The following is a 140,949-nucleotide window of genomic DNA, read 5'->3' on the forward strand; positions in this document are numbered from 1 at the left end:
GCAGCTTTGCCTACAAGCAGCGTAAGACTTCACTGACCACTTGGGGACCTCTTTGCACACACACCCCCAGGTGGTAAAGGGCACCTTGGCTTGGCAGATCTTACTTCCTGCAGGCCAGACAGACCTTGTCCTGGGAGTTTCTGGAGGCCACCCCTCCTCTGAGAGTGGAGACCCCCCAGGATCCACCTCTTCTTAGACCCCCGCCGTCTTGGATTCTGCCAGGGGCAGGACTCTGATGGGTGGCACTTCTCAGCTGAGCACTGACCCCAGCCTCCCTCCTCCCTCTGCACGGCTCCTTCCCAGCCACCACCACTGACGTCCCCCAACCCTCAGGCTCTCCCAGTTTCCCTCCCTTCCAGGGCAACCCTGTCCTCCCACCACCCCAAGAATCCTTGGAGCATCTGTGACTCCTACTCCCTTCTGCTATTCCTCAAGCCAGATGCAGGTCCTGTCCATCTCTTTGGACATCAGCCTTCACTTGGCTGCCTCCAGGAATGGGGAACTCACTTGCTTGTAAGGGGGCTCACCCCCTTATTCGAATGTTTCAGAGCTTCTTCCTCTTCACCTTGAGTCTTCGCACATGCCAGGCCCTCTGCCTCGTGTACTCTCCCCAGTCTGTTCCAGGCTCCACTGCTGAGGCTGGCTCTAACCTCCTTCAGGTCTCGCCTCCTGGAAATCACAGGCCCTTCCTCAGCCCGGAGGACGTGAGCCCTATGGTTCCATGCCCCTCCCTGTCCTGTCAGGGCTGTATAAGCACCTGCTCACATGTGCCCTCCCCCCACTAAACTCTGGGCACCAAGCCCTATATCTTGGCAGACCCATATCCCCACACCAGGCCCAGAGCTGCCTCCCTGAAACCTGATCATGAATTCATATAGTTCCAGTGAGAGCCATTTTTTATTCCCAAACAAAAGATGCCCAGCTTCCCTGGCTTCACACTCTCCCCTTCCCAGAGGAACTGGCATTCATAAGCCAGGGGCCAAACAGTGGCTGGCCACCAGCAATGCAGTCTTCTCAATAAACGGACTACATAGACATATACTGCCCCCATTTTATAGACAGGGCACTTGTGTCTCAGTTTTTTTGGTTGATAATGAAAATCAAGACATCAATCAGGATTTGGCTCAGCTACATAAGAGAGAAAACCCAGTCAGTGGCTCAACAAGGCAGAGGTTTCATCTCTCCCATATGAAAGTCCAGAGGGAAGAAAAATCAGGGCAGTAGGCAGCTCCATGGTCATCAGGGACCCAGGCACCATCCTTCTGTTTCACTGTCCTTAGAGAGTGACATATATCTTCTAGGTCTCCGCCTGGTCCAAAATGGCTGCTGGAGCTCCAGCCATCACATTCAAATTCCAGGCAGAAAGCAGAAGGAAGGGGAAAGGAAAGAGAGAGGATATATACAAGTAGCCTGTCCCCCTTTTAAGATTTCCCAGTAGCCACATACAGTGACCTCCATTACATCTCTTTAACCACCCTGGGTTACAGGGGAAGCTGAGAAATGGAGTGTTTTAACAAGTACATTACCACTGTGCTGGGCACCTGCTGCTTTACTCCCAGCCTCACTCCTGTTCTCTGTGATGGGGACATTTCTCAGGCTCCCAGGCCAGGTGGCCTCCAGTTAAGCTCCAGCAGTGGGAGATGTGGAATGGGGGTGGGGGGTGGCAGGTGGAGAAACAAACTCTTTGCTGTTCCAGTTTCACACAGTGTCTCTAGGCACCTGAGTTGACAGCAGTGGCAGCCTCGGCTGTGGTCCCCACCGGTCAAGGCAGCACTGCTTCAGCGGACCCAGAGCTGTGACGGCATCTTCACCGCTGTGCAGGGACTCGGGGCTCAGTCCAGTGGAGTAAGCAGCTTCTGATCTCAGGGCATCACCTCCTTTCCCCTGCTCCTCTAGTCCTTCCAGCACTGTGGCCAGCACCTTGTGTTAAATCCCCTCTGTTTGAATACCTGGATGGGTTTCTGTTTTGCAGACCAGGAAATTACAGATCAGCTCCTCATGAGAGCTGAAGTCACTGTAGGTACAGAGCAGCTACAGATAAGGGCTCACAATGAAGTCTGAAACCCCCCCATGTCTCCCCGGGCCTTCACCCCACACGCAATGTGGTTCAGAAGGCACATGTCCCCCGTGTAGAACTGCTTGTCAACCATGGGCCCTGGGGTCCAGCTGCCTTCAGAACAGGGAGCTCTCTGTCCTCTGAGTTCCAGGAAGAACAGCTGGGAACACTTTCCAGAAGGTGACAGACTCGGAATCAGAGAACCTCAGGCAGGAAGGACCTGCAAGGTGGTGGATTCAACCCGTTTATCCTGCCACTCAACAAATACTCACCAAACCCCATGGCCAACCAGGCCAGTTACTGGGCTCTGGGGGCAAGGTCAGGGCACAAGAAGGGCCTGAGCTCAGCCCTCCCCTGTCCAGGGCGGTGAGTCGCAGCCCTGCCACCTGCCAGCTGTGGGGCTCAGGCCTCTATCTCACTGTGCTCACGTACCAACAGAGTTACAAAGCCCTATTTCGTGTGAGATGCTATTACATGAACTGTGCTCACAGGTGCTTGCTGGATGGAGCTGTCTGAAATCCATGGGTGGCAGTACAAGTACTCTGGGGCGTGGAAGCTGGTGGCAGGTGTGATGTGAGGCCTAGCAGGAAGAGAAGGTCCTGGGAGCATAGATAGACCCCGTCTCTCTTCCCTGTGCAGGGTGCTGGCAAACCCCCTCAGGAAAGGGAAGAAGGAATAGCCCTGGTTTGTAGAGCTTGACAATTTCCATGGTGTAAATACGCCCACCTTGGCTGATTCAGAGTGACCAGCCCCTTACAGCTGCTCCCGACATTCCTGAATATTTAACAACCCGCTCTCCAGAAGATGGGGGCTCCAGTCACCGCTGCCTGCAGGAGAGAGAATGTGAATGCCCAGCCTTGTGGCACCCACCCCAGGGCGCCCAGGCCGTCGGTCCAGACCACCAACTCCATCTCAAGTTAGGGATCTTGAGATGAGCTCACCCTGGATTAGGATGCATCCTAAATCCTTATAAGAGAAGAAAAGGAGAGAAGACACACAGAGAGGAAGGCCATGTGATGATGGAGGCAGGGATTAGAGGGATGCGGCCACAAGCCAAGGGTTGCTGGCAGCCACTAGAAGCTGCAAGAGGCAGGAAGGGTCCAGAGGGAAACAGCCCTGCTGACACCTTGAATTCAGACTTCTGGCCTCCCAAACCATGAGAGAATAAATGTCTGTTCCTTGAAGATGCTCAGTTTGTCCAAGGGGTGAAAGTGGTGGTGGCGGGGGGGATGAATTGGGAGATTGGGATTGACATGCATACACTAATATAATAAAATAGATAACTAATAAGAACCTGTTGTATAAAAAATAAATAAAATTCTAAAATTAAAAAAAGGGGGGGGCTTCCCTGGTGGCGCAGTGGTTGAGAGTCCGCCTGCCGATGCAGGGGACACGGGTTCGTGCCCTGGTCCGGGAAGATCCCACATGCTGTGGAGCGGCTGGGCCTGTGAGCCATGGCTGCTGAGCCTGTGCGTCCGGAGCCTGTGTGCTGCAACGGGAGAGGCCACAACAGTGAGAGGCCCGTGTATCACAAAAAAAAAAAAAAAAGTTGCTCAGTTTGTGGTAGTTTGTTTCTGCAGCCATGGGAAATTCCTAGAGATGCTACCAAGTATGAAATTCCAGGCTTCTGCTACTTAGGGAGGGGATGACAGGACACACATGTGGAGACAACACACAGAGTGCCTACACGCCCAGACTGCAGCACTGCCATGCTGTGTGATGCTGGGCAACTTTCTAAACCTCTTTGTGCTTCATTTCCCTCCCCTGTAAAACAGGGTCATAACAACCCTCCTCCTAGGGCTGCCAAGGGGACTAGGTGAGACAAAGCACGGGAGGCTCGGAGAACTCTTCCCGCAGCAGTAACCGGTCATTACCCTCATAGTTATTTTTTTTCTTGTCTGGGGGCAGAGAAATGTGTGTGCTGACTCTAAAACCAAATAAAAAGATAGAGGCTGAGGCTCCCCTGCAGGAGGAGGAATCCATGGGGGACTAGCAAGTTCAGGGGGGGGGCTTTGCCGTGTGGCCCCAGGACACTTGTCCAGGGAAGTGGGTGGTGGGAAGGGGGAGGCTCAGGACCAGCCTGGGTGAGGCTTCTGCCCTGTGGACACAGACGCTTGGCGGAGAGGCTGGATTCTGGGTGGGGGTGGAGCGTGAAGGTTGCCAGATGACCTGATAAAGTGGGACCTCGGAAAGGGGCAGGATGCTTTGCCGAAGGTGTCCAGGTACACTCTTGGCCCTCCTCTTCTGGAATGGTCAAGAAAGGACCCCTCTTCCCACAACCCCCAAAAATAAGTTTCCAATTCAATCATTTTTTAATTGAGCACCTACTATGTGCCAGGGGTGGGGTCGTGGTGCAGAAAACCAGATCCAATGCCTGCCCTCAGAGGACTTACAGTTCTGGGGGGTGGGGGTGGGCCCTAGCAAACACTTGCCCACCCACATGGAAAATTGCAGCTGTGACAAGGGCGCCATGAAGCCACCAGGAGCGCCTTCCACAGGGAGAAGGAGGGCTGAGCCAGGACAAGTGGGAGGGACAGGCAGGAATTCTGAGCCACCAGCCCTGGTCCCACAGGACAGAGCAGAGATGGAACCCTGGTCTTCTGCTGTAACCCAGAGACCCTGTCTCCGGAATAAGTGAATGAGTGAGTGAATGAATGAATATCTCTCTTGGTTTCCCTGGTAGGTCAAGGACAGTGTGAGCCATTGATACGGCATCCAAATGATAAACAAGATAGGAAGAGAAGGAGGGAGGGAGGGACAGAGGGAGGGAGCAGTAGCCCTGTTGCTTAGACACTGCACATCAGCAGGAAGCATCTTCCTGTATTTCACCCTGACTGTTATCTAGAAGCTGCAGCCTGGCCTGAGGGGAGGAAGGTAGTGTGGAGTATAAAAGGGAAGACAGTGACTTCTCTGGAGACCTGTGGTGCAAAGAGCAAGGAAGGCAGAGTCTGGCAGATGCAGCCTGTAGGCCCAGCTGTGGCCGTGATGAACTGTGCAACCTTGGGTAACTTCCTCAGCTTCTCTGAGCCTTGGTTTTCTAAGAGTTCTTTCCTTAAGGACTGCAGACCGTAAGGGGTGATGGACACAAAGAAGCCCTGGGCTGTGCGTGTGAGGTGTGCTCAGATGAGACTGAGTGCCACGTGGACATGGAAGGCAGGGGCTAAGGGAGGAGAGAAGGAGGGGAGAGCTTGTGGGGGAGGAGCAGGGGAGGGAGAGAAGGATTAGAGGGGGTAGGGGAGCAGGGAATATTGCTCCCCCTGAAAAGAGGCAGCCAACAGATGTCCTGCAGTGGAGCTGAGGCTCAGCCTGTCTCAGAGCTTCAGCGGGCTGCCAGGTGAACAAGATGAAGCCTGCATGTAGGGAGAGCTTTCAGCAGGACAGGGAGAAGCCCCTGTGGGTGGGCACCAGACTGACGATGGCTAAGGGACAATGTGGGGGCTGTATCTGAGGACGGAGTTCCAGGTGCCAGGCCTCTACCCATGCTGGCAGGTGGGCTGTACCCAGGCTTCTCTCAGACCACAGTGGCAGCACTAACAGCTGTGGCAGTGGGAGCCCACAGGTGCCCACACCTTCCTCTGCCAGTCAGAGGAGCTGAAATCCCAAGAGGGTGGGACAAAACCAATTGCTTTTTCCCCTGTCCTCCCACTACTTGGCCCCAGACTCAGGTGTAGTCCAAGGAAATGTATAGCAAAACAAGGTAAACAGAGCCCTAGCCTTTCTGCTAAAAGGCAGAGGAGGGGACCTCAGGGAACATCATGAAGAGGAAGGAACTTGGACTCTGACTTCATAACACTGTTCCTGACCCCCTGGGCTACACACGTGTAGATCTGATCATAAACAGCCAAACAAGACATTGAGAACCCATTTAAGGTAGACCGCCTCTCAGGTCCTGGACTGGCCACTGGGTGGTGCACACACAGGATAAATCACTGCAAAGACTGAAAACAGAACTGATGTTAAAACCACGACCCACAGAAAGCTGGTGGATCCTTGTGAGCTGGACCCAGCCGGATCCATTGCCTGCTACAACAAAAATATCAATATTCTCCATAGGATTTAAACAAGACTCGGAATCTCATAACATAATATTCTGAATGTCCAGGATACAATCCAGAATTACTTGGCATAGGAAGAACCAGGAAAACTTCCACTTACCTGGAAAGAGACCACCAACAGACACCAATGTCAAGATGTCATAACTGTCCGATTAAAACTTAAGGCAAATATTGCAAAAATAACCCAAGAAGAAAAGGTGAACACTACTGAAAATAAAGATTAAAAATCTAGGCAAAGGAATAGAAGATATAAAGAAGAACTAGATGAAAATGTTAGAACTGAAAATAAATACAATTATCAAAATAAAAAACACATTGTATGGACTCAGTAGCAGAACGAACATGATGGGAGAATAAGTGAGTGCACTTGAAGATAGAGCAATAAAAATTATCCAGTATGGACAAAAGAGATAAAAGAGATTAAAAAATGATCATAAAATCCAACACCCTTTCATGATGAAAACACTCAACAAACTGGAACAGAAGGGAACTTCCTCAACCTGATTAAGGGTGTCTATGAGACAAGCACAGCTACCATCATACTCAGTGGTGAAGACTGGAGGATTTTCCCTAATATCAGGAACAAGGCAAGAGCATCACTTCTAATGAACGTCGTCCTAGAAGTTATAGCCAGGACAATTAGTCAAGAAAAAGATAAAAGGGAACCAGATTGTAAAAGAAGAAGTAAAACTATCTTGATTCACATATGGCATGATCTTATATATAGAAAACCTTAAGAATCCACTGAAACATCTGAGTCACTGAAAAGGGGAGCAAGGTGGTAGGATATGAGATCAACACACAAAAATATGTTGTATTCTTACACACTAGCCATGGACAATCCAAGAAAATAATTCCATTGATAGCATCAAAAAGAATGAAATTCTTGGGCTTCCCTGGTGGCGCAGTGGTTGAGAGTCCGCCTGCCGATGCAGGGGATGCAGGTTCGTGCCCCGGTGCGGGAGGATCCCACATGCCGCGGAGCGGCTGGTCCCGTGGGCCATGGCCACTGGGCCTGCACGTCTGGAGCCTGTGCTCTGCAGCGGGAGAGGCTGCAGCAGTGAGAGGCCCGCGTACAGCAAAAAAAAAAAAATTAAAAAAAAAAAGAATGAAATTCTTAAGAATAAATTTAGCCAAAGAATAAATTTAACCGAACTTCAAAACAGTGTTGAGGGACTTCTCTGGCGGCACAGTGGATAAGACTCCATGCTCCCAATGCAGGAGGCCTGGGTTCAATCCTGGTCAGGGAACTAGATCCAACATGCATGCCACAACTAAGAGTTTGCATGCTGCAACTAAGGAGCCCACTTGCCGCAACTAAGACCTGGCACAACCAAATAAATAAATACATATTAAAATAAAAAACAGTGTTGAAAGAAATTAAAGGCCTAAATAAATGGGAATGCTTCTTGTGTTCATAGATTGGATGGCTTAATATTTTAGGCAATATTCCCAAAAATGATCTACAGATCCAATGCAATCACCATCAAAATTCTAACTTGCTGTTTTTCAGAAATTGATACACTGACCCTAAAACTCATTGAAAGGGAGCCCAAATAGCCAAAACCACCTTGAAAAAGAATAACAAAGTTGGAGGATGCACACTTCATGGTTTCAAAACTTACTAACAAGCTAGTGTCATTGAGACAGTGTGGTTCTGGCATGAGGATTAACAAATAGATCAAAGGAGTAGAAGTTAGAGACCAGAAATAACCCATACACTTATGGCCAATTGATTTTCTACAAGGACACCGAGACCAGGCAATGGGGAAAGAATAGTCTTTTTAACAGATAGTGGAGGAGTAGTTGGACAGCCACATGCAAAAGATAATGAATTTGGACCCCTACCTCACACCATATACAAAAATTAACTCAAAATTAACACAAAGATCTCAATGTAAGAGCTAAAACTACTAACTCGAAACATAGGTATAAGACTCTGTGATTTGGCAACAGTTTTTTTAGATATAAAACCAAAAACATAATCAATAAAAGAAAAAATATATACACTGGACTCCATCAAAATTAATAATTTATAAAGAGTGTTACAAGAGATACGGAGGGACAGTACATAATGATCAAAGGATCAATCCAAGAAGAAGATATACCAGTTATAATGTTTATGCACCCAACATAGGAGCATCTCAATACATAAGACAAATGCTAACAACAATGAAAGGAGAAATCGACAGTAACACAATAATAGTAGGGGACTTTAACACCCCACTTACACCAATGGACAGATAATCCAAACAGAAAATAAATAAGGAAACACAAACTTTAAATGACACAATAGACCAGATAGATTTAATTGATATTTATAGAATATTCCACCCAAAAGTGGCAGAATACACTTTCTTCTCAAGTGCACATGGAACATTCTCCAGGATAGATCACATTGTGGGTCACAAATCAAGCCTCAGCAAAGTTAAGAAAATTGAAATCGTATCAAGCATCTTTTCTGACCACAACTCTATGAGATTGGGAATCAATTACAGGGGAAAAAAACTGTAAAAAACACAAATACACGGAGGCTAACCAGTGCACTACTAAATAATCAAGAGATCATGGAAGAAATCAAGGAAGAAATTCAAAAATACATAGAAACAAATGACAATGAAACACGACGACCCAAAACCTATGGATGCAGCAAAAGCAGTTCTAAGAGGGAAGTGTATAGCAATTCAGTCTCACCTCAAGAAACAAGAAAAATCTCAAATTAACAATCTAACCCTACACTTAACACAACTAGAGAAAGAAGAACAAAGAAAACCTAAAGTCAGTAGAAGGAAAGAAATCATAATGAGCCGGACCAGAAATAAATGAAATAGAAATGAAGAAAACATAGCAAAGGTCAATAAAACTAAAAGCTAGTTCTTTGAGAAGATAAACAAAATTGAAAAACCCTTAGCCAGACTCATCAAGAAAAAAAGGGAGAGAATGCAAATCAATAAAATTAGAAATGAAAAAGGAGAAATCAAAACTGACATTGCAGAAATACAAAGGATTATAAGAGACTACTACAAACAACTATATGCCAATAAAATGGACAACCATGAAGAAATGGACAAAATCCTGTAAAGGTACAATTTTGCAAGACTGAAAAATTAGAAAATATAAACAGACCTATCACAGGTAATGAAATTGAAACTGTAATTTAAAATCTTCCACAAACAAAAGTCCAGGACCAGATGGCTTCACAGGCGAATTCTATCAAACATTTAGAGAAGAGCTAACACCGATCCTTCCCAAACTCTTCCAAAAAATTGCAGAGAGAGAAGTACTCCCAAATTCATTCTATGAAGCCACCATCACCCTGATACCAAAAACAGAAAAAGATATCACAAAAAAGAAAATTATAGATCAATAACACTGGTGAACATAGAACCAAAAATCCTGAACAAAATACTAGCAAACAGAATCCAACAGCACATTAAAAGTATCATACACCATGATCATGTGGGATCTATCCCAGGAATGCAAGGATTCCTCAATATACACAAATCAATCAATGTGATACACCACATTAACAAATTAAGGAATAAAAACCGTATGATCATCTCAATAGATGCAGAAAAACTTTTGACAAAATTCAACACCCATTTATGATAAAAAACTCTCCAGAAAATGGGCATGGAGGGAACCTACCTCAACGTAATAAAGGCCATATATGACAAACCCACAGCAAGCATCATACTCAATGGTGAAAAACTGAAAGCATTTCCACTAGGATCAGGAACAAGACAAGGATGTCCACTCTCACCACTCTTATTCAACATAGTTTTGGAAGTCCTAGACACAGCAGTCAGAGAACAAAAAGAAATAGAAGGAATACAAATTGGAAAAGAAGTAAAACGGTCACTATTTGCCAATGACATGATGCTATATATAGAAGATCCTAAAGATGCCACCAGAAAACTACTAGAACTAATCAATGAATTTGGTAAGGTTGCAGGATACAAAATTAATGAACAGAAATCTCTGGCATTCCTATACACCAACAGTGAAAAATCAGAAAGGGAAATTAAGGACCCACTCCCATTTACCACTGCAACAAAAAGAATAAAATACCTAGGAATAAACCTACCTAAGGAGGTGAAAGACTTGTACTCAGAAAACTATAAAACACTGATGAAAGAAATCAAAGATGACATAAACAGAGAAATATACCAAGTTCTTGGATTGGAAGAATCAATATTGTGAAAATGACTATACTACCAAAAGCAACCTACAGATTCAATGCAATCCTTATCAAACTACCAATGGCATTCTTCACAGAATTAGAACATAAAATCTTACAATTCCTATGGAAACACAAAAGACCCTGAATAGACAAAGCAATCTTGAGAAAGAAAAATGGAATTGGAAGAATAAGGCTCCCCAACTTCAAACTATACCACAAAGCTACAGTAATCAAGACAGTATGGTACTGGCACAAAAACAGAAATACAGATCAATGGTACAGGATAGAATGCCCAGAGATAAACCCATGCACATATGAGTGCCTAATTTATGACAAAGGACACAAGAACATACAAAGGAGAAAAGACAGCCTCTTCAATAAGTGGTGCTGGGAAAACTGGACAGCTACATGTAAAAGAATGAAATTAGAACACTACCTAACACCATACACAAAAATAAACTCAAAATGGACTACAGACCTAAATGTAAGACCAGACACTATAAAACTTTTAGAGGAAAACAGGAAAAACACCCTTTGACATAAACCACAGCAAGATCTTTTTTGACTCACCTCCTAGACTAACAGAAATAAAAACAAAAATAAACAAATGGGACTTAGTTAAACTTAAAAGCTTTTGTACAGCAAAGGAAACCATAAACAAGACAAAAAGACAACCCTCAGAATGGTAGAAAATATTTGCAAATGAAACAACAGACAAAGGATTAATCTCCAAAATATACAAACAGCTCATGGAGCTCAATATCCAAAAAACAAACAATCCAGTTAAAAAACAGGTGGAAGACCTAAATAGACATTTTACCAAGGAAGACATACAGATGGCCGAGAGGCACATGAAAAGATGCTCAACATCACTAATTATTAGAGAAATGCAAATCAAAACTACAATTAAGTATCACCTCACGCCAGTCAGAAGGGCCATTATCAAAAAAGCTAGAAAAAATAAATGTTGGAAAGGGTGTGGTGAAACGGGAACCCTCCTACACTGTTGGTGGGAATGTAAATTGATACAGCCACTATGGAGAACAGTATGGAGGTTCCTTAAATAACTAAAAATAGAACTACCATATGACCCAGCATTCCCACCACTGGGCATATACCCTGCGAAAACCATAATTCAAAAAGAGTCATGTACTACAATGTTCATTGCAGCTCTATTTACAATAGCCAGGACATGGAAGCAACCTAAGTGTCCATCAACAGATGAATGGATAAAGAAGATGTGGCACATATATACAATGGAAAATTACTCAGCCATAAAAAGAAATGAAATTGAGTTATTTGTAGTGAGGTGGATGGACCTAGAGTCTGTCATACAGAGTGAAGTTAGTCAGAAAGAGAAAAACAAATACCGTATGCTAACACATATATATGGGCTCTAAAAGAAAAAATGGTACTGATGAACCTAGTTGCAGGGCAGGAATAAAGAGGTAGACATAGAGAGTGGACTTGATGACATGGGGTGGGAGGGCAAAGCTGGAGCGAAGTGAGAGTAGCATCAACATATATACACTACCGAATGTAAAATAGTTAGCTAATGGGAAGCAGCAGCATAGCACAGGGAGATCGGTTCGGTGCTTAGTGATGACCTAGAGGGGTGGGATAGGGAGGATGGGAGGGAGGCTCAAGAGGGAGGAGATATGGGGACATGTGTATGCATATGGCTGATTCACTTTGTTGTGCAACAGAAACTAACACGGTATTGTGAAGCAATTATACTCCAATAAAGATTTATTTTAAAAAATTAATAACTTGCTGCCAAGGACATTCTCAAGGAAGTGAAAAGGCAACACAGAATGGGAAGAAATATTGGCAAACCACGTATCTGATAACTATCTGGTGTCTAGAATATAACAGTAAAAAACCCAAATAATCCAACTTTAAAATGAGCAAAGGATCTGAAAGACATGTCTCCAAAGAAGATGTATAAATGGCCAACAGGCACATGAAGAGATGCTCGACATCATTAGTTATCAGGGAAATGCAAATCAAAACCACAGTGAGACACCACTTCACACCCACTAGGATGGCTGTCATCAGAAACAGAAACAACTGGTGCTGGTGAGGATGTGGAGAAATTGGAACCCTTGTACATTGGTGATAGGAATGTAAAATGGTGCAGCCACTGTGGAAAAGGTGTCAGTGCCTCCAAAAGTTAAACATGGAATTTTCATGTGACACAGCAATTCTACTCCTAAGTATATAAGAAAAATGAAGAGAACAAGAGAAATGAAAACATAGGTCCACACAAAACCCCACACATACATGTTCATAGCAGCATTATTCACAATAGCCAAAAAGTGGGAACAGCCTACATGTCCATCAACTAATGGATTTTTTTAATGTGGTCCATCCAGATGATGGACAATGATTCAACCATTAAAAGGAATGTTGCACTGACATAGCTACAACATGGATGAATCTTTGAAAACATTATGCTAACTGAAAGAAGCCAGACACAAAGGCCACATATTATAGGATTTCATTTATAAATGTTCATAGTAGGCAAACTTATAGAGACAGAAAGCAGATTAGCGGTCATTAGGGGATGAGGGAGGGGGGGAATTGGGAATGACCACTAACAGGTGTGGGATTTCCTCTTGGGATGGTAGAAATATTGTGGAATTAGATAATGGTGATGACTGCGCAGCACTGTGAATATACTAAACACCACTGATTTGTGCATTTTAAAATGGTTAAAATGGTGACTTTTATGTTACATAAATTATATCTCAATAAAAAATGCAATTTAATAAAAGGACAAAAATGGACTTCCCTGGTGGTCCCATGGTTAAGACTCCGAGCTCCCTCTGCAGGAGGTGCGGGTTCTATCCCTGGTTGGGGAATTAAGATCCCACATGCCACGCAGTACAACCAAAAAAAATTTTTTTTAAAGGAAAAAACTGAATAAAGTTTCACAGGCCTATGAGGAATACTATAAGGTCGAATGTTTGTGTCATCAGAGTCCCAGACAGAGAGGAGGAAGGGGGCAGTGCAGAAAAAAATCTCAAGAAATAATTGCTGAAAACGTCCCACATTTGGCAAGACACAAGCTTGAGACAATCCAAATGTCCTCCAGTGGGTAAACAGATAAAAGAATGAGGCTACATCTGTACAACGGAAGCTGCCCAGTGCACAAAGGAAGGCCCCGCTGACACAGGAAACTCCTGGGCTGGTCCCCAGGGCATCTCGCTGAGGAAGGAAGCCATTCTCCCCGCCTCCCTGTCCCCTTGGGTTTCTTTCACAGTCGTCGCTCGAAGCCTTTTTCAGATAATCCCAATGTCTTATTTCATTTATAAGATGTTCTGGAAAAGACAGAACCATGGTGATGGAAAGCAAGGCACTGGTGGCCAGGGGTTACGGCTGGGGGAGACCACGGGCAGCTCTGGGGTGGCTGACTGGACCACTGAGCCAAGGAGGAGAGGAAACACCAGCTTCCCAGAGGCGAGAGTCCTGACACTCGACCTGTGATGTGTGGGCACCACGCCGGGTCCAGGAGGGAGCCGGGGTCGCATGGAGCGGCCAGCCCTGGTTCCCCAAGGAGCCCCAGGAAGACACAGAAACAGGAGGTGCCAAGACTCCAGCGCCCGGGCAATGAGACCATCACCTTCACTGCCTGTCCCGACTTTGCCGTGGACACCCGCATCCTCCCCTTGAACTCAGCCAGGCGGTCGCCCAGACCCCTCTCAGCACGCAGCCCAGTTATGGCCGCTAAGCGTGTCTTCAGAAAGGTGGTGTCTGGCACTGAGATGAAAGCGCCGGGTCTGGTTTCCGGGCAGCGGGTTTTATCTCTTAGCGGCAGGTAGACAAGGGAGCGTCTCGCAGTGGTCCATGGCTAAGAGTCAGGACGATGTGCTGGTTATTCATTCCTGCAGCTGACACGGGCACTGTGCCGCCGGGGGCTTCACTGAAGAAGGAAGCCGGGGCCCAGGGCTGTGGACCATGCAGCTCTGCACAAGTGGGGTTAGTGAGTGGCAGAGCAAGGTCGCCCCAAGTGTCCACGCTCTGAGCTCAGCTCTGGCCTGATATCCGCCCTCCCCAGGCACCCTCCCTGCCCGAGCCCCCTCCACTGTCAACCTCGGCCCTCCCCAGGCCAGCTCCGGAGGCCTCTCCAGCCCTCACACCCTGGGAACACAATCCTTCCTTCCTCTTAAACTGGGAATATTTGAGATTCCACACAGTGCCCCATTGAACTTTTCCAGAAATATTTCCTGAGCAGCAAATTCTTGAGCCTTTTTTGAAATGCATTTTCCTTCTGTCCTGCTTTCTCTGCTGCCCTTTGCCTCTCCCGCGGCCCAGAAATTTCTCTGGCTCACAGGAAGGGCTGCGTTCTTTTGCGCAGGGTTCCCTGGAGGGACCTTACTGAGAGGCTGAGTTTTCAGCCTCCGTGGGTCCCATGGGCCTCCATGCAGATGGATTCTGAGCCTTGTGTCACCTTGGGAAACACCTCTCCTGGGAAGCCCTCCTGACAGCCAGCCCCACCCTGGGGCAGCACGTGGGCAAGGCGTCCATGGGGAAGAATCAACTCATCCCAGACCAAAACCTACAGGTCCTACTGTGCGTGAGCGTGCAGCCTGCGCCACGTGGGATTCGCCACGTAAACTGGCATGTCCGCATCAGGATGACATCTGATGAGCACATGCTGGGTGCTGCTACCAGGCAAACTGCGATGAAGTCTCCCAACACTTGCTGAGAACCCGGGACAAGCATTTTGTGACAGCCCTGTGGTGTGAACTATGCAGAATCGCCTGTTGGGGCCTCTCAGCTGTGGTGTGTCCCGATCCCAGGCTGAGCCCCCTGAGCAGTGAATGGGCACCATGTCCCAGCAGGAGGCCTCCGGGCAGAAGCCACGTTGAAGGAAGAAATGAGTGAGTGTGAGCAAAGAATGAGCAGGAGAAGGGGCCGGTGGCCAAGAGGCGGGAGGCACCCTGCTTCCGGAAGAGCACGGTGAGCACCGGATGCTGCCCTTCGCAGTCATGTGCCGTGTGAACGACCCCGACTGTGTTGTCGGCACCCTGCAGCACACGCTGTACATCGCTATTTCCATTTACGTCTGGACTTTCCTGTCCTGGTGAAGAAAGCAGTCTCTAACCTGAGATCACAAGAACATTCTCCTGGGTGTTCTTCTCAACGTTTTGGAGTTTTGCTTTTCCCATGTAGGTCTTCAATGCATCCAGAATTTCCTTTGTGTATGATAGGGCCCTACATCTTCATTGCCCACACAGACAAGCAATTATTTCAGCCCCATCTGTGAAAGTGCCTGCCCTTTCCACATTAAATGACAGAGGGGAGCCAAGACCAGCTCTCTGACTTGGGATCTGGAATGCCCTCCCTCACCTCCTCACCCTGACCAACTCCTATTCATCCTTCAATAACCGATGTGCTCACTGCTCTCAGGCAGACTTCTCTCTTTTTTTTTTTTTTTTGTGGTACGCAGGCCTCTCACTGTTGTGGCCTGGCAGACTTCTCTGATGCCAGGCCTGGGTTTGGTGTCTCCTCTAGGCTCCTGCAGCCTCTCTGCTTCCCTCTACCACAGCAGAAAACACAGAAATGAAGTCTGATAAACTGGGGTAGGTCGTGAAAGGTTGAAATCCTTCTCGTCTTTCACTTGTGTGACCTTGGGCAAATTCCTTAACTTCTATTAGCTCAGTTCCCTTGTCTATAAAACAAGGGTAATAATGTATGCCCTAAAGTTGTGGTAAGAATTAAATAAGGAGGGGCTTCCCTGGTGGTGCAGGGGTTAGGAATCCGCCTGCCAATGCAGGGGACATGGGTTCCAGCCCTGGTCCAGGAAGACCCCACATGCCGCAGAGCAACTAAGCCCGTGCGCCCCAATTACTGAGCCTGCGCTCTAGAGCCCGTGAGCCACAACTACTGAACCCACATGCCACAACTACTGACCCTGTGCTCTAGAGCCCACGAGCCACAACTACTGAACTCACGTGCAACAGCTACTGAGCCCATGAGCCACAACTACTGAGCCTGCACTCTAGAGCCTGCGAGCCACAACTACTGAGCCCATGAGCCACAACTACTGAGCCTGCGCTTTAGAGCCTGCAAGCCACAACTACTGAGCCCACGAGCCACAACTACTGAGCCTGCGTGCCACAACTACTGAAGCCCATGCACCTAGAGCCCGTGCTCTGCAACAAGAGAAGCCATGACAATGAGAAACCCACACACTGCAACGAAGAGTAGCCCTCACTCGCCACAACTAGAGAAAGCCCGTGCACAGCAATGAAGACCCAACACGGCCATAAATAAATAAATAAATAAATAAATAAATAAATAAATAAATAAACAGACACCTTAAAAAAAAAGAATTAAATAAGGAATCTTTATAAGCTTCCTAGAATATTACAAAAACTCCATAAATGATCATTATAGCTGCAATGCTGACTATGGATGTTGTGACCATCTCTTTCCTTGTCTGTTTCCCCCAGTAGATGGAAAGCTTCCTGGGGGCCGGAACTGGGTCTGCCCCAGGGGGGTGTTTGTGTTTGCTGAACAGAAAGCAGCTTCGCATCCCAGGACAGCGAGAGGACACAGCTTCGGCCATCACGATGGAGAGGAGGCAGTTAAAAGGAAGAGCAGCCTGGGCTTGGCTTGGAGTCGGGGCTCCAGTCCACGTGGCCACCCCATCCCTTCCAGAGTGTCTCTTTTCATGGTGGAAAATCAGCCCTGGCAACCTCCCGCTGGAGGTGCAAGCACTAGCGGGCGGGTCCTGGAGAGGGCTTCTCCAGATGGCCCCGGAGCACCGCGGCTGAATTCCTGCTGAGAACGCTCTCCAGCCCGCGGCGGCAGCCCGGAGCCCAGCGCGGAGGGTGGGTTGCTCATTGCCACCTTGTTTCCCGTCGCCCCACTGGGGACACAGCTAAGGAGGGTCAGCACAGGGACCCGGGCCTTCAGCTTCCTCTCCTGCACTAAAAGTCAGAAGGGAAAAGTTGACATGTTTAAAACCCACTGGTCCTTTCAACACGACTTTCTTGCCCTTTCTATGTCCAGCCTGTGATAGGAGCAGGGGGTCAGAGAGGATGGAGCCCACCCAAGTCCCGGGCCGAGACCCCATCACTGAGAGAGGAGCTGATGGGCCCTGGGGGGTTCTGTCCGGTTAGTCACAGCAACAGGGCACAGGGCAGCTGCTGTCCAGCCCCCAGATGGTCTGTACCGAGCCAGCTACTGACCCACCCACCTCCCTCCGGCCAAACCCGGCTCGTCATGTCAAAGGCAGGATAGTTCATGGCAGAGCCCAGGCGGCAAATTGTCCTTTCATTTGTTCATCCATCCATTCATTCATTCGTTCATCTCTCTGTGCTTCCATTTCTTCATCTGAAAAATGAGGATAATAGTAGTGCCCGCAGGCTTCCCTGGTGGCACAGTGGTTAAGAATCTGCCTGCCAATGCAGGGGACACGGGTTCGAGCCCTGGTCCGGGAAGATCCCACATGCCGCGGAGCAACTAAGCCCATGCGCCACCACTACTGAGCCTGCGCTCTAGAGCCCGCGAGCCACAACTACTGAGCCCACACTCCACAACTACTGAAGCCCGCATGCCTAGAGCCCACGCACGCACTGCAACAAAGAGCAGCCCCCACTCGCCACAACTAGAGAAAGCCCGCACACAGCAAAGAAGACTCAATGCAGCCACACACACACAAAAAATAGTGCCCACCCCATAGGGATGGCATGTGGATTACTTCCCGGAGGGAGGAGGTCTTCACTGATCATGCTCGTCTGTCCTGCCCAAGACTGGAGCCAACTGGGGACAAAGAAATCAGGCAGATAGGATTGGGAATAAATATCAGCTTTATTACTTAAAACAGACAAACAAAGTTGGATTCAGAAGAACATAGCTGGGATGGGTAGCATCAGTGGCTTCCTACTGCCAGCCACCAGGGTTAGGCTATCGTCGGGACACGGGCAGCAGTGACCCCTGCAGGCCTCCTGTCAGGGCTGCCCCGAAACCCGGCCACCAGGTGGAGCTGACCACGCTGCCAACTTGGAGGGGACACATCCGACCACGCTGCATACTCAGAGGGGACAGAGAGCGGAGAAGCTCGTGCACGGCCTGCTCCCCCAGCAGGGAAGAGCTCTCTCCTCCAGGCAGGTTTAGGAAAATCCCTCCTTAAGGACACTAGGTGAGGAAAAATGCCTTCTGCTGCTCCCACTCTGTCTACACAGGGTTGATATTGATATAAAGTGCTTAGACAGTGCCAGGTGTGGAGAAGGTGCACACTAACCATTGGCTGTCATGATTCTTACTACTATTATTTGCTAAGCCCTTGTGACGTGCCAGGCACGAGGCTAGAAGCTGAGGGTGCAGAAGCGAGCAGAGCGGGCACGGTCCTGCCCACCTGAGCCTCCAGCCCAGCACCCACGAGCTGTGGGATCTGGGTAAGGCAACAACTTCCCTACACCTGCTTCCTCTTGGGCTTGTTGAAAGGATGCCATGAGATACCTTGTTGTGTGTGTCCTCCTTCAAATAGTGGATACTTCAGCTTCACTTTGTTTGGCTGCACCACGTGGCTTGCAGGACCTTAGTTCTCCGACCAGGGACTGAACCAGCGTCCTGGGCAGTGAAAGCGCCAAGTCCTAACCACTGGACCACCAGGGAATTCCCAGCTTCGTTCTTTTCAACTTGTTTTGGATACTTTTGGTCTTTTGCATTTCCATATGAATTTTAGAATCGGTTTGTCAATTTCTACTAAAAAGCTCACTGAGAGCTTGCCTGGGATTACGTCAAATCTACAGATAAATTTGGGGAGAAGAGTCATCTTAACCTCTTTTGTGTCTTTAGGTCTTTACTTTCAGCAGTATTTGGCGGTTTTCAGTGCACCAGCCTTTCATCTCTTTTGTCAGATTTATTCCTAAGTATTTCGTACTTTTTGATGTTCTCGTAAATGGTTCTTTTATATTTCAATTTCCAATCATTCATCGCTAATGTATTAAAAATGGCTTTATATATTGAGCTTGTATCCTGCAACCTTGTTAAACTCACTTATTCGTTCTAATAGCTTTTTTGTAGATTCCATCAGATTTCCTACATAGATGACCATGGTGTATGTGAAAAAGACAGTTTTACTTCTTCATTTCCAATATGCATACCCTTTATTTCTTTTTGTTGCCTCCTTGCACTGGTCGGCCCTTCAGTACAATGCTGACCAGGAGTGGGGCAGCATATAACCTTGGACTATCCCTCTTCTCAGAGGCAGTCTGTCTTCCTCCACAAAGTACGATGTGAACAGGGGTGTTTTATAGGTGTCCTTGATCAGCTGAAGGAAGTTCCCTTCTATTCCTAGCGTGCTGAGAGTTTTCATCAAAAATACATGTTGGGTTTTATCAAAGCTTTTTTTGCGTCTATTGAGATGATCATGTGGTTTTTCATTTTTAGCTTATTAATGTGGTAAATTACGTCAATTGCTTTTAAAATGTTAAACCAACCTTGCATTCTTGGGATAAATCTGGCTTGGTCATAATATATTATTCTATTTATACATTATTGGATTCAATTTGTTTAAAGTTTTTTCACTTATTTCATAAGAGAAGTTAGTCTGTACTTTCTGTAATGTCGGTGTCTGGTTTTGGTATCAGGATAATGCTGGCTTCATAGAAGGAGTTGAGAAATATTCCTTCCTCTTCTATTTTCCAGAAGAGTCTGGGGATAATTGGTGTTATTTCTTCCTTAGATTTTTCGTAGCATTTTCCAGTGAAACCACCTGGGCCTGAATTTTCTCTTTGAGGAGGTTTCAATTACTAATTCAATTTCTCTAATAGCTATAGGGCTATAATCTGAAAAGAGAATCTTTTTCTTTTTGAGCTTTGGTAGTTCATGTCTTTCAAGGAATTTGTCCATTGTAGCTAAGTTGTTGAGTTTTATGAAGTTGTATGTACTATTCCCTATTTTCCTTTTAATATCTATGAAATCTGTAGTGATGTCACCTCTCTCATTCCTGATATTGGTAATATTGTTAGGCTTTGCCCAAACAGGATTTCCTATAAAATAGTAAAGACATGCTGAATTGGCTTCTCCAGTAGCTACTTCACATTCTTTCTGGAACCCCTAACATTTCCTCCCCTCTTTCCCTTCTGCTCATACCATCTGGTCCTGTATCCAGTCGAGCCCCAAGGATGGCCAAGGAAGGTGGGACCGGGTATGGCTGCATACAACAGAAAACAGAATTAAATGGCTTAAAGAGTTCAGCAGTTTACTTTCTCAGGTAAAAGATGTCAGGAGACATGAGGTCAGCAGAGACCCCAGAGCCTGCTCCCTTTCTGCTTCCACATACTCACTGTGTGGTATGTATCTTCAACGTCACAATCTGGCTGCTACAGCTCCAACTACCACATATGCATTCCAGCCAAGAAGAAGGGAAGAGGAGAGGTTAAGGGGGTGAGCACCTGCTATCTGTCCCCCTTTAAGGAACATTCCTAATTTTCTACTCCGGTACCTCCACTCCACTTCACTGGCCATGCCTGCAGCTCCAACTTCACCTGCTTTTCCCTTCAGTCTGTCTCTTGGGGTCTCACCAAGCCCACTCATTCCCCAACACAACTCCGCACCAGACTTCTGTGCCCCATCTCCTTCCCACCAGAGTCTCAGAGGATGGTCTTCATTCCCCATCACTCTACAGATGGGGGAACTCAGGCCCCAAGAGAAGGGGCTCACCCAGGGTCTCACAAAGTTGGTGCCCCAGAAGGGCGACTACGCCAGCCACTACTCCCGCCCAGAGCTCTAGCTGGCACAATCCGTCTGGCTCTCTGAAGATGACATTCCAAGAGATTGATTGCAGGATCCAGGACCATCCAGTAAGCGGCTGAATGAGTCATCTCACAGCCAAGGTGCCAGGTGCCTCTGAGCCCTCCAGAAACGGGGCTGTGGTCCTGCTGACCACGGTGGGGGGGTTCTCTCATCCACTCCCCAAGTCTGCTCAGCCCTCAGCACAGGTCAGATGTGGTGCCGAGCATGAGGGTTCAGCAAACGGTCCTTTTGTCTTCCTAGAACAGTGCTTCAGTCCCTAATGCGACTCAGTCGCCTCCCATCTCCCAGAGGGTGGGCATTGCCGACCCCTGCCCGTGTCCTCGGCTGCGGAAACACTGGGACAGAAACAGGCAAATGACCCCAGAGCACGGGCACAATCCCACCCTATACTCAGATCACCAGGGTTGGAAAGAACTAGAGAAAGTTCTAGATGATCCTACAGCAGCCCCCCTACGCTGTCTTCTGTCCCCCGCCCACAGGTGGACCGCCTGAGGGTCCCAGAAGCACCTTGTCCAGGCTGATGCAGCCACAAGAGTCAGGGCCTGGCTGCAGGAGGGCTGTGAGCAGAGACGCATCCGCGGCAAAGGCTACTCCGTGCCCTCGGTCAGTCATCTCCCAGCCACCCTGCACCGGGAAGGGCCTTTCTCATTTTGCAGATGGGAAGTTAAGTTAAACTGCCCCGAGGTACTTCAGACCCCTTGCTCTGCTGTCCCGCCCGGAGCCCTAACTCCCCTGACCCAGCCCCTTTGCCGTCCACCCCACACCAGCCCAGTCAGGAGAACCTCTGCAGGCTTCTTGCCCCCCTTCTGCCCTAACACCCAACTGAAGCCTGGACGGGCAGAGTCAGGCCAGTGAGGGCCAGCACAGGGAAAGGGCACTGTCAAGGCAAAGAGATTCCTGAATGCAACTCAGTTCTTGGAAGTCACTTTTTCCTTCTCTCTCCCCAGGTGCCCGCCCTCTTTGTGTCCTGCCAGGAGTTTGTACCTCGTGAAAACCCTGAGAGGAGGGGGCCACCTCCCAGCCGTGGGCCTGCAGCTGACGTGGCCTCGAGCTTGGCCACCAGCAGGAGGACGAGGGAGCCAAATCGCCTGGGCCCCTCCTGGCCAGAGGGACAAGCCTCCACCACGCATGTCTTTGGGGGCTTTCTGGGTGAGGGGTCTGGAGACGAAGCGGAGTGGACCCCCTCAACAGGCGCCTGGGGCTCCCCTCTGTTATTTGGCCCCGGGGTACACAGACCCTGCAGGGCCTCCATCCCAGCCCCTGTCCTCCCCAGCAGCCCCGCCATACCCTCTCTCCTTCCTGCAGACAGGAGGTGCTGCCCTGGGCACCTGTGCAGGTAAGGGCAGAAGGGTCTGACCCAGGTTACTCAGAGTGCATGGCAAGACCAGGTGTTCCTGACCCCAGAGCCTGTGCCCTCCCCGGCCATGGCCTCTTGGGGCTGAAAACAGACTCTGTGAAGGAGAAGGAACCCAGGAGACTGTCAACGTCAGAAGACACATGAGCTGGAAGGATAAGAGAGCCACCCAGCCTGTCCTCAGGTGAGGACTTGGAGGCCCAGAGAGGGTGGGGGCCCCCGGTCTCACACAGCAGGTTCGTGAGAGGGCTGGGACATGCCTGCCACTGCCTCCCAAACCCCGGAGACTGAGCCCCTCCCCTCCAAATGGCCAGCCCTTCCCTCAGCTCCCTCCCCCTCCTCCCTCCCTGGCACTAGGGGAGAGAACTTCCCCAGGGTCTGGCCCTGATTACCACTGGATAGAAATGAATTTCAAAATAAACTTCTGGATGAATCATGGCACCAGGAAACCGAAACTGCCTGTGTCTGCTGGAGGCTTCTGTCTCATCTCACCTGTCAAGCGGCTTCCTGCTGTCTCCTGTTTTAAATCCTGGAAATAACTCATTGCTAATGGCTCATTCGGAACGAATGCTATGCGGTTACAACACTGGGCCACCCAACCAGTTAGAGCCGCACTGGAGGCTGCCTGGTAATTATGACCAGTCACCCAGGACTATGCACCTTCTGCAGTTGTTCAAGTTCGTTCTCTTTCCAGACAGCAATGAACCGGGTGACAGAGCATTGCCATCAAGAAGAGGCTCCATCTGTACACTAAGCCCTCATGCAATGTCTGAAGTCAGCTAGGAGAGACGCCAGGCTTCTCAAGAAATTGTCTGCTTGGTAGCGCAGGTTACAATGTTACAAGGTTACATTACTGCAAATGTCACTAGGGACCCTGTTCGGGATAACACAGTGCTTAGCACATGGAATGTCCCTGGTTCAATAACATCTTGCTGAACTGAAGGAAGAAAGCAGGGAGGGTAGGAGGGAGGGAAGGAGGAAGAAAGGAAGGACAGAAGGAAGGAAGGGAGGGAGAGTGAATGGATAGACAGGTGGATGGTGGGTAGATAAAGGATGGATGGATAGATGGATGAGTGGGTGTATGGATACGTGGGTGGTTGGATGAATGGATGGACAGATGGATGATGATGGATGGCTGGAAAGATGGGTAACTGTGAGGATAGATCCTACATCCCCACAGGTACATTCATTCATTCATTCCACAAACATTTATTGAGTACCTATTATGCACCAAACCCATTCCAGACACTGGGGATTCAGTGGTAATCAAGAAAGACACAGTCTCTCTCTTCCTGGAGTTCACAGCCTGGAACTGGAAGGGGAACAAAAAGTCAGGCTTCATTTCCACAGAAGGAATGCAGAAGGCAGTTTCCCCTTTTGCATAAACCAGTGCAGTTCAACCTTGGCTCAATATGTCTGCATTTGTGTCATGAGCTCAGTTGTAATAAAAGGCAGTGTGGTGCATTAGAAGGAGTCTGCACTCTGGAGTCTGATCAGGTTAAATCAATGCGTTGGTGCTTACCTGCTGTGTAACATGGGCAAGTCAGTTCACTTCTCTTGGTCTGTTTCTTCACCTATACAATGGAAGTAACTGTCCCCATTTGCAGTGCCATCATGGAAATTGAATGAGAGAATGTAATGCTCTCAATAAGTGGTAGCTTCTATGAATGTGCCTCAACTGTCAGCTTTATCCTCCCTCTTGAGTACTGCAAACATAAGGGTGTTAACCTATAGGACCCATCCTGTCCCTTGAACCACTGCTCCCTTCCTGGAGGAGGGGTCTTTCCAGTGCTCCCTATGGCCCCATGAACCTACCTAGGCAGTTCACAGACATTCTGTCCAAGGCCCAGGCCCCACCACAACCATCCAGCCCCCTCTTGATTTGCTGTTGATGTTGCCAGGCTGCCCTGGGCTATCAGAGGGGCAAGGAGCAAACCCCACTGCCGTTTATCTCCCCACCCCTCGTTTCCCTCTTTGGTCCTCCTGCCAAAGTTGTAAAGAATCATGAAATTCCCTCTGAAGGTTAAGAAATTAAAAGACACGACAGTGTAAAAAGGAAAGAATGTAAACCTGTCTAATCAGACTGACATTTCACACGGTCCAAAGGGAACCCCCCCCCAAAGTTAAGCCTTCCTTCCCCAACCATCTTCCTTGTCTTCAGAGGCTGCACATCCACCTACAAACTTCTGCCCGTGACCCCCACCATCTCTCAGGGTCACAATGCACTTGGCACCAGCCACCCCCCTCAGGTGCTGAGTGGCCCCAGGTGGACTTGGGCCTGCAGCTCCGCAGGACACCCAACCCCCAGGGCCCTCAGGCCTCTCAGCTCCAGGCAACTCACCGTCCCTGGCCAAGCACAAGCCATCTTCCTGAGGCTGACCCCGCTGGGCCAGCATGACCCTGAGCTGGCCCTGGCCCAGAGCCATCGGCAAACCATTGTGACTGGTCGGGGGAAAAAAGGCAGAGAAATCAAGAGTAGACAGAAATGTTTGTGACAGTTTGACAAACCGATTTTGTTTGTTGTTAAATCTTAAAACAATGATTTTTAAATGAGCCTGTCTTTTGAATGACTATCTTTTAATTTCATTTTCTAACAGTTTACTATATTTTGCAAAGGTATTGCTCTGACAGATTGGGAAGTTTTTGAGACCGTTCTTCCCAATAGATCATCTGAGAAGTGCCGATCTGAACGCATAAGAAAAAAGAGTGTCTATTTTCCTGAGGGTCTTGCTGTCGCAGCCCCGCACCGCCACGTGGGGACTCAGGGTCTCTCATCCTCACACAGAACCAGGGTCCTTTCTGTCGGCCCATTCTTCTCCCCCACCCCTAAACTCCCCAGCTCAGGGACCTCCAGGGAATAGAAACCAGCTTATTCGAGACTCCCTCTTAGCAGTTGATCCCCTTAACCTCAGCACCCGCAAGGAACCTTCATGATGGCTGCGTAAGAGGCCCCAGGGAAGTCACAGGAGCATGAAGGCCAGGCTGTCAGGGACAGAGGGCAGGAGGGGTCTGTCCCGTCTGCAGAGAGTCTGGGCTGGGCTCCCACCACGTAAGTCTCTCTTGCCTTCAGCAGAAGGAAAGCAGACAGTTTGTTTACAAATAGAAGACAATGTTGGTGCAGCTGGCGGCCTCTGGGTGGAGCGAGGGGTTGGGGGTGGTGGGTACCGGGGCGGGGGGGTAGTCACAGGCAGCCTGAGGCGTGTTCCCAGTCACGAGATCCGAGTCCAGACAAGCGGCACAGAAGGGTCTCGCCGGCTGTGCCGGTCAACGTGTCGGCCTCTAGGGGTGCTCATGGTCCTCCTGAAGCCGGTGGCCATGGCCCTGACTGGCCAAGACTCAGGCAGCCCCATCCTTCCAATAAATGGCCTCAGACAAAATAATAGTGTCTCCTGTAGCCGCTGAGCACCTGCTGTATGCCGGGCTCTGACCAGGCGTAGGGAGGTGTAGCTCCCCTAAAACACAAGGGAAACAAAGGCTCAGAGAAGAGACATGTTCTGACCAAAATCACAGAACATTTAAGTGTTAGTGCTGAGACTGGGACCTCAGAGCACCAGCGGCAAAATGTGGCATATTTTTAGCCGAAAGGCCCATCTCACAAGCACAGAAAAGCCGGCCCAAAGCACGGCGGTCCTGGCTGCTACGTCAGCCAGCTAATCAAGCATCAGCTGGACAAATATTTCTTGAGCTGCCAGGACATACCAGGCCCTGGGCTGGACTCCTGGGGTCCAGCCAGGCAGAACACAAAGTCCTGTTTCTAGAAGCAAAAGTGAACCCCTTCAGATCATCTGGCCTGGGGAGAGGATATTTGAGCCAAGGCTGAGAGGGAGCAGTGAGTGAGCTGCATGAGTATTTTGGTGAAAGAATACTGCAGGCAGCGGGACACCCTGCTCCCTGGACCAGAGGCAACACCAACCCCCAGTCCAGCCCCAGCCTCCTACATGTTCTTCAGGCTCATCCCAGGGTCACCTCCCCGTGGAACCCTTCCCAGATTCACCCCTCCCCAGCCTGGGTCCGACACTCCTCTGGGCTCCCACGGCCCTGGTTCTGCCCCTGGTGACACTTGTGTTAGCCTCTCTTTGAGTCCTCGCCAGCCCGGGAGCAGCGTGGGGACAGGGGCTGTGTCTGCAGCACCATTTCAGAGCCTGGCACAGAGTGAGAACCCAGGGTGCGAGTCACCGGGCACCCTTCAGTGGACGGTGAGCTCCTAGTGGTCAGCTTGGCGGGGCTCAGCTTGGATTCTTCGAGATTGCTTCCTCTGAGCCTAGAATAGGACCCAGCCCAGAGCAGGAGTTCTGAGAATATTTGTTAAATAAATGAACTCGAAGTCCCGGTGCATGTGGACGGGCATCTCACGTGGTCCTCCCAACACGCCTGTGTGCTGGGGAGTCTTGTGAATTGTCTTACTGTGCAGCCCTGAATTCGGGGGAGTATTTGGTAAATTTCTTAAGTAGCTAGAGAAAGTATCCTCACTGGGCAGCTGGACGAAGGTTCATGAAGCGGCCACAGCCGTGCGGCCACTGCCCAGATCAGAAAACATAGCCCAGCACCTGCGTTCTGAGGCCTCTGCCTGCTCCCCGCAAGCACCACAGCCCTCCTGAAAGCAGCACATCCTTCTCCCGCAGGTGCAGATGGCCTTGCCTGGGCGGGACCTTCTCAAAGGCGGCACACACGACACAGCTCCTCTGTCTGGCTGCCCCGCACAGCAGTCCCGCGCCTGGGATCCACCCATGCTGTGTGCCATGCGAGGCCGCGTCACTGCTGTGCGGTTCTCCCTCGCACTCAGGTCGGCCACTCGCTGTTGGAGACACCTAAGTGGTTTCCAGTGGGTGCCCGACGTGCGCGTTTTTGCTGGGTGTCCACCCAGGAGTGGGAGTGCTGAGTCGCCGCCCAGCACATGCTGTCAGACGGTGGGACCCAAACTTTGGCTCAAAGCGCCAGAACCTGCTTGCCCCAGCGGCGCCCCACGAGCTCCGGCTGCCGCAGCACTTGGAACGTCTGGTGTATTTCAGGACTTCTTTCTGGTGGGTGCTTAATGACCCTGCGTGTGGTTCAATCTGCATGTCCCCGAGGACTGAAAAAGCTGAGCACCTCTTCAGGTTTCCCGATCCTTTGAATATCCTCTTTCCTGAGGTGTCTCTTTAAAGTCTTTTCCCGGTTTGTATGTTTTATCTGCCTTTTTCTTAATGGTTTTCAGTTGTTCTTTATTGTAGATTCAGATATTTTTGTCCATTGTACATACTGCGAACACCTCCGTTTTCAGATCGCTGGTTCCTTTTCTTACTGGTAGCTTTTGATGGGCTGACTTCCTTAATTCTACTATAGCCCAATTTACAATGTTATCTTTATGAGTAGAACTCACGTACGTGTCCCGGTGGAGAAACCTCTGCCTTCCCCCTCCGCCCCACCCTGAGTCCTGAAGATGGTGTTCTACATTGTCCTCCAAAAGGCTTTCTGTTTTGACCTCCACGTTCGGATCTGCAGTCCATCACAGACTGAGCTGGGGTGTGCGGAGAGCTGAGGGCAAGGCTCACTTTCCCAAAGACACGGGCTGCAGCACCTAAATGGGAAAGTGCACGCCTCCCCTGCAGAGGTACCTTCCTCCCCCATCAGCGCAGGGACTTGGGGGCTGCTCTGGATGCCCCGCCCTCTCGGTCTGGCTGCCTGTCCGGGTGCCAACACCTCCCCGGCTCGATTACACCCCTTTATAACAGGGATTAACCCTGTCAGTGAGGCCCTCCAGCATAGTTCTGCTTTTTCAAGATCGCCATGACTGTTCTCAGTTCTTCGTTTCCATGCACCTTTGACATCCCCTGTCGATCTTTCCCGAAGAAGGAACCACTGGGGTTTTATTGGCAGTTATTTTCCTTCAGCCCTTCACAGAGGTCGCTCCCGTTTCTCCCGGTTTCCATCACTCCTGTCGAGGAAGGGGACAGCGCCACACAGGTTGGACAGCCGAGACCCAGGGAGCCGGCCCTCGGGCTGTACTGCTCACGTGCCGCGGAGCTGACTCGGCACAAACTGGCTTCCGGGGCGCCTAAAGCCGACTGGGGCTGCTCTTCCAGTTCGAGCAATTCTCTGCACCCAAGTCAGACTAAACTGGTGTAGGTGGACCCCTGCGGGAAACAACGCCAAGGGAAGGCTCCCCGTCGGGAGCACAAACGGTGGGTCATCGTGAGCCCCCGGTGCACCCAGAATGCGCACGTTTAACAAGCAGGTACTGGCATCCCACCAGCCTCTCATCCCGCCCTCCTGAGATCCCACGGGGGAGGCCAGTTCCCCATTTACAGACGAAGAGGCTGAGGCGCAGGCTGGTGAGGGAGTTTCCCGAACGCATACTCAGTGGCTGAGCTGAGACCCCAAGCAGGTCCGCCTGGCTCCCTCATCTGCGGCCCCAGCAGTGACGCCCCCAACCCGTCCCTGCCACCCCAGTCCAGGTCCCAACAGGTGTCCTCCGGGCAGGTGACGGGAGGCGTGCCGCTGGGGGCAGGGAGCCACTGCAGGGCTGGAGGAAGGTACTGAGCCAGACGCCCGCCCAGCTCTACTCTCCCAGACCCCAGGTCCTGCCGGCCACGGGAGGCACACAACAGTCTCCCCCAGGGGTCTGGCCCCTGAGATGCACCCAGCACAGGCCGCAGTGCCTCCTTCCCTCTGTGCCAGCCGGGAGCGGGGCCAGGACACAGACAGGGGCCTGCGCAGACAGAGGCCATCAGCAACCGTGAGCACAGCCAAGGGCCCGGAGGAGGGAGCCTGGGCTGCGCCGTGGCAGATGCAGGCCAGGAGCACCCGCTCCCTCGTCCACGATGTTTGCTGTGTCCACTCTCTGTCCCACCCGGTCCTCGTGCTGAGCACACAGCAGCGGACCCAGCCAGCAAGGTCCTTCAAGCTTCGTGCTCCGAGGCTGACACCAGCACCCAAAGTCATGTGAGGGAAGCTGGCCTCGCACGGTGGCCGGGGACTGGCCGGTAGGGCGGGGTGCAGGATGCAACTTGAGAGAGGAGTGGTGGCGACGCTGACAGGGCTAGGCTGCTGACTGGCTCTGGGGTAAGGGAGGAGACACCAGGCGGACCTCAGGCTTCTGAGCAGAACCAAAACAGGGACGGTGTCACCCGTGGGAGCTGTCACGGGCCTCACCTCCGCTCACAGGCCCGGGCCTCCCGGAGCCCTCCTGGCTGCCGAAGTGGCCCAAGCCCCCTCCCGCCCCAGGGCCTCGGCGCTGCTGCTCCCTCTCCCAGGTCTCCCCTCTCCCAGGTCACGGCCCCGCACCCCTTCCCTCATCCGTTCCTGTCTCTGCCGGACTGTCACCTGCCATCATGCCCCCTGAAGTGGTTCCTTGGAGGTTCCCATCGACTTAGCACTCGAACCTCTGAGATCACTGGGCGACTCACGTGCCCATGTACCTGGGTCTGTCCCTCTGTCAGGGGCAGGTGCAGAGCCGCCTGGCCGATGGATGCACCTGTGCTCTTTGAGGGCCACCCACACAGGGTGAGCAAGGAGGGCGGCTGGCTTCGGGTCCCCACGGTGGGGGACATCTTTGGGGGGCCGTCATCTGACCGCAAACACAGACCACCACCAGGGAGAAAGTAAGCGGCCCCCGGCATCAGTCCCCTGGAAATCATCACTCAGCATTTTCCCATCTGTCCTTCCAGATTTTCTCTGAGCGCGCGTGGTTTCAGGAAGGGACCCATGCTCTCTGTGACTCGCTATTGTGAAAGCTCAATGCGTCCGGGGCATTTCCGTGACACTCAGCACAGGGCCTTGTATGGCTGCGAGGATACCGCCCACCCCCCCACCCCCCGAACCCCGCCCATCGGACACTAAAGCAGCAGCTGCAGCCTCTTTCCCTGGTGGGACGCTCAGGCAGTTCCCACAGTTGGTTACATATGCCCGCAGGGAGCATCCTCTAGTTCCATCTCCATGCTCACCCTTCCTCATCAAGACCCTGGGCTGAGCTCACTCCCCAGGAGCCTCCGGCCGCGGTCAGTTTGTCCTCTTCGGGTAACCGACGGTCACGGTCACAGGCGGACGTGGCCAGGCAGAGCGAGGAGGCCGGGGAGCAGCACAGACTCTGAAGCAGACCTGGGACCGTGGGGGCCTGTGCCCCTCAGCCCCATGAGTCCCTTCTCAGCCTCCGTGTCCCAGAGTCCCAGGGATCCCCACTCAGCCCCCTCGCTGTCCTTGCCGGCTCCATCCTGCAGTCTCAACTCAGACCCATGTCTATACCGAATGCTTTCTCCCTCCGGGGCCCCCGTGCCCCATCCTCTGCACACACTCCTTGCTGGTTTCATCCTCTCCCACCACCCCAGGTACCATCTGGGGTCAGCAGAATAGTGTCCCCTCCACCCAAGACGTCCCCGCGGGAATCCCTGTAAGCCGTGAGGTCAGGTCACACTGCAAGGTGGAGTGAAGGGTGCAGACGGCAGGAAGTTGCTCACCAGCTGACCTTGAGATGGGCGATGGTCCTGGGCTGTCGGGCGGGCCCGATGGCATCAGAGGGTCCCTCAGTGTGGACGAGGGAGGGTCATCAGCAGAGGACGTGACTGCGGAAATGGGGCAGGGGATGTGACAGGGCTGGCTCTGCAGGTGAGGAGGGACCACAAGCCAATGAGTGCGGGCACCTCTAGAAGCTAGAAAAGGTGAGGAGCGGATTCGCCCTGGAGCCTCCAGACGGGGTGTGGCCCTGACCGCACCTGACTTTGGCCCGTGAGACCTGATGATAATTTGGGTTGTATAAGCCGCCATGTCTGTGCTAGTTTGTTAAGCAGCAAAAGGAAGCTAACGCACCATCTCCATCTCTACCTGGGTGGTCCAAAGGACAGCTCCAGCTCAGATCCCGCTTGAGTCCAGACACATGAACCCAACTGCCCCCAGTGTCTCCACGGGGATGTCACTCCAAACTCAGCACATCCAAGAATGAATTCACCACCCACCCACTGTGCCACCCCTTTTGCATCCCGAGTGATGGACACTGGGTCAAACACCGTGACTGGAAGCCACCCGAGATGGGCTTCAACGCGGGGGGGGGGGACATGTCAAACATCTCTGCTCCAGTTCACAGGTGAGACCCTCCTCGCGGGGCCCAACCGCCTGGGCTGTGGTTTCCAGGCTGAGACGGGCTCCTGCTCACGAGAGCAGTGCAGCGGGCACGGAAGGCCTGGCTCTGCCTCTTCCCACGGGAATCGCCCTCAGCAGGGCCACCCCTGGGGGATTGCTTCCCCACCCAGCCCAGAGCACAGGGAGGTACAAAAGGGCCCTTGCTGCCAGCTCGGCCTGCCGGACGGCACTGCTCACACACAGCTCCCAAGGGACCCAGCGCGACTCCAGCGAGACTACTTTCTTGCCTAACTCCTTGCCCTACTGGTCCTGACTTTCCGGGATCCCTGTCTCAGGCTCTGCATGCAGAGGTAACCGACGCCCGCCTGGTGTTTCCCGAGTGTCACTTGTGCAGGGTGGCCCAGCGGTCAGCGGCTGCAGCCCTCAGCTGTCCTGCCCGTCGGGAAATACTGGTGGGCATCCATCGAGGGGCACGGGCGCCCCCCCTCCCTCCCTGCCTCCTTGGGCTCCCCTTTCACGGGAGGCACCGGTGGTCAGGACTGTGGAGCAATCCCAACCCCAAAGGCTAGAGTTAGATTTATGATTGCTTGTGCTTCTTTGGTTACTCTAGGAGAGGTACAATCACAATCTCAGGCTTACCTGTATTCTGCTTTCCAGTTTCCATGGAAACCCCAAACTGTTATCCGGCATGTGCTCAGGAGAGGAGTGCCTGACTGGGCCCCCTCCGAGCGGCCAGCTGCCAGCCCTTCAGGGCTTCTCGGGATGGGGTGTGGGGATGGCCAGCCAGCGCCTGATCTGGGAAAGGGAAGGGCCCAGAGGAGACAGGCAGCCCAAGGTCTCAGAAGCAGCTACTGGCTTGGAGAGGGGCTCTTCCCCCACTTTACAGGTAGGTGAGCAAGCTGAGGCCCAGGGAGGGGAAGGGACTTGCCCCAAACCCCACAGACCAGTCTCAGGACCCTGGCAGACATGATTGTGTTGTGGGTACATCGTCTGAGGCTCACAGCCAGCACTTTACGTTACAGCCACTGTCTGGGTCACCAAAACCACGTGGCCACAGTGGGGTCTGGCGAACCCCAAGGCCCTGAGGGGCTGAGACAGGCTTCCCTTCCACCCAGCGCCCCTGGGGCCTCCGAGTGTCCGCCTGCACAAACAGGTGACATGCAGCGGCCTTTGGGTGCATCAGGCCTCCCTCTGGCTGAGTAGCAGCTGGGGAGGGGGTTCTGGGGCTCCTGCCACCCTCACCAGCCCAACAGTAACCTGCGGCCACAGGCAGGGCCGGCAGCCCTCACCGGCCCTTGCAGCCCCTAGCCACTGGCTACTAACAGCCTAAGTGCCTGGAATGTCACCTTCCTGCCTCTCCCAGCCCAATCCGGCTCTGTGGGGAGTTCAGTGCTGGTGGCGGAGAGTGCTTAGAGGGGTTCACTGGCCCCAGGCCTGGCAGGGGAAGCTGGCATGGTCACAGGCCTTTCAGTCCTGCCAGGCCGTGGGCTGATCCCTTGACCAGGCACCGGGGGGCGGGGCGGGGAGCTTCGAGGGCAGCTCCGTCAGCCCATCTAAGGAGAAGCCAGCCGGTACTGAGGCCCCCAGCTTCCCGGCTGCAGCCAGGCCTTCAGTAAGCCGGGACAGGGGGATGGGCTGCCCTGCTAACCAAGCCACATTTTTCATTTGGAGCCAGAGGGAGCTTGAGTTGGGGTGTTCACTTGTGTCAGGAAACGGCTCCCAGCACACCCAGCTGGGCCTCTGCTGGAGTCTCGGACGGGTGGGTGCTGAGGAGGGGTGGCGCCAAGGGGAAGAGTCATGCAGCACTTGACCTGCTTCCCCGGGCAGAGCCCTCGCTCCCCTGCTTGCAGGGACCCCCGGCCGAGGGAGGGAACTGCCCGAGCCAGGCAGCGGCTGCAGAGCCTGAGGTTAAATCAGGCTGAGGGGGCGCTGGGCGTTGTGGGTCCCTGGCCGAGGCCCGGCTGAGGGCTCTGCTTTGGTTTTAGTGGCATCAAGTTCTCATGGTTAAAAAGGCAGTTTAAGAAACGGGGAATTCCAGCAAAGTCATTTTCTGGGGCACTGAGGGTTTAGGAGAAATTCCTTCCACTTCACCCCCTGCTGTTGAAAGCCGGGGGACTGTCCATCTGGAGCTCTGGGACACCCTCCTTTGGCTCCAGGATGTCCCTCTGAGGTACCCACTAGAGCAGGGAGCCCTCTCTCCTTTCATGTCCCGCGTGCACTCCAGCCAGACAGCCCTGGGTTCCAGCTCTGGTGCTGCCACGGACTGTGTGGCCTTAAGCAAGTGTCTCAACCTCTCTGTTGTCTCTGACTTCTCATCAGTACAAAGACAGGGACGATGAGGACACCCTTCTCTGGGGGTTGAGGAGGAGCAGCCAGGGCAGGCCAGCTTCCTGCACCTCCCCTGCACCAGCTCCGTCACCCCATGACCCCAGCCCGCCCACCCTGCTGCCTCGCCAGGGCCACAGAGGCAGCCATGGGGGGTCCCTAGCCACCCCAGGTCTCACAAGCCGAGGCTGCAGCACTGTCAGCTAATCCCCCACCCGGGACATCCACCCACGACCTACATGGTACTGGGCAGGAGAGGAGTTCCCTGCCCCTCGCCAGTCGGCACATGGTCCTGCTGGCCTTTCTGTTCCGGACCCTCCACCTGAGCCCACACCCCGCACCTCTCGGGTTCACATTCCCACGTGACTGAGTCTGTTGCTTCCAGCTGGTTCCCTGGGGTCTGATCCTCTGGCTTGGTCCCATCAGCTGTGGGTGGGTAGGTGTGATATTGTGATTTATAGGAAGAAATGTATCACATGTACCTTCACCAGGCGTGGAGAGATCGAGCCTCAGGTGGAGGGAGAGACTGTGTCTGCACTGGATGGACCATGCGCGCCTCTCTCACAGCCGGGTTCACGTTCCCATTTTACAGATGGGAAATGGAGGCTCCCTGACCTGCCCGAGGTCACGCAGCTAAGAGGCGGAGCCCACATTCAAACCCAGGTCTGTCTGGGCTGGTTTTGTTATTTTCTCAGCTTGGCTGAGAAACCCGCTTGGCTGTCTCTTCCTGTCCCGCACCCATCCCCAGTGCCTCTCTACCGGAATGGTGCATCCAGCCCACGATGCCCAGTGTGGGGTAAAAAGCAGAAAAGCCCCAGTGGGCAAACGCCTGGCAGCCCTCACCTGGATAAACCACCTGAATGGGGGGGATGCAGGGGCTACTACAAAGGCCTGCCTCAGCCTCTACAGACTAAGAATCACTGGACTGCTAATCACCCAAGGCGGAAATTTACTGGTCGTGAAGGCCAAGTGGATTAATGTGCTTTTAGTTAACCTCCCAGCCGATCCTGAGCCATCGGGCCTTCCTGGAGTCCGACCCACTGCAGCAACTGACACCATACCAACCACCCAGCCGAGCTCCTGCCTGGGGCCCAGCCAGCGACCCCGAAAAACCATCCACTCCTCTCCACTTAGTTGCATCCTTGAAGCCTGATAGACAAGGAAACAGCCACTGCCACTGCGGCTCAGGGTGGGGCGGGGACAAGGAGATCAGTGGTTTCTGCCTGCAAAACAGCGAGATGTGGATGCTGCCCGATCTTAATTCTGGAAGAAGTTAGAGGGTAGCGATTTCCACACCGGGATCATTTGAGTCCGTACCACTTTTGTGAAGTTGGCCCCATCCACGAACCAACTAAATCATCTACTTAACATTTTGTATTATATTGACTTGCTTTTTACTAAAACGGATTCATTTTGAAAACACACTTCACCACCCACCACGGAAGACCAGCACCACCTGCCCTAAATGGAGGGTGAGAAATAAACACACACCCAGATTAAACCTCTGCTCGGCCCCTCGGCTCAAGGGCCCCACCAGGAAAGAGCCACCTGGGAGGCGGGGTCCCAGGTTTGAATCTTGACTCTGGCAGATGCTGTGTGATTTTGGGCAAGTCACCCAACCTCTCTGAGCCTCAATTTGCTTTCTGTGGCACCAGGTCACTGACACCCTATGGGTGGTGAGGTTTAACTATGATAACAGATATAAACCGTCAAGTGCAACAGGACTCGCGGGACGGCCGTGGCTGTCCTGTCCGCCTCCTGTTTGGACAAGAGAAATCTCTTCACAGGCAGCCCAGCCTCGCCGGGTCCAGGACTTCCCAAAAGTCCTGTCTCCCCCACTGGACCGAGGGCTCCATCCAGGATGAGTCGGGTGGCTCCAAGCAGCTACGGTAACCGTTTCCTGAGTGGAGGCCCACTGTTCACCCACTTCTAATGCACTTTCCTGTGAGCTGCCTCTTCCCCTAACCACAGAGCCCCCAAGAAAAACGACCCCAGGAAGGGGCTAGCCGGAAACGGGCGGGGAGGAGGTTAAAGGGCGCTTTCACCTCTCCATGCCAGGGCTCTCCCTGCAGCAGCCCTGGGCCTCCATGGTGACCCTTGGTGGGTAGTCATCCCAGAAGCAGAGCCCAGAAGGACGAAGCACAGCCTCGGCTCCCGATCCCCTTCAAGGTGACAGGGGTCTTTAATGGGGAGATGGGGGTGGGGGCCACCTCTGGATGGTACAGGAAGGTGGCTGCCTAGGGGAGCAGACCCCCCACTGGCCAGGGACACAGAACAGGGTGGAGGACGGAGAGAGGCTGGACGGCACCTGGAAGATGTGCCACGTGACCTGAGGTCATTCCCCTGCCCGCAGGACCCCCCAGGACCCTCCCCTCTGGGTCTCACTCCACCACCAGCACTGACTCAGCCCACGGCCTCTAAACGCACCAGCCACCAGGCTAACAGCCACCCAGCCCTCGGGACACTGGGAGGTCACCTTCTGCCCTGCTAACCCCGACCAGCCCCGGCTGGTGGCAGGCCAGTCACTACGGTAACCATTCTTTTCCCTTTGGTGCACCTTCCTTGAGGCAGACAGGGTGAGCCAGGCTCTGGGGCCGGGCAAGAGCTGCAGGGCCACGCACCTATGAGTCCACAGGGCTCCCTGGGTCCTCAGAGGAAATGGGACTTCGGGCCGGGCCACCTGGACACAGGCCGCTTGTGGGCCCTGACGCCGCCTGGCCCACGGCTAGACCACACGGGCCTGGTTTAGTCCACCTCACAGCCACCTGTGCGGCACTCACGAGAGCCCACTTCCCGCAAGACGCTCAGGCTCAGAGCCGTCACCTGGTGTGTCCTCAGGGCAGGCCGCAGCCAGGCCACCGTGCTCAGCAATCACCTGGCCTGTGCACCCGCAGATGTGTGGCACGTTGCTGCGATGCTATAGCATGTGGGACGCCCAATGTCACGGTGACCTTTGGGCAGAGGGCACGGCGGTCCTGGGGGCTGGTAAGAAATGGCTCCCTGAACCCAGAGGTTGGATCTGGGTGACACGGCCCATCGCAGCCATTTCAGCAACGCTGGGTGGCACACGGGGGAACTGCAGGCGTGGCGCCCCGCTCAGCGCAGCTCTCAGGCGGGCAGCCCCCATCGGGACAGGCAGAGACCACGCCGCCAGCTGGGGCAGGTGTCCCCAGGGCAACAAGGAGGGCTGAGCTCATCTCCCTGACCCCAAACAGGACGCGGGGCTGAGAACGTACCCTTGGGGCTTTTCAGGACAAGATGTCTGTCCCGGGACCTGGGGGTAGGGGTGCAGCTCATTTTCCTGAGGGCCACCCTGCCTGCCCCAGGACAGGCAGCTCTGGATGGGGTTTTTTTTTTTTTTTTTTGGCTGTACGCGGGCCTCTCACTGTTGTGGCCTCTCCCGTCGCGGAGCACAGGCTCTGGACGCGCAGGCTCAGCGGCCATGGCTCACGGGCCCAGCCGCTCCGCAGCATGTGGGATCTTCCCAGACTGGGGCACGAACCTGTGTCCCCTGCATCGGCAGGCGGACTCTCAACCACTGCGCCACCAGGGAAGCCCTGGATGGGGTTTTGAGTCCAGATCCTGCAGACCCAGGCTACAGTGGCCGCAGTGCATCACCCTCGTGCTGGAAAATGAGAGCGGGTGCTCGCGGGCTCGGGCAGACAGGCTGCCTGGGGGGCACGCCCTGCACGTGGGGCAGGCCTGGGGCAGCCCCAGGGCTCATGCCGTAGGGATGCTCCCCTTCCAAGAGGAGAAGGCGGGAGGATCCCAACGCAGGGAGGCCAGGGGGCTCGTCCTGAAGGGCATCAGCCCAGATGTGCCAGGCAGCAAGCAATAGCAGCCTCAGCTCAGCGGCTTCAAGGATGGAGGCACCTCGGCTCTGGGAGTAACAGCTCAGAGACTCTGGGAACCTGGGTTCCTCCCAGCTTTTGCTCTGCCCCCCCCTGACTTCCTACACCAGGAGGGGTCTCCACAGCCAGGAAACCGCCCCCGGGAGCCCCAGTGGTCCCCTCCTCCACCTCACTGGTCAGAATGTCTCCATCTGGGACTTCCCTGGTGGTGCAGTGGTTAGGACTCTGAGCTTCCACTGCAGGGGGTGCAGGTTCCATCCCTGATCTAAGAGTCCGCATGCTGCACAATGCGGCAAAAAAAAAAAAAAAAAAAAAAAAGAATGGCTCCATCTGCACAGGCCAAGCCAACCACGGCCGGAGTGGTGTCACTGCGGCCACTCAGGCCCTCCAGGAGGTCCTCGCGGGGCCTCACGCGAGGGAGAGGCTCGGTGGGTGGTAGGCAGGCACAGTCCACGTGCCCACCCAGCCAACTCTGCCCATTCCTGGGGGCTGGCCAGGTGCCTGCTGGCCTGTCCTTAACCTCGACCTCGCACCGGGGGCTCCCAGCTGACCAGGGCTTCCCGAGGGCAGGGCCCAGTGCCCCGCGGCAGCCCCAGTCCCAGCCATGCTGCATGGAGTGGAAGGGACTGGGTTCCTTCTCATCAGTCACGAATGAACGGAGAATCCCACACGAGGAACACTCCACAAAGAAAAGGCCGCCGGACGCGTTCCACGGTAAATCAAGGGGCAGAACAGTGTCACTGACACGGCCTTTTGTGTACAACTATAAACGCAATTTTAAATAGAAGCACATCAGTATCTGGGGATTTTTTTGTTTTCCCGGAAAGAGAATTAATGGTACCTGTGGGGAGAAGATCTAGGGCAGGAGGAGGCCAACCCTGGAGCGGCCAGTGATTGGTGGGGAGGGGACGGCCACCCTGCTACACACTGAGAAGGGCCAGTTCAAGCACTTCCTGCACCTCCTGAGCCACGAGACACCATGAGACTGTCACTCTCTCTTCCTGATGTAAAGATGCTGAACACATTTAAGGGCGACCACATTTAAAACAAACGCAGCACTCGGACGGGGCGGGGGGAGGTGTGAGTGTTTTTAGCTTCAGTGGGGCGTGATCACGTCCTGTGAGAACCTGGAGGAAGGAGGAAGGAGAAAGACCTTGAAGCCACCAGGACAGAAGCGCAGCGCTCGGAGGAGCTGGGAGTCTCCCTCACGCTCGGCCTCCCCGCCCCAGGCCTCCCCACAGGCAGAGCAGCTCACAGAGGCTGCTTTTTCTTCTTGGTGGTGGCTGGCCGCAGCTCCCCAGGCCCGTGGGCAAACGGGCAGCGGTCTGAAGGCAGAACACAACCATCAGGGTGATGAGCGAAAAACCAACAGATTCGGGTTTTGAAGGTTTCCGAAAACAGCCTCCGTTTTGCTTCTGGTTCCTTTTCCTTCCGAGGCCTCTCTTCCCTCCAGTCGCGGATGCGAACTTGCCCGTTCAGAACTGGGGGTGGGAACAAGGAGAAAAGACACAGCCGAGGGGTGAATTGCGAGCTGGGCAGGTGGCCGGGCTCTGTGGAGACAGCTGTCCAGGGCCGGGGTGCAGCCACAGGAGACGCAGCCCCCGCAGGCTCGGCGGCAGGAGGGGGCGAGGCGCTGGGATCCCAGGCAGTGGCCCCAACCCCCCACCCGCCCGCGGCCTGCAGTCCCACCTACACATAGGGAGCACGAGGGAGGGGCCGAGGGGAGCAAGGACAGGGTGCAGGCACCTGGGGCTGGGAGCCGGTGCCTGAGGTCCTGCTGGTGACGGGACCCGGGCGTGGCCACTCGTGGGCACCGGCTCGTGGAACAAGGCTAACGACGACCACGAGCGTGGTCCCGACGCGGGCAGGACGTCTGCGTGGCGGCACGGGCCCTCGAGGGCATGCGTCCGCATCATAAGGACAGAGCGGAGGGAGCAGGGGAGAGGCCCTGTCCAGGCAGGTGGAGATGAGGGGCAGGCTGCGGGGACCACCAGGGTTACAGGCAGAGCCCCCAGACGTAAACGGGAAGTAGGAGGTAGGGGCACGGCAGCCCTGTCGGCAGGGGCAGGGCGGGAGGCCCTCACAGAGCAGCAGGGGGCTGAGATGCGGCGGGGGGACCTGTGTGGGCGGGGTGGCCGCAGAGCTGGGCGCCTGGAGGACCCCAGGGCGGTGCAGGGGGAGGGCCCAGGGCCGCCCAAACGCCTCCTGAACCGGTCGCCCCAACTTGGCTGAAGCTGTGCTGGGAGCTTCCGCATGGCCGCTTCCTCCCGAGACGCCAACACCCCCACGTGAGACGGGGCCAGAGCAACCAAACCCGTCCTGCTTTTCCCTGGAAGCTATACAGCCACCTGGAGACGGAAAGCCTTGGCAGAAATAAAGGAAGATTACTGAACAAATCTGGCTCCCCAACTTCTAAGGAAACCTTGAAAGTGCGCGTTCAAGCTTGAATTTCGCTTTCAAATTGCCTCGTGTTGCAGCAACACGAGACTGTCTCTGCAGTCTGATGCTTATCGAAAACTGTCCCCTGAAACCAGAGGAAGGAACTGCAGAGGTGCCTCTCCGCACGAGGGACACAACGCAGGGATTCACCCTTGGGGGGGCGGCCGAGAAGCACCTAGGAAGGGCCAGGCCGGCCCTGCTTCCAACGAGGCAGACGCTGCTGAGAGCTCGGCTGTCCTGGCCCGGCAGCTGGGCAGGCAGCCACGGCCTTCCACAGGCGCTCCCACAGCAGCCCCTCCTGGCGCAGCCGGGAACGACACGCCCCAGCTGGGGCAGGGCGGCCGGAGCCCCCCAGCCGTGTGCAAAGGAGCCTGGGGAGCTCGCTGGGGCCAAAGCCAAGTGCAGACCCTCACCCTCCACAGAGGCTGGCCCGTCCACCCCCACTCAGGGCGGGCTGTCTCGCAGCAGGCCCTCCACTGGACATACCACGTTTCTGGAGCAATCCCTGCAGGGTCGGGGGAAGGGGACCCAGGCAGGATTTGTAGGGCCTGTGGAGCAGGCACTGACGATGAGGGGTGGCCCTGCAGGGGGCAGGGGCCGGCGAGTCCTGGGGAGGGGGCCAGGCCGGCTGACAGGCCCCCTCCCCTAGTCTGGGCGGGCCCGTGCCCTCTGCCTGCGCCCCTCCAGCTGGCTGGCAGGCCAGACCAGCAGACTTCCCGATTTTAAGTGAATCACAGGCACAAAACGCGCTCTACGGAGCTCACTTCTCACCCGACGTTTGTGAGGCCATTTCCTCCCCAAAGCGTGAGTCCCTCAGACTCGGTGGACCTACTGTTCGGGCTCCTCCTCTGTCTCTGACCACAGACGTCACCTGAGCCAAAGCGTCCTGAGGAAGTGTCTGAGGATTCTTCCAGAATCCCACTAGGGAGGTAAATTTACCGGGACGGTGCGGAGTGCTCAGCAGCACCAGTTCTGGGGTCTCTCTCGACCCGGGGGGCCGGCCCAGCCCCCAGAGACCCTGGGCCAGGGACCGACCTCGCTGAGCTGCGTCCGTGTCCTCAAGGCTGAGCGCGGGCTCCACGCCTGGCCCAGGGCGGTGCCTGCCCTCCCGCGCCCGCCCCGGCGCATGCCCGGCCCACAAGGTGCTCAGGGCAGGCAGAACTGAAGCATCCGAAACTGTTTTCACCTCCTCACTCGAGTAAAACTAACCATGTTAGTTAAAAAAAAAAAAAAAAAAACTACAGAGATAAGACCCAGCTTTGGTGCTTAGTTTTTGCATGACTGGGTGTAGAATGTTTACTGGAGTTCAACCCCCAAGGCTCCTACTCAGAAGTGTTTCCAAAAATAAACGTGCTCATCGATGCAAACCACACAGAAAACCAATCGCACACATGCATATTTATGACGGGGGAGAAAAGAGCACTATTTCATGAAACCAACAGAAAAACATGCTGGCAACAGCAGAAAGCAGAGCAGTTCCCTGGGCACAGCAAGTTTCAGTCCACTAAAGCTCCATGCAGTGCAGCCCAGCTGGGTGGGGACTCCCAGCCGCAAGGCCCACGCTCCCCCTGCCTCTCCGCCCACCAGTGGGCTGCCCTCCACACCCCCCAACCCTGGACCCGCCAGCTCCACTGCGGGGCTCGCTGCCATAGCAACAGCAGCATTTAGCTGACTGAGGTCAAGCTGAAACGAAAACCAACGTTAGCTCTGGGAGGACAAACCACCAGGCCCCCAAAGGTGCGGCGGGCGTGAACACGTGAGCTCTCAGGTGCACACACACGGGGCGGGTGGTACAGGTGTGTATGCCTCGGGGTGGTGCACACACGGGCGGTGCGCACGGAGCTCTCAGGTGCACGCGTGGAGGTGGGACCACAAGGCAGCAGCGCTCACCTCCCGAGGAGGTGCACAGGCCGAAGAGTGGACAGATGTGCTCCTGCATCTCCGTGCGCGGTCCCTCCACCCACGCCCCCCGTCACGGGGCAACCACCCTGGCGGTAGGAGTACAAAGGTGCGGGGCGGGGGTGGGGGCGACTGGTCCAGATCCCGGGGCTCGGGACAAGGCCTTCAGGCCCAGTGCTGGCCAGCGCCCTCGGGTCAGACTTCTATTTCATGCTGTCACAGTGGCCTCCCCACCTCTGCAAAGGCCCAAGCCCAGCAGGGCCCGTCACCCCTCCCCACACAGACCCCCAAGGCACCTGTCCCAAGGGGCTGGACCCACTGCTCGGAGTGCCCACCCACCCGCCGGGTCCTGGGGATGGGTGGGGACAGGGAGGCTGTCATCTGGGCGTGCAGCCCCCAGCACAGACAGAGGGGGTCAGGCAGGCATGTCCTCCTTGCCGGACACCCCATTCTTCATCCACGCAGGTGCTGAGCCTGATGCACTGGTCTCCGGCCACCTCTCGGGCCGCCGGCACGAGCTCACAGTGCAGCTGGGCCTGCTCCTCCCACTATCACAGCAAGTCAGCACGCCACTGCCTGTCACAGAGGCCCAGATCCTCCTCACGGCCACAGGGGGCTGCAGCCTGCTAGCCCTACCTGCCCCACCCCTTGTTCAGCAAGGCCCCATCCTGCCACTTCGCACACGCTGTTCCCTCTGCCTGAAGTGCTTTTCCCTGTTCACTTCACCAAGTCCCAGCTCAGATGTCATTTCCGAAGCGAAGCCTTCCTGATGCCTGAGGCGAGGCCAGGCCTCCCTGGGTGAGAATGTCACCTACGACATTAGGGTGATGCAAGAAGACGCCCACTATTTTTAAAGCCACGCACAGAAGTACTTAGGGGTGACTAGCATGTCAGCTGGGATGTGCTTTAAAATACTTCCACAAAGACAAAGGGGAAAAAGCTTTAAGAAACAAACACGATGACTTATGGACCCTCTGGCTGATGTGTACACAGAATCTCCTCTGTGTACGCTGGTGAAGTTTAACAGAACTTCTTGGAACCCCAGGTGCCCATGTAAAATCTGCGACGTTTCCCCTTCCTGTCAGGCTGCAAACTCCAGGAGGGCAGGGGCGGCAGTGCCCTGCTCTGCAGAGCTCTGCAGCCTGCGTGGAAGAGCACGCAGGCCCCGGGCCCTTCTCCCTCCACCCACCTGGATCCCAGGGCGCCAGTGTGTGTGGGGAGGGGGGAGTGCAGGCACACGGGCCGGGGTAGGGAGGCCTTCCTCCTCTAGGCCCAGGGCCTGGCTGGGAGCTCAGGATGCTTCCAGTTTGGCAGGCAGCCAGAGGCCAAAGCAAAGCAAGTACTGAAGCTCCACCCAAAAAAGCTCCCCAGCGACAGGAGGCCCTGCCAGCAGCTCTTCCCTCCGTGGGAGGAGGGGGCGTGTCCTGGATGGGGCGGGGCTGGGCCCTGGGGTGCCAGGCAGAGGCTGGCAGCATCAGAGAAGCAGAGGTGCGACCCACGTCCTGTCGCGACTTGAGATGCACTGAGGGGATCTATCCTCTAGCTCTGAAACTCCTCTCAAATAAGGTTTATTTCATTAAAAAAAAAGGGGGGGGAAAGGAAGGAGGGCGGTGGTAGAATCTGCACGAGAGCAACTTGTTGCCTCAGGAAGCGTGCAGCCCGTCCTCAGGCGCTGTGAACCGAGGGAGTCCCGGCCCAACCCCTCACCTTGGAACACCTGCGGGTTGTTCCTCAGAAGTGTCTGCAGGCCCCCGCACTCCCGCTTCAGCCTCTGCAGCATCTCCCTGTCCAGCTCCCCGGCCACTTCCGCCAAGGACAGGCTCCCTGTTGAAGAAAGGGTGTCCCCCATGTGAGAACTTTAGTTAAACTGAATCCACAGCTTGCTGAACTCTGCAGGCAGAGCCATAGCACCTGAGATGTCAGGCTGCGCGCCCTGTGTCTGACCCCCGAGGACAACCAAGCCTCCCAGACACAGCAAGTCAGCCCTGCCGCGTGGTCCGGCCGCTGCTCGGGGTGGGGACTGCCATTCCATGCGCCAAGCCCGCCTCGCAGCCACCTGGAGCCCCTTCTGAGAGGAGATGGGAAGTCTGAGGGGAAATTAAATCCCGGCCCAGAAGCCTGCCCTCCTCCCCCGACCCCCAGCCTAGAGCCCCACGACGTGGGCTCGCACGTGCAGCCCCACACCGCTGCCTCTCACCCTTACACATGTGCGTGTCCCGAGCCCACCATCTCCCACCCGGCGTCCCCTCCGCCATGCCTGGCAGAGGGTAGACCCCAGCCTGGGATGAGTGCGGTCCTGGGGACAGACCCACTCACTGACGTTGCGCAGGGCTCAGACACACTGGGGGTCCCGAGCCTGATGCTGGGGCAGGGGTCACTAAGTCCAGCGACCAAGGGCAGAGTGTGCAGCTGCGAGGCTGAGGGTACCCCCCACCCCTGCCGGGGCAGGCTTCTCACGCCGGGCGGGGCAGTGGGAGTACCCGGGCGGGCAGGCCTGAGACCCGATCATCATTGGAGCCACCGCTACCCACCCAAACTGAGCCCAGGAAGAGACCCCGTCTTTGCTCACTATCAGGGCATCCCACCCCAGGCACAAGCCAGCGCTTCCTGGGCAGTCATTCCCAAAGGACCCCGCAGAGGAAAGGACCATCCTGGAAATTAAAGGTCAGAGTCCATGTTTTCAGAGCCGCCCGCAGGTCCGAGGACCCTGAGCCCTTCGAGGCCCCACTCCGAGCCCCGAGGCAGCGTCCTCCCTCTCCACCTTGGCCCGCCTCTGCAGGGCGCACCGAGGAAGGGGGTGCCGACCCACAGAACTCCCCAGGCACCTGGGCCTTGTCCACGGTTATGCGGATGGTCAGCCCCCTCCACTGGGGCGGCGCTGGCTATGGCCACCACCGGGTCCCCAGAGAGGCTCTCCCAATCAGATGCTCCCAGGGTCAGGTGATCCCTGGAGGGGGTCAAGCTCGAGGGCACTGCCACATCACACGTACACAAGGGACGGGAGGGGCGTGAGGATGAAGAAAGAGACTCAGCACAGCGCCATCCACGCTGCGGGGGGAGAAGGACCCACTGCTCACCCCTCCCTGGGCCGGCCCACCCACAGGGCCAGCGGGCTGCATCCCCAACAGGCTGAAGGTGGGGCCTCCATCTCCTCCAGTGACCCCAAAACTCAGAGGGCGAGCGCCTGGCTGCTGAGGAAGCCCTATAGCACCCTCGGGCGGCAGCCCACCAACAAGCTCCTTCCCTCAGCCCATCTGCACACTCCTAATGACTTGACAAAAATGATGAAGACTCCTCTTGACATTTAATTAAAAATGACCATACAGGGACGTCCCTGGTGGTCCAGTGGTTAAGACTCCACGCTCCCAGTGCAGGGGGCCCAGGTTTGATCCCTGGTCAGGGAACTAGATCCACATGCATGCCACAACTAAGAGCCCACTTGCTGCAACTACAGATCCCGCACAGAAGATCCTGCAGGTGGGCAACTAAGACCCAGTGGGGCCAGATAAATATTTAAAAAATAAAAATAAATAAAAATTAAAATGACCACACAGGGGCTTCCCTGGTGGCGCAGTGGTTGAGAGTCCGCCTGCCGATGCAGGGGACACAGGTTCTTGCCCCGGTCCGGGAAGATCCCACATCCCGTGGAGCAGCTGGGCCCGTGATCCATGGCCACTGAGCCTGCGCGTCCAGAGCCTGTGCTCCGCAACGGGCGAGACCACAACAGTGAGAGGCCCGCGTACAGCAAAAAAAAAAAAATGACCACACAGTTTTAAGTTGGTTCTGAGAACAGCGTCACTGCCTGAAACCCAGCTAGTACCCAGGGTGGTCATTACCTCCTCGATTCCAGGCCTTCACACTCCTGCTCTGAGAACTTGTCGTGTTTAACTGCTTTCCGCCCAACAACAAATTCGCCACTTGCAAAACCACTCGGTCAATAAAATCTCGAGGGAGGGCGGCACAGTTCCTCACACGCTCGGCTTTTTCTCTGGGGTGAAATCCAGACAGCCAGAGTCCTTCAGCGGGGGACTCGGGTGTGTGCCTGGCCCCGGCATCCAGGGCTCCACGCCCCTCGGGGCCATCGGCACCACCAGCGGTGGCCCCGGGTGGAGGCGGGGCAGGGACCTGGCCAGGTGGGCTCACAGGGCCGCCCCGCCTGCTGTTAATGTAGCGGGTTCTCCGCTCATCCACAGAATCTTCTTCAGCGGGCGGGTATGTTCTGGATTTCCCAATGAGACACATCTGCACGTGAAAAGAGCACAGGAAGTACTTTAGCAGGTTCCAATAGCACCTCAACATTCTCCAGGGAACTCTCTTGTTCTGGAGAATAAATTCCATGAAAGTCTTCGACACCTATCATGAAAGGAATCCTTATTTTAAAAACTCATACCAACCAATGACTTAACATACTATCAGCAAAAGCCCACAGGAAGCTTCATTCCACAGTGCCTAACAAACACGACAGACCAAGGTCACCTTTACTGAGCCAACCAGCCGCACCCCACTGCACCCCTCTTCCGCCCCACACACAGAAGACCCTGACGGTAACCCTGCAGAGCTCTCAAGGGGCAGCGCTGCCAGAGCGAGGAGAGCACGTGTGCACCTAGCAGAGCACTTGGCATGGTGGGGATGTCCAGTTCACGCTGTCCCCTTCCCCGTTCGCACGTCCAGATGAAGGTTGCCCTCAGGAGCCCCGGGGAGAGCCAGGCCCCGTCCGGCGACGCTGCAGTGGGTACAGCATCTCTGGACGTCCTCTCCAGGCCCGAACCCGATGAAGGCGAATCTGGTTGCCTCAGAGCCACCCCTCACTGCTCTCCAGCTGTGCCACCTGCTAAATGTGTGATCTTGGGCAGGTGACAACTTGTGTGTGTGTGGAATGAGAAGGCGTGGCACGTAATCAGTCCTCAATTAACAGCTGCTGTGTGTGGCCACCCGCACTTGCATCTGACCCCTGAACCTTCCAGTTATAGGAAAACTGAGGTTCGGAGAGATTAAGCAGTGCTCCACGGTCTCCAGCAACCAGTAACGGAACAGCAAATGCAAACATCAAGACTGTAGGATCCTCGTACCTACATGACCCAAACTCTAGCAGAATTCCATTCCAACCTCAGAAGACTGACTTGCCAAAATAGAGGACATTTAAGAGAATGACAGGAAGGCTCTAAAGGTGAGCCCTAAAGGACATTTCCAAAACGATTTTGAGCAGTGACAGCAATGATGTACCTGAAGTCGACAGAGGGGCCCAGCGCAGGCAGGTGAGCCCGAGTGAGGGCCCAGCACCGGCCGGCGAGCTGCTCCTCCCTAGTTGGCAGTGAGGACACGGGCAGGGAGTGTCTGTCATGTGCCCCCAAAGGCACTGCCAGGAAGTGGCAGAGCCGAGAGTCAAGCTCAAGCCTTCTATCCTTTTCCCCACCGTCACGCAATCAAGCTGAGATCGGATGACAGGTTTTTGTGTTTAGTTTTTCACAAAAAGCACTGACGGCCATAGAGTCTCATGAAAGAAAGTTAACAGAGATGAATAAAACCAACGTCAATGGTTCCCCTGACTCTCTCAGTAGTTCAAGCCCCCTGCGTGGGAAGCAGGTCGGCCCCGACCACCTGGCAGGGTCACAGGCAGTGCAAGGGTCAATTTCTACCTGGAAAAACTCATTTCAAGTAAATCTGAATTGAGTCTTTTAATGAGGAAATGTGAAATCATTTTGAACTTCTGAAGCAATTTCAGTCAGTAATTTGGGACCCTAAGACAGAAGTTAAGAGCGTTCAGCCCCAGGCAGCACCACAGCCAGAAACCTATAGAGAAGCCAAGCTGACACCCACTCTGGGAGGGTCCCCGAGGGGCAGTCACAGTTTCTGGAAAACGGATGAACACCTGCTGAGGGTTCCTGCAGAGCTGCCACAGGGCTGGAGAAGGAAGTGCCAGAACGCCTGCAAAGCAGGGGACTGCAGGCACAGAACAAGCCTCTGGACCCGCCAGTGACAGGGATGTTGGGATCAGCAAGGGCACCTCTGGGACAGTCACACCTGCAATCATCCCAGTGTCGTCTACGGTTCTGTGACAAGGACGGCCCCAAGCTTTCCATCTAAACACCTCGATGTCGCCTGCCGAGGACAGCCCAGGTGACCAGGACGCACCCTCTTGGTGGAAGGAATCCTAAGACAATCCTCCTCCACGTGGAAGCCACAGGCCAAGCCCACCTCGGTGATGAAATCCAGGTACCCTCGGTACTGGGTCTGCTTGCTCTGCCTCCGCTGATATTTCCCCACAAAGTCAAAGAAGCAGCAGGGCAGGACGAAGAAGCGGCAGTTGTAGGAAGACCTTCAAAGACAATGAGCGACACGGAAACCCAAGGTCTTAAAGAGATTCAATAAAGAAAATTCCTCGGAAAGTCACACGGCAATAGGGTGCCAGGGCAAAATGCAAATGACGTGCTACTGGCTAATTTTGTTTTTTATATAAAAAGAAGAATTATAGCCTTCCCCAATTTAATTTCTAGAAACAATGCTGTGATAGAATGTGGGCTTTTTCAGGGGTGAAGATACAAGTCTTAACCACAGTGTAACTTAGTTTCCTTATTAAAAAAAAAAAAAAAGTAAACCTGGCAGCTATAGAATACACTATGTGCAGTTATAATAGCTATTTTATATATTGTAGTGTCAACATTTTTAAATTAAATGTTTTACATTCACATGTGGTGGGGAGTCTTGTCATTAAGGTGTGTGTAATATAGAGTCCGGTTGGTTTTCTCCTAACTAGACTGCACTTGTTTTTCATACATAGTAAAATGCTTTGCGCATTATAAAAAAAAATAGCATCTTTTCAATAAAATATGAATCTAATTACTTTTATTAAAAATATTTTTTTCTATTGCAATTATGATCATCAACTGTAATCTAAAACTTTCTGAAGTACTTGGAGATTTCAGCTGTTGGATAGGAAATTTCAGAGGTAAGCACAAAAAAGATTATGATTTGCTCCTTGACCTATATTATTCTAAAACAGTCCAAAAGAATGGTCCTGGAAGGTATTATGCTTAGTGAAATGAAGTCAGACAGAGAGAGACAAATACTGTACATTATCACTTGTATGCTGAATCTAAAAAATAAAACAAACGAATGAAAATAACCAAAAAGAAACAGACTCACAGATATAGAGAATGACTTAGTGGTCACCAGTGGGGAGAGGGGAGTGGGGAGGGGCAAGGCAGGGGTAGAGGATTAAGAGGTACAAACTACTATGTACAACATAAAGAAGCTACAAGGATATGCTGTACAGCACAGGGAACACAGGAAATATTTTATGATAACTACAAATAGAGTACAACCAAAAAAAGTTTTAATCACTACGTTGTACACCTGAAACTATATAATATTGTAAATCAACTGTACCTAAAAGAAAAGAGGGGAGGGCATTAAAAAAAAAAATAAATAGAATAGTCCAAAAGAACCTCGGATAGAAGAGACTTGGCAATGAAATACGAAAGGGCAGCAAGGTAATGTGCATCTTAAAGAAGTCTGACTGAGGCAGAGAGCCCAAAATTGAGACAAACATTTCAGCAGAGGGTCTTTCCTCTGAAAGACAAACCCTCCTGTTATCAGGAAAAACGCATCTTTCAATACTGGATATAAACACTGTGGAAGTAATCACAACGAAAATATAATGTGAACATGTGAACCACATACATAATTTTATATTTTCTAGTATCCGTGTCTTCAATAGCAAAATAAAACAGGTGGAATTTATTTTAAATTTAACCCAATATATCCAACAGATTATCATCTCATCAATCTGGACCAGCCACGTTTCAAGTACGCGATAGCCACAAGCAGCCAGTGGCTACGGTTCTGGACAGCGAGGTTTAGGCAACAAAACGTCCCCAGCCACCACTGTGCTAACACCTGCACCTACTCACCTGGCCGCAATCACAGGTACCCATGGCGTTAGTTCATCGGAATGGTTTCCGATTAACCAATCGACGTCCGGGAAGAGGGTCCTATCATTTGGTGTGATTGCACTTTCCTAAAAGAAAGACACAGAACAAGACTAAGTGTCTAGTAAATAAAATCAGAGCACAGAGGGAAATAACAAACGCAACCACCCCTGCAGAACCGCAGCTGTTCCTGGCCGGTCTCAGCCCCTCTGGGCTGCAGGTCTTCATCTGCAAAAGGAGGAAGCTGGGCCAGTAGTGAGGAAGTGTGTGCCCAGCCCAGCCTGCCTGAGGGCACGGCTACTGACAACTTTTAGCATTATTGCTGGCCGGGTAAGCCAACAACACTTCTGGATGCTCATCTCCTTTTGATATTAAAAATAGCCTTTTTACATAAATATAAGAGCAGCTAAAGGAGACAGGGGACATGTGAACCATTTTACTTTTGGCAGGAGGAGGGGCAAGAAACAGCCTGCAGAGGGGTGAGCGGAAAGCTGGGAGGTCTGAGGCTGACTTGACATAGACCCTGATACACTTACACAACCCACGGAATGAGCACATCTATGAAAAGAGAAAATATAGGAAGAATTTACAGAAGTGGGCACCAGCCTTTGCTATTACACTATTATCTTTTATGAACTCTCAGACAGCAAGTTTTTACCCACTGAACAGGCATGTTCACCAGAGTGATAGTTTCTGTAGTTAAACTGGGAACAGCTTGCTTTGAAGATTTAAGAACTTTAAGTGAACACCTTATCCTTTCTGCTAATCAGCAGGCCGTCATTAATTATCAAAGTCAACAGTCTCAATGGTGAAGATGTCAGTTTGAACTGGAGACTGTACAGCCGAAACTAACACAACACTGCAAATTAACTATACTTCAATGTAAAACAAAGGGTTAAAAAAAAAAACTGGAAAGAGAGACAAAAGAGACTATAACCACACAAAATCCTCTAATTTTAGAATTGAAGAATGAACCCCCACGGCAAGTAAGCGGACGTGTTAGTTCTTGGTCAGAACAAACGGGGAAGACGTGATGTTAACCCTCACTTTTCAAGGCCACGGGAGTGTTTTGCAAAGCTGACGGATATAAAAATTGAATTTAAATTCATCTTTTTGGTTCCTGAATAAGCATATGTGCTTCTATTTTCACATATATTAAAATGCTGAAAACAGTATTTCAGTGAAATACTGAAAATGGTCTATGTGTAATTCAAAAGTAGGCAAACTTTTGATACTATCAAGAACAAACTTTTGATACTATTTATTCTTTCTTCCCACCCGTTCTACATTTAAATTTGCCTGCCTCATTAAATGGTCTATATTTACAAAAACAAATTACGCTTAGTAATTATCATAATCACATTTACAGTTTTCTTTCCAACAACATGCTCGACAACAAAGCTCTACCTGTCTCAGAAAAAGTTTGGGGATTGTGAATACAGGACATGGCAATATTCCTGTTCCCTACAGAGCTTCACAAACAAGACGAGGACACTCTGTGCCCATTCACAATGCTGTTATCAACAGCATGTGCTTTTCTTAACAGTCTCTTGCTTACAATCAAATGAGGTTTTTGAAATAAAGAAAAGTTGTATCCCATGCTCGGCCTTCGAATGCCCAGACCGTGCCTATTCGTGGAAATCAGCCATTTACTAGGTAACGCACAAGCCCCAAGCCCTTGCCAACAAAGGCAGGCTCGCTCCTGGTCACGTTCTTCTAGAGCAGAGGTGTCCCCGAAGCGCGGCCAGCCTCCACCCTCACGTTTAACACCAGAACACGCGGGACTCTTCCTCCAGCTCGGCGACCAGAGGTCCAGGTGTTAATGAGAAAACAATCCACAAGAGGTGAGGCACAGCACTCCTACTGGCAGGCCTTCACTGAGTGATGGGTGGGTCCCCCCACTCCACAGGGAACCTCGAAGAAAGAACTAGAATCTTCTACCTGTTCTCCAAGGGGCACATTGTGCCAGCCAGCTCTTCCTTGGGGTCAGGATTTAAACAGAGCCTATTCGACTGCTGTGTGAACTTTTTACCCAAAGAAATTATTTTGCTTTTTCTCCTGGGACACAGGGGATTTTGGAATCAACCACGTTATTCCCTTAGCTTTAATCATCAGCCTCATCGAAATTCAGAGGCCAATTTTATTACCTGGGTAAGGACACGTGGTCTGTACATGTAGCTGCAGGCGTCCCCTAGTCCTTCATCTGGTTTACCATCATTCCTCAAACCTGAGTTTTCAAATGTTCTAATTTATTGTAATGTATGAATATACAAGCAAATGTAAACCCTTGTAGCATAAAGCGAAGTATAAATATATAACGAGAAACTGAGCAAATAAAAAGCTGTCGGGCAGCTGCAACAAACCTCCCTTCCTCCAATGTTTTTATATTTTGCAATAATATTCTCGACTTTAATAGAAAGGCAAAGAGAAAATATCCAAATAAGTCTTGAAACTTTCGTTTTCTTTTCACAGATGAAATGATATACCCGAGATCTGCTTGGAAACCACGGCTGGGCTGATGCTGTGGTCAGGGAGGGGGAGGAATGAGACAAAAGAATCGCTGAGGCGGACGATGAGTTGCTGGGGTTTGGCACGCGTGTCTCTCCACTTTGGTATATTCCTGACATTCTCCACGATGAAAAGCAAATGTTCTTTTCATTTCTCCGGTCAGCATCCCGCCCTCGGGCAGATGAGACGCTGCGTCCCGGTCACCCCCGCGCGTCTTCACTCGGGGACGGGGTCTAGAGGCAGTGCGGGCAGCTGTACAGCAGAGGCCCCACAGCACCCCAGGGCCAAGGGTGCAGCCCCACCGCCGCACTCCCCCACCGTTTTGGAGGCCTGGGCTCTTAGAGACCAACGCCGGGAAATGCTAGAGCCCTGACCTGCCGCAGGGTGCTGCAGAGAAGACCCCCCTCTCTGATCGCTCGGAGCTGCTCTGGACCACAGTGGGGCGGACGGGGCTCCCTACAGCCCCGCGGTCACGACTGAGGCCAGGTGTGCTGTCCGTCTCCGCTGGACGGCTGCGCATGTGTGGCCCGGTCTGGCCGCTCCACTGCACTCCCCTCCTCCAACTCCTCGCCAGCTCACCGTCTTGCTGGAGGCCACTCCTGGCCACGCTGCTCACAGAGCAGGACCGCCCACGGTGCCCCCGCCCCAGCCCGGACCTGGCAGGGTGGGCACCCACTGCCTAGTGGAGGTCTGAACGTGCGGCCTGTCCCAGGCACCAGAGGAGATGCAGAGGAGGGGTTGTCCTCCGCCCCCACCCCTCAGGCGGCCGAGAGCCCCCTCGGGCACCCACAAGAGATGCAAAGAGCCTGCGGCAGACCTGGGGGAGGAGACACGTCTCCGGCTCCAGCATCCCTCCTTCAGTTTAACCAGAAGGCTGTGGAGGTCTAAAGCTTCATCCGCTTGTACAGTCTCAGAGCACTGAGACGAATGTGGACTGCTGTGGTTATGAGCATCTCTGACTGGCCCGTACACAGAGACACCCTTTAAAACAACCGCGCTGAGGTCAAGGGAAGGGATGGAGCCAGTACCTCTAGGTGCGTCTCTGGTCCGTACATGTCCCAAACTTTTCGTCTTCGGACATCAATCCCTCTGCCTGGATGCTGAAACGAGGAATTTCAGGAATCAAAGGTTCAGGTCAGTACACCATAATAAATTAGCAAGAACAAATCAAACTCTGCAGGTATCATCCCCTGCATGAAGTGCAGGAGACCCTCAGCTCCTCGGCTGCTGAGAACAGACACTCGTGTCCCGCGGGGCACAGACGGAACCTGTGCTGCCGAGGCTTCACGAAGGGGAAACAGAGCCAAGGCGTGGGAACACCTCCACGGCCACACGCAGCCCCGGGAAATACGCCTGCCCAGAAAGGGAGCCGGCTCCTCTGAGCTGGTCAAGTTCAGCTCTCGGGCTCACCTTCTCTTCCAGCCCCCAGACGAGCCTCGCCCTCAGGGTCGTTCTCACCCAGAGCACCCTGACCACACGCAGCTCTCCCGGGGACCCAGCCCCATGCCTCCACCCACTGGCTCCTAGTCACCACCAGATGTGCTAACACCCCACAGACAACCCCTGTTCACAGGGGTCACAACTACAGCCTCACTCTTTTACAAAGCACCTCAGAAAGCCCCGTCTAACAACCCCATTCCAAAGTCCCACAGGTGAGGACAAATGTGTCTGTCCATAAGGCAGAATGCTACGGTCACAAGAAAACCAGCCTTTGGGTCACGATTGGGCTTCAATCCCCACTGTCACTCTTGAGCACGAAGCTCACTGGGCCAGGTGACGGTGCTGCTGCACCCAGTGCACTGGCCTCGCCGGACGCCGCGAGACTCCGGGGGAAAGCTGACGCTTGCGAGTCTTGAACTGCTGCCAGGGCCAGGGCTGTCCTCAGCTCTCAATGCCTCTGCTTCACAATCCAGAAAATGGGTGCAAGACTGACTATCACAGTTTTACTTATGTATGTGTATCAATACAATATATGGGTGCCTGACTGTCCTCTGAGCTAGAATCTAAGCTTCTCTAGGGCAGAACCCACCTTATCCTTTATTCCCCTCCCTGTGCCTTGAAATGGTGGGTTTTCCAAAGAAAATACTGACAACAAAAACATCAGAGCTGGGCTTCCCTGGTGGTGCAGTGGTTGAGAGTCCGCCTGCCGATGCAGGGGACACGGGATCGTGCCCCAGCCCGGGAAGATCCCACATGCCGCGGAGCGGCTGGGCCCGTGAGCCATGGCCGCTGAGCCTGCACATCTGGAGCCTGTGCTCCGCATTGGGAGAGGCCACAACAGTGAGAGAGGCCCGCGTACAGCAAAAAAAAAAAAAGAAAAAAAAAATTCAGAGCTGCTGAAAGTGTGCTGTTCCATAGGCCGAGTGTCTGAGAATCCTATTCTAGTCTAACGAGACCGCTGTCTTTGGTCCTGTTTACAAGCTGCCCGCTCCACAGAGTTCGCCACCAGCCACTATGCCGACAGCCAGGCCGCCTCTGAATCCAGATCGGACCAGCAGAGAAAGACCTCGTGCTGGGCCTGAAGACGCTCTAGCAAAGGTACGAGAAACGGCCCCAAGCATGCTTTACCCCTTCGCTGCTCAGGATGTGGACCAGGAGGCCGTTCCCACAACCGAGGTCGACAAAGGACTGCCTGGCTGTCTCTCCCCGCTCAGCTCTCTCTTCTTCCCATAGAACCTAACAGAAAAAAAAAAAAACCAAAGTCAGTTTGTGATTCACCCTACCCCAGAGTAATTCAGACACAACCCCACATGGAACGACAGATCCTCTCCCACAACAGGAGGAGCGGCCTCCTCTGAGGCCCTGGGCCTCCACGCAGGTGATGCCCGGGTGAGCAGAGCACGGCGGGACCGGCCCACGGCCCTGGCCGGATGCTGCGCGGGCATCAAAGCCCTCTTCTTCCATCCAGACTCCAAATTCGTGTGGCCACCTCTGGGCAAGAGCCGTACAGATTACTGTTAGTTCCTTCAGGCGTCCTCTCAATCCTTCAAGTTTTGTATACTTTGAGAATCAATGTTATTTCGAAGACTAAGAGAATTACGGTTGAAAGGAAACTACAAGGTATCTCCTCTAAACATCTCATAGATGAGAAAATCAAGACTGTGAAGTTAAAGGCTTGCCCAGATCCAGGTGGCCAGCAAGGCAGCCGAGAAGGGCTAGAACTAGAAACACCGAACACGAGGACTGGTAGGCAGGGGCTTCTCAGATGGGCCCCGATGGCAGCCCCCAAACGCAGCCAACATCTCCGCGTTCCGTGTTGACTACTGATTAGGAAAGCGCTGCTTCAGTTCAATTCCTGAGGTTACATTTCACAATTCAGACTCGTTCTACATACATGCAAAAGCATCATGCAAAGTTAAAAAAAAGAATCACTTGTGTAACCAACCTTGGCCAACAGAACTGTAAAAGCCCTGAGCTACCTGAGCAACCTCCCACCCTCGCACCGAAACTCAGGCCGCAAAGCCTTACCAGCAGGTAGGCAGCGAGAGCCACGTCTTCATACACGAACTTCTCAGGGTCAGTGACTTCAGGCCACACCTACAACATTTTCAAGGGCATGTGTAAATTTTCAGCGCATCAGTGTGTAACAGGACACATTGAGACCAATGGAGTCTGAAGCAAGACTGGAATAAAGACATTGTCTGTAAGACATTTAGGTGGGGCCACTGGGCATCAGAGGAAAACGCTGAGCTATGCTACCCTCATCACTTATCTAGACAAGTATGACAGACAAGGAAATGAGGGGTGGGCGGGGGTCGAGGAAGCAAAGGCACAGGGGTCAGGAGGTCAGCGCTCCACCCTCTGGTCTGTCAGTGAGTTGCTGTCACTTGTCAGGAGTGTCACTCAGCTGTTTTGTCCCCATCTCCCTACCTGTAAAGCAGGGATAAAGACTCTGACTTAATTACCATGCAGGATGACCATCAGGTACTATGAAACTAGAAAATACCGGCTGTGCAAGCGTGAGGCCTCATTATTAAAATCAGTGACATGCAGAACGGGAGTTTGGCAGATGAGAAAAAAGCCAACGGCCAATATTAAACGTTCAGATTTCTGTTTCCAGTCTAGTGGATTAGACAGTTTGGACGAACCATCTCACCAAGGACAATTTTAAAAGCTGGAAGAATAAAGAAGTCCCTTCTTAAAGGTACTAAACAGTAAGATAATGAAGGACCACTGGGAGACGAAGGGGAAGCCAGCCGAGGTCAGCCAGCTGCAGCAGGAATGGGTGGTTACTGTTTCACGCCTGAGACCCTGGGGGATGCTCTGCTACACAGCAAGAGGGGACCGATACAAAAATACATGGCAACGATGAACTGTGGTTACTTCTAAGAGAAGGGAGGGAGATACAAACAGGAAGAGTACAAAGTAGGTTCAACTCTGTTAGCACAGGCGCCTCAGAGATATTACGGGTTCAGTTCCAGACACCCCAACAAAGTAAATATTGCAGTAAGGTGAGTCACACAGATTTTTTGGTTTTCCAGTGCATATAAAAGTTCCGTTTACACTATAGGGTAGTCTATTAAGTGTGCAATAGCATTGTGTCTAAAAAAAACAATGGACGTACTTTAATTAAAAAATACTTTATTGCTGGGAATTCCCTGGCAGTCCAGTGGTTACGACTCAGCACTTTCACAGCAGAGAGCGTGGGTTCAATCCCTGGTTGGGGACTTAAGATCCCATAAGCCGCCTGGCGCAGCCAAAAAATAAAACACTTGATTGCTAAAAAATGCCAACCATCATCTGAGTCTTCAGTGAGTTATAGTAGTAACATCAAAGGTCACTGATCACGGGTCACCATGACAAATATAATAATAATGAAAAAGTTTTAAATATTGTGCAAATTACCAAAATGTGACACAGAGATACGAAGTGAGCAAACGCTGTTGGAAAACGGTGCCAACAGACCTACTCCGTGCAGGGCTGTTACAAACCTTCAATTCATAAAAAATACAGTATTTGGGCTTCCCTGGTAGCACAGTGGTTGAGAGTCTGCCTGCCGATGCAGGGGACGTGGGTTCGTGCCCCGGTCTGGGAGGATCCCACATGCCACGGAGCGGCTGGGCCCATGAGCCATGGCCGCTGAGCCTGCGCGTCCAGAGCCTGTGCTCCGCAACGGGAGAGGCCACAACAGTGAGAGGCCCGCGTACCGCAAAAAAAAACACCAATATTTGCAAAGCACAATAAATGGAGATATGCTTGTGATACTTTATTTCTTAAGCTGGGTGTGAATACACAGATGTTTGTTGTTACCTTCTTTTTACACCTTCAAGTTAAGGACATTTTACAAAATTGGTCTCCTTTTTGGAAGTATATGCTTTTGTACTTTAATTTTTCATATATTTTCTTCAAATACCTTTATGTTTATACTGAAGAATTATGGTAATTTAGTATTTAAATATTCAATTATTTTAAATTAAATTATTTTCCTTTTGTTCTCTTGAAAAAAAATAGTAATGTGCCAAAACAAAACAAAACAGAAAAACCAAATCCTTTTCCACAGCGTAACTGCCAATGTTTTTATGGTCTGCATCCCTAACTATGTCAAAGTACAGGCTGCAATGTGGGGCCTTAGGTGGGTATGTTTTGACTTAATGTCTGCATCTGTAGCACACAGGCGAAACAACGTCACCTGGAGCAGCTTGGTACATCGCCTCGTTTCAATGGGGGTGGGGGAGGTCACAGACGTCTTTGCCCAGAATTACCTTGACCATGTCTTTATACTTCTCTTTAAGCACGTGGTGAGCCTTGCTGTACTTCATGATGGAAATGAGGGACAGGGTCCTTTTGAACCCACTCTGCCTGCTCGCCACACACCACCTGGCCAATGTGGCCAGCAACTCTTCTCCAAGCCAGGTGGGTTTGGGATACACAATACCATCTGAATGCCATCTTTCTGGACAGAAAATTAAAACAGATATGAACCTTTGAAAATAAGAGAAATATGAATAAGCAGAGCTGGTTTCAATTCTTATTTTTTTTTTTCTTTTTGCGGTATGCGGGCCTCTCACTGTTGTGGCCTCTCCCGTTGCGGAGCACAGGCTCCGGATGCGCAGGCCCAGCGGCCATGGCTCACGGGCCCAGCCGCTCCGCGGCATATGGGATCCTCCCAGACCGGGGCACGAACCCGTATCCCCTGCATCGGCAGGCGGACTCTCAACCACTGCGCCACCAGGGAGGCCCTCAATTCTTATTTTTAAACTACACATTTCTTTGCCAAAAGAAGAGAGAAATTAAGACAGCTACGATGACAAAATATTGTACCCCAAACACAAGACAATCTGGAACTAGTTACAGAATTTTCATCCTACAGAGAAAAACACATTTAAAAAGCAGAAAGAATTCCTCCTCTCTTGCAAACGTTGTTAAAAATGCATTTACACATCTTACGAAGCCCATCAGAAGGATGGCAAATGACAAAGCTCCTCTCACCTCCTTCATGCACTTCATCCACTTCATGCACTGATTAGCTAGATTCTAAAACGTTTATGGATTTCTTTAACTTTTCTAGGTTTTATACATTTCACACGTGCTACCCAGATGTAGAACGCTGGTCCCACTGAGTATTTCCCATCCAGAAAGCTGAGTGCTCAGTCACCAAGCTGAGGACACATACACAGTCCCTGTGGCTCACAGTCCTTCTAGGTAACCGTGTGTCCTCTGCCACCAGAGCGCAGAGGCCGCAGCCCTGTCTGTTCTGTTCGCTGCTCGACCCCGGCCCCAGCAGTGCCTGATCACGGCGGGTGCTCGCTGTCTGGGCGCTGAGTAAACGCGCAACCCGCGGGCCCAGGTCACGACAACACATCCACCGAGGCTGCGACCCAGGCAGTGCGATGAAGGGGAGAAGCATCAAGTTTGCTGGCGCACAGAAAAGGAGGTGGCGTTCAGTGGGGGCCCCTAAGAAGGAGCAGAAGCACAGGCAGCTGGGTGAGGGGGCGGAGCTGGAGGCAGGCACGGGGCAGGGGCAAGGGCAAGGGGTCGCCGGTCTGGTGAGAGTTAGACTGTCAGGCTTTTGCCACCAGGCACATCAAAGGGACACAGCTCACTCCCATAAGTAACAGGTGCCAAGTGTCCACTGAGAAACACGCCCCAAGATGCTCCCCTTTCCCATCCCTTCCCTTCGGAAGCTATCCTGCTGGGGCTGATGGCCTTGGGCCTTTCCTCTGCTCTTCCTGGGCCCCACGCTCTTTCCCAGGTGTCCCCGGGGTCCTCACGGCTACCCCCTCACCCGCTCAGGCCTCAGGGGCCTCTCCCACCCACCCTGGTACGATGCACACAGCGCTGCCCTTGCCAATGAAGGGACGGGGAAGAGGCCTGAGCCACCTCTTACTTCTCTGCCCGGCACTCAGCACCACCTGGCATTAGAGTGTTCATCTGTCTCTCTCGGGCCTTGCTGACCCCCAGGTGCCCAGCGCAAGCACATGGTGGGCACACCGAAGTCCTGCTGAAGCCAAGCACAGACCAGGAGTGCCACATCCCACGGCAGCAGCCACCAAACATCCGTTTAACTCGTGTTCTGCTGAGAAGGCCACAGATCTGGCCCCAAGGTGTGGCCAGTTCCCAATGCAATGCAGGTGACAGCTGCCCAGCAGGGCAACGACAGGAGATGTCAGCCAGGAAAGATGGGGAGTAGCCACTCGGACACTCGGAAGCTCGTGGAGAACAGGGGCTGGGATTCCACCGCATCAACCACACTGAGCGCCTGCCGCGGCCGGACTTGGGCCGGGCTTCCCCAACCAGGCGAGGGGACAGCAGCCTCCAGCGCTCACCCCGCAGCTCCGCATCGGCACCCCCTGGGTGACCCACACGGGCACACCCGGCTTTCCCACGGGGTCTGCCCTCACTCTCCAGGGGAGAGGAAAGGGCCTCGGGGCAAGGCCCCTTGGGGAGCATTTAACAACTGGCAAGAGGCTTCACTCCGGCAGACCCTGAGTACTCCACCCAGAGTGTAAGCCTACAACAGGTCCCTGGGAAGCCCGGCCCAGCCCCCTCCTGGGGGGCTCAAAAATGATTAAACCCATTTCAGAGATGAGAAGACTGAGGGCCACAGAGGCAATGTACCCAAGCTCAATGGTGGGGAAACCCAGGTCTATGTGACTCCAAAACCAAGCTCTTCCCAATGTACCCCTCAGCTCTCTATGAAACCGTGTGCAAAGCTCATCCCCAAGGTTGTCTTGAAAGAATAGACCCATGTGGCTCTCAGGAAAACATCAGCAGAAGAATAGCGAGTGATTTAACCTTCTCTGACTTCTTCATTTAGAAAATACCAAATGGAAGTAAATCAAATTTCACACTTTCCAGACAGGCCCAAACACCATGTGGAATTAAGGGAACGCATGAAACTGCTGCTTTTATAATAAACATCACAGAATACCCGCTACGTGTAAGACCACGTGAGCCTCAGTGGACAATATAAAAGAAGGTTCCACTTACTACCCATTACCAAGGTGTAAGAAATAACAAAATAACGAATGGACTGTGTTTATTTGAATTTGGTGCTAGAACCAGGTGCTAGTAACCATCAAGGCTACACAGAATGTAGGGGCCCTCCAGCCAGGCTATGACCACCCAGAAGCCAACAGGAACAAGGATGCGTGAGGGAAACGCCAACTAGAAAGCGCATTCCCACAAACCCGCACTGCCTGAGAGAGAGTCCCTGATGCTGCTTGGTGACCGGAATCTTACAGCTGCCTAAAGAAACCACTGACTGGGGACTTCCCTGCTGGCGCAGTGCTTAAGAATCCGCCTGCCAATGCAGGGGACACAGATTCGAGCCCTGGTCCAGAAGATCCCACATGCCACAGAGCAACTAAGCCCGTGCGCCACAACTACTGAGCCTGCGCTCTAGAGCCCGCGAGCTACAGCTACTGAAGCCCGTGCGCCTAGAGCCCGTGCTCTGCAAAAGAAGCCACCGCAATGAGAAGTCTGCACACCGCAACGAAGAGTAGCCCCCGCTCGCCGCAACTAGAGAGCTCGTGCGCAGCAACCAAGACCCGATGCAGCCCCCCAAAAATAAATAATTAATTAATTTGAAAAAAATCATTGATTTAAAGCATCAATCTTTGAGAGAAAGGAATAAGTTATTCGGTCCTTACCATTCTCCTTTGCTATGACTGAGCTGAATTTGATACACGTTGCTCGTCTTAACCTTTAAATTCCCTTCATTGTCTTCTTCCAAAGGTAAAAAAGTTACAGTTCCATTGAGGACATCTGGGGAAAAAAGATAGGGATAATCGATTAGAAGTGCTTAGTTCACAGTCTCATCAAAAGTGGTCTTAAAAAAACAGTACTGAATCCACCGTGCCTTCAACCCCCAGGGCTTTTCCCCACTTAATTTACATCAGCGAATGTCCTGGCCACGGCCGCATCCCCGAGCCTGCACCGCGCCACACAGAGTAGCCTTGTTCAAAGAGCTGAGCGTGGTCCTGAAAGGGCTCCCCCGTGGAGGAGCGATGCTCACAAAGAGGAAGAGGACAGGCTTAGCCCACCCTGCTCTTCTGTGAAGCCCATGTGAGAATGCAGACATCCATGTCTGAAGGCCTCGTGGGCACTGATGCGCTCATCCCCTCAGCCCAGGAGAGGTGAGGTGTAAAAGGTGATAAAAGCTGGAAGGGCTCCTAAACTAGTCTGGGCAGCAGGGTCAGAGAGCGCCTCCTGGAGGAGGGGACACCTGCGAAGAGTCTTACAGGGGCACAGAGGCCTGCAGTATTGGGGGGGCGAGCGGGTACACACCCACCAGTAATTCAGCATCACTGCTTGTGGTGGATAGAACAGCCTCCAGAGACACCCACACCCTGATACCCAGAACCTGTGACCACACGCAGTTGTTGCATGGCAAAAAGGCTAGAGGCAGAAAAGATGCAGCAGCAGGGGAAGTCAATGAGGCTCTGAGCATGAGACAAATTCAGCACGGGTGCGGCTCTGAGATGTAGGGAGGACTCTACGAGCTGCCCCAGGAGCTAGCCTTTTCCCTTATCCCTTTACCTAGTAAATTCCGCTTTACCACTCATGGTCCAGCGCTCCTTCACCGTCTTCCCCAAGCCTTCCAGACACCACCCCAATCCACAACCCCACCCTCTGTACTAAGGATTCACATTTCTACGTGTCCCCTCCAAAAACAATGAAAAATCTACAACCTCCCTGGGGTATGGCAAGGAAACTGGCAGACTAGGTGCCTTTACTGCCTTTTCATTTACTGGCTGGTTTTTAATCTAACTGCAGCCTCTGCGAAAGATCCTCCTCGGGACCAAACTCTAGGCAGGCTCCTGTGAGGCCTGTCTCAATTAGGGTTCAACCTTGCCTATGAAGACCTGAACAAACACTGTCACAGTTCCCAACAGCTCAAGGCCACATCCCTAGCATGACCCTAGGCCCCCTTAAAGTGCCCACCTAAAAAAACTCAAGGTTGAGAGAAGAACAGACTGTTCCAGCCCACACCTGAACAAGAGCCCCTGTGACCGCCTCTGTGGGAGGGGAGGACCTAACATCCACAGGCACCAGTCAGCAAACCCATATGGGTGTCACAGGCACCGATCCCCCACCTTTCCTGCTTCTGGTTAATTTTTCATCTCCCTGACTCTGCCGCCCCATCCTCTTCCTTCATTCTCCCTGTAGAAAGCCCAGTCACCTCTGCACAAATCGCAGTGGAGTTCAGTTCACGCTGGACCCTTCTCCCTACTGTGATACTGCATTACCAATTAAAACCTATCCTTGCCACTTCCACTAGTGTCCGGTTCTATGTATCTCTGACACCTGCCACTATCAGAAATACTCTTACCTCGCACGACTATTTCTCTCCTCGGAGCACTAAGCGGGCAATGCGCGTTCGTTTTCGAGATGACGGTTCTGAGAATCACGTCGAGCTCGTGCTGAGCCTCCAGCTGCGATTCCGCCCCGGAGCGGGTGAGGAAGGCTAGCATCTCTCGATTGCCGCTGGCGAGGCTCCGGGAGAAATCTTCCCAGAGAGAACCCAGGTCCGAGGCGGGGAAGTCGCCCTCCCCGGCTCCAGCCTTCCCGGGCTGCCCAGGGGCCCCAGAGAGCAGAGGAGCTTTGGCTGCTTCCCGCTGGTCCTCCCCTTGCTGGCGCCGGCCCTGGGACTCCTGGGGGCCCTGCTCGGGGCCTGCGCTCGGCCGAGGGCCCGGCGCCCCCTCGGGGAAACGCTGGCCGTGTCCCGGCCCGTCCTTGGGCCCGCATCCCGCCGGGGCCCGCTCCTCCCGCTCGGGGCCTGAGCTCGGCCGGGGGCCGGAATGCTCGACCCGGGGCAAAGAGGCGCTCCGCCGGGCCTCTAGGCGAACGCCATACAGCCGCTTGTTGGCCACCTGCGGCCTCTCCACCCACACGGCCACCGCCGCCCAGAAGCCCGCAGGGAGCAGCAAATCCGGGTGGCGAACAGCAACCCTCCCCAGCTCCGCCATGTTCTGTCTCCGCCGAGAGCCTCGGCAGCGCTCCGGGATGACGCACGTTACGGCGCGGCGTGTTTGCGTCATGGGGGCGGGACGCCGCGGCCGGAAGTGAAAGGGAAGAAGACGGACCCCCTGCCTTTCCTGCTTTGGATTCATTAGCATTATTCGACTGGGGAGTTCGGGGCTGAGGAATTTTTTTTAAATTTTATTTTGTTTTATACAGCAGGTTCTTATTAGTTATCCATTTTATACATATTAGTGTATACATGTCAATCCCAATCTCCCAATTCATCACACCACCAGCTCCACGCCCCGCCGCTTTCCCCCCTTGGTGTCCTTACGTTTGTTCTCTACATCTGTGTCTCAATTTCTGCCCTGCAAACCGGTTCATCTGACCATTTTTCTAGGTTCCACATATATGCGTTAATATACGATATCTGTTTTTCTCTTTCTGACTTACTTCATTCTGGGGGCTGAGGAATTTAACCTTTGCTTTATTCTGCGGGGAAACATCCAAGGGTGTCGGTGCTGGATAGTAACATGACAAGAGCTGAGTTTTGGAGAATTCTGGAGGTGGTGTATTTATGGAATCATAAAGGTCAATCCTGCATCCGACGTCTGATTGTCTCCCTATTGTTACCGATCAAAGTCATGGAGCCTATGTTTGTGAATGTTCAGGGTTGTCTTCTAATGAAAGCTCGCGCGTCTCCGGTTTTACTCTGGCGTGCTTTCTCGTGTGGGAGAGTTGCAGCTGGTGCGTTCCTGCGTCTGACCGCTGCCCTGGGGTGTTTATTAGGACAGGTGAACGTCACCTGTCACCTGCGTGTTCCCAGGAGGAGCAGAGAAGGGCGGGTACTGCGGGTTTAGGCCAACATCACCTGCACAGTCTGCAGAATCTAGTGATATCCCGAAAACCTCAAAGATTCTTCATTCTTTTTGTACATTATAGTCCCTCAGTTGGGATTTTCCCTAAAGGGTCTCTGTCAGAATCAAGGAGTGAAAACTAACCCAGATCATGTGATTTATCAGAGAGAAGAGCAAAAACCAAATGTCTGTTGAATCACGTAAAAGATAAATGAATGCTGAACCTCATAGTCTTTGACCATGGAGTTGATTTTCATGCTATCTGTATTGCTTTCCCAGGGCTGCCATAAAAAATTACCACAAACTGGGTGGTTTAAAACAACGGAAATTAATTCTCTCACAGATCTGAAAGCTCGGAAGGGGAATCTATCTCTTGCCTCTCAACTTCTGGTGGTCGCCAGCAATTGTAAGTGTCCCTGGGCTTGTGGCCACTAACTCTAATCGCCGCCTCTATGGTCATGTGGCCTTCTTGTGTTTCTCTGTGTCTCTTCTCCTGCAAAGACCCTATTTCCAAATAAGGTCACAGGTACGGTGGGTTAGGACTTTGGCATGTCTTTGGGGGAGACATAATTCAACCTCTGCCGCTATCCAAAGATGTTTAGCCAGGTGGGATAGCCAAAAGATTAATAATTACAAACGTTGTTAGTTGCTAACATGTGGAGGGACCTGGGCTATGTACTGAGGACGCAGGGCGAAGTAAGATCCTGCCCTTGACGAACCTTCAGGCCGACAGAGGAGGCAGACAGGTAAGACAATGATCAAGGAATATGAAAAGTGCAACAGTCAAGATATACGGGGTGCAGAGGCTGCAGAAGGAGGGAAGTTTTTTTACACTATAAGGCTCCTCTGGGACTTTCCTGGTGGCGCAGGAAATCCGCCTGCCAATGCAGGGGACATGGGTTCGATCCCTGGTCGGGGACGATCCCACATGCCACAGAGCAACTAAGCCCGTGCGCCACAGCTACTGAAGCCCGCACACCTAGAGCCAGTGCTCCGCAACGAAAGAAGCCATCGCAATGAGAAGCCCACGCACCTCAATGAAGAGCAGCCCCCACTGGCCACAACTAGAGAAAGCCTGCACGCAGCAACAAAGACCCAATGCAGCCAAAATAAATTAATTAATTAAATAAAAAATAAAAATAAAAGCCCTTGCCTGCTGATTGGCAGTGAGTAGTTGGCCTTTGGACAGGAGTCCACCTTCTCCCCTGGTAGTTGACTCCTGAATAAAGCAACCTTTCCTTTATACCAACACCTGCCTCCCAAGTATCAGCTTTCAAGTGGCAAGCAGTTGGACCTGAGTGCAGCAATGTGATGTCATAAATCCAGAGGCCAATGTTTAGGGGGAGGTGGAAAATTCCAGTTCGATGGGGGCAGTATCGCTGCATAAGCTCATGCCAGTTCCCTACCAGAAGCCCACACATTGAATCAAAATTGCAGATAACCTGCCTCTTGGGCTCCTGCCTCCGACGTCCCACACAGGCTGGTTCCTGCCTCCCTTGCCACCTCGTTTCCCTTCCCTCACCTGCTAAGCCCTGCACGGGGCGCTTCTTGTCCTTGGAACTTGGAAGCTCATTCCCCTCTCTCCCACTCTGTTCCCTCTGCCTGGAATGCTCGTTCCCTATCTTCTCCCAATTAAGAGCTCAGATTAAATGTCCTCTCCTCAGACGGGGCTTCCCGAACGACACCACGCCCTGCCAAAAAAAGAGCCCTCCAGACACCTCATATCTTATTGCCCTGTTTTGTTTTCTTATAATTATCCAAGCGTTGTAGTGTGTTTTGTTTCCTTACTCTGGAGCACAAGCATCTTTAGGTCAGGAACTCTGTCTGGCTTGTTTGCCACCATAACCCTAGCTTAGTTTTTGGCACACTGGACACACCCAATGATAATTTCTGAGTGAAAATGTCCGTGAGGGAAAGCAGTGTGTGAGAGCCAGGCTTAGGTCAAGGTTGCAAGCCGTGGCCTGGGGTTGGGAGTGGTCTCAGAATACTGCTAGCCTAGAGAACTTCCAGTGAGGATGGAAATGTTCTATGTCTGCATTGTCTGAAACAGTAGCCACATGTGGCTATGGAGCATGTGAACTGTGGCTAATGCAACTGCGGAACCTAATATGAAATGTATTTAACTAATGCACATTTGAATTAAAATAGGCGCATGAGGCTAGTAGCTACTGTATTGGACAGTGTGGCTCTAGAGAGACCCAGGTGGGACTCCCAAACACCTTCCAGGCTGGGTCCTCAACATCTAAGTGCCAGACACCGGGTGGAGCGGGGAAAGCAGCGGCTGAGGCTTCAGCGGGAAGGCCCTCTAGGCTCTGAGTGTCCTGAGTGCCAGCCCTATCGTGCTGACTGAACATGGGCTTCATGCCACTTCAGTAGGGGCCCATCCTCCCCATTACTTTCTAGGTCCTCAGCCAGACACTCCCCTGATGCCAAGCCTCCTTCAGTATTTAAACCCTTTGAATTGTTGGGTTTATGGTTTCCAACAATAAATTCTTTCATTGACTCATGCCTGTAACATTTGCCATGAAGATCAAAGCTTTGGCCCTTTCTGTGTGCATCACATACAAAACCATATTGCATTGCATAACTCTTTCCCAATACCATTCTCAGCTGCCCACTACTTGATGTAGATTTACTACGGGGAAGGAGGTTGGTGCTTGTGGTCCTGGCAGAGCTGTGACAGGACCATATTTGGTACCAAATCATCACGGCCCATCCCAACCCAGTGACCTGGTGACTCCTTTCCAACCACTCTTCAGTGGATCCTGAACTGGTAAGGGAGGTGGTGGTGGTGGGAGAGAAAGGAGGAAGGGGATAAGGAGAGATAAGTGGCCAGAGTTTTGGAGGACACTTTAGTGTTAACAATGTGTTCAAATAATTGCAGTTACCAACAATGGCCAACAGAGCAAATGACTCAAAATGAGCAGGGAATGGGTGTGCCCAACAGGGTGGAGTGGGACAGATGTCAAAAGGACAAAAGTGGGAGGATGGGGACTGACGGCAGAGCCCCAGCAGAGGACAGCCAGATCATCGTTAGCTGAGTTACCGAAAGAGCTCGCACCCTGCCCTACTGCTCACACCAGCTCCTGGCAGCTTTACCAGGAAGTAGCTAAGAAAACATGTGCAAAACAGAACTCCCTTTCTCTTCCCCCAAGTGGCTCCTCCTATGTCGGTCTCCATGGCATCTTTACCTACCCAGCAAACAACCCTGAGTAATGGGTGAACCCTTCTTCTCTCCCCGCCTCGCCACTGCCCAAAAAGTCATTATGTCCACCCAATTCCACCTAGAGATGTCCAAAGCACGTTCCCTGTCAAAGGCACGTCAAGCAGTGTCCTAAAACCAGAGAGGGAACAGAATCCCCGGGATTCTTCTGCAGGAAGGTCCACTGGGAAGAGCGCCAGGGACCGTCGGAGGAAAGTCCCCCGTTTGCGCGCAGCCTCAGCGGTCTCTGCGCGCGGACGCGTCCTGCGTTTCCCGGGCGACGGGGCGGGCGGCGCGTTGAGATGACGTCAGGGGGGAGGAGAACCGGGGCGGTGCGGACGGCAGGGCCTGTCTGCGGCTGCGCGCACTCCTTGTCGTCTGGGACTTGGGCCTCGGTCCTGGGGACGAGCGTTGAGCGCTTGCTGTGTGCGCTGGGCGGTGCGAGGACCCGCGAGCCGGAGGGCCTGGCGAGTTCCGAAGGTCCAGCCCGCCTTAGCCCGGGAGCGCGGGGGCGGCACGTGCAAAGGTCCGGGGGCAAACGTGTGTCCCGCGCGGGATTGCTGGGCGCAGAGTCTGCAAGGGCCGGCGGCCGGGCGGGTAACTGCGCGAGACGTTTTGAGGAGTTACGACCTTGTCCCCTGAGGTCACCTAAAGGGAGAATGATCGGATCCGCATGTTAGGGCCATCTCTGAAATTGTCTGCAAGCGGCTATTGCCACAATAATGGCATGGACATTCCATGCCGGGAACTGCTCCAAGTGCCCCCGTGAATGGCAACAGCCTGCAGACTAGATACAGGACTAGCCTTACCGTGTTGTCATCACCCCCGAGAGGTGAAGTGACTGCCAAATTCGCCCGACGCGTAAGCTCTAGAGTTGGGATCTGACACCAGCTGTCTGGCTTCAGATCCTCGTGTGTAGCAGCTGAACCATCATGCAGTACTGTTGGTGACCTCAGGCAGCATTTTGCTGCTTAGGATCCTGGCATTTGGGGTGGGATGTGCCTGATCACGGCGTTAAAACCGTGGACAATTTACTCCACTCTGACAAGCTACGGTTTCCTCACGTGGAAAGTGAGAGTACTGATTATACTGGGGTTGCCAGCACCATGGAGATCAACTATTCAATCTCTGTTAGCAACGTGTGAGATGAACACACCCATCCACACGCAATGTTTGCTCAGTAATTGGAGGTTATTATGATAGATGTAATAGGAGCAACGAGAAACGAAAGGGTTCGGTTGGCATTAAAGAGATGCAACGGGGGGTGGGGGGGAGGAAGGCTTGGAAACTAATTGGATTATGGGGCACAAGGGAGAGGGGAATTCCAGGATGACACTTGGGTTTATAGATCAACTAACCCTTGGGCCACTGGCAGCAAAGAACTGGCCCTGCAGGAGGACAGGTAGAGCCGGGGGCTGAGGGTGCGTTCTGTGCCGAACATTCAGAGTTTGAGGACCTCTGGAACTTGAGAGGAGAGGGGTGTCCAGGAAGCTGCCAATGAGCACATGGGGCTGGAGGTGTGGAGTTGGGAGCCCTTGGTGAATTAAGTCAATGTAAACGGATGAGATGATGCAGGGCGAGAGTGGCTGAGGCCCAGTCTGCCAGGAGACAGAAGAGGAGCTGCAGAGGGAGGAGAAGTGTGGTGTTCTGGACCAACCAAGGGATGGGGCCACCTGCAGGGAAGTCCAGAAAGGTACAAAGTTCCCTTGGACTTTGTAGCTTGCATTTGGGGGCACTTGGTCTCTGCCAAGAGCTGTGCCTTACTTTATTTTTAATTTAACCTATTTATTGAGCTATAACTCACTGTACAATTCACCCATCTAAAGTGTACAGATCAGTGGTTTTCCCTATCCTGTATTCACAGAGTTGTGCAACCAACCCCACTGTTTAATTCCAGGACATGTTCACTCCAAAAGAAACCTTGGACACATTAGTTGTCACAATCCTTATCTTCCCACCTCCGCAGCTCCTGGCAGCTGCTAACCTACTTCCTGTCTCTTTTTACCCTATCTGATCATTTCACTTAAATGGGATCATGCAGTCTGTTATCTTTCAAGTCTGACTTCTTTCACTCAGCATCATGTTTTCAAGGTTCGTCTACATTGTAGCATATGCCAGTACCTCCTTCCTTTTTGTGGCAAATAATATTTCATTGTATGGAGAGACTACATTTTATTGATGAACATATGGGTTCTTTCTACTTTTGGGTTATTATAAATGCTGCTATGAATATTCTTATACAAATTTTTGTGTGGATATTTATTTTCATTTCTCTTGGCTATATACCTAGAAGCGGAATTGCCGGGTCATGTGGTAGCAGTATACTTAAGCTTTTGAAAAATTACCAAATTTTCCAAAGTCACTGCACCATTTTACATTCCCACCAGAAATGTATAAGGGTTCCAGTTTCTCCGCATCCTCATCAACACTTGTTATTATCTATCTTTTTGCTCCATGGCCATCCTAGGGTATGCAAAGTGGTATCTTATTTTGGTTTTGATTTGCATTTCCCTGATGGCTAATGCTGTTGAGAGTCTTTTCATGAACTTGTTGGCCATTCGTATATCTTTGGAGAAATGTCTATTTGAGCCGTTTAAGTTGGGTTTTTTGGCTTTATTATTAAGTTTTAAGATTCTTCATGTAGCCTGGGTACAAGTCCCTTATCAGTATATGACTTTTAGATCTCTTCCCCCATTCTCTGGGTTGTCATTTCACTTTTTTAAAAAAAATTTTATTGGAGTATAGTTGATTTGCAATGTTGTGTTAGCTTCAGGTGTACAGCAAAGTGAATCAGTTATACATATAGCCACTCTTTTTTTTTTTAAAGATTCTTTTCCCATATAGGCCATTACAGAGTATTGAGTAGAGTTCCCTGTGCTATACAGCAGGTTCTTACTAGTTATCTATTTTATATATAGTAGTGTGTATGTGTCAGTCCCAACCTTCCAGTTTATCCCTCCCTCCCCCTTCCCCCCAGTAACCATAAGCTTGTTTTCTACATCCGTGGCTCTACTTCTGTTTTGTAAATAAGTTCATTTGTACCCTTTTTTTTAGATTCCACATAAATATCATCTGATATTTGTCTTTCTGTGTCTGACTTACTTCACTCAGTATGACAATCTCTAGGTCCTTCCACGTTGCTGCAAATGGCATTATTTTGTTCTTTTTTATGGCTGAGTAATATTCCATTGTATATATGTACCACATCTTCTTTATCCATTCTTCTGTTGATGGACATTTAGGTTGCTTTCATGTCCTGGCTATTGTAAATAGTGCTGCAATGAACATTGGGGTGCGTGTATCTTTTTGAATTATGGTTTCTCCGGGTATATGCCCAGGAGTGGGATTCCTGGATCATATGGCAACTCTATATTTAGTTTTTTAAGGAACCTCCATACTGTTTTCCATAGTGGCTGTGATAGTGACCAGGGTTCTGGTCACGTCCCCAACCAATAGAAATTGATCAGAGGCCAGACAAGAAATTCAAACAAGGCTTTATTGGGACCCCTGCTGCAGCAGGGGAGAGCAAACAACAGGTTCCCTTGCTGGCTCGCTCCCTGAGCGGATGCGAGCTGCTTCCTTATATGGGGTGAGGGTAGGGGTGTGTACAGGGGTCGAGCCGGAGGGGTGGCTTAGGAGGTTTGCCCACCCCTTAGATGGGGTTGAGTGCAGGGGGCATGCTCAGGACCCTGCTTTTGCTCTCACCACCGTGCTTTTGCTCCCGGCTCTTCAGAAGTGGCATTTGAGTGTTTTGGTCTTTTGTATATTTTGTCCAGAATTTGCCCCAACTGCCCATGCACGCAGTTATCTTTAGTCCCATATAGTTTCTTTGTCTTTTGTTGCTCAAGGAGAGGTGTGTCCATGTGCAAGCACTGCAGCAAAGGGTCCCAGGTCCCAGGCCTGTCTCAGCTATACCAGTTTACATTCCTACCCACAGCGTAGGAGGGGTCCCTTTTCTCCACACCCTCTCCAGCATTTATTGTTTGTAGATTTTTTGATGACGACCATTCTGACCGGTGTGATGTGATACCTCATTGTAGTTTTGATTTGCCACTTCTTGATGGTGTCCTTTGCAGCAAAACATTTTCATGAATTTCAAAACATTTGATGAAGTCCAATATGTATATTTTTTCTTATGTTGCTTGTGCTTTTGGTATCATCTCTAAGAAGGCTTTGCCTATCTTGAAATTATAAAGATTTACTCATATGTATTTCTAAGTTTATAGTTGTAGCTTTTACATTTAGATCTGTGATCCATTCTGAGTTAATTTTTGTGTATGTGTGTGGAAAGAGTTCAACTTCATTCCTTTGCATGTGATTATTCAGCTGCCCCAGCACCATTTGGGAAAAGACTGTTTTTCTCCGTAATTGTCTTGGCACCCTTCTCAAAAAGCAATTGACCCTACATGTTAAGGTTTATTGCTGGACTCTCAATCCTATTCCATTGATAAATATGTCTATCTCTATGCTAGTACCACAGTGTCTTCATTATTGTCACTTTGTAGCAAATTTTGAAATCAAGAAGAAGTGTGAACCCTCCAACTTTGTTTTTCAAGGTGTTTTTGTCTATTCTGAGTTCCTTATATTTCTATATGAATTTTAGGGTCAGCTTTTTAATTCTTGCAAACAAAGCCAGCTGGAATTTTGACTGGGATGACACTGAATTTGTAGATGAGTTGGGGAATATTGCTATTTTAACAATATTAAGTCTTTTGATCCGTGAACAAGGGGTACAAGACTTCCGCCACCAGGGCAGTCTTATTTAGGTCTTAGATTTCTTTCAAAAATGTTTTATAGGCTTCCCTGGTGGCACAGTGGTTGAGAGTCCGCCTGCTGATGCAGGAGACACAGGTTCGTGCCCTGGTCCGGGAAGATCCCACATGCGGCGGAGCAGCTGGGCCTGTGAGCCATGGCCGCTGAGCCTGCGCGTCCGGAGCCTGTGCTCCGCAACGGGAGAGGCCACAACAGGGAGAGGCCCGTGTACTGCAAAAAAAAAAAAAAAAGTTTTATAGTTTTCAGAGTACAAGTTTTGCACTTCTTTTGTTGAATTTATTTCCAAGTATTTTATCATATTTAATGCTGTTGTTGATGGAATTGTTTTCTTAATTTCATTTTTGAGTTGTTCATTGCTAGTATATAGAAACCAGTTGACTTTTGCTTACTGATCTTGTACCCTGCAAACTGGCTAAACTGATTTATTAATTCTAATCGTTTTTTGGAATTTCTATATACAAAGTCATGTCATCTGCAGATAGAGATAGGTTTCTAATCTGGATGCCTTTAATTTCATTTCTTGCCTAATTACATTGACTAGCACGTCCAGTATAGTGTTGACTAGAAGAATTAGTGGACATCCTTGTCTTGTTCCTGATCTTAGGGGAAAGGCATTCAGTCTTTCATATTTAAGTACAATGATAGCTATGGGGTTTTCGTAGATGCCTTTTATCAGGTTAAATAGCTTTTATCAAACTATTTCTAGTTAATTGAGTTTTTGTCATGAAAGGGTGTTCAATTTTGTCAAATGCTTTTTCTGCAACTGTTGATATGACCATGTGTTTTTTGTCCTCTATTCTGTTGATATGGTGTATTACATGAATTGATTTTCAAATTTTGAATCAGCCTTACATTCCTAGTATAAATTTCACTTGGTCATGGTGTAGAATCTTTTTTGTATGTTGCTGGATTTAGTTTGCAAGATTTATTGAGGACTTTTGCTATATTCACGAGGGGTGTTGGTCTCTAGTTTTCTTGTGATGTCTTTGGTTTGGGTTTCAAGGGAATACTGGCTTAATGGAACACTTTACAGACATGTTCCTTCCTCTTTTTTTGTGGGGGGGGGAATGGGGGGAAGAGTTTATAGATTACTGGTATTCTTCTTTAAATGTTTGGTAGAATTCACAACCGAAGGCCTCTGGCTTTTCTTTGTGTGTCGTTTATTGATTCCTAATTCAATCTCTTTACTTGTTATAGGTCTATTCACATTTTCTATTTCTTCATGAGTCAGTTTGGGTAGATTGTGTCTTTTGAGGAATTTGTCCATTTTATGGAGTGTATTGGATTTGCTGGTATACAGTGAGTGGTTCATAGGATTCCCTTAGAATCCTTTTTATTTCTTTAAGGTCAGTAGTAGTAGTCCCTCCTTGGTTCCTGAAGTTAGTAATTTGTTTTCCCTCTTTTTTAACTGGGTCAATCAAGCTAAAAGTTTGTCAATTTTGTCAGTCTTTTCAAAGAACCAACTTCTATTTTTGTTGATTTTCTCTTTTCTATTCCATAATTTTGGCTCTAATCTTTTATCTTCTTCCTTTCTGCTTGCTCTAGGTTTAGTCTGTGCTTTTTTCCCAGCATCTTAAAGTGGTGCCTGAAGAGCTTGCCTTGGGGTCAGACTCTGGGTTCAGGTCCCTTCTCTACCACTTCTCAGCAGTGGGAGTTCCCAAAAGACAGCAAGCCTCTCTGAACTGGGGTTTTTGCATCTTTCGAGAGGGCCAGTAGCACTTGGCTCACAGTTTGGGGGGTGAAATAAGCAGTCTGTCGAGGCATCATCCCTGACACACAAGTGGGTGGTCAGATGTGCCCCTTCCCATCTTTTCCCCTGTCACACACACAGAAGACAGAGGTGCTTCACCAGTGAAGAGACCACTTTCCCATTGTGTATCAGCAACCTTGACCATCATACTCAGAGTCCGACCTCCTAGACTATTCTAATGTTTAACTAGAAGGATTTAAAGGTTCCCTTGGGCCTTTGAGAGTTGAGCTGGGGGTTCACTCCCAGGACTCTGCTCTCCTGGTGGCCCTCTAGGTCTGTGTTCACAAGCCTCTCTCATCCCTGGCTTCATTGGCCCAGGCACTGTGGAAGAGGAGCCAGTCTGCTCAGAAAATTCCAGATCGAACCTTTGGTCAAGAGAGCTGGGTTGCTCTGTTAGTAGAAGCTAGACATCCCCCGTCCAGGCTCTGGGCGGGCATCCCCCATCCAGGCAGGCTCAAGGGGACCCTAGGGGTGTGGCCAGAGTGCAATGGCCAGCACTGGCTCGACTCCAGGGCAAAGGCTTCCTGGGCCGCCGGTCTGGATGGCCCGGCAGGGGCGAGGTGTCTTTAGGCCAGGCTGTAGCACACAGAGCCCTGGACCTTGGTGCTTCACAGCGCCGGCCCTGGGCTGCCCTTTGCCCCCGTCCAGCGCCTCATCACCTTGGTTCAGGAATAGAAACGCGGAGCACTCACCTCCTCTCCGGGAGAATGGCCGTCAGCTCTGTGGTCCCCACTGGCTGTCCCTTCACAGTCAGAGCTCGTTTGCCCTTCACATCCTGCTGCACACATGCCGTTGTTGGTGATGGTGTGAGTAGGACACGAGCTGACTTGGTTCATGTGTCTGTGCAGGTGGCGGGAGCGATGGCGCCCCTTGGGGAAGGGAGCGATGACCCCGTGCTGCCAGACCTGCCCCGGGGGCCCCTGCATGCAGCCCGCGCGCGCGCCTCCTTCCCCTGGAAGGAACTGGCGCTGTTCTGGGAAGGGCCGGACATGCTGCGCTTCAAGGTGAGGCTGGGCTAGGCGGCGCTGGGGGACCCTCACGGCCGGGCAGGGTCTGCTGGGTGGCTGGGTCCTTGGCAGAAAGGTGGGGCGGGCCCTCGGGGAATCATAGGGAGCTGAGAATGAATGAACAGACAGGTGGAGCTTCCTAAGCCTGGGGAAGGACTCTCATCTCTGTCCCTGCATTTCTGGGTTAGACTGCACGTCTGAGGCCATGAGACGTGGCCATGAGAAATCCACATAAGCCAGAGCATAGCGACATTTCATACTTTACCTCCAAATCAGCCATTCCATGCCCCCTGCGTTTCCAGAAAAACATCTTCTCGGCTCTGGAGAACGACCCCCTCTTCGCCCATCCACCCGGCAGTCTCTCGCTGGAGAAGTACCGGGAGCTGAACTTCCTGCGCTGCAAGCGGGTCTTCGAATACGACTTCCTCCGCGTGGAGGACTTGCTGGGGAGCCCGCAGAGGGTCCTGGCGCTGATCCAGTGCCTGGGCATGTACGACTGGTCCCTGGCCACCAAGTTCTTCCTGCACACACTGGTGAGTCGGCCCCAGGAGAGGAGAGGAGAGGGATTCCCACTCTCACCCTGTGCCCCAGGGCCACGACGGCTCTCTGTCCATGTGGACCTAAAACACTCAGCCCGTGAGAGGGAGACAGGTGCCTTTGTGGGTTCATGGTTGTCAGCATTTGCCTGCTTCTAAAGTTTTGGGAGATCTATGCGTTGGGGAAATATTCATTTAAAGAGATTTCTAGAAAATAAGATAGGAAACAAAAGCAGAGATGAGAATGTGTGGGCAGATCTTGTGACTTTTAGTGAGAAGGCCAATGTTTTTTTCAGCCATTTATGCAAATATTTACGTGTTAAGTCCTTGGATAAAGTGCAGTGCTGTGAAGTTAAAGCCTCATAGGAACAGAAGCTTTGGGGCTTTTGCTTCATACCGAAAGAAAGAAAGAAAGAGAAAGAAAGAGAGAGAGGGAGAGGGAGAGAGGGAGAGAAAGAAAGAAAGAGAGAGAGAGAGGGGAGCGAGAGAGAGAAACAAAGAAAGAAAGAGAGAGAGAGGGAGGGAGAGGGGGGAGAGAGAGAGAGAGAGAGAGAGAGAGAGAGAGAAAGAGAAAGTAGGTCAAAGGTGAAGCCTGTGTTTCTGCCTCAAATACGTGGGTAGAGCTGAACTTGAGAAGGCGGCCTCATCCACGTGCTGTGTGAAGGAAAGGTGGGCTCACTCTGCCCTTCCTGCACCCTCATCCCTCATCCAAGCCCCATCTCCTTGCTGTTCATGGACCCTCACAGTTCTGTGTAACTCACGTAAACTGCTTGGGACAAGGACCCAGGTCTCGCCACTCCATGAGCTCAAGGCTGTGTCTCAGGGGATCCTGGACCTTGGCCGCCAGTGCCCTTACCTCTGGGAACCTGATGACCTCGCTGTGGGATGCTGTGGTGCTCAGGGACCATGGTAGGGTGGGTGTGAAGTCCCAGGATGGCAGCACTCTTTAGCTTCCACCTTTTTACGTCATGATGTTATATTTTCAGACCTTTGGATCAGCGATCTACAACTCTGGTTCTGAAAGGCATTTCAAATATCTTCCAAAGATCTTCAATATGGAGGTCAGTTGAGGTTCGTGGTAAGTCATGAGCTCACGTCCTGTTCCCTGTTCCCCTTAGAGGTTTGTGGAAGGGGCAGCTTGCAGCAGAGGGTAGGGATGCTCCTCTTATCTCATGATGTTTTTAGGCTTTTCACCCAATAGCTAAGGCTGTTGTTTACCAAACTGGGGTGTGCCAGATCCCCAGCGTTATAGGAATTTAGGTTTTTGTTATCGAGGTAAAGCCTTCCGTTCTCTTCTGCTGCCCGGGAGCCGTTCTTGCCACCGTGCTGACTTAGCGAGGCCACCGTCAGCTCATCCAACCTGCTGTTCTCACAGGCAGTGGCCAGCACGGCAGGATGGCTCAGTAAGGTCCCTGGTTGTTACATAGAAAATGGAGATTTGGGGCTTTGATGGGTGGTTTAGGCCGTAAGGGAAGGGCGTTGGCAGGGCCCCTCCACGAAGGGGACCCTCGCCTTACACCATTTTCTGTTTCCACATTAGATTTTTGGATGTTTTGCTCTGACTGAAGTGAGTCACGGGAGTAACACCAAGGCCATGCGGACGACCGCTCACTATGACCCCACCACTGAGGTACGTGATACCCGCCTGTCTGTCTCTGGGCTTCGAGCACATGAAACGTGGTGTTGTCATGTAATGAGACCAGGAAACCCGTCTTTTTACGTGAGTGCACGCTGAGATCTGTCAAGCAGAACACTGGAGCTTAGGAGATAAAGGCTGTGAGAGGTGAAACCCAGTCCCACCCAGAAATCTGTCCTGGTTTGCATTTGGGTGGCATTTGAATGTGGTGAAGGCTCGAGCTATCATTGAGTAAAATGTATTTCTTTGTTTACCAGGTTTGGTGTTTGATTTGTAAACCGTTCGACTGCTCCTGCTTTGTAGAACAAACAGTAAAGAAGATTCTCTGTGACCCTTGTCCCTCTCTAGCTGTCTGTCTGCATCCCCTGCTTGTGGCCAGGCTCTTGCGGGCAGTGGCCCAGCCCCTCCGGTCCTGGCACTCCTCCTGCATTCGTGGATTCTCGTGGCACATGTCCGTGGGACCCCGGTGGTCCTTGCTGTCAGGGGGCACCTCTAGGAGGCGAGCCTGTGAGCAGATGGGGTCGTGGTGTGTGGGGCAGACGGCAGTGAGGGAGGTGGAGAGGACGGGGCGTGCGGGGGATCTGTGACCTCTGCTGCTCGCATCCTCCGGCCCCTCTCCCAGCACTGGCGTTGGGCCCCTTTGCCCCCATGTCTCCCAGAGGCCCGCATCCTTCTGCCACTTTCTCACGGTTCTGGTGTCCTGGAACCCTTTGGCCTTCACCCACCCAGTTGGTCCTGTGTTTCGGCAGAGTCCTGTGTGGCAGAGTGAAGCCGTGTCCCGTGCATCTGCTCACCACATGGCCAGTCATTCACGGGACAGCGCCGGCCAAGTGTGGGCTGTGTGCCTGCCATGCTGCAGGCTGGGGACTCAAGAGGATGAACCCAAGGAGCCCCCAGCAGGGCAGGGACAGTGGAGCAGTGGAGGAGGGTCACAGTGGGCGCCCCGCAGGCTGCCGGGTGGTGCCTGGGAGCAGAGCTGAAGGTCAGCCACGCTCTCGGGGCCGAGAGCAGGCCGCATGGCCTCTTGGGTTCTTACCTGTCATTTAAGCCACGACATACCTTTGTCTGAACCCAGGTCTTTCTGACTCTCGGCCTTCTCTTTCCTCGGCCCCCACGCCCCTGGGCTCTCGGTGTAGGGGGGAAGGGGGGCTTCCAACTCTGGCACAGAGAGGTCAGTGCCTCTGTGGCCTGGTGGCCTGGGCGGAACACGGACAGGCAGTTGTTTCTGACCCTGTTCCTCTTGGCGTTTGTCCTTAAGTGCAGATCGGTCAAGATTAGGATTCCCGAGCCTCCCGTGGGCCGTGGGTTGTATTGGTCTAGACAACGGGTATTTGTTGAGCACCTACTGTGTGCTAGAAGCTGCAGTGAGGGCCTGGACTCACAGCGGTGAGCAGACCGGTGGGACTCTTATGCTGGAGGGGAGATGCCGACGGTCACTGGCGTGGAGAAGCTGGATGTGCCAGGGCTGTGGAGACGCAGGGGGTGAGGAGAGAGTGTGGAGGGTGTGGGGAGGGTGTCTGTGTACTATCTTGTGCAGTAGCACACGTACAGTTTATAAAATCATACACACCGCCGGTTACAGAAGGAGATTCTCCCTGTGAGCCCTGCAAGAACAAGGAAAGCTGAACTGGAACTGGCCTCCAGGGGCCTTGGGAATTTATGCAGGAGGTGACACGCTCTCCTCTGCCCGCAGGCGCTGTCCGTCCAGTGACCAGGAGGCCCTCTCCTTGGAGTGGTTCAATCTTTCCCAGGCCCTCCAGTGGCCGCCTCCCCGGGGGCAGCCCCCAGCCCTGCTTTCCTCTTGCTCTCCTGTTCTGTCCTGCCTCCCCAAGGCCCCGGCTGTGTCCTCGGAGGACCTGTCCTCTCCTGTCTGCTCCTTCTTTAATTCCTGTGCTTGTCTGCCTTGTGCTCCTGGGCTCGTGGGGTGCCACTCCCCCCATCATCTCTCCCAGCCTGTAGGTGGGAGAGACAGGGCGAGCAGAGGGACAGAACGTTGTGAATCAGAGGTGGATGAGGGGTCGGGCAGGCGTGAGGCAGAGGAGGGGACCCGTCCCTCGTCCCAAAGGCCATGTTCAGGGGAGGCTTGCTGGGAAGGTAAACGCTGTCGGGCGTTGGCAGCTTCCAAGGTATTTTGCGTATATTTTATTGTTCGACAGACTGGTCATCGTTTTCCACAGGAAGGTGCTTCTTTAAGTCCTAAGACCTAGGATATGCTCTGTTTAAAGCAGGGTGACCTGTGCCATGCAGGAGATAACCTTCAGCCTGTTCTTGCTCCTGCCTCAAAAGATTTTGAACAGAGAAAATCGAGTGTGTCAAAGAGAGAAAGAAATTCCGTGTATTCCCCAGTGTCCAACTGTAACTTTAATTTCTTTTCCTCGTGCAGGAACTCATCATACATTCCCCTGATTTCGAAGCTGCCAAGTTCTGGGTTGGCAATATGGGCAAGACGGCTACGCACGCGGTGGTGTTTGCTCAGCTGTACACGCCGGAGGGCCAGTGCCACGGGCTGCACCCCTTTGTCGTGCAGGTAGGGGCAGGTTTTACCCAGGGGGTATCTGGCCAGTGTAGAGACATTTTCATCACAGCTGGGGACGGGGTGCTTCTGGCATCGGGGGTCCAGACCAAGGGTTCCTTAAACACCCTGTAGTACACACGACAGCCCTGCTGCCAACCCCCGCCAGAAGCCTGATCAGCCCCAAATGTCAGCGTGCTGCTGCTGAGAAACCCTGAGCCCAGGATCATCTGGGGGAGAATCTCCATCCTCCTGGGGGTCACACTGGCATGGTGGGACACCTGTCCCCACCCCCCAGGCTCTGGCAGCCAGTCTCAGGGGCTCCAGGAGTTCCAACATGAAGTCTGACTTGGGGGCTTTCATGTAGCCCCTTCCTGGGTCACAGATGGAGCTTTGGCCATCGGGGGTGCCTGGGATGGCCAGCCTGTTTCCCGCTGCCAAGGGCGGCTGCAGTGTCCCTGGACTTGGAGCTCTGGGAGGTTCTCCAGGACCTTTCTATCTGGGCTGACTGGATACTGAATGACACCCTGCTTCCCCCACCCCCAGACCCATTCTGGTATTTTTTATTCTCAAAGACTTTTCTGATGGGGGCGATGCTCTCATGAGAGAAGAAAATCATCATTTTTTTAAAATTGAGCTGAAATTCATGTAACATGCAATTAACCATTTTATTTATTTTTAAATTAAATTAAATTAAATTAATTTATTTTTTTGGCCTCGCTATGTGGCTTGCGGGATCTTAGTTCTCTGACCAGGGATTGAACCCGGGCCCACGGCAGTGAAAGCACGGAGCCTGAACCACTGGACCACCAGGGAATTACCAAAATTAACCATTTTGAAGTGAACAATTTAGTGGCATTTAGGGAATTCACGATGTTGTATCTCTTTAGTTTCAGAGCGTTTCCTTTCTAGAAGAAACCCCGCACTCATTCAGCACTGCCTCCCTGCCACCCTCCCCAGCTCTGGCAGCCAGTGGTCTGCTTTCTGTCTCTATGCATCTGCCTCTTCTGGATGTTTCATATAAAACACATCATGCACTATGTGACCTTTTGTGTCTGACTTCTTTCTCTTCACGTGCTTTTGAAGTTCATCCATGTTGCAGCCTGTCCCAGAACCCCCTTCCTTTTCAAGCCTGAATGGTCCATTATGTGGATGGTCCACAGTTTGTGTATGCATTCGTCCTTTGATGGCTGTTGGGAGTAATGTCACCGTCAACATTCATGAGCAGTGTCTGTTTGGACACCAGTCTTCAGTTCTTTGGGGTGTGTACCTAGGAGTGGAATTGCTGGGTCGTATGGTCATTCTGTGTTAAATTTTTTGTAGAATCCCATACTAGTTTCCACCATTTTACATCCCCACCTGCAATGCCGAGGGCTCCAGTTTCTTCACATCCTTACCAACACTTGTTATTTTCCTTTTTTTTCCCCATAACCACCCTAGTGGGTATGAAGCAGTATCTGGTTGTGATTTTGATTTGCATTTTCTTAATAACCAACGATGTGGAACATATTTTCCTGTGCCATTTGCTTATCTTCTTTGTCAAAATGTCTATTCAAATCCTTTGCCCTGGGGAACCAAGCAGGGACTGAGAAAGCAAAGGCTGTTTGCTCAGAGCTGGCTGAGCCAGGGGTCCGCCTTCGTCATTGAGATTGGCAGAGACCCAGAGGCAGGCAGAGGAGAAAAGGGGGCTCAGGGGCCTCTGATGGGGCTGGACGCCTGGTTGGGGGGAGGGGATACCAGAAGAGGGAGGCATCCCAGGTGACTATTCAGGGGTCAGGTTGGACCTTCTGGGATTGGTCCTGAGTTGGAAGCAGGACAATGATTAGGGAGGCCATCAGTATGGATCAAGTCCTGGCCGATTGTCCAGGGGTGGCTGTTTGGCTTCCTGGCTTGTCACTAGAGACAGCAGTCTGCCCTCCTGCAGGTCCGACTCCCAGCAGGCTGGCCCCCGGGGCTGGCGGCTGCGGGCCAAGGGTCAGAGCCCTGCTTTCACACGTGGTCTGGTCATCGTCCAGTTGTAGTATGTTCAGACTCTCAGTTCATTTCTTAATCGGATTGTTTGTGATGTTTGGTGCGTCACAAGGGTTCTTTATATATTCTGCATGCTAAGCCTTTTCAGATGGATGGTGTGCAAATATTTCCTCCTGTTCTACAATTATCTTCACTTTCTTGATAACATCCTCTGGGCGCAAGGGCTTGAATTTTGACGACGTCCAGTTGACCCATTTCCCTTTGGTGCTCATGTCCTTATTTTTCAATTTGCAATGAACCCCTGCAGACCTTAGGTATTTTTTGATACCTAAGACAATCATACACTGTTTCTGGAGTATAGATTTGTACCCGAAGTGAACTTCTTATGGAAGTAGGACTTGAATGCAACGTCATTCAGTGTCTCTGGTTCTTAGATTGTAGAGCCATGTTGTTCTGGATTCTGTTACACGTTGTGCTTTAAACACTCAGTACGATGTTGTGGCCCTTCATCTGACATATCCTCTGTGTGTACTTAGTGCATATCCAGTGCAGGCTCGAGGGTGGCATGAATCCTGTCCTCGTGGAGTTTACCGTCTACTCAGAAAGAGAGGTTGAAATAAGTCATCACAAAACTATTTAATTAGAATGTGATATGTGCCATAGGTCATTAGCTGATAAATGGAGGAGTATAATTTTTTTATTGGAAAATTCAACAGGATTAGTTTAATACAGTGTAGTGGTTTACACTGTTTAGGTACCAATACTTCTTTTTCTTTAATTGAAAAAGTTTTGTGGGTTTTTTTATTGAGATATACTTGATTTACAACGTTATATTAGTTTCAGGTGTACAATACAGTGATTCAAAATTTTTATAGTTTTTACTCCATTTAAAGTTATTATTAAATATTGGCTATATTCCCTGTGCTATACAATGTATCCTTGTAGCTTATTTACTTTATATGTAGTAGTGTGTACCTACCAGAGGGCATAATTTATTGCAGGTTTGTTATATCATATCAGGTGGACATTCTCCAAATATTGTGGGAAATGTTATATGTAAATTGATACAATTAAATACTTTTGAGAAGTGGAGACCATTAACTTAATTCTGGTTTTGACTTTAGTGAGCGTCCTTTCCTTGATTTGAGAGGTTAACATGAAGTTTGTAAGGACGACGTTATCATTTCTTTCTAGATGAACTGAAAACTGGCATTAGCAGTATTTTTCTGTTGATTACTTGAAAATCACTAACTGTTTTTTATATCTCTTCTCCTCTCCATCTTTTTTTGTTTTGGTTTGGTTTTGGGTTTTTTTTTTTTTTTTTTTTTTTGCGGTACACGGGCCTCTCACTGTTGTAGCCTCTCCCGCTGCGGAGCACAGGCTTCAGATGCGCAGGCTCAGCGGCCATGGCTCACGGGCCCAGCTGCTCCGTGGCACGTGGGATCCCCCCGGACCAGGGCACGAACCCATGTCCCCTGCATCAGCAGGCAGACTCTCAACCACTGCGCCACCAGGGAAGCCCTCCATCTTTTTTTTAAAACTATTTTTTTCTATTTCATAAGGATTTCAAGAGTTTTTATCTGAATCTTTACTGAGCCTTATTGTTTGTCGCTAGCCTTCAATTTTATTTTGTCAGTATTATAAAGTTCAACTAAATTAGCTAACTGTTCCACTGAAAGAAAGAAAAACTAGCAATTCATACAAATAGCTAAATTTCTAATAGTACAAATTCAGTAGTTCTTTAACACGGATTTTTTTTCAGCCTTCATGCCGTTGACATTCGGGGCTGGATAATTCCATGCTGCGGGACCCCCCTGTGCATTGTAGGCTGTTTAGCAGCATCGCTGGCCTCTACCCACTAGATGCCTGTAGTACCCGCCACTTAGGACAACCAAAAATATCAGCAGACGTCGGCAAATGACACTGGGAGGGGAGGGTGGCATAATCACGCCTGGTAGGAATCACTAAAAGTCTTTGAGAACGAAACTCCATACTGTCCGCTTAGAGCGCATGAAGCGAGGACCAGTCAGCTAGCTGTCTCTGTGTGTGTTAGTAAGTATATTTACTGGAAACTCATTTGGGGGAGCAGAGATTTACAAAAATAATCCACAGCAAGTATGTGCACAACCATTCTGTCATTTCATTAAAAGCCAGTGGAAAGTCCTCCATCTAAAATGTGACTGGGAAATGCCTGGCATCCTCCAGGCAGCACGTACTAATCAGCTCCTCCGTCAGTGTCCTGGGGCCACCATAACCAAACAAAGCACCACACACTGGGGGCCTGAAACCACAGAAATTTACTCTCCACAGTCTGGAGGCCAGAGGTCTGAAATCAAGGTGTCAGAAGGGCCACATGCCCCCCGGAGGCTCCATGGGAGGGTCCTTCCTGTCTCTTCCAGCTTCTGGTGACCCCAGAGTTCCTGGGCTGTGGCTGCTTCCCTCCTGTCTCTGCCTCCATCTGCACGTGGCCCCCCTCTCTCCATGCCCTCTCCTCCCCTGACTCTTGGAGGACAGCAGTCATTGGATTCAGGGCCCACCCAGGTAACCCAAGAGTGACCTCATCTCCAGATCCTTAATTATATCTGCAAGGACCCTGTCTCCCAACAAGGTCACATGTTTGGAGGACACTTTAACCCACGGCAGCTACAGAGGGAGCCTGTGGCTCGGTCACTGGGGGTTTCGAACATTTTCATCTTGATTTTCGTGTGGTCGTAAGAGTTGCCATCTGTGGTTTGTGCAGATTCGGGACCCAAAGACCCTTCTTCCCATGCCAGGGGTGATGGTTGGCGACATCGGAAGGAAGCTTGGACAGAACGGTCTGGACAATGGGTGAGCGCGCACCTTGTACTTGACAGTCACTCCTCCAGGGGTCGTTCCTCAAGGCTGCCTGCTCAGTACGTCCTACCTGTGAGCCCACCGGGTCCCTCAGTGCTGTCCCCGTACCCTCCCACGCCTGCGGGATGCGCCTCACCTCTGCAGTTGAGATCATGTTGGAAAGGGCCGGGTCCTGTTTGTACTCCAACCTCAGGAGACATAAGTGGCCCCAAGTGCGGAGCACGCAAACTTCTCCCCGGCAGGTGGCTGCTCCAGCTCTCAGGCCAGGCTCAGGCTGGAAACCCGTATCCCGTGGGGCCTCAGCCTGTGACCCGGGCCTGCTCCCCATCCTAGAGCTCAGGCACCCAACAGGTGTCCACGCTGGTTCTGGAGATAAAGCCGGGTTCTGGGTAGTGGGGGCAGAGTGGTCTGAGATGAGACCTGGGCTTGGGGAGCTGGAGGGGGGCAGGTGGGCAGGGGAGCCACGTCAGGAAGGGACTTGGAGTCTCCCTGAGGGATTCCAGGGCTCATTCATGGCATGAGTTTTAGAATCAGACAGATCTGGGTTCAAATCCTGGGTCCACCTCTGCCTCTTTGTGTTATCTTGACCAGCTTTCTTGGCTGTCTCCTCGTCTGTAAGGTGGGCATGATGTCCCCAAGCCGGACCCTCGCGTAGCCCTGCCTGGGGGCCAGGCATGGTCTTACCGACCTTTGCTACCTGTCAGTGCTCCCCTCACCTGCGCCTGTGGGCGGGACTCACATGCCGTCTCCCGGAAAGCCTGGCTGAGATGCTTTGTGCCCCTCTGTTCTCCTGAGATGCTTTCTAGCTGGGGGACAAGCACAGCCGGGGGTTCCTTAGTTGTGTACCTCACGCTGCGTCTCGGGAACATTTGCATACCTGCTGCTTCATTGCGGGGGGCACAGAACAGAGGAGCCCGCCTCGCTGTAGTTTAAGCCTGCTGGTTATCCTGACCCCGGTCATTTTGAGTGTAAATCAGGAGGCAGCTCATCTTCGAGATAGAAGCTGGGCCAGGTGGTCTCCCACCACCCTAAGTGTGGAGAAACCTCCTTTCAGCTGTCCCCCCTCCCCAAAGGTAGGGGAGCTGGGGGCATGGAGAGTGTCTCAAACCTCTGCTTGGACCCTCAGAACAGGTGGGGCCCCAGCCTGTACCAGAGAGGGCGGGAGAACCATCGATTTTCACTCTGTGTAGCTGGAGGAGAAAACGGAAGGATGTTGCTAAAAAGTGAAACCAGAAACACGCACACACAGCCTTTCTAACCTATACCTGTCTAGAGCTTTGAGTGCGTCTCTCGCTGGCCTGTGAAAAGAGCCTGTTAATTAACGCTGGAGCCTGGGGTGGGGAGAGGAGGGTGTCAGTTCCCTTCCATCACTGCTTTGTGCGGGGTGCATGGGGCCCCCCCGGCAGGGACGGGTCATGTGGCCTGTGGTCCTTGGGGCAGGGGAAGCTCTGCAGCCCTCAGAGCAAGGCCGCCACGCGGCTTGGTGTGTTTGAGAAGATGGACCCGACCTGGCCGAGGGGCTGCAGCATCAAGGAGGACCGTGCCAGAGGTGGAGGTGGAAGGCCCTGTCTTGCTCTGGACCCTGAGCCCGAGCATCCTTTCATTAGATCCACGCGTCCCATTGTGGGACCCGGAAAATGCGTGTATGGTGACTCCATCTGTGGAAGGGTCTGTGCTCACACGTAAGGCCGGGCAGGTGTATCTCCAAGCGCCTGGCGGTGGGAAATGACCCTCCAGCTGTGAACAAGTGCTGCCGGATCACTGCTGTCCAAGGAAGGCCTTGGGTGAGGTCACAGATCTCCAGTCCCCGTTCATTTGGTTTTACAAGTTAGAACCTTTAACCCTGTTTTGGGACATCCGTGAAAAACTCTGCCCTTGGTCCTCCCAAATCAAGTCCCGTTTTATTTATTTATTATTTTTTAAAATTTTTATTTTTTAACATCTTTATTGGAGTATAATTGCTTTACAATGGTGTGTTAGTTTCGTTTTAGAGACTGTTAGTCCCGTTTTAGAGACTATTTGTTTCTTATCGCGATGGTCCCAGGGAGTCACGCCAACGTAGCAAAGGCCCTCCTAAATAAACATGTCATGTCAGAAGGGCAAAGCTCTTCTGAGACTCAGCAGTGCCAGCCCGGGTGCCACCAGGGGGCAGCATGGTGACTACCCTGAAGCTGGCTCAGAGCGGGCCCCCCCAAACCAGAGTCGCCGTTCCCACGGGGCCACTTGCAGGCCGGCAGACAGGACGTGGAAGCAGCCGTACCCGGTCCCTGAGCCTTTGAAGGTTCAGTGGTGCCTGGGGTCCCTCGGCCCCTGGGCTGGGGCTGGGATGTGGGCCAGGGGCGGTGACGCAGGCAGTGCCCGCCCCGCCAGAAACGCAGCTGTCCCCACCAGCTTCGGGGCGCACGCCCAGCAGAGGGCGTGCGGGTCTGAATCCCTGGCTTCCCTTGCTTGCCTGCCGCTTGCAGAGCAGTGTCACGATTGAGTGATCTTTGTCCGAGATCTTTTATTTTGAAAAAGTCGTTAACAGTTCATAGGTAGGTCACAAGAATTCGCGAGTCTGTGGGAAGACTGTCTAGAAATCAGAGGCAGATGTAAATTGCACGGATTACTTTTAGCCAAATAACTCTAAAAGCAAATCAGTAAAGATCCTTCAAGTGAACTGTTGAGCCTCACCTTCGAGGTGGGCTGCAGGGCATCCTCACACTTGCTCAGAGGTGAGGCGGGGAAACATCTCCAGAGCGGCTGGGCGGACGTCCCATGAGGCTCTGGGGCCCAGGTGGGGCTGGGGCAGCAGTGAGAGGCCCCAGGAGCAAGGAGGCCACTGGGACGTGGAATGGGAGGCCCAGGAGGAAGGGGGTGCAGGGCCTGGGGGCAGGGCCTGCCGCCCGCCAGCTCCCCAGCCCTGCCGTATGCTCACACTCTCGTGTCACACGCACACCCCATATCAGGTACGACCTATGCGGCCCCCCCCCCCCCGCCCTCTGGGGACACTGGGGATTTGGACCAGGCTGGCCAGCATCGACTGTTTCTGGAACAGCCTTTGCCACATGGCAGTGCTCAAAAGAGAATGTGTAAAATTTTGATTTCAGTTAAACTCCAGTGAATATTTTTGCAACTATAAATATATTCAGCCTTGTTCCATCCCCGTGTGGCAGGGAAGGGTGACAATTTTCCACTCCTTAAAAAGGGCGCTTTGAGTTGACAGCATCAGACTTGGAAAAGCATTCCTTGCCTTTCAAGTGACGAGCGGGACCAGACCAGGGACTGAGGCCGGGCGTTCTAGAGACGTGGGTCTCTGAACCCCCAAAGGCTCCCGGGGCCAGTCAGAGCTGCCCCACAAAGGCCCTGACGAGCGGCTCCCTCCAGGCAGTGCTTTCGGATGCTTGGGCCGGGCCTGCGTTTCACATGCCGGAGGGAGACCCTGGCCTGGATGCTGGTGGGGGCCTGGTGGCCTCACGTGCAGAAATCCTAGTTGCTTCCGAAGGAATTTGGGAGGGGCCCCTCCAGCCGCCCCACGCCCAGCCCCAGGTCTCAGCTCTTCCCCAGGTGCACTGGCTGTTTCACCCCTCAGGGCTGCCCCGGGACTCGGGGTCCTGTGCCGGTGCACCAGCGCCCTAAGGACGATGTCTCGCCGCTGTTGATTCATCCCCGGCACTTATTACATGTCTGCTAGGTGCCAGGCGTGTGGCCCCCTTATAACAGGGTCACTAACTGCCACCGAGAAGCAAGTGGCTCAGTGGGCAATGTGGCCAGGACCGCCATCTAATGGTGCTGTGGGACCCCTGGGTGCTCACCTCGGGGCAGGGGTGGGAATCGTGGCAGGCATCTTGGAGGAGCTGGCAGCGCTCTGAGGGCCGTCAGCCCAGAGGCCAGGAGAGGGCCTGGACGGCTTGACGGTCACAGGCAGATGTGACCCAGCTGAGGGCTGCGGGCTACGAGGAGGCCGGTGCTGTTGCAGCAGCTGACAGGGGTCCCGCTGGAGGGCTTACCACGTTTTCCTACGGGTTTAGATTCTGTTGGTCCCAGGGACCCAAGATTCTCGTGCCGGGTGTGACCATTCCGGGCTGAAGTTTGGAGAGGCCTCTGCTGCCGTGTGCGGGACAGGGGAACGAGGTGGGGTCTGGAAAGAGCCGAGGGGGAGACTGTTGCAGGAAATGGGACAAGAAGAGGCACAGACCATCAAGACACAGCTCTGGGTAGGGGTAAGCACCGTGGCTTGGAACGGTGCCTGGGGAGCCATGCAGCCTGGGATCCAAGGAGGAGCTGGGGGGTGGTACGCGGAGCTGCCCCCCTTCTCTGCAGGGCACTGCTCTTCTTCCCAGAACTGCTTCCTGTGGTTCAGTAAAAGAATGTTCCGTGTGACATCGAAACTGCTTAGAAATCAGATAAGGTGCTGTCGGAACTATTGATATTTTAAGATGGTTTGGGTTTTTTTGCACAGTGCCTGTACCACCCGTTACTTCGCATAACCTTGTTCCCTGCACTATCATGAGATAGATTTTCCTTCCTGACAACCACAGAAAACACCTTCGATTACTGACACACACGTGATCCCCAGGGATGCGTGTGCATGCGTGTTCTCAGCTGCTCAGGGTAGCTGACTCGCCTGCCCCTGGAGCCCTAATGGGGTGGTGCGGTTCTCCTGTTTGACTCGGGACGTTTAAAACCTCAGTTTGCTGACTTTGTCACTCTGTGTGTGGACCCTGGTGTGGGATTCAAGTGTGAGAACCGGAGATTCTCATCTTTACGAAAACGGTCCCACCTTTTCTGCTGAATGACCGGTCCCGGGTGTTCTGGCCGCAGTGAGCGAGGACATTTCCTCCCAGCGTGTAGTGTAGCAGGAGCCCGCGTGCAGCCCTGAGGCCCGAGCGCCGGGGTTGGGGGGTCGGGGGGCTGGCCTCCATCATTACCAACAGACGGCCGCTTTATCTCACGCAGAGCCCATCACTCACTCCACCTTTTGCTTACGCCTGCTTTTTTTGGATAGAAAAATTTGTTGAAATGTGCCTTCTCTCTCCTGCGTTGTGTTTTGTTTTGTTTTGTTGGGTTTGTTTTTTTTTTTTTTTTTTTTTGGTCTTTGGGGGATTATGTCACCTTTTGAGCTGTCCTTTGCTTTTTTTTTTTTTTTTTCTTTTTGCGGTACACGGGCCTCTCACTGTTGTGGCCTCTCCCATTGTGGAGCACAGGCTCCGGACGCGCAGGCTCAGCGGCCATGGCTCACGGGCCCAGCCCCTCCGTGGCATGTGGGATCTTCCGGGACCGGGGCACGAACCCGTGTCCCCTGCATTGGCAGGTGGACTCTAAACCACTGCACCACCAGGGAAGCCCTGTCCTTTGCTTTTATTTGACTGAGTTTCAGGAGGGAGAGGAGATAAGCCCCGGGGGCCGACCCCAGTTTAACCAGAAGCACTGTGTCTCCACACAGATTTGCCATGTTCCACAAGGTCAGGATTCCTCGCCAGGACCTGCTGAACCGCTCAGGAGATATCACCCCCGAGGGCACCTACGTCACCCATGTTAAGGTACAGCTGCCTCCAGGCCCACAGGACACCCACCCCCTGTGCTCAGATGGGGAGAGTCACCAGAGGAGCCCGTGGCCCATGCAAACGTGTCTAGGATCAGGTCCCAGTGCCGCCAACAGGGATGGGAGTGCTTGGGTCGGCCACACCCCCAGGGCCCCGAGCACGATGACCTCCCCACACCCCACCCCTGCCAGGCCCCTGGCATTTCAGTCAGGGAGATTGCCCCCGCCAGTGCCGTTTCCCACCAGGGGCTTAAGAGTGAAGGGTCGCCTGGTGGGCTGTGCACCAACGGGGGTGACAGTGTCCTCTGGTGTCTGGGGCTGACCATGCCCCTAAGTTCATTGAGTGTAGACATGCAGTGGCACGGCCTCGGGCGCTTTCCAGACGTGGCCAAGTCAGGGTAGCTGAGCCCTCCCGGGCCTGAACCCACAGCCGGGATGACGCGTCCCAGGAGCACGTGTGCGTGTGAGAACCCTGCCTGACATTGAGCTTCGGCTGCTTGGAGCCGAGAGAACAGGGCTTCAATGAGTGTGACGGGTACCTTCAGATGACGAGAGAAGTTAGAGGTGACATAGGAAGCCGTTCAAGAATGGAAATATCGATATAAAAAACTGAATGAAAAGTATGTAAGTAAGTCATTGAGAGAACCCAACAGATGGGCTACATACAGCGAGAGAGTGAATTAGCAGTGGGAAATCAGAGTGAAGGAGGCGGCAGGAAAGAGTGGAGAGAGCCACGGAGACAATGTTTTGCAGAAACGATGAAGATAAATGTCTCTAAAGTCAAGAAGGAAGGAAACCTTGACGGAGGGGCCCATACAGGGGGAGTCAGGGTCTCCCATCCCACACTCACTGTAGAGACATGTCAGAACCTCATAGAGAGGATGCTGAGGCCTTCCAGAGAGAGGATGCTGAGCCAGCTCTCATGGAATAAAACCCCCTTTAGTCTCAGCATTCTCCGGCACGACGCTGAACGCAAGAAGTCAGTGAGATGACATTTCAAACCATTGAGAGAAAACAACTGTAAACATGCTTCTTCTAAATCCAAATGGACTGTCACTCGTGCATGAGAACCTAATAAATATTCTCGGCCAGAGGCTTGAAATGTTGCAATACAAATACCAGAGTGGACATAGTTTTGGAAGAAAAGTCCGAATAGTAAAATAAGTGAACCCAGGAGAAGCAGCAGGGGGGAAGGGAGGTGCACATGTTAGGATAATTTGGTGAGGCTTACAGGCGGATATACCCAAACGCCACCGACGGCCCTTAAAGCGCAAGCCACTGTTGGAAACAGCGATAAGCTCATTGCGATCTACAACACATTAAAAATAGATGCACACAGGCAATTAGCCAGTTTCAAAAATCACAAAGGACAGCAGCTGACCATCACACCCCTTAGGAAGGTGGTTTGATGGGCCGGGAGGAATCCCAGGTGGGGGGGTGAGGGGGTGGGGGAAGGAGCCTGTTTTATAAATGAAATGTCGGTGCCAGCCGTGCCCTCTGCCCTCGGCTCCTGCCTCGCTCTCGGCATGGCTTTCCGGTCCTCGGTGGGATCGGGAGCAGGGCTTCGTACTTCCAGGTGGCCGTTTGCAGGTCTCTGCAGTTGGTGCATCTGCCCGGGGCCCCATCCTCCTGTCACTAGGCATCCCCTGTGCCTCCCCACAGCATCCCGTGATGGGGACGCTGGCCCCCATGCAGCTTGGCCTCCTGGGCCCAGGGGCCTGTTTCTGGGGTGCCCTGGGGGCAGGGCCTGGAAGTGTTGAGTGAATAAAGGAGCGCCCCTCCACGTCTGTGCCCGTCCCCAAGGCAGCTTGCGGGTCCCAGCTCCGCCCTCACCTGCTTTCCTCCCACAGGACGCCAGGCAGCACTTCAGCGAGTCCCTGGGCAGCCTGTCCTCCGGCCGGGTCGCCATCGCGGGCATGTCCGTCGTGAACCTAAAGCTGGCCATATCCATAGCTCTGCGTTTCTCAGCCACCAGGCGTCAGTTTGGACCCACAGACAAGGAGGAAGTACCGGTGCTGGAGTATCCGTTGCAGGTACAGCTTCCGCAGGCGTGAGTTCACTTTCTTTCTGTTCCGCGTGCAGAAATACCTTCTCTCTTAGGTCGCTGCACCTGGGTTACTGGTTGCTGATCAGGCCTCTCCAGGAGTTAACAGAGGGAGTGACAGACACTCACAGGGAAGGAGTGCGGCGTCTGGGGCCACACGTGGTCTCGATCAATGGTCTTTAGTTGAAAAGGAGTGTGTATGACCAGCAGGAGGCGCTCTGGTGAGGCCGAGGGAGCAGGTGTGCACGCCCATCCCACCTGCAGGGCCCTGCACGGCCAGGCCTCGCTCCAACGCACTCGTCCCATCCCTGGGAAGTGACCCCAGGACACAGCGCCTGAGTGTACAGCGCTGTTCGTGGTGACGTCCTTTAGCAGAGGGGATGCTTGCCTTCCAGTTCCTCTGAGATGAGGCAGCCCTCGATGGCAAAGGTGCAACTCAGGCTGAGCATCACCTGGACACCGGGGCGGGGCGGGGGATGCATTTTATCACAGCGAGCCCCCACTGGTGCCCCTGCGTCCCCAGCCCTTCCGTGCACACCATGCAGCTGCCCTGCACACTGGGTGGGCTGGTGGTTATCCCCGGGTTCCAGGTGGGTCCCCGAGGATCGAGTCAGTGGCTCCTGCCAGAGTCAGTAGCTAAATCGGACCCAGGTCTTGGCCAGTTAGGCCTGAGCAAAGGTATCTGAGTGAAAGTTTCAGGAAATTGTAACTGAATTGAAGTTGTTTCTTTTAACACTTCTTTTACTATGGCCGTGAACCTGTTTTAATACCAAATAAACAAGTAAGGAAAAGCCCAGTGCCTGGTTCATGCCTGGCTGGCACACAGTGTCCACCACACCACTAACCCCGTGGCCTTGGTGAGGTCATGGCACGTCTGACTGCCTGGGCATCAGGCCTGGCTCAGCGGTCACGAGAGCCCACCTGAGCCACATGCTTGGGCTCCTGACCCGAGATCCACCCCCTCCCTGCTATGTGTCCTTGGGCAAGCCACGGAACCTCTCTGTGCTCTAGTTTTCTCCTTTGTAAGTTGGGACTGATGATAATACCTCTCTGTGAGTGGCTGTAAGGATTAAATACGTTAGTGCATGAGAAGCAGTTGGCACCGTGACCACACCCAGGAAACGGCAGGTAACCATGGTGCTGCCGATGGTGGCACCTGCCTCCCAGGTCCTTTCAGGCTCCGCCCCCTCCATCTGCGCAACAGCGGATGTGCGCTGGTGAAAGAGACACCCTCCCTCGGCTCTCCACGACCCTGTTTCCCCGTCTGGCTCGGGGGGTGGTCGCTTCATTCCCCGTAGGCTCCCAAAGCACAGGCATCGCCGGGTGGGCCCCACACTCGGGCACGGCCGCCTGGCTTTCTTAGTTCTCTTGTAGATCAGCATTTGCTCTGGCTCAGGGGTCACGTGGATGGGAGAGCGGTGAGGGGGCCATGCAACGTGGTGCACGCGGCACAGTTTCTCCTTGAGTGGGGTCGTCGGGGTGGTGCAGGAGACCTGGCCGCACTGGAAGAGCGTCGGGGGGCAGGCGTCACGGGGGTGGGTCCGGGAGACGTGCAGGGCCTTCTGCAACAAGTGGGGAGGGTGGGCAGCGGGTTCCTGGCGCTCCAGCCCTGTCGCCCACCCCGGAAGGCAGGCGGGCCCTGGGGGCACTTGGAGGTCTCCAGGCAGGGATTTGTCTGTTTCAGCAATGGCGCTTACTTCCGTACTTGGCCGCGGCCTATGCCTTGGACCACTTTTCCAAATCGCTCTTCCTGGATCTGGTGGAGCTTCAGAAAGGCCTTCTGGGGAAAGACCGGAGTGCCAGGCAGGTGAGGGTCTCCGCTTTTCTCCACAGCGTTTATCATCCTTTAAATTTCACTGGGGTTGGGCAGCACAGATTCAGCCTTTCTTTCAAAACAACCTTGGTGCGTGGATTCGCGAGGATGAAGGCTCCGTCCGACTTGACCCGTGGGCTGTGTCCTCTCGGAGCCCTCCGCTGCGATGGGAACGTGTCCGGCACGTGTCCACATTCCCGATTCTCAAGGATGTGCTGACACGTCTCCTGGTTCCCGTCTGTGAGTTCAGCTGCTGTTCTCCTCCTGAGAACATGATGGTTTTGCAAAATCCACATTACCGGCCCCTCAGTCGATTTCACGGTTCTGATCCCTTTGTAAACAACCCGACAAAGGTCTGAATCCAGCTGACTGGATTTGACTTGACAGGCGAGGCTTTGCTCCAGAAATGAGCGTGCAAATCCACTGAGATCGTAGAAAGGGGTCCTCGGCTAATTTCTATGTGGATGGTTCATTATTGTTTCTTTCCCCCCTTATGCTGCCTCCTGGGCAGCGGTGAAATGTGAATCACACCAAGGGCCTCTGAAAACTGATTAGGAATGCTGCAGATCGGGGTTACATACCACGCCCTGAAAAGCCTGTATCAAATTAGCACGTTTTGGAATATTCAGCGTAAACATCCAGGAGTCAAGAGGTGGGGCGGGGGCGGCGGGGGGGTTGCCGGCAGTGTGTACTGCTGAGCAGTCAGGCTGACGGTGACGACCGTGACCCTGAAGACCGTTTCATCAGGAGTGCAGGGTTACGCGTGTTTTTTCTCCCAAGCGTGAGTCATTGAAACTTTTGCCAGCTGACGATGGAGTTGTCCTGTTAAAAATGTTTTGAAGCGTCATCGAGCTCTGTTCTTTCTGAAACTCAGTGCTTCAACCCAGGCACAGGTTATAAAGTAGCCCTTCTTTGAAGTTGAAAATACTGGTAAAACACATCATGTTATTTAGCCGGTGTGTGTGTGTGTCTTTCTTGTAATTGTTTGCATTGAATATTGACTCGAGGTGAAAGAATATTTACTAGACGTGTTAAGGCTGGGGATGCTGGCTGGGCCCTCTGCGCAGTGTGCACTGAGTGGCCATGTCTGCGCAGTCCTCTGGGGCCGCCTGCCACCCTCTCCCCTGGGGGCAGTGTCTCAGCACCGCCTCCCACCCCTTGGGTTTCTTCTTAGTCTCTGCTGCATACTTCGTGTAAACTGAGTCATAACGTTATGTTCTTCTGCGATCAGCCTTCCCCGCTCCCCCGCACTCGCACCCCGTGTTTACCGACTAGGCAGAGCTGTGGTCGTTTATTTTCACTGTCATGAAGTTGTGTGACTGTACTGCAAGGTATCCGTGCTTACTTGAATCCTGTTTTTTAAACTAAAATTGGGTTTCTTTCCTTTGTAGTTGTCGGGTACCTCGGATTAGACGGGAGGGGACATAAGCCTCTGAGGCTGTGCTTGAACTGACCCCCGACCTTTGGGGTCGGAGCCTTTTTTCACCTGTTCTCGTTGGCTTCTCTCTCCCAAGGCAGAGCTGGGACGCGAAATCCACGCCTTGGCATCGGCCGGCAAGCCCCTGGCCTCGTGGACGGCCCAGCGCGGAATCCAGGAGTGCCGGGAGGCGTGCGGAGGACACGGCTATCTGGCCAGTAGGTTTTGGGGACACGTGGGCTGGTCTTCTGTCCTCTCCCGCACCATGTGGCTCATGGCCAGGCGTCGGCAAACGACAGCCTGTGGGCCAAAGGTTGTCTCTGTGGGTAAAGGTTTTTGTGAATAAAGATTTATTGGCCCCCGGTCACGCCCATTCGTTTACACACTTCCTGTGGCCGTGTTCCCGCTCCACCCACCGAGCTGAGCCGTCTCAGCAAAGCGTAAAACATTTACTGGCTGGAACTTTCCAGAGCAAGTTTGCCAACCCTGCCCTAGTCCAGTCCCTCGGCTCGCTGCCACCTGATGTTCCTCGGTCGAAATCCGGGTGTCACGAAGCAGCGTGGAGACCGAAAACCAGAACAGAAAGGAGCTTATCTGTTCATCTGAATTGGAACTTTTTAGTTAATGACTTTGGCAGTAAACTGGCACCAAGTTTTGTTCCGAAGAAAAATTCTGAAACTTAGAAAAAGAGAGTTTGCTTTTATTGACACTGGCAGCTGTTTGGTCAGCTGGTGGATGGTGGAGAGACGGGGAGACTGACAGCCCGGGACCAGATCCCGGCTCTGCCGGCCACTGGCTTCATAGCCGCAGGCAAGCTGCTCACCCTCACTGCTCCTCAGCTTTCTTCTCCATAAAATGGGACTAATGATAGGATAGCACAACGGGGGTTTTTGCGATGAGTCAGTGAACTAACCCACATGAAGGGTCTAGCACAGTGTCGGCATATGGCGTGTGCCCAGTCATTTTGGTCTATTATTATTATCATTATTATTGTCATCGTCAGCATTATTGCAGCTTACCTGCCTAACTCCCCACGTGCTAATCTTCAATAACTGATTGGCTAAAGTCTGGTTACTCAAAGAACCAGAGCTGGCAACAACAGAGCTGGCAGAGACCTTCTTGATAGTTTATTCCTCCAGAAGCCTTTTAGGAGCCTTTAGTAACTGGGATGTGTCCCAGTTACTCCTCGTGCGGGGGCAGCAGGCAGGGGGGTCCCTCCCCTCCTCCACACTCCACGTTTACTGACATGTGGGTATCCGTGGGGCTGCAGAAGTTACTCATCCGTGTGTTTTGTCCTCTGTGCAATGCTCTTTGTAGTATTTGTTTGTTGTTATAGCTCATATAGAGATACTATAAATAGTTTAGAAGGAGGAACTTGAATCATGCAGCCTTGCAGACAACAAAAATGACTAAAGGAAGTGTTATCACATAATACAAACAGGGCTGAAGCCAGTGAGGCCCAACTCAGCAGGGATAAATGTAAAGCCGTTTATCTAGATTTAAATATCAGTTGCAAATCATTTCTCTAAGGGCACTCTTAGCCCTTCATGTTCAGTGGTCTAACTGTGGCATGGGCAGCAAGTCAGAGGAAGATGATCAGGGTGTCATAGGTGACCACAAGCCTGGTGTCTGCTGCCGAACATCTTACACCCTCTTGGGCTGTTCATAGCAATACGTGAGTGTGAGAAGTTAGGGTCCTACCCTTTCTCCCATCTCAGCCTTACGTTTGGAGAAAATTCTCCGTCAGAGGATGGAAACCTAGGTGGTGAAGATCTGGGAAGCATACTTTATAAAATCTGCAAAGGAATTGGGTTATTTCACTGGTAGGAAAGACAAGAGAAAAATGAGAGTTGTCTTCAGATATTTGAAATGTCTCATGTCAAAAGAAGGGTTCCTTCAGTTGGAAAAGGAAGAAGGGCACCCTCCTGCCGCTCAGGTAGTCAGCTCTGTCAGTGACCCCACTGGAGGGCACTTTGCCAGGTGACCTGAGAGGCTCATAATAGGGACAGGGATGCTGACGCCAGCGGATGCTTCTTGAGCACGGCACTGGGGCTTCATGGGGAGCCACCCGCTTCTCTTCCCGGGGACCTTGCGGTGTCACCAATATGTCCTTAAAGAGGGAGCAGCTGGATCGAGAGGACACACCGCGGGTCGGGGGTGGAGTTGGCACCGGGAGCAGGGTGGGAAGTGCTTCATCTGGTCAAGCCGGGCCTGGGACCTCAGAGTCCCAGGTGGCAGTTGGGGGTTGGGGGGCACTTCTCACACGTGCACCCCCAGTGAGGAGAATGCTGGGGCCTCCCCTCCTTGCAGTGAACCGTCTGGGAGACCTCAGAGATGACAACGACCCAAATTGCACATACGAAGGTGACAACAACATCTTGCTGCAGCAGACCAGCAACTACCTGCTTGGTCTGCTGGTGCGCCGGGACCAAGGTGAGGAGGCCGGCGCCCCTGCAGCCCAGTTGGGGGTGGGAGGGTGTGGTTCCCAGGCCCCCTTGAGTTAGCTCTTCTGCCAGGATGGACTCTGGGTTTGTAGGAAGGAAATGTGTGATTAAATGGCGATGGACCAGCTTCTGAAGTGATGGGCTGGGGCAGGTGGGGTCCTTCCGCCGGACATCCCCTGGGGTTGGGGGGGGTCCCTGGCTCTCCCGAGTCACTGGCTGTGCTCCTAGGCGGTGCCCGCATCGAGAGCCCGCTGAAGACCGTGGACTTTCTGGAAGCCTATCCCAATATCCTTGGCCACAGGTTCGAGGGTTCCAGCCCTGAGGACTGCTTGGACTCCTCAGGTAAGTACACTCCCTCCGTGTCTCCAGGGTGCACTGTGCCTGGCAGAAGCTGGAATGGCAGCCCATCTGCCAGAGAGCAAGGGGTGCTGGGTCTGCTCCTGGCCCCCCACCGTGTTAACGGTTGTGATTTTAATCGCAAAAACTGCTGTCGAGATGCTTTGTGTTCCACGGAACACTGTTAGCAGAGAGCCTTTGGCATGGCAGGAGGGCACCTGGCTTTACAGAGTGTTTGTGTCCCCCGGGGGTGGGTTGCTGGGTCCTCTGGGTGAAGGAGCCGCCCCCTCCCTTACTCGGAGGATGGAGAGCATGTGACACATCGCAGCATCAGCAGCTGCGGGCACCGGGCGTGCCGTCTCTGGGGGACCCCGCTGGGCTGCACCGCTGCTCATGTCTCCAGGAGAGGAGACCACGGCTGCCCAGTACACCCCAGTCCACCCCAGTGCGTGTCAGCGGCAGGAGCAGGCATCAGACCCGGGCTGGGCTGACTTGCCAGCCGTCTCTCCTCCATCTTCTTCATCACTATCATCAGCCAGAAACGTTGCTGCTAGTAATTGCTTCGTCTCCCTCACCACACTTTGTTACAGCTTTTCTGACAATAACTCAGCTCCTTTATCTCCCTTTTTAAAGTGCTAAGAGGACGCAGGGACACACTTGAAATCTCTTTCTGATGGTTACAGAGCTCCCCAAATGTTGCCCCAGGAAGCCCCCAGAAATGACCTAATCATTCTAATAACATCAACCCCACCGGAATTTTTTCCCCTAATACTGTCCCCCACTGTAAAATCAGAACATAAACACGTGGTCTGCCAGCTTCAGGATGTGTCCGCTATGCCCGCTGTGTCCCTTCCCCGCTCAGTAGAACTGTGGACGCAGAAGCTGTTTTGTGCGCCGGCAGCAGGAAGCACGCCAGGGCAGCGTCATCTGTTTTTCCTGTGGGTGCTCTAATTTCTGCTCGTTCCAACAAAGTGAAAACATTTTCTGGAGCAAAGAACGCAAACAAAATTCATTTGACAAAAGGGGCTTGGCATCCAACACTGACGATCTTCTCCACGCGGAGAAGGGAGCCCACAGCCAGCCGTGTGTCTCCAGGGCATTCGCTCATCAAATCCCACATCTCGGGGCCAGCCTTTGTCTCAGCTGCATCTTTGGTAAAAAGTCCATAAATGACATATGACCCTGGAGCTCTGTAGGGCTGGACACTCAAGACTTTTCCAGTATTGAGCGAGGGCTGTCTGCAAGGTCAGGAGATTTTTCCTTCAGGGATTAAAAGGTTTATTTGGAGAGGGAGGGGCTGGGTGGGGCAGCTCTCTGTCTGGTTCCTCTGATTTATGTGCTGAGGGTGCGTGTATGCTGAGGATGGGTTTAACAAATGGTCCTGGGTGTTGAGGAGCTGCACGTCGCTTAATAACTGAGGCCCAGTTCTTTCCTTTCGTTGGCTTATTTGCAAAAATATTAAATAGTTGGAGTTCAGCGTGTTGGCTGCTCTGACCATTGTGTATATACACAGGACAGTAGGGTTGTGTAGCATCACGTGTTCAGAGGGGTACATGGTGCGGTCAGCACACCGCCCAGAGGTTGGGAGCTCAGGGTCTGGAGTCAGCTGTGTAACCTCGAGCTAGATGCTTAACCTCTCTGAGCCTCAGTTTCCCCTGTAAGGTATCAGGAGGGAATGCGATACCCCCCGCCCTCGTGGGCGGCTCGCTGCCATGAGCTGGGACCCTCCCTTGGGAATGGTGGGTGCAGAGTGACCCCTGCAGCGTGAGCTTAGCTGCTTCCCAGGAAAGCGGCTTGCAAGGTGCGTCTTGCAGGTTCCGAGCGGTGTGTTTGGGGAGCAGTCAGCCACACAGGAGCCGTGGGGTGGGCATGGTGGGAGAGCAGGTGGCTCCCACACCTGGGGCTGTGTGCTAGCCGAGGATCTGGGGCCAGGTGGCCAAGCCTTGCTTTCTGGGGCGCACCTGGGCCAGAGCCCCACTTTGGAAGGCATGCTCTGCTGCCGATGCAGAGCAAGGCTGGACTCGGGAGACCAGCCAGGAAACCAGAACCCGGGCAGGGGCAGCACAGGAGAGAGTGACGGGAGCTGGGTGAGGGCAGGGGGGATGGTCAGGTGGAAAGGACGGCTTGAGTGGTACGTTCGATGGAGGGCCAGGTGAGAGACCCCCTGGGGGGTGGGTGCTGGTGAAGCTGGGAGTTCAGGTGTCCCACGTTGAGTGCCTGGTGGGCGTGTCAGGGAGCCCCGACGCTGAGAGGCCATGCAGGTGGGCAGACCTCAGAGTTGATTGACCGTAGTCATTGACCATAGTGACAGTGGCCGCCCTGGGAGCATGCCTGGGTGGGGGGCGCCGGCATGGGGAGACAGGCAGTGCTCAGGGCCTTCGAGGGGTGCAGGGGAGCAGCCAGGGGAGCCCCGAGGAGGCCCTGTGTGGCAGCGTCTCAAAGGCCATTTGTGACCCAGGAACCTGGGAAGGACTTGAGGACTGAAGTTGAAGCAGCATTTGTCTTGGGCCTTCAGCAGCCCCCGAAGCAAGAGCGTTACCGCCCACCTGTGCCAGTTTCCCCCAGTTTGTTCCCGATGACTCCTCACGCCCAGACGGACTCTCTGAGTGGCCCACACGCCACCCAGCTATGATTGTACCTTTTGTGTGCTTGCTACCCTTCCGTGTGGACACAGAGCAGCATGACCCGCTTCTCTGAAAAACTAAGGGTTAAAAGTGGAATTTCTAAAGAAAAGCGTTCCAGCAACTCATGTATCAAGCTTGCTTCTCACTCGGAGCACCGAGCAATCTGTGACCACGGTGGCTCCATGTGGTGTGGGACCCTTGGGGAGCCGGGTCACTTCTGCAGAGGGTCTCCTGCCCGGGCAGTGTCTGGGAACAGTCCGGAGGAGCCGCGGTTGCTGCGTCGTGGGATGACGGGGCTTCTGGCTGGGGTCAGGAATTAGCCTGAGCTGCTTCTGGCCTTGGCGACTTCCTGGGTTTTGTTGCCACGTAAATAAATCATGGAAAATCTGAGTCCCCGTGGCGCCCACCTGTTACCGTCTTGGTGACGGTCCATCTGGCAGGAAGAGTTTAACCACAAAGACTCTGGGACACACATGCGTCAGAGTGGGCCCCGTCGGCATCAGAGCTGGTTTCCAGTGTCCATCTGGCTTTTCAGGGATGTCCTGAAGGGCAGCGCCCTGGGCCGCTGGTTTGTGGGCGTCCCGTGGCACAGGACTGGGTGTGAAAGCAGTAGGAATGTGTCCTGGACTGAAGCTCACTGTCCCGGTGTGGGCGGGGCCACACTCCCTCTGGAGGCTCCGGGGAGGCTCCCTCCTCGTCTCCGCAGCTCTTGGGGGCTGCAGGCGTCCCTGGGCTTGTGGCCGTGTCCCCCATCTCTGCCTCTGCCTTTGCACGGCCTCTCTTCTGTGTGTGCGCTTCTCCTTTTTCTCATTGGATTCAGGGCCACCCTGATCTAGGATGACCCCGTGTTGTCACGTCATTCCATCTGCAAAGACCCTGTCCTGTGCCCAAGTAAGGGCACATTCACAGGTTTCAGGAGTTTAGGACATGAATGTGACTTCGGGGGGCCTCGTTCCAGCCACCCCACCTGGCAGGCCGCTGGGAGGGGTGCCTCGTCCCAGGTCCCCACCCCCGCCTCACTGGGCTTCCTGAGAACAGCTGTGTGAGCTCGGGCAGGCTGCTTGCAGCCTTTGAGCCTTCGATTCCTCAGCCCAGTGAGATGGATCGTTTGCTCTTTAATGAAGTTCTCAGCTGTGCTATGAGGTAACGGATACGACAGCGTGAAACGGTCGGGGGTCTGTAGCAGGACCTGTAGCAGTGGGTACCATGTGTCATCTTCCCAGGGAACGGGCTGTGTGACATCGAAGGAAATCCCAGGTCCCCCGTGTCCCGCCTCTGTGCCCAGACCCAGTTGGGCCAGATCCCACCTGGGAGTCCGGAGCCAAGAGCAGCTGCAGGCCCCGCAGGCCTGGGTGCCCTGGCTCTGGGCCCTCTGCCTGGGTCGGGGGGGAAAGTGTGGACGCAGAGCCACGTGGCCAGGCCACACTCTGCACCCCTACCCCGCTCACTCGCCGTGTGCCTGGGCTCATCCTCACGCCCTGTGTCCTTAATGGAAGAGGCGGTAGCAGTCCTGCCGAGCAGGCTGTTTGAGGTTGCCGAGTCCTCGGAACTAGCAGAGATGTGACGAGAAGGACCCACAGATGCGGGCACGGCGCTGGGGCGTGGGGAGGAGGACAGGGGTCTCCCTCCAGCCCATTCCAGCCCGTCCCCGTCTGTCTACACCCCTGCTGTGGTGCTTCCTCTCTGCCCTTCAGGGCTCTCGGGCAAGGGGGGCAAGGCCTCAGGGGACCCAGTGTGAGGTCCAGGGCCCCAGGGCTGGGCTGGCCAGGTGGACAGGGCGCCCCGCCTCCTACCACCTGCTGGAAAGTCGTCCTGACGTCCATGTGGATCCGAGTTTCTTCCAGACTGTGTATCCTCATTGTAAATGAGATGCTTGCCCCCAGAGTGCCTCCGTGACCCTGTGGGCTCTGTGGCTGCTAGAACCATGTAGAACACGGTCTGGCCTCACAGCAGAGCCAGGAAATACCCTCACCTGCACCTGTCCCAGCCCGGCCACCACCCAGGCTGTGCCATGGGCACTCCCCCGTCTCTGGGCCTCAGTTTCCGCACCTGTAAACTGGAGAGCTGAGTTCTCGACAAGGGTGAGACGCCCTACGGTTACATCGGTTACAGTTCTCTCTGTTTCTCATTTTGAAGTCCCGCTGGCGGCATACGAGTGGTTGGTCTGTTACCTGCTCCGCGAGAGTTATCAGAAATTAAATCAAGAGAAACAGTCAGGAAGCAATGACTTTGAAGCAAGAAACAACTGTCAGGTATGTGTTTGTTTTAACAGTTGCTTTTCTAATGATTCGCTCCTAATTCCTGCACTGTCGTGTCCTTGGTGAGCTGCAGGCCCTGGTGCTCAGCCCCTGTGACCTCGGGCGCTTCGCCTGACCTCTCCGCACCTTGGTTTGCTGTTGGGACAGTGGCGCCGCCCTTGCCCCATGTGGAAGAGGTTGTGGGCATCATATCTAAGGTCCCCGACAAGTGTGTGGCCCGTCGACCAGAGCTGTGCTGGTTGGAGGGGGGACCCAGGGCTGTGGGAGCCTGAGGCACACAGTGCCTGGTGGGCTGATGGGCTCCATCAGCCACCAGGGTCCCTCCCGACCAGCAGAGTGACGGCTCGGTGACTCCTGTGAGGTCCCACCATGCTCTGTCTGCATTTGCTTCCTTAGTCATTGTGCTTCTCTCCAAGGAGGCTCGGTGAGATTGGCCCAAGGGCAGCTCTGCTTCTCACTCTGGGACAGGGCTGCCTCTCGTGTCTGGAATCCCTAGCACAAAAACAGCCGCTCTAAACACCTCTTTACCCGGAATCTGGTCCTGCAGTGGTCCGTGGGCCCCGTGCATCTACAGTGACGGGTGTCATTTGGGAAAAACATAGCCCAGGAAACTTCTAAAACTGGTGTCATCCCTTCTCCTTGGACACTGGGCGATGGAGCCTCCCCCGAGAGCCTGGGGCCACGTCTGCCCATCACCTCCAAGGGCCCTGCCCCCTGTGCTGCGAGGGACAGCTTCACCCCCTTGAGCAGATGCAGCCAGAGCAGAGCAGGCATCCAGGGACCTGCTGGGCACGCCTGCCCCAGGAGGGGAGAGGAGCACACAAGGACGGGTCTTCACTGGAAAGGCTCCGACCGAGGGCGAATAAACCAAGATCAAACCTGTGTCTTCAATGAATTCAGCAGACATCAAGGTTGGTGAAACCCTAGTTCAGTGCAGGAACCCGAGAAAGAAGGTGTGAACACAATCCTTCCACGTGGGCTGGGGCCACGGCACCTTCGGTCACTCGGACACCGACGGCTGCGGAGTTCCTCCTTTCTCTGCATTGTAGCCCAAGACCCCGAAGAGATGGAGGACACAGAGGTCACCCATTCCCACCACATCCGAATCCTGCAGAGCTGCCCAGAAGGTCACCACAGGTCTCGTCTGACCCGTTCTGTGACACCGCCATGCCCGCCGGCCTGTGCCCGGCACCTGCACACACAGACAACAGAACCCGAGTGTGTGGCTTGGTCGTTTGAGAAGAAATTCACATTTAGACCTTCGACTGAGAACTTGGCAACGGCACTTCAGTGAGCCTCGTGGCAGAGGACAGGAGGGGCCAGCGTACCCAGCCTGGGTCCAGCCAAGACGGGTGTCCCTGGGGAGAGCCTCAGAGCTGAGGTGTGGCCAGACGGAGCGGCCGTGATGTGGACTGGAAGGCAGCCGCGGGGCTTGGAGGGGAAGGTGACCCGAGAGGGGGGCTGCGTTCTCCAGACCTGGTCTGGATCACGGAGCATTGAGAGTGAGCGCTGGGTCATCCTGACAGCTGAGAGCGCCTCAGAGCCCTGGGCCGGACGTTCAGGGTCCTGTGGAGATGTGGTCCCTGCCCGCATGGTGATGGGAGCAGCAGTAGAGCATGAGAGGGAAACTTCAGCGAATGTTTACGTGCCCTTGGCGGGACGAGCTGCTCAAGTACGACAGGAAACTCAGAGGCTGCGGAAGAAGAGAAAACTGTCAGCTCTGACTACACATCCGTTCACCCTTTCTAAATAGCAAAAGATACTACAAGCAAAGTCAGAAGACAGATTCCAGTCTGGGGAAGCATGAAACGTACGTAACCGACGGTAAGAAAGAGTTCCTACAGATTGAGGGTCAGCCTGGCCCGGAAACCAGCCACTGGCCCGAGGTGGCAGCCACAGCAGTCACTGACCATGAACCAGGACCAGGGATGTGCAGGTCAGAGGACAGTGTCTGATGGACAAGGGCCACTCCATGCGCTGTCAGCCGAGGGTGTGAACTAGTGTGCCCTTTGGGGGAGGTTACTGGCTGCTTTTGTGAAAATACAAAGCATGTTCACTCTTTGACTCAGCGGGTGGGTAGGGGGGGAGGTGATAAACTTTTCTTTATCTGCTCCTGCTCGTAAGAACTCCCAAGCATCGAACCCAAGCCAGCTGACCCCTGAGCCCAGCTCTTTTCCCCACACTGCACGGCTTATGTCCACAATTGGATAGTTCAGAGTTCGTTTTTTGCCTAAAATATTTATTACTTGTTAAAATGCAAATATACTCAGAAATCAGAGCACACCAGAAACTGATACCTGGATCCGAATTTTTTCCCTGGGGCTGTAGGTTTATTGGGGGTGGGAATGCATGAGAGAGAGGACCCTGGCACTGGGACCCATGCAGGGAGAGGGGAACGGACCTTCCTGGCCTCACACATCAGACTGCTGGCCTCTCTCTGGAGCTTTTCATGATTACAGAGAGGCAGAAACATTGAGTGTGGAGCAGCTTGTGTTATGGGGGGTAGAACCACCCCTGAGTGTTTCTGTCCCCACCATGGCCCCAGAGTGGACACCATACAGGACGCTTTGTGGGCACTGGCCCACATCTGTTAATAGTGTGGTCAGATCTGCTGGCGGCAAGGACAGGCTGTCTGGGAGAAGTCAAGGATGGGCACTGTGTCTGAGGATTTGGGAGGGAAGCTGAGGGCACGGGAGATGGAGTGAGGCCCTCACCCCTATGCATGTTCGGGCTGTGTGATTTGGGGGGACCTGTCCATGCATTGTGGGGTGCCCAGCAGTACGCCAGGCCTGTACCCACTAAGATGCCAACAACAACCCCGCGTCGTGACAACCCAAACCGGCCCCTGTCAAGGACCCCTGAGTCAGTGGAGCCTCCTGTCTGGAGTGGGGAGCTGATGGGAAGCAGAAGCAGATCCGTTCTCTGTGACTCATGGAATCTCGGCTCTGCCATGTCTCCCTTCAGACACTTCCTGCCTGCCCATGGCCTGGCGTGGCCGTCACCCTGCATCCACGTGACCACCCAGGCCCAGCACATACTGCCCATGCACTGTGTTCTCCACGGCTATTAATTCAGGTTCTCAGGCAGCAGGTCAGGTGGCCTGACGAGCGGCTAGGAGAGCCAGCCAGCCAGCCCCTGGCGCCCAGTCAGCGGGGTGGGGAGTAGACGTGGGCTTCTGAGCCTGCTGCTGCATCGGGCGTCCTGGGCATGGAGGTCGCGGTGGGGCGGACCCCCAAAGCCCAGGTCCCCCAGGCGGCTGATGGCCTCATCTGAACATTTCCAGAAGCACACGTAGCAGCTTCATGAGTGTCCGAGTCCTGGCATTGAGACAGAGTAGAATAGCAGCCACCACCACAGAGCAGCTTCTAGGACTCCGAGCGGGTGCTGGACACATGAGATGCTGTCTGATGCTCCTCCCGGCAGCGCTTGGAGGCTGCACGCTGACGCCCCTTCTTCTCAGACCAAGAAGCTTGGGCTTGGGGCGGAAACCACTTGTCCACACGTGCATATTTGGAAAAGACGAGTGGATTTGGAAGCTGTTCCCCTCAACCCTGAATCACTTCTGTGTCAGTGACTCAGAGCTCAGCGGGGCTCAGGATGCGTTTTTCGGGTGGTGAGGTCAGAGGTGGCGTTGCCTTTCCAGGCCCTCACCAGCTGATGCCATTGAAATGGACGTGCGCTGCTTGCACGGGAAAATAAGATGAACGCAATGTGATTTAATACTAGAAAGTCCACGTGGTTGAAAAGGAGAGAGTAAAGTGGAGAGCATGGAGAGTTTGGATTCAGTTCTGAGCCCGGCCTTTGGGATTTGCAAGGGCCCTCACGCAGGGCGGAGCCCACAGCGCGTGAGCACGTTTAGGGGTGCTGGTTGTTACTGTAATGACATGCTCTAGCGACATAGTGAAGGGGTGGACACTGGGGCCAGCCTGCCTGGGTTCAACTGTATCTCCACCTCTTGCCCGTTGCAGACCTTGTTTCATCCATAGGGTCCAGGGAGGATCAAAGTGATAAACTGCTGGCTCTTGTTAGCTTAGTGCCTGGCCTGGGGTGAGGGTGGGGCGCTCCCTCCCCACCTCCATCGTCAGCTTCGTCAGCTTCCCTCCTGTGACGTCTCCTCACCCAGCCTCCCCCAGCGCTCACCCTCCAAAGCCAAGGGTGCACACACCACAGCGTGTGGAGAGGGAAGGGGACAAAGCCTCTCTGAAGGCCCCGGGCTGGCCCTCCAGGCAGGACACAGGGACGCAGGATGTGTGCCCTCGCGGCTTCAGAAGCCCAGCGGGGTCTTGGGGTCGGACCAGGCAGACTGGCACGAGACCGGGGAAGCATCCTTTCCTTGAATTTTCTCCTGAGGGCACCTAGTCTCGGGCAGGCCCTGGGAGAGCCTCGGCCTCGGAAGTGACCAAGGGACGACCCAGTGTTTGCTCTGAAAGTCGAGAGCAGGCCTTGAAATCATAGCCCCTGCCCCTTGGTGACTGCGCCCCCTTCCCCCCGCCCCCCCTGGACGGCATTCTGGACCACGCTCTGTTGATTCTGGCTGATGTTCGGGGGCAAAGTAGGCAGACACTGAATAAAGGTCTTCACCCTGCCCCATCCCCGGTCACCTTCTTGCTGGATTATTTTTTTAATTACACAAGCAACACATGCTCATTATAACAAGTCAGGAACGCATCTATAATTGTTCTAATAAAAAAAACAGTAAACTGATAAATTAGAGATGGGGAAGGAAAAGCTGACAAGCAAAGCTAATGATGAGCAACAGATGTTTGGATATTTGGTTAAAAAAGAAAAAACTGGGACCAGAAGATCCATGGTGACTTCCTGCTTCCACAGACACAGCCAGCATCAGAACTCACACGCAAGTAAAACTCGTCTGGGAACGGCTGCACATCTTGGCCCCTGTTCAGCGATTCCCTTATTCCTGGACGTGATAGGAGACGGGGGAGAGAAAGGCTGATCTTTAGAGACTTGGGAGGCAGGGGCGTGGCCACGCCCCGGAGTAGCCTTGTCCGTGGCCCCGGGTACAAGAGAACTGACCTTGTGCTCTCAGGGAGCCCACCTCCTGGAGACGCCACTGCTCCGCAGTGCCAGGCCGCGCTGGACGAGCCTGCCACGCCTGTGTGTTGGCTGTGGGGTCACCCCGTGTCCCAGGTGGGACCGAGCTGAGAGGTCGCCGGGTCTGAGGTCCGGAGCCACTGCAGCTGGGCTTGTGTTACTGCAGGCCTTTCCCCAGAGGCACTGCCCGGCCCCGTCTGTCCCCTGCCGCACTAGCGCTGCTGGCACGCAGACCCTGGTGTGCGTTCCCGAACGCGGTGCTGTGTTCTGTTGAAGGCGTACTGCTGCCGCCCCTTGGCCCTGGCATTCCTGGAGCTCACGGTCGTGCGGAGGTTCCACGAGCACGTGCACCAGCCCGGCGTGCCACCCCCGCTGCGGGCTGTGCTTGGGAGGCTCAGCGCTCTCTACGCCCTGTGGTCCCTGAACCAGCACACGGCCCTGCTCTACCGAGGTGAGCCCCCTGCCCAGGAGCTGTGCGCCCTCCGCTTTACCCAGGAGACTCTGCTTTCCCTGTGTGGTGCTCCTTCCGTGCCATTTTCTGAGCACTCATCACATGTTGAGTGAAGAGCAGATGAGGAGCTCAGAGGCCACAAGAAGAAAAGCACAGCAGCAGGGTGGCGCCCACGGGGCCGAGCCCGGGCTGCTGGGGCAGCACCCCCAGGAATGCCCAGACTGGGGATCCAGGAGGGCTTCCTGGAGGCGGTGATGAATGGCCTGATTCCTGGAAGATTGGTGGGAAGCGGGTAAACCTGAGTTTCTCAACCTTCAATTTCATTATTATCCCCCAAGGAGCCCTTTTAGATGTTTTTTCCTAACCACCCCCAGGACGTGTTAACACTATAGCTATTCTGTGTATCTGTTCACGTTCTGTGCGTACATCTGGGCTGTGTGAGGAGTACATTTTCCCCCTCCCCCTTGCCAAGAACCCATGTTTTCCCTCTTGGGGCTGGTGTTGCCCTTGGGAAGTGGTGCCCAAGGGCTCCCGGGTGGAGGGAGCAGCGGGGTGTGGGGCGAGGCGCCCACCCACTCCGAGTGAGCGGGCACCATTCTGTGTGGCAAAAGTCAGACAAAAGCCAGTCCCGCAGCGAAGTTGGGGCCACCTCTTTAGGCCTGTTGGACGGCACGGCACAGCCCGCCGCAGTGTAGGAGGTGAGGCTGAGGGGCTGGGTCTCGTGCCCAGCACCTGGTGGCTACAGACGCCCACATGCCCGCAGGTGCAGCTGTGTGCCCGCAGCCCCCGTCAGCCCCCAGCCCAGCCTCCTGCCACTGCCCGCACTGTGCTCGGCCTGCCACCGGCCCTGCCCTGCAGGTCTCCCCCTAGCCCCGCGAGGCCGCCTTCCTGGGCTTCAGCCTCCCCAGCTCCCGGCTCTGAACCCCAGCACAGGCTCAGTGAGCTGGCGGGAAGGGGGACACAGGAGCCCAGCCCTGGCCGGTGCCTTTCTGTGAAGGGGTCGCAGCGGGGCTCGGGCAGCAGTAGCGAGGCATTTTCACACAGAATGGGCTCTTTTGGAAAGCTGTTTCAGCATGTTTGCAATTTGTGGGTAATTTGGGAGTTAGGGTAGCTGAACCCAGAGTAACCAGCGCTCTGCTTACAGGTGGCTACTTTTCTGGTGAACAAGCAGGTAAAATGGTAGAGAACGCCATCCTGGCCCTGTGTGCCCAGGTGAGTTGAAATCCCCTTATATCCTTATACGATTTCCACATTACACACGATCACCCGTATATTAACGTTCACTGACCTTAGCTTCCCACTCGTTTGTGTGCGGGCAACCGTTAGCACAGCCGGGAAACTTAAGAGAATGTGCTTATGTCAGAAATTTCAGGAAGCATCACTTTCAGGGACTGTCGTAGAATCTGTACATGTTCAGCTCGCTCTAATAATAATTTTTTACAGCGAAATCGATAATTCTCTCCAGCATTTCAAGTTAGCCTCCAATTTTAGTTCGTTTCATGGTATTTTCCTTTCTTATTGCATCCTTCTACCTTTGTCGCCCAGAAAAGTCAGATGGCCCCAGCCCCACGTCACGTTCTGGCAACACTCTGACCACTGGAGCTTTCTGCGGGGGTGGACATGTTCTGGGGCAGCGCTGTCCCATACCATCACCACTGGCCACCTGGGGCTGTTGGCATTAGAATGGCGGCCGGTGTGACCAAGAATTTTTAGTTTTCTTTAATTTTTTTAAAACAAATTTATTTATATTTTATTTATTTATTTTTGGCTGCGTTGGGTCTTCGTTGCTGCGCGTGGGCTTTCTCTAGTTACGGAGAGCGGTGGCTACTCTTCGTTGCGGTGCACGGGCTTCTCATTGCAGTGGCTTCTCTCATTGCGGAGCACGGGCTCTAGGCGTGCAGGCTTCAGTAGCTGCAGCACACAGGCTCAGCAGTTGTGGATTGTGGGCTCTAGAGCGCAGGCTTGGTAGTTGTGGCGCATGGGCTTAGTTGCTCTGCAGCATGTGGGATCTTCCCGGACCAGGGATCGAACCCGTGATCCCTGCATTGGCAGGCGGATTCTTAACCACTGCACCACCAGGGAAATCCGGTTTTCTTTAATTTTAATGAAACAGTCACGTGTGTCATGCCTGCCGTATTGGGCGGTACAGTTAGAGGCATTTCTCTACTTTTGATGGTAAGACATGAACCAAAGTCCCCAGCATTTTGCCCAGTGTCTCGCACGACGGGCGACAGGCCGCTCCGTTTCTCCCCTTTCAGGGCTTTCAAGTTGATATAGTTCTAGGTGATGCCTCTGTGGTTGGCATTAAGGCTCTCCCTGGGTTTGTTTCCTAAGCACCCATCTCTCCCCACGTGGGCTCTGGGTAAGGGTGTCCCTGTGATCGTGCTGCATACACAGGCCACGTTTACTTAAACAGGAGAGGGTTTTCCTTCGTGTGTTCCACAGATGGTGAGTTGCCATTATTAAAAATACAACCATCGTTTTCCTTGCTCTCAAACATGACACTTACACCACGGAGTTGGTGGCTGGTGGTCCTAGGCCATAATGCAGCCCGAACCACCTGGCAAATCCAGGCTCGTCCTGACTCAGGGAGGCCAGGGTTGGCCGGGTGGAGGGCACTAGCTCCTTCCCTGATCCAGCCATTCCCTTGTGCATCGTCTGTGGGGCTGTCCACACCGTCGCAGCAGAGGTGAGCGTGAGACAGAGACCCTGCGGCCCACAAAGCCGGGCTCTTTCCTGTGGGCCCCTTACATTAAACATTGGCCGACCCCGGTTGAGACCAGGACCTTGCTGTGCTGATGTTTCCCCCTGCAGTGGGGCAGGCTCATCTCCCCTCACCCACCGTGGTGCTGAGGGTGTGTGGAGCAGCATCTGAACCACAAAGCGGGCTGCATTTCCTCTGTTCTTGTGACTCTTTGCTCAACAGCTGCTTTCATACATTGTTCAAGTTGCCCCCGTTCCAGCGTTCTCTTCAGTTCAGCCACGGCATTTCACAGTCATTTTAAGAAAATTATTTTTTGCATTTCAAGAAAATGCTTGGGAGTCTTCTCATATAAATTCCACTTGTCATATTGAAGAATAATTTGTATAATGGGACGGGAGAGTAATAAAACTACTGGGATCCAAAGAGCGTTGGAATGATGGCTTTTCCAGGTGCTCATAAATGCTTTTTCTCTTACATTTTTTTCCGGACATATTTTCCTTTGTTGGAACAGTAATTGCCCAGATAAGTCAGGGTTCAGAGACAAACCTCTGAAGACAGTTGCCAATTAATGAGCCACAGAATTGTCAGTTTTACGAGCGGTCCGTACCTTGTTGAAAAAAAATAAAACACTGGAAGTCTTGAGTGGATAGCAACATGGTGAAAATATTCAGACACACACTCAGGGAACCTAAAATCCAGGCCAATGAAAAGATAATGCTTTAGTAATTGAGCTGCATGCGCCTGCCTGCTGGAGGACCGTTGCTAGTGGGTTGTAGGCTCTGTTGCTCGGTGGTCGCCATGGAGATGCCGGGAGTTGCCAAGTGTACGGACTTTGTTTTCCAACAGCTGAAAGATGATGCTGCTGCCCTGGTTGATGTGATCGCCCCTCCTGACTTCATCCTGGACTCACCGATTGGCAGAGCTGACGGCGAGGTAAAGAGCAGCCCCCTCCCATGGCGGTTGGGGGCACTGCACCCAGGACCGCAAGCCAGGGGCTCTCTGGGACCTGATGGCAGTCGGTGCCGAGCCTGAGATGATGACGTGGCTTGGGAGTCTCTGGTCACACGTGGGCAGCAGGGAGGGAGCGGCTGGGAGACGTGGGGGTGGTCATGGGCGGATTAGCCATCCCCCAGCCTGCCCTCCTCCGAGAAAGGGGATGGCATTGCCGCCCTCTTGGGCCGTGATGCCGAGGTCAGCCCGAGCCTGTGTGAAGCTCGGGGCCCTGCAGCTGTCTCGCTCTTTTCACGCTCTCCTGGGAGCCTCTCTGCTCCCGGGTCTTCTGACCGTCTCACGGCACTAGCTCGTGACCCCTCACCCTTCTACCTGTGCTTCGCTGGCAGCCCTCACGTGGCTTCCCAAGCTCCTCTCTTCCCCCTCCTGCCCACGCTCCACAGTGATGGCTTAAAAAGCAGACCTTGTCAGACAACTGCTCTGATGGAGCCCCACACCTGAAATGGGACCCAAATCCCTTCCTGCGTCCCCAGCCCACGCGGCCTGACCTCTGCCCGGTTCTCCAAGGTCATTTCACACCGTGCCCCTCCCACCCTCTGGACTAAAGTCTCCCTGTCCTCCTGTTTCTCCGTCGTACTGGGCTCCTTCCCACCCCAGGGCCTTTGCACCTGTGTTCCTGTTGCCGGAGCGCTTCTGTTCATTCTAAGCGGAACGCCGCCTCTTCAGAGATGTCTTCTCCAGCCTCCAGCTGAAGTGCCACCCCAAAGAGTGGCCCCACTTGGTCCTGCTGGGGGACCCTGACAGAGCCCACGGGTATCCCCACCTGACCTCCTCCACCACGTGGAGACGCCCGTGCTGGACGACACCCACGGGTCTGCCCAGTGCCTCCCACTACCTGTGGGTGGTTGTCCCTGTGTTTCCATGGAGACGTGGCGTTTCACAGTGTTGAAGTCACGTGCTGAGGTTCCAGGGCTGTCATGTTCTTTCTGCTGACCCAGGAGACTGAACGTAGGGTGCTAGGAACCCTCCATCTGTCCCCAGGGGACACTGCAATCAGTCTGGGGAGGCAGGCGCCTGGACCTCTGACCAGCCCAAGCCACACCTGGGGTTGGGACAGGAGTACCAGGCGCTGGGGTGGGCAGTTCGGACGAGTCCCCCATCGAATCAGAACGGCGGGGACCGTACATCTGTGGAGGGCCTCTGTCCTCTGGCTGCACAGCTGGGCGGGGCGTCCCCGCTCACAGTGTGTGTTACTGCGTCCACTTCGCCAGGGAGAAACCCAGCCTCCGGAGGGGCCGGGCGGGTTGTAGCGGAGCCAGGATTGGGGCGGAGATGGACCGTCTGGAGGGAAGGCAGGAGAGAGTGAACCCTGCTCTTGGCCAGGGCCCCCGTGGGAGCACGAGGACGACGTGCTGACAGGCCCACGGGAGAGGGGCCGGCCTCTGCGACACGGACGCACGGGAGCATTAGCCCTGAGCAGGCGGCACCGAGCAGCTCGGCAGAAGGCGGCCCTGGCTCGCGGGCGGCGGCAGAGTAGGGGAGGGCCGTCCCATCCCGTCCTGTCCCGGGAGGGGGCCCCGGGTTCCACACTGACACCGGAGCCAGCCTGAGGCTTCACGCAACAGGGAGCCTGACACGGCACGCGTTCCTCCTAGTGTTAAGGGCTGAGGTTTGAACTAGGTGCTCCTAGGTAAGAAGTTCACTTTATTTTATTTTTAATGTCAGGCATTACTTTTTATAAATTTATTTATTTACTTATTTTTGGCTGCGTTGGGTCTCCTTTGCTGCGCGTGGGCTTTCTCTAGTTGCGGCAAGCGGGGGCTACTCTTCTTTGCGGCGCACGGGCTCCTCATTGCAGTGGCTCCTCTTGTTGCGGACCACGGGCCCTAGGTGCACGGGCTTCATTAGTTGTGGTGCGCAGGCTTCAGAAGTTGTGGCGCACGGGCTATAGAGCGCAGGCTCGGTAGTTGTGGTGCATGGGCTCAGTCGTTGTGGCTCGCAGGCTGTAGAGCGCAGGCTCAGTTGTGGCATGCGGGCTTCAGTAGTTGTGGTGTGTGGGCTCAGTAGTTGTGGCTTGCAGGCTCTAGAGCACGGGCTCAGTAGTTTTGACATGCAGGCTTCAGTAGTTGTGGCGCACGGGCTCAGTAGTTGCAGCACACGGACTCTAGAGCGCAGGCTCAGTAGTTGTGGCGCACGGACTTCATTGCTCCGCAGCGTGTGGGATCTTCCTGGACCAGGGCTCGAACCCATGTCCCCTGCATTGGCAGGCCGATTCCTAACCACTGCGCCACCAGGCAAGTCCCAGAAATTCATTTTAGATGAACAAGCACAGCTGTAGGAGATTGAGATCGTCAGTAAGTGAAGCATAACGCTCCAGGCTGTGCAGTGTCGCCTCGGATTGATGACCTGTGGAGACACAGCCTGTCTCTCTGTCTCCCTGGGAGCCAAGAATAGCAGAACGTGGGCAGAATTGCTGAGTGTGTTTGTTTGGCAGCTGCAGGGGAGGGTGGCTTCTTAAAAGTAACACTTGTCAACATCAGCCAGATACAAAATCGGCCCCTTCCCTGTCTCCACGGACCTCAGCCTGGGCGCTGGCCGTGCTGGGAGCAGGGAGGTGGTAGGCGGCTGCCTGCCACGCTCAGAACCTTCCTCTAAGAGAACAACTGAGAGCAGTTCCGCCTGGGGGGCCCTGAGGCGACGGCTAGCTGGCCCAGTCTGCACAGTCTGACGGGGCAGGCAGAGAGGGGACAGCGCGTGCCCAGGCCCCGTGGCCCAGGGGACAAGCCATCATCCTGCTGCTTGGCTGCACCGCCGCCTGCCAGCCAGCAGCCACGTGGGTACGAGAGAAACGTCGACTTGCAGAATCCACCTTCCAGGAGAATTTCCAAAGCAAAGGGCAAGCAGGATGTCTTCATCATTAAGTGTACATTGTGGTCCTTTATAGTTGCATTTCCACAATTGTTCTCTACTGACAAAGACTGATTTACGTAAATTAAATTTAAATCATCTTAAAATGTTTCCATGAAGTGTCAGGAGAGAACTCCCTGGGTTTTCACAGTTGCACTGGCACACTCAAAATCTTTCTTATTACATACATGTGTGTTCTGTATGTATTTTTTGCAGCTCTATAAAAACCTCTGGAGTGCTGTGCTTCAGGAAAGCAAGGTGCTAGAGAGGGCATCGTGGTGGTCGGAATTCTCTGCCAACAAGCCCGTCATAGGAAGTTTGAAATCAAAGCTGTAGTCGCACTGGCTAACTATGATGAAGCCGTGAAGACATGGACCTCGAGTTCAAGTTCTGGAGGCCCCAGAGATGGCTGCCGCTCTCTGAACCCACAGCTCTGCCCTCGCCCGGCTGCTCGTCCTGTCGAGCCCAAGGCGGGACTGGCTCATCCTGGCCTGCCCCCCATCCCGAGTCCCAGCAGGATGGGTAACGCCTGAAGGGCAGGGCTGATTTGGGTCCATCCTGATTTGCTGGGTGAAAAGAAAACCTGTAAGATCATTTCTTCCTGATGGACTGAGCACTTTTTGATAATTAGAGCTTTGTACGTTCTATTTTCATATGCTGATTATGAAACTGGCCGCTGGTAATTCGGGTCAGGCAATATTCTGCCTTCATCTGAGATTTCTTACAAGCCTCTGCTTCACTAAGCCCTAAATGATGCCAGTCTGATTCTTTGTTCACTCTGGTTTGACTTTCTCATGTAATTAAATTATAACCTTACTGATTTGCACCATGGACCACCCGAATGACACAGTTGAAGATTTTGAAGGAAAAGAAGATCAGTTTTATTACTTTGTTGTGTGGAACTGGAAGCTTCCATCAAAGAAATGTTTCCAAAGGAAAAAAAATGCATAATGATTTGAACGTCTGGTCAACCTTAAGTTCTGACCTCCCAGCTGTGTACTTTGTCGCTTTGTTACGTGAATCAGTTTGTTCCTACAGGCAGTGGAACATCCATTGCTGCCTGGCTCCACCAGTGGGGGGGTGTGTGTGTGTGCATTTGCTCCGCGGTCCTGAGCGCCCTGACGGGGTGGCGGGGGAGACAGATGGAGGAGGTTGATGGGCATCTCCACCTGTCACTCGAGTGTCCCAGGTCAGGACGATGGCTGGTGGGTGGGTTCTCACTCGACACCCCGTCTCCGTTCCCCCTGGCCTCTGGGGCAGGGGAGGGGCCGTCCTGTGGCCTCACGAAGAGGCCGAGATGGAGGATGGAGCCTGACCAGGTGCGGCCCCCTCACCTCCTGTGTGTGCCCGGGTCCGGCTCTGCCCTCGGCCTCCAGCCCTCTTGCCTGGGCGGAGGGTCTTGTCTGAGGACCAGGGACCAGTGGGGCTGCAGGAGGAGCTTCACATGGCTCCAGGCCAGCCCTCCTCTGCAAATACTGGGCTGCACAGAAGCCTGCCCTCCGGGGGAGCCCTTGTCACGTGGTCTTTGTCTGTGAGCGCCCTCAACACCTGGCTGTCAAGGGCCAGGGGCCCCACGGACGATCTGCTCTGTCCCAGGGCTGCCCACGTGGCATCCCAACCCCAGCTCCCTCCATCCTTCCTTGGCGTGTCCCCCTTCCGTGATTGACCAACGGCCTCTGTGTGGACACGGATGTGGTGTTGGCAGCGGACTCCCTTCCCACCTGGTATCTGAGCCAGGGGGCCTGTCCCTTGCCCTGCTGAACTGTCACTCGTTTGCCAGAAGGAGTTATGTGACATGCTGCCTTTACCACATGCATAGCCCAATTCCCTGGACAGCACAGCACTGACTGGTTTGTAGTCAGTCTTCCCATTGGTCTGGAAGCTCTATGAGGTCAGGGACCAGGTCTGAATCACCTGTTTCCAGTTCCCAGCTTGAGGCCACACACGGGAAGAGCTTGGCAAGTGCTGGAGGGAGGTGTGGATGGGTGGATCAGTGGGTGGATGGGTGGATGGGTGGATCAGTGGGTGGATGGATGAACGAATGAGTGAGTTGCATGAAAAAACTCATGAATGAATGAGTGAAGAAACGAATGAATGAATGAGTAAAAGAATGATTGGGGTGGATTTAGATGCTGCTGAAGGAAGAAGGACCATTTTGGCCCCAGTGCCCGGCGATGGCAGGTACAGCCATGGTCCCAATCCCTCCATCAAGTGGGGCTGCTCGCCTTCTTGTGTGAGATTCGGGCCTTCCTGTCTCCGACCTGGGCTTGTGCTGTTGCTTTGAGCCCGTGCTGACCCCCGCCCACCTTTCCAGCTCCGGTACTGGCTGCAGCTCCTGGTCAGCCCCATTCCAAGGCAGTAGCCAGGGCTCTCTACCCTGGGTGGGGCTGCCTCCCCTCTGGATCCCTGGGACCAGGGATGGTCTCCTAGCTCTGCCCCTCACGGGGCGCCACCCATGAGGTGCTCTGTGGAGGGAGAGGTGAGCAGAGGGGTGGGCACGTCCTTCACACTGAAGACCAACGGCATCCCATCTACAGCAGGCAGCATGTGTGGACCGCCGTGAAAATAATGCTGGAGTACAGTATGACCAGACGGAGCCCACCAGCCACTGAAAAATCCATTTTTCATCTTGCAGTATCACTGCAGTTGAAATTCTTTAAAACTCATCACAAGGAAAAAAAAAACCAAAGCCACTGCTCCCCTCCAGCCCTATTAAATGAACAAATGCTATTTCCAGAGCTACTCACTTGCCCGTCTCAGTAACCAAGTGTTTTTTTAAGGAGTGTATTTCTACTCCTATGTAGAAAATCATGTATCAAATGACAGAACGCTGGATAAAGGCTTTGTGAACACAGACTCGACTTGGCCAGGGAAGCAGCAGTGGTCATGCTCAGGCTTGGTCATTCAGCAAGCAGATGCTGACCTTCCACGAGAACTTACAGGAAGGGAAATGCAGAAGGGAGGTCCAGGTGGGAAGAGCAACCCCAGGGAAGGAGCATCCTCGGCATCTTCTGAATTGGGGGAGCTCAGCAGGGAGGACTTGGCGTCCGGGGGTTTCCCTTGTGACCACAGTGCTACTGCACCTTGGATTTGATGCCCTTCTTCACCAAAGTAATGACCACACAAGACGTTATGGCTGAATTGTGTCCCCCCAAATCCATACGCCAAAGTCCAACCCCCAGCACCTCAGAATGTGACTGTACTTGAAGATGGGCCTTTAAAGAGGTGATTAAGGTAAAATGAGGTCATACACATGGGTCCTGATCCAGTAAGACTGGTGTCCTTATGAGAAGCAGGGATCAGCACACAGACACACACAGAGGGGTGACCACGTGAGGACCCAGGGAGAAGACGGCCGTCCACAAGCCAATGAGAGAGGCCTCAGAAGAAATCAACCCTGCCCACGCCTTGATCTTGGACTTCCAGCCTCCAGGCCTGTGAGGAAATCAGTTTCTGTGGTTTGGAAGCCCAAGCAAGGAAATGCACAGGACCCATTCCCGTATGATCTCTGTGAGCCCAACCAGGGGCCAAATGATTCCACCTGTTTCAGTGGGTGGCTTGGTGGCTGGTCCAGGGTTCCTCTGGCAGCAGGCACTCTGTATGCAGAGTGTGCAGATTTCAGCCTGTGTTTCTGCTGCCCAGAGGCAAAAGGCTAAGGGGACAGGGACTATGTGTGTGTTTCCAGGGAAATCGTGGGCATGTGGGCGCTGACTGGCGTGGGACATTGAAAGGGAAGCCAGGAGGAGACGTGTGCAGGGCTGGCCTGGGGACCGGTGTCCAGGTGACACCTGACTCACAGCCGGCGTTCCCCTGCCTGCCTTTCTCTTCCACCAGCCCCGGGGGTGGCGGCCACAGTGAGGAAGTAGGCTCTCAGGTCAGGCAGCCCACAATCAGGGGCTGGGATGCAGACTCAGGTTCTCCAGCTCCAGAGCACACTGGCCTGCCACTGGGGAGAAACTGCAGGCTGTGTACATCTGATTCCAGAGGTAGGGATCGTCCCCATTTTCTAGGTGAGGACACTGCTGCTCGAGAGCTCAAGTGACCAGAGCCTGCAGTCCCAAGTGCTTCCACTGTCCCTCGGGGAGGGGCTCCCAGGCTGGGGGCTGCAGCCCCTCCAGGGCTGACTTTGTGAGTCCAAAGGTGTCAGCAGAACCATCGTGCGCTAAGACGAGTGTGAAAGAGGAGACCGGCTGCCTTGTGTTCTGTCCAGGTGGTCTGCGGTGAGATTGTCCTTCCAGAAGTTTCCTTTGTCCATAGCAGGGGCCTCAGGACCAGTGTGCTGTTTCTGTCTGGAGCGCTGGGTGGGCGGGTGTTCAGAGCCACACTAGTGACCGTGTTAGGAGTGGAAAGCAGAGTGGTTTGGGATGATTGATCTTCCCCAGGATGGCGAGGAACCACGGGCATCCGGCCGGTCCCCAGGGCGTGCTCGCAGCCTGAGGTCGGGAGAGCCGCATGTGAGGAGCGCAGGTCTGGGGCCAGGCAAACATCCTCCCAGAGAGGGTGGGCATTTCCAGGAAGACGCCCTGCTCCCAGGGATGCCCTCTGGGAGGCGGGAGGCCTGGGGGCCTGGTGACACCTCTGCAGGAGGCTCACCTCTCTGTCTGCAGCCACAATGACGGTGACAGCTCTGCCAATGGTGCCTGCCCCACCCCTACCCCCTTCCCCCCACCCCTGCCTGGCTGGCCCACAGGGGCCAGAGACAGCAGAGACAACACTGCTCAGAAAGCGGTGACACCGGCCCAGCCAGGGGGACACAAGAGCCCTTTGTGGGGACAGGAGGGAAGAAGGTGCAGGCATCCTGCCCAGCTGCAGGCCTCAGACGGTGTCTGGCCTGTGTTTGCACGACGTCTTCCTACAGCCAGGCTGGAGAAGCACCCCTGCGGTCGGTCACCAGGGAGAGGTTTCCTTTCCTTGCTCTGCTCCAGGACCACAGTGGTTTCAACAAATCTCAGCCTTGGACCAGGTCCCACGCTTCCCTGAAGCAACCTGGAAAACTCCAGGGTGATGGGCTCGGAGAGGCATGAGCGGCACTGGGGCAGCCAACAACCATAGGCACCCCACCCGCCAGCCCCCACCTCCACCTCCATCCAGCTCCACCCCTCCCCCACTTCCACCCAGGCCCTCCCCATCATCCACCCGGCCCCGCCCCCACCTCCCCTAGCCCCGCCCTCACCTCCATCCAGCCCCTCCCCCGCCTCCCCTAGCCCCGCCCCCACCTTTCTCCAGCCCCGCCCCACCTCCCCTAGCCCCGCCCTCACCTCCATCCAGCCCCTCCCCCACCTCCCCTAGCCCTGCCCTCACCTCCATCCAGCCCCTCCCCAACATCCACCATTTATTTAACAAACACCCACTAAGCGTTTGCTGTGTGCTGATCTCTGAGCAGGTGAGTAAGTGGAGGTGCTCCATGGTCACCATGCTTGGAACTGCCCAGCAGGGTGCTGGCCGCTGTAGTGCCCTTTGCTGCGGCTCCGCATCTCCGCTGACTGGCTCGTGGGTGCTGTGGGGACAAAGTCTGGGACACAGAGTGTGCACCCAAGCAGTGGGCGTGGAGGAGATGCAGCACATCTGCCACCAGCACGGTCGCCTGGCACTTCCAAATCTAGCAGAGCCACACACAGCCCTTGACCCAGGGCGGCAAGGGGAGGCTACTCCTCCGGGCATGGCTCCCCTTGGCTGTGCTGCGCACTCTGCACGGCGGCATCCGCTCTCCAGCCCAGGCGGTCTCTGCACGGCCTGACCTGGGGCCCGCGGCCTGTCCAGGGTGGCTGATCCATCCCAGATGCGGGACCCTGTCCGTACATTATCACCGAGCCCTGGGCACTGTGGGAGCCTCCCTGTGAGGTCACGGCTGGCCAGTTAATAGGCCCAACCGTGGGTCAGGTCCAACCCTGGGAGGCGGGCAGGGGTGCCTGCAGTGGGGTAGGGGGCTTCTAAGACGGCCCAGGCCCCCAGGGCGAGCGTCTTGGGAAGAGAGGCCCCCTGGTAAACTCTGACAACTCCTTTGGCGAATTCCCAGCCTCCTGCCATGCAGTACATTAACCACTCAGGTGTCACCGAGCTCCGGTCCAGAGCTGAGCTGCAGCAGTCGGTCAGCCACCTGGTACGCTGAGGCTGTGCCAGACCCCTGAGCTAAGCGACCGCTTGAATCCCCCACTCCCCCAGATTTCAGTAGGTATGCTCAGCAAGGTCACGAGACTCACCCCGGGTCACGTGACAAGGCCTGTTGCCTCAGGTCCCGACCTGCCGGGTGCTCTGCCCAGAGCCAGTGTCAGGACGGGGTGGGCAGGGCTGGGCAGCCTGGGTCTCCCTCCCTCCCAGCACCAGGAGGATGGAGGACGGTGGTGAGTGGGCAGGCGTGCCTCCACCCCGGGAGCCTGCAAAGGCAGACAGAGGGCCCCACGCAGCAGGATGGGGACCTGCGGGGAGCGCCATTGTCCTGCAGGGCTGGCACCATGGGGCCTCTTAAAGCAATTTTTAAAAATTTAACTAAGCCACGATGACCGTGCGTCCACTCACGCCAGATGTCCGGGCGAACCCGCCCTGCCTCCCTTCTCACTGCAGCCGCTCATGGTTCTTGCCCAGTGTCCCTCTGTCCCAGCCTCACGCCTCCACTCCCAACGGCCTCGGCCCACCCCACCCCCACCTAGCCTGACTCCCGTCTCCCCCGGGCTCCCCCTGCCCTCAAACCAACGCCCCTTCCAGCCCCTCCGCAGACTGTTTGCACGGTCTGCTCCCCCTGCCTGGAACACCCTTCCCGCTTACCCTGGACCCTCGCGAAAGCCACTCTCGGGGACCCTCCTCTGTGCTCCCAGCGCTCTGCCGTGCCGGGCACAAGCTAGGGGCTCTGTCAACAGCAGCGGAGTTTCAGAAGCTCTGGCTATGAAGGAAGCCGATGGAATTTCACGACTTGCTACCTTTGTGCAAACTCCCCACCGCGGCAGAGCTCATGAATATAGTCCAGCTGAAACCACAGCATCGTAACAGAAATCTTAGCCTAAATGGATCAATAGTAAGCCTTGGGCACGAAGGGTCACACAGACACGTGGGGCCGCGGCCCCCTTCCTGATTCTTGTGTGCCTTTCACCAGACTCGGGGCTGGTTTGCAAACCCACGTGTGCGTGATTTACAGCTGTCATCTCCTCTCTGCGGCCGGGCCTGACAGGCCTGCTTTCCCAGCCTCCCTTGCAGCTGGGGATGGCTGTGTGTTTCAGGCTGAATTCTGTCCCCAAATCCATATGTTGAAGCCCCAGCCCCAATACCTCAGAGTGATTGCATTTGGAGTTAGGGCCTTTAAAGAGGTAATTAAGGGAAAATGAGGTCCTGAGGGTAGGCCTTAGTGCAGTGTGACTGGTGTCCTTGTAAGAAGAGATTAGGACACAGACAGGGACAGAGGGATGAGCCTGTGAGGACACAGGGAGAAGGTGGCCGTCTTCAAGCCAGGGAGAGAGGCCTCAGAAGGAACAACCCTGCCCACACCTTGATCTCGGACTTCCAGCCTCCAGGACTGTGAGGAAATAAACTTCAGTCTGGTTCTGTGGTATGGGGGCCCCAGGAAACCAGCACACCATGCCTGGTGGGTCTGGGCGGTGAGGTGTAATCAGAAGTTTGGGGGTGGGGTTTCTGGGGAATGTTTTAAGAGAGGGATAAACTCTGGGAAGCCCCTCTGCCTAGCCCACCTGCCTGCCTGTCAGCGTCAGGGAAGCATGTGGTTCCGGGTCGAGGAGAGAGGGTTCCCGGGAGTGCTTATCTCCCCACCTCCCTGGGGCGTCTCCTAGTCCCTCCCCCACCCCATCCCTGCCTCCAGGTCAGGCCCCCTGGAGGCCCCCACACCTCCTGGCCCAGCGGAGGCCGGGGGGCGAGAGGGAGGCCCTGGTGCTGGAGCAGCACCACCGGGCTGGGCGGACCTCACCTCCCCTCTGCACCCCAGCTTCTCCATCTACCAAAGGAGCGAGTGTGAACTCAAAGCTCTACCCTGAGCCTTCCAGCTGACATCATCTCTCTCTGTTAAGGGTTCTTTTTAAAATCAGAGAAACAATATAAACACATCATATAAAATTCTCAGCTCAAGGAAGAGAACCACCCACAGCCTGAGCCACACGCCTCCAAACAGCAAATCCTTCATCGTGGGGAGTTCTACCCACACCTTCACCTGCAGTGGGTTTTCTGGACGTCGTTACACTCCTGGGCTCACGTGGTTTTTCTTGTTTCCTCTGTTAATATTCGATTCTAAGTATTCTCCATGGCACCGTACAGCGCTCACACCCATCTTTTCAAGTGGCTGCATGATATTCCATCAAGCAAGCAGGGCCATGGTGGCTGTAGCCATTTCCCTGTGGTTGGATGTGAAGGCTGTTTTCTGATTCCCCCTATGACAAATGGACCAGCGAGGGGTGGACAAGGTCATGTGCGTGTCCTCCCCTGTGTATTGGGGGTTATACGGTGCCCTCCCAGAGTGGGACTTCTGGGTCGAGGTCCACGCGCATTTTTGATGTTTACCGGCTCATATAAGTTTGCTTTTCACACATGTTAAACCCCGATTTGTCAAGTCAACAGTGAGGCTTGGGGATGCGGCTGTCAGCTTACCCCCCAGTGCAGGCACTGCTACTTACTGCAGGACATTTAAATTTAATAGGTGGGCCGGGACCAGAGGGCGGCAGGGTGGACGTGGAGAGTGCTGGGCAGGCCGGGAGCCCTGGGGTCCCATCTCACCCACCCCGATGGCTATGGTCAGCTTACCCCCCTGCTTCCCAGGTCCCGCCCCAGGGAAGGGCACAGCTGTGGGAGCCCCAGCCAGATGCCCTGGGGTCACCGCTGGCCCCTGGCGACCTGGTCCTGACAAGGCCCTGGGGTGCCCCCTCCCTCAGAAGCCCCTCCTCTCCATGCCCACCCATGCACCTCTCTGAGCCAGCACCCATCACCTGGGCCTGATGGAGAGACCTCCCCATGCTCCCCGCCCCTGGGGGCCAGGGGGGAGCTCCTTGGACTGCATTCAGTGCCCTTCATGGCAGCCTCCACGGCTCCCCTCCCTTCTCCCCTTCTTGCCCCTGCAGCCCAGCACCAGTCACCTCTGGCCACTCACCAAGCCCTTGGCCAGCCTCGGCTTGGACCCTCTCTGAGACCTTCCCCTGCCTCCGCCCCCAGGGCACTCACCATAGCCCCTCCCTCTCCGCTTCACCTCAGAGGCATGTGGGGACCCTCTTTCCAGCACTGGTCATGGGACGGCAGAGGTGGAGGGTGAGGGAGGTGGGGACTCCATCCCCAGCCTCTCCGGGCGGCAGTGACGTCAGAGCCCAGCCTGCAATCCCAGGCTCGTATTTCCGGGCCTGGTACCTCTTCCCAAATCCCGCTGCTTCTCGTCCCTTTTCTAGGCTGGACCCAGATACCCGGAGGGGAGAGAACTTGTGTGTTGACATCAGGGGTCCCGACCCCCACTCCCGGGATCAGGCAAGCGACACAAACTGCTGGTGCCTCAGTTTCCACACCTGTAAAATTGGGCAGCCCCGCCTACATGGCAGGGCTCCTGTGAGGGTTTGAGGAGATAGTGGACCGGGCTCCTATGAGACGTCTAGCAGGTGGTGACCGGCTGCTGCTGTGCAGGGTCACGGCGGGGAGGACGGTGCCATCTGGGGCTCTGGGGGCATGGAGGGCGGCCCCAGGCCCAGCAGATGCTCAGGGTGGAGCCCCAGCTGGGGCAGCTGTGCATGGACCCTGGGCTCAGCCCGGCCTGGCGAGCTGCGCTTCAGAGAGCACACTGAGCGGCTGGTCTGGGCTCTGCCCGGAGGGAGACCCTCGTCTGAGAAAGCTGAAGGGAGCTTGATGTCGTGCCGGCCTGAGCCCGAGGCCTGAGGGGGCAGGGCTGGTATCCTGCTGGACGGGGCAGCACGGCCTCCCCCAGGCCTGCGGGAGTGGGTGGCTCTGGGACCTGGCCCTGAGTGTATAAGCCGGGCCCGTGGCATCGGAAGTTTCTCCAAAACAGCCATTCTCTCCTGGCCTTGCAGCTGTTTTTCCTTAAAAAGAAAAACCCAAACCCAAACCAGAACAACCAAGTGGGGTTTCAGCGGCACGTTTGCCAGGCCGCTGGCGGACACGTGAGCAAAGCCAACAGCTGTGCTGGAGAAAGTCCACCTGACAGGGCCCTGCACCCACCCCTCCAGCTGCAACTGCTGTGTGGCAGGCCCAGTGCTGTCCTCCCACAATCCCGCCAGGTCCCTGGGAGGACAAAGAGGCAGCTGGGGCCTCCTGCTCAGAGCCTTTGCACAGGCTGTTCCCTCTGCCTCCAACACCATTCCCTTCATTGTCCTCCCAGCAGCTCCTCTTCCCAGACCGACCCTCACTCTGCCTCCCAGTCTCTGTGCCCCAGGTGGCCTGCCTGCGTTCCACAGACGGCTCTCTCGCGGAAGTCGGCTTTGTGGTTCCCCTCCAGGTTCCTCTAGGCTCGCATGTGAATGACAGTGTCCATTTAATACTTGCAGGACGGAGCCCTACCGCATTGGGTACCTGATAACTCCTGAGGCACAAAGCTGAGTGGCCAGGGCCTGGCCTCTGCAGATGCTCCTTCGAAGCTGCGTCCTAATTACCAGGGAGGTGAGGCGTCTTTCCTGAGCCTCTGCTGATGTAAGTCACTGAGCGTGCACAGCCAAGTCCACTCAACTGAGCCACACCTCCTCCAGGGAGCCCTCCTGGGCCCCTGGGTCAGTACCCCTACTCTCTCCATCAGAACCCCAGCCCCCCGGCTGGCCTCCCTGCCAGTGCCTGCCCCCTCTCTGATGCTGTAGGATGGGGGCACAAAGGGAGAAAGGGAGAAAGCAGAGAGCACTGCTCCTATGGCGCTGACGTCCCCACGGGGAGAATTAGATTAAAGCGTAAACGGTAAACAGAGCATGCCATGTGCTCTGGGGAAAGTAAAGGCGGGGCAGGGCTAGGCCGCGGGCAGCAAGGGCAGAAGCAGGGAGATAGGCAGAGGGTCCCACAGGGACCCACCAGCTGATGGTGGCTCCGAACGAGGTGGTGGGAAAGTTCTAGGTCTGCGGATGGTGAGGCCTTTGGGACTTGCTGGTCAGATGCTTGAGATGGTGGTGGACAGAGGGGTGACAGCCGGTCAGATGACAGTCTCCAGGAGGTAGACCCTGAAGGGATAGATTGACTTTGAGGGTGGCCAGGAGGCAGATTCGGATGGGCCTGAGCCCAGCCATTTGTTACCTTGTGACTTGGGACAGGTGACAAGTCCTGAGTCTGCTTCCTGACAGTTCAGGAGACACACATGCCGCTGGACAGGTCTGGGCGCATCCCGTGCGCAGAAAGCCTTCCACCTACAGGTCCGTGCTTGGTGCCGTTCCTCTGAAGGCTGGTCATCTGCCGCATCCCTGGGCACCGCTTCCTGGGGCTCCCAGGGGTCGCTCTGGTCCCCCAGCTCCACCACCATGGCCCAGCTTGCTTCTGCATGAACTCCCTGCCCCTGCCCAGTCCGGAGCTTGTGTCCCTGGACCTCGGGACCCTTCACCTGGGCATCTCCCGGTCCACACCTGCCCCACCTGGGAAGGAAGAGACGCTGGGAGGAGTGCCCAAAGAGGGGGTGCCCTAATAGAGTGTGGTTCTGTGTCCACAGTGGCCTGGGATCCTTCCCGTGAGCTGCACCCTGGGCTGCAGCCGTCAGTAGCCCAAACCCAAGCCCAGCGTTCACTCCCGGCAGCATCCTTCATTCAGCTCTTTCTACAAGACAAAGGAAGCTCTTTGGAAGCACCTCATTTAGGGGTCAGGCATCGTTTCTGACTTTGAGGACCTGGTATCTCATCCCCCAGGTGGACACTGGGTCCAGCAGGCCCGCCTTCCCTCATCTCTCCCTACCTGCCCTGGAGCCTGTTCCCACCCCGCTGGGACCAGCCAGCTCCCGGGTGCATCCCATCCCCGAGGGGCCCCTGGTCTCCTTTCTCTCCACCGGACCCTCACTCCTGCTCCTTCTGTCCCAGGTGATCTCAGCCTGGGGGTCTCCTCCTCCCAGAAGCCTCCCCTGATCCCACCTCACTTCTGGCTCTTACATACCACCCCCTCACCACCCCCTCCTTCTTGCCCCTGAGCTGAACTTGGCCTAGTGCTTTTTCTTTAATATCTGTTTAAGAAACAAGTCTAGAGTGCTTGTCACGCCAGGCTCCATTGGAAGCACCCTACAGGTAGTAAAGTATTTCATCTCCAGTTATTCTCCATTCACAGAGGAGGAAACCTGAAGCACAGAGAGGGCAGGTCGCTTGCCTAGTGTCACACAGCCAGCCGGGAGCAGAGTCAGGATGCAGATAGACACCTGGTGCTTGCATCTGGCCGCCTGGGTCCTTGCCCTCCCACCGCCTGTCTCCCCCGTGACTGTGTCTGGCCCCCTCGGAGGCTCTGGCCGAGCCTGCCTGGCCCACAGCGGAGTGCGGGTTCATAACCGTGTGTGAAATGCAGCTGCCCTTAGATCCGATCCTCCCCATCTTCCAGCTGAGGAAACAGCCCCAGACAGTTGGTGTCCCTTGTATGTCACCAGAGGCCATGTCCAGACCAGCCGGCAGCCCTTCTGAGCCCAGCTGGCCCGGCCCTGGGCTCAAGGCCAGTGCGTTTACTCATGGCTGGGTGAGGGGGGTCAGTCACCCAGCTTCACTGAACCTCACTTTTCTCACCCGCAGGTGACACCCCAACCTTGCGTGATTGGGGTGAGCATTAAGTCCTATAAACCAGGTAGCCCTGAACTTTAACCTCCCAGGTATCTGCTTGAACGTGGGTCCCGAGTGGGTAGATCTGGGGGTGCCACTGGCGAGCCCCCTGTCCAACAAGCTCTCAAGTGACACCCTGCTGCCCAACTGTGGTCACACTCCGAGCAGCAAGGACAAGGGCCCAGCACATCGAGACCCCTGAGCTGGCCCCTCACCCCCCGTGTCCCTGCCTGGCACACTGCTGGGGGCAGGTTTAGGGACTGGCAGACTGAACCCTTTGTGTGGCCGTGGGGCTCACAGAGACTAAGCGGAGTATTCACAGCTGTTGTCAGAACTGCAGAATTTGCCAGCAACGTGGAGGAAACTATCCTAAAGCCCAAAGGACAGATGGGGCCTAGGAGCGTGATTCTGCACACATACACACACACACACACACACGCCCACACATTTGGAGGGTTGTTTGTTCCCACACTGGGGGCAGAGGGGCCAGATGTTGTATTTTTCTCAGAACACAAAGGAATCTCGGCCCTCACTCCCTCATCCTTCAAATGGCAAAAATCCGATGTTGGTTTTGCATCTGGAAACGGGAGGACAGAGTCCCCGGAATGGCCTGAGGGCGGCCAAGTCAGCTCAGTACGGGGCACCAGTGTCGCCCAGGCCTGTGTCCCCTCCCTTAAGGGTCTCCAGATAGGATCTAAGGGGAGGCAAGACCAGGTGGGGAAGACCTGGGTCCCACCCCGCACGGCCTGGCCGCTGTGACTTCCCTGAGCATCTCCGGGCCCTGCTGCCAAGAGTCTTCCTCCGGACCTGCAACGGGAAGTGGACATGCCCCATGGAGTGGGTACCCGCCACACTGCCTGGTGGTCTCTGAGATCCCCGTCTCCACCAGGGAACCCAGGGCCCTTGCCTCTCACTCGTCCTCCCTCCCCCTTGCCTCTCAGGCAAGGCAGGGTCTCCATCCGCCTCCCTGGGCCAACTTCCCTCCAGCTGCAGTCTGAGCTCTCGCTTATCCACAGCTCACAGGAAAACCTTTTCTTAAGTCTTTTAAAATCACAGTTGTATGTGCGTCTAATCTAAGGAGTTAAATAATTCCCAGGGCTTCTTATAAAAAAACAGCAATCCCCTACCTCCCACCCCACCCACCCCAGTTATTCTTCCCCAGAGGCGGCCACTTCCTCTTTTCTAAAAAAGTAATTCTTTTGGTATTTCTGTCTGTATTCCTAAGTAACATTCTTGTATTGCTCCTTCTTGTTTTTTCAGCTGAATCAGGATCTACTGACTTCCCCTGTGGAGAAGAGGCATAAATTTTCCCTCATCCACTGCCCCTACCCCTACCACCTCCTTCCCAGCACCAGCCCTGCGATGCAGAGAGCATGGTTTCAGTTACATTCACACGATCACGTAAGTGGAGCCTAGGGCAGAGCCAGGTAATATACTGTCATTACTTTTCCTGCCTTACCTTTTCCCCCTATAGTTACCAATCGCTATGTTGTTTTATCTGTTTTTTTTTTCTTTATGTGCTTATTGTTAATCCAGCTTCAGACCCTCTGCCTCTTGTCTGAATCTCCAGACCGCAGACACATTGGGTGTTCTGCATCTTCCTTGGTCTGGATTTACTCCCTTGTCTTGGGAGCTTGTAGTCTGCTGGCTTTCCAACAAGAGTGCAGGGGAGAGTTCAACTGTCTGGAAAGGTCCATGCCATCCTACACTTGATCGATAGTTTGGCTGGCTGTCCCAGGGCATCCGTGCTGCTACAGCAGAATGCCATTGACTGGACAGCTTAGAAACAACAGGCACTTATCTCTCACAGTTTTGGAGCCTGGAAGTCCAAGATCAAGGCGCCAGCAGACTCAGTGTCGGACGAGACCAGCTTCCCAGTTCATAGATGCCATCTTTTTGCTGTGTCCTCATGTGGAGGAGGGGGTGTGTGAGCTCTCTTTTATAAGACCACTAATCCCACTCATGAGGGCTCCACCCTCGTGGCCCAATCACCTCACAGAGACCCCACCTCCCGACACCATTGCATTGGGGGTTAGGATTTCAACCTGTGAATTTAGGGGTGGGGGACACAAACATTCAGTCTATCGCACTGGGTATAAAATTCTAATTTGAAAATCATTTTCCTACAGAAAAGGGTGGGCAGAGGCCAATTTTGCAGGAACTTCTCCATCATCTTCTAGTTGCTATAGTATAATCACTGTCAAGTCCAAAGCCATCCTGATCCCTAATACTTCATGTGTGACCTTTTGCTCTTCTATTACTTATTCAAAAATTAAAGTGATTAAAAAAATAATTGTGAACGCTCTCATTTGGCCCTCACGCCTGCATCTTTCAAACAGGCAAAAGCAAGTCTTGGTTTTATGTATGTCCGGGGGAGCTGACTTCACACCCCAGAGTAATCTCAGGAGTAAGTCTTGGCTTTAGGTGCCATCTAGTGTGGAGCCAGTGGGTACTGTGATGTGAGGGGAGGTGAACCTTATTGTCACAAATCTTACTCCTGTGGGTCTGTGTGCTGTAGAACTGGCTGCAGACGCTGCATGGAGTGCCCGGCACACAGTGGCCCTTGGCAGGGGGAGCGTCCAGCGCCATCATCCCCTGCACCAGGGCACCTGCATCCTCCTCCCATCCACCCGCGGAAGCACCCACCTGGCCCAGCCACCTCTGCATCAGCCCCCTCCCGCGTCCTCACGGCCCTTCAGGTAGCTGACTGTGTGCATCTCTCCCAACTCGGGGTGGAGTGGGGAGCACATGAGGCCCCCGATGCTGCAGGCGACCCTCTGAGGGAGGCAGACTCTGTCCCCTCCTCCTGTCTGCCTTGGGTTTGAGTGGGATCATGCTGGGTTGGGTTAGAGCATGGGTTAGAAGGTTAAAATCACAGGACTGCCCTCACAGCCGTGTAAACCAAGGTTAGGGACTTGATTCCTTGGGCCTCAGTTCACACCTATAAGATGGGGAGAGGCTAACTGTTTTGAAAATTAAAGCAATACCGAGGTATGGTTTGATAAGCACTTAGTGGCACAAGGTGGGTCCTCACACTCACCGTCAGACTGTCTGCCAAGGAGCCAGAGGTCCGTGGTGGGCCTAACACTTGTGATACATGCCCTTGAGCCTCCACTTAGAGAGGGTCCAGGCTTGTCCCCAGGGAGCTGGAGCCTGATGCAGACCACAGCCCCCTTGTCCCCGACCTGGAGCTGCGGCATTCTGGGGGGCGGGGGACTCCCGCCAAGAATGGCTGGGCCACCCGCTCCCTCTGGTTCTCATTAGGACTTGTCACCTCCCTTACCCCTCCCTGTTGGGCAGTGTCATGGCTCACAGTCCCCTTGGGACCATCCCAGCCCAAGTTCTGTCAGCTCAGCAGGGTCAAGCCAGGGGACCTGCACCTTCCAGAAAGGAGGTGGAGGAGGGCCTGACGTGGACTCAGGGTCCATGAGCAGGCCTGGGCTGGGCCACGGGTGCTGAACCGGGTGTCCTGTGGGCCTTCCAGGCGTGGGTGAGGATTGCGTCGGAAGCCTCTCTTGCAGGCAGGTCAGCGTGGCTACAGAGGATGGACCCGAGGCAGAGATGGGCAGGGGCTGGAACCCTGGAATAAGGAACCGGCCCTTACCCTGGGGACCCCAGGGGCCGCCGGACAGTGTACATTTCCTGGACGTGGGGTTGAGGGAGCGGGCGGTGTCCAGAATGATTTCTGTGACTGGGATGGGGCAGGTGGGGCTGATGGGGGGAGGGATCCAGGAGGTCACTGGGTACCTGGCCAGGTGCTGGGGAGAGGGCTCCCTCTGTGTCCCCAAGGCCTGCCTGGGATGCTCTGATCTTTGTCTCCTGGATCACGCCTCTCGGGTCTCCATCCTCGGGATTTTCCCTTCCCTGGTGGTCCACGGGTCCAAGTCAGCGGGGTCCTCGTGTATTGGTGCCTTTGCGGGAGTTTTGAGCAGGATTTCTGCCCCCTCCTGCCCCCTCCATGAACACAGTTTGCCAGGAGGGCGGTTTTCCTCTGTGTCAGCTTCGCCCCGCATTTAGGGTATGCTGCTGGGTGGGCACAGCACCCAGCCTGTGCTGGGCTAGGTCAGGGCCAACTTCTCCAGCAGACACAGCACCCACATACCTGAGGGCCTGACAGGCTCCTAGGGGCCCCTGGAAAGGTTCGATTTTAATTTTTTTTAATAGAATAAAAAGTGAAAATAATAATAAATATATAATAATGAATCTGGCCTGGATCACATTCATACTTGTACCAACACAGTTGTAAAGTATAATTTTAATATTTTTTAATGAAGGAAGGAATCCATGAAAGCAAAAGTACTGAGCACCCACAGAGGTCATCATACAGCCCTGGGCAAAGTAGTCACGTGGGATAAGTGGGATGCACGTGGGGTGCATCCTTGTGCTTCCTCAGGACACAGGTCTTCAAATGATGACTTTCAGATTCAGAAGACATTTACTGGGTTCATTTGGACCCTCTTGGTCACAAGGTGCAGAAACACAACTCAAACCAGCTTCAGCCAAAGGGTGACTGATTGACTCAGTGACTGATAAGTCTAAGTGCACGTCAGGATTCAGGCACTGCTGGATCCAGGGCTCAGACAGTGTTGTCAGAGCCCAGGCCCCACCGTGCCTCTCAGACGGGCTCTCTTTTCTCTTAGCAGTCCCACAGTGCCAGCTCGGCTGCCCCAGTGGTGAAGACCAGCCCTGGGAGCAGCCTTGTGCATGGCTCCTACTGGGCCATGTGGCTGAAGCCCTGATAGCCCGCTGCTTGCATGTGACATGTGTCACCTCCTTGCCGTCCAGACACGCCAGCCGGCTGACGACTGAGGCCCCGCCCGCCCGACCCTCTCCGTGCAGGGCTGTCTGTCCACAGGACTGCGTGTGTGTCTGTGCAGTGTCTCTGGCTGTGGGTGTTTGACTGTAAACAAGTGACGCCCTCTGTCCCTGTGACCTCATCTTTCTGCCCACCTCCCTCAGTCCCCCGGGCAGGAGGCCAGCTCAGTTGTCTCTCCTGCTGCACAGGTGGGGGGTGGTCCCATGAGGGGAAGGGGCTGGGGGGTGGCTCAGTGCCCTCCACCTGGGCCCCTGCCTGGGGGAGCCAGCTTGCTGTGCTCTGAGTCTCCCCAAAGGCCTGCGCTCTGCACCGCCAGCCCCCCACTCTTGCACCCACATCATGCGGGCACCAGAGCCGGGCCCAGCACAGACACTACCTCACCCGCCCAGGGCTGCCAGCCACGGGACCACGGCCATGGCCAGCCGGCCAGCCTAAGAGAGGGGACAAAAGTTCCTGAGTCTGCTTCGAGCTGGGTGTGGGATCTGGGGGGGGGGGTGTGTGGCGATTCATGTCTCAGACTCATCCTACTGCTCACATCATGAGGATGGAGGGGGTTGCAGTGCGCGCAGCACTGGACCACTCGCCCATGGGTGCTCTCGGAGACACTTCATAGTGACCCTGTTGGGTAGAGCCCGTACCCATTTAACAGATGAGAAAACTGAGGTCTGAGAAGTAAACTGATCAATTCAGGGTCTCAGAGCCATGGGTGGAGGGGCCTGGATGCACTTCCCTTCCTTCTGATGACAGCAGGCCCAGTGACCTGCTGAAATGCCACCAATGAGCCTCAGGCCGAGTGTGGAGCCTGCTGGAGCCCTTCACGTGGTGAGGAGGTGACAGGTCGCTGTCTTCTGTGCTCCAGAAGTCAAGGTCGAGGCCTGAGCCCAGGGTGGGGCAGGCGAGGGGAGAGAGGCACCAGGGGCAACATTTAAGGAGGACGAGCTCTCTCTCTCTTGGGTGTCAGCCTGCGAGCGGCACCTCCTCCAGTGCTGCTCTGGGTGCCTTGCTTTCCTTGTCTGGTCCCCCCCAGGTAGGGAGTGGGGTGGGGGCCGAGAGACATGGTTTGGGCAGCAAGGACCTGTTTAGAATGTGAGGGCAGGGGACTCCCCTGGAGGTCCGGTGGTTAAGACTCCGCGCTTCCAGTGCAGGGGCCGCGGGTTCGATCCCTGGTCGGGGAACTAAGATCCCACATGCCGCGTGGCACGGCCAAAGGAAAAAAAAAAGAATGCGAGGGCCAGCCGAGGCATCCAGGACTCCAGGCTTTGATGTTCTGGAGTTGGTGCAATCTCACGCTGAGGAAGGAATCTGATCTCTGGTTCCAGGAGCAATTCTCCCCGGAGGGCTGTAGTGCTAAAGTATTCTCAGACTTTAATTTTTGGTTAGATACAATTTATTTCTTTCTGGTTTGAAGAATAACATAGTCTCATCAAACGTGCCACCTCCAGCGCCCTGAGAAGCAGCATGCGGTGTGCATAGCAGCCCAGCTGACTGGGACAGGGGCCTGAAACCCGCCCTCCTCCAAACCTTCACCCTCAGTCGGCAGCCCACCTGTTCCCTGCTGGCTTCTGGGGAGACGCTGACACCCCGGAAGGTCCTGGGTGTCTCCACCACAGAGCTCGCTCATGTGGCAGCTCGTGCAGGGTGCCGTCCTCCTGGGCCTGGAGCTCGGGAGGTGAAGGGTGAGGCCCTACCCAGGGGGTCTCACGTGCTAATGGGTCCCTGTTCCCAGTGGCTCATGCAGGGCTGGACTAGGGTGGGTGCCCAGGGCACAGCTTAACAAGGTGCCCACTCTTGGGGGCGTGCAAGTGCAGACGCATGATGTGGGCATCATAGGTGCAGCCTGATGCCTGCTCGGCAGCTGGGTGACCCAGCGGCTGTGGCACATGGAGAGGGCAGAGCTGCCTCTCCTGGGTTGCCAGGCAGCCTCCAGCCTGCAAGGAGTGTGGATGGGGGTGTCACCCGATGCTCGAGATCCAGCCCGGTCGGGGGTCCTGCTGCTCAGCTGCACCTGGGCTCGGGCAGCCTCCAGGCTCCCTTGTCCCCCACACCCCGTGTGCCTGCCTGGCCCCTGTTCCCAGCTTCCAGCTCCTGGGCCTGGCTTGTCCCCTCCCCCAGGACCATCACCTAGCCTCCTGCTTTCCCGAGAAGTCATGGCCTCCCCATCTCTCCTGGCCTCCCCAGTTCTGGCCTCATCCCAGGCTGACACTCCTCCCGCTTCTTCGTCTGCCCCTGCTGCTCCCCAGCCACTGGCCAGAGTCACTATCTTGCAGGTCTCCTGACTATTTCCTGGTCGGGCTCAGCACAGGGGCTCCTGGGGGGCACGGGCCTCCTGGGTCCATCTCTGGATGCCCAGCGTTGGAGAGTCCCTGACCACCCCTCCTCCCTTGGGGTATCGCTGTTCCTCCCAGGGGCCTGGGGCTTCTCTATAACCCGACTTGGGGGCCTGCCTGGCGCTGAGGTCCTGCTCAGAGATGGGACCCTGGTGACCTGTCCCAGCCCTGGGGAGCATTCGCTTGATATGGCAGGCATCGTTCCTCCATTCACCCATTCCTGACCTCTAAGCCAGGCACGGCTCTGAGTCTGGGCTGGGGAGACGTGACCCTTACTCAGGCAGGACGTGATGAGAGACTGGACTCAGAGATCGGGGAGGATAGGAAGGAATGGATGAGAACTATGAACTGGTTCTGGAAAGACCAAGTTGAACCAGGTTTGCTTGTTGAATGAAGTAACAGATAGAACTAGTCTATGCAGTTAGAAGTCAGGATAGACGAGAGCAGGGTTTCCCAAACTCAGGGTTGTGGACACCTGGGGCTGAATAGTCCTCCATTTGGGGACCAACCTGTGCAGAACAGAGTTCTGAGCAGCGTCCCTGGCCCCTGCCCACTCGATGCCAGCAGCACCCTCTCAGTTGTGACAATTAAAAGCGTCTGCATGGGGCTTCCCTGGTAGCACAGTGGTTGAGAGTCTGCCTGCCGATGCAGGGGACACAGGTTCGTGCCCCGGTCCGGGAGGGTCCCACATGCTGCGGAGCGGCTGGGCCCGTGAGCCATGGCCGCTGAGCCTGCATGTCCAGAGCCTGTGCTCCGCAATGGGAGAGGTCACAACAGTGAGAGGCCCGCGTACCGCAAAAAAAAAAAAATCTTCATTCCTTGCCAGACGTGCCCCGGGGTCAACACTGCCCCAGCCGAGAGCCCCTGGACTAGAGGTTACCCCTAGGCATTCCTGGTACCGTTCTCTTTCAGATCCGGGGCTGGGCTCATGGCATGGTCACCTTGTGAAAAGTCACCAGCTGTCCCCTTATGATTAGAGCTCTGTATGTACGTTATAGCCGGGAAAAGGTTCATTAACAAAGGAATCACAGGAAAGTAGGATGAAGGATGTGTCGTGATGTTTCAGGGTCTTCGTCAACAGCGAGCTCTGAGGGTGCCCACGGTGTGTAGAGTCTCAGAGAGCCCCCAAGGGAATCAATCTGAGGTGCTTTGGAAACAGAAGGATCTATGCCCAGGGGGAGTTGAGTCCCGTGCCCTCAGACTGGTCGAGCGTTGGTGAATGGGTCTCCTGTCCTGACCCCATGCTTTTAGGACTTTCCTGTGCTCTGAGTGCCCCGGGCCTGCTCATAGCAGGTCTCAGTGATCACACAGGGTGGGTGTAGCTTGCATGGTGAGAAGGACAGCTGACTGAGAGTGCATGAGCTGTTTTCTGAGCTTTTTGCTGAACTGCTTTCAAGTTTTAGTGAACAGAAGACAAGCATTTCTTCATTATTGTTATTATAGTTCAAAACAAGTCTGGAATCAACCTAGAGGTACAATAATGGGGGATGATTAGTGCATTCTTGTGTCTCCACATATCGGAAAATTAGGCAGGAATTAGCATCTGTGCTTTGAAGAAAGGCTTAACGTTACATAATATGAAGTGGGAAAGCAGGACTGAAATTTACCTACAGTGTGATCTCAGTGCAACAAGCTTCGGACATAGGAAAAAGACGAACATCAGAGAATAAACGGAGAGATATTTCATGTTTGTGGACAGGAAGCCTCTATATTGTCAAGATGTCAGTTTCCCAACTTGATCTATAGATTCATAGTAAGCCAATTAAAATCCCAGCCTGTTCTTTTGTGTACGTCGATAAAAGACTTAGAAGGACACACCAAAGTCAGCAGATACTGCCACTGCGCCCTGACATTACGAGTGGTTTAATTTTTTTACTTGTTCTTTTCTGATTTTTCTGCCATGAGCATATGCTGCTTTTAACATTAGAAAAGAGCAATGAAGTTATATATTTTTTTAAAGAAATAAATGCAGAAAGAAAGAAAAGTAAGCAGAGAGGGGCCAGGCAGAAGAGTTTAGCAGCAGAGCCTTTTGGAATTGGCTGGACGGGACCCAGGAGTGTCACTGGGGCCAGCTGTCATATGTCTCCTTCCCGGTGTCTGGGCACCCCGCCCCCAGCCTGCACCATCCAAGGGCTTTGCTGGAGAGATAGTCCCACAGTGAAATTCAACTCAGACTGGCCTGGGGTCTGGGCCTCTCTGCATTTTACATCTGCGGAGATGGAACACCTGGGAAGCATCCATTTTCTATGGTCTGGATGGGCCGAGAGGGGATTATTTCTCCAGCTGGGGTCCTTTCTCTTAAAAGGCTTTTGAAATAGATGATGGAGCAGATACTGCCGAAAAGCCCAACTGCAATTCCTCACGGTCAAGTCCCCTGTCCACAGAGCCTGCAGCGGAAAGGCCCCAAGGAGGCCCAAGGACTGTGAGGGCATTGCTCCTTGGTCTCTGCTCTGGCTTTAAGGTCTTTCTCCGGTGCCACCTCCTCCAGGAAGCCCCCTCTGGTTTCCTGGGCCCACAGTGCTCACCCCTTTGCCTGGTGTCCTAGTGTGCTTGACCTGCCCTGTCTTGGGTCACTGAGCTTTTTCTACTTGTGGAGGAAACTAGGGAAGGGGATCAGGCTGACCCCAGTGACCCCTGACAGGGGAGTGAGGAAGTGAGTGGGGGACGGAGGGTGCATCAAGAATCACGGCTGCAGGCTCCTGGGGCTCAGTCCCAGTGGGGCCCCCTGGGAGACTGTGGAGCACACCTCGAGTGGTCCCACCCAGGCATGAGGAAGCTGGCATCACCCGCAGGCGGCCATCCCTCAGTGGCTGAGGGCCACTTCTGGGCGTAGCCTCCCAGGCATGTCCATCCTGCCTGGGCACCTGCTGGCACACTCGCAGGCTGGTCCTTTGGCCTGAAATGGCAGACAGAGGCAGCCTTTGGCTGGAGTGACGGGACCGTCAGCAGGTGGGCTGGCCTAGGGGTGGGGATGGGGCGTCACCATGCCTCCTCCCATGTCCTGGGGCGACCACAGGACCCCAGAGGCTGCGCCCCCCATGCTAGCCCGGAGCGACATTTGATGCAAGGAAGGCTGAGGACTCAGGTAGGCCGCCTGCCACTTCCCCTAGCCCCTCTCTCCTTGGGCCCAGAGCAGGTATCCGGAGGTTTGATGAAGAAAACAGAGCTGGGAGGGTCCGTGCCAGCTCTTACCCATCCCGGGGAGGTGACAAGCTTTCATTCATCCAACAAATATTTATCAGCAGCCCCAGATCTGCCAGGCCCTGAATGTGAGGCTGTCACAGGGGCTGGTAGTAGCTCCAAGTCTCTGAATCAAAGCAGGACCCTTGGTCCCCGTAAAACAGGCTCAGGCCTGGGAGGGGTGCTGGCCCTGCAGGCACTGTGCGCGGAGCTCGCACCTTGACTTTGGAATCACATTCCAGCTCCACCCGCTTTGTGCTGTGTGGCCTGGGCACAACCTTAACCTCTCTGATCACGTCTCTCATCTGCAAAAGTGGGAAACAAACTCAGTTACAGGGTCATCAGATGATTCCATGCCACCCAGACATCAAGTGCTCAGAGCATAGCCTTCCACCAGCTGAGTGGTCAGCACAGCATCACAATGGTAATGGGCCATGAGATGGGGTTCTCCCCACCCAGAATTTGTTTCTGAGAGCAAAGCGGGCTAATGCCCACCCTTTCTAAAGAAGGAGCCAGGGCTTCCCTGGTGGTGCAGTGGTTGGGAGTCCGCCTGCCGATGCAGGGGACGCGGGTTCGTGCCCCGGTCCAGGAAGATCCCACATGCCGTGGAGTGGCTGGGCCCGTGAGCCATGGCCAGTGAGCCTGTGCGTCTGGAGTCTGTGCTCCGCAACGGGAGAGGCCACAACAGTGAGAGGCCCACGTACCGCAAAAGAAAAAAAAAAACCAAAAAAAAAAAAAAAGGAGCCAGAACCTCTCTGAAAAGGTGACTAAGGGGTGACTAAGGGGGGCTGAGCATACCGACCTGAGCCGTCACCCGCTTCTGGTGATCGTGATTGAGAGGGACCTGAGGGAGGATGTTCGGGGCGAGCTGCCGGGGAGCCGTGCGCCTCCAGCCCCAGGTGAGAGGAGAGGCACGTGCAGGCCCCAAGCTGGGTGCAGGGCTTGGAGAGAACCACCTGCCAGCAGAAAGAAGTCTCTCCGAGCCGCACAGAGCTGGGCGCGGCCATGGAAAATCCGAGGGTACCAGGCGAGCAGGGAGACGGGAAGAGCACCAGCCCTTGCAGAGCAGAGGGGTTGAAGCCACGTTCCAGAGTGGCCTGCCCGGGAGTCCTCCTGTCAGGGCAAGTGGCCCCAGGGAGAGCAGCAGGTTGGGGTGGCCTGTGGGAAGCAGGAGCCAGGGAAGTGACCACAGTTTTCCCGAGGGCAGCCCTGCAAGACTCTCGTTAGCCGTGGAATAAGTGGGCCAGCCAGGAGTGCACATACTTTTGCACAGACGTGTATTTTTCTGGTATGGATTTCTGGGTTGGAGCGATGAGCATTTAACCCTCTAATAGACACATGGGCCAAACTGCCCTGCAAGAAGGTCTCTTGCCCGCGGTGGGTGTGTGGCCTGTCTCTGCACCTGTGCCCGGATGGACCTAAGCGCCTCCAAGCTCCGCTGGTGATGGTAGGATGGCATCTCGTGGTGGTTGTCACTTTCCATCCCCCATTCTTGGTGATGCTGGCCCCTTCTCTGGTGCTTGCTGACATTTGTTTATCCTCTGTGTGATGTGCCTGGCCCTGTCCTTGTGCAAGCAGGCAGGGGACACGTCCCCTCTCTGGGGAGCCTCAGCAGCACTCACTGGGACTCCAGTGGCGGAGGCCTTGTCCCAGGAACAGGGAGCCGGGACCGCAGCCTGCAGGGCTGATGCTGAGGATGAGACAGACCAGCCCCGTACCTGGATGGTTGGCTTCCCAGAGGGTCAGAAGCCTGCAGGCAGGAGGGTGGAAGGTAACTCAGGCCCCTTGAGTCTACGGTAATTATTTAAGAACAGCACTAGGAGAACTGAGGCAGAAAAACTGTCCCAGTTTTAGAAAGACTTCATTTTCTAAACTCCAAAAGTCTGAGCCCAGATACCTCATTTCACAGATGGGGATACTGAAGCTTTGGGAGGGGGGATGGGGTCATCCGGCTGACTCCCCAGGGTGGCTGGGAAGAGGCACACTTGGATCCCATGTAAATGCAGGAGGTAGGTGCAGAGGGAGCGCCAGGGGCTGGTACCTGTTTAACCATTGGCTCTGTGGGTAAAACAAAGACATAGCCCTGATTTGTGGGGTCTGCCACATGTCACATGTAAATTCTCCCACAGTGGCTGATTTTGAGCCACCAACATGATATTGGTGAGCATTGGAGCTGGGAGTCCAGCCTGGTGGGGACAACCCAGGAAGGCTTTCCCCGCCGCAGCCTCTGGGCCCAGCTGTTCCTGCTTCAAGGGGGATCAGAGAAGCAGCTGGGCAGGCGGCACCTTAATCCACAGGTGGGCTCCTCTGGGGCCAGAGCATTTTTCCCCCCAAACGAGGGGCTCTGCCTGCATCAGGCATCCCTCTCTGTATGTGGGCAGCTCCCCCAATGGACAGGGTTTGTCTCGGACACTTCTGGGCCTGCCTACTGCACTGTGTGGCTGAGACCAGCCATGACAGCCTCAGAGTTTCACAGAAAAACTTGCTGGGCCCACTTTCCTCAGAGGA

The 140,949-nt window shown here is 54.0% G+C and overlaps 2 protein-coding genes across 9 annotated transcripts; one reads left to right on the forward strand and one right to left on the reverse strand.

Moving 5' to 3' along the window:
- Positions 1 to 38,649: 38,649 nt before the first annotated feature.
- TRMT44 (tRNA methyltransferase 44 homolog) lies at positions 38,650 to 63,869 on the reverse strand. 2 transcript variants are annotated; one of them, XM_082645695.1, is made up of 12 exons: positions 63,200 to 63,869; positions 61,518 to 61,632; positions 58,128 to 58,347; positions 55,894 to 55,962; positions 54,994 to 55,101; positions 53,454 to 53,525; positions 49,900 to 50,006; positions 48,185 to 48,305; positions 45,826 to 46,231; positions 43,697 to 43,813; positions 38,907 to 39,132; positions 38,650 to 38,778 (listed from the first exon to the last, which is right to left on the reverse strand). In XM_082645695.1, the coding sequence occupies exons 1-12, from the start codon at positions 63,834 to 63,836 to the stop codon at positions 38,748 to 38,750; spliced, it is 2,229 nt and encodes a 742-aa protein (XP_082501821.1). In that variant the 5' UTR covers positions 63,837 to 63,869; the 3' UTR covers positions 38,650 to 38,747. The 2 variants fall into 2 exon arrangements, with proteins under 2 accessions (XP_082501821.1, XP_082501820.1); XM_082645694.1 differs by having other exon boundaries at positions 48,122 to 48,305.
- Positions 63,870 to 68,262: 4,393 nt separating this feature from the next.
- Positions 68,263 to 116,266, forward strand: ACOX3 (acyl-CoA oxidase 3, pristanoyl). Of its 7 annotated transcripts, none has more exons than XM_082606733.1 (18): positions 68,263 to 68,416; positions 75,262 to 75,417; positions 75,723 to 75,953; positions 76,943 to 77,017; positions 77,497 to 77,586; positions 79,976 to 80,119; positions 84,816 to 84,904; positions 90,336 to 90,432; positions 92,285 to 92,482; positions 94,163 to 94,285; positions 95,806 to 95,926; positions 98,019 to 98,141; positions 98,381 to 98,494; positions 103,249 to 103,364; positions 108,699 to 108,873; positions 110,018 to 110,085; positions 112,424 to 112,510; positions 115,652 to 116,266. In XM_082606733.1, exons 2-18 carry the CDS (start codon positions 75,274 to 75,276, stop codon positions 115,769 to 115,771), a joined length of 2,115 nt encoding a protein of 704 aa, XP_082462859.1. In that variant the 5' UTR covers positions 68,263 to 68,416; positions 75,262 to 75,273; the 3' UTR covers positions 115,772 to 116,266. The 7 variants fall into 7 exon arrangements, with proteins under 7 accessions (XP_082462859.1, XP_082462860.1, XP_082462862.1 ...); XM_082606734.1 differs by lacking the exon at positions 68,263 to 68,416 and adding an exon at positions 68,432 to 68,487; XM_082606731.1 differs by lacking the exon at positions 68,263 to 68,416 and adding an exon at positions 68,540 to 68,961.
- Positions 116,267 to 140,949: the final 24,683 nt, after the last annotated feature.

Source organism: Mesoplodon mirus, assembly GCF_964341445.2.
Source record: "Mesoplodon mirus genome assembly, chromosome: 2".
Lineage (NCBI taxonomy): Eukaryota > Metazoa > Chordata > Mammalia > Artiodactyla > Ziphiidae > Mesoplodon > Mesoplodon mirus.

What these genes read in the sequence shown, in the direction of transcription:
- TRMT44 (XM_082645694.1), bottom strand. Translation starts at nt 63,836, where the DNA reads ATGGCGGAGCTGGGGAGGGTTGCTGTTCGCCACCCGGATTTGCTGCTC. An exon ending in ACATCCTGAGCAGCGAAGGG is followed by an intron (nt 53,526 to 54,993) that starts GTAAAGCATGCT and finishes TCCTCGTTTCAG; the next exon opens with CATCCAGGCAGAGGGATTGA. An exon ending in CAACCCGCAGGTGTTCCAAG is followed by an intron (nt 39,133 to 43,696) that starts GTGAGGGGTTGG and finishes TCCCACCCCCAG; the next exon opens with TTCTGAACGGGCAAGTTCGC.
- ACOX3 (XM_082606731.1), top strand. Translation starts at nt 68,887, where the DNA reads ATGTGCCTGATCACGGCGTTAAAACCGTGGACAATTTACTCCACTCTG. An exon ending in AAGACCGGAGTGCCAGGCAG is followed by an intron (nt 94,286 to 95,805) that starts GTGAGGGTCTCC and finishes CTCTCTCCCAAG; the next exon opens with GCAGAGCTGGGACGCGAAAT. An exon ending in GGACTGCTTGGACTCCTCAG is followed by an intron (nt 98,495 to 103,248) that starts GTAAGTACACTC and finishes CTCATTTTGAAG; the next exon opens with TCCCGCTGGCGGCATACGAG.